This window comes from Gymnoscopelus microlampas (assembly GCF_963454915.1).
Source record: "Gymnoscopelus microlampas genome assembly, chromosome: 1".
NCBI lineage: Eukaryota > Metazoa > Chordata > Actinopteri > Myctophiformes > Myctophidae > Gymnoscopelus > Gymnoscopelus microlampas.
The window spans coordinates 3,703,823-3,848,001 of NC_139962.1; the positions used below are offsets into that span (position 1 = coordinate 3,703,823).

The following is a 144,179-nucleotide window of genomic DNA, read 5'->3' on the forward strand; positions in this document are numbered from 1 at the left end:
GAATCATTGCTAGAGCCGTACAAATCTTCTCTTATGGGGGTCCCTGGCATATCTTTTGAAATGGGGGTCCGCAGGCTAATAAGTGTCAATTTTGGGGGTCCTTGACGTGAAAAAGTTTGAGAAGCACTGGTTTACAGCACTGGTCCAGAGCTAGTGTGTAGTGTAGTGTACTCACCCAATCATTATCGCTGCGACTTGGGAGTCAGCTCTTGTCATCTGGTTTCATATCCATTTGAAAGTTGTGGAAGAAAAGGTGTATTTAGTTAAACAAATGATAATATCCCCGCTGTTCCACGAGATCCACACGGACCAGAATCACCAGATTGTTGTGTTTGTGTTGTGTGAGGTGAAGGAGGGGGAAGACATTCACAGCAACACTGTGAACTTCCTTCATCATGACAGGTGTGTTGAGGCTGGTGCGGTATGTAAACCCACCTGTAGATGGCGGCATGGTCATGCTTGAACAGATCCCACCCGAGAGGTCACAAGACCCAGCGATGCTTTTTGGCAACAATTATATTTTATAAAGAAAGGAGTTTAAATAATTTGTTTTTTTGTTATTTTTTCATCTCTAAATCCTCATTGGGTCCTATTGTTTAGTCTTACAATGCCATTGGCCAGGATATTTGCATATAAATACCCCCCACAGAGCCAGGAATCATCACAACTTGAAAAAGCTCCGGGTCTTAGAGGGTTAAAGGAGTATCTCTCAAACATTTTCATGTCAAGGACCCCCAAATTGACACTTATTAGCCCGCGGACCCCCATTTCAAAAGATATGCCTGCAGGGACACCTATAAGAGAAGATTTTTTTTTTACGGCTGATACTCATCCATTTTAATTTCAAGGACCCCCAGTTTGACATGCATTAGGGCTACGGACCCCCATTTAATGGCATATTCTATCACTTGGACCGCAATTTATATTGTAAAATCAATGTCAATTTAACTCTGAGAGTGTACAAATGGAACCAAATGGACCCGTTAGGGTCCATTTGGTTCCATTTGTACACTCTCAGAGTTACAGACCCATAAGGTTCCATTTGGTGCCTAATCGATCATTTAGCTGGGGACCCCCTGGAACTCCCTCAAGGACCCCTGGGGGTCCCCGGACCCCACTTTGAGAACCAATGACTTAAAGGAGTAGTTCACCCAACAAACAAAAAACAAAACGTATTTTTTTATCTAATTACACCCCCCATGAAGCCTTGAAGAGAGCCCTTCTTTGTTCTGCTGCATCTGTGTGCCATTTGCAGGATATTACAGCCCCTTCATGACTGTAATGACAGGTAGAAACACACTATCCTTGTTAGTAATAACTGATGTAGGCTTTCAATCATACATGTATTTTACACAAGGCTTCAGAATATGAATGGAAATGGTTCAGTAAAAGTAGTGTTATTCAGGCCTGGTGTGTTTGCAGTGGTGTAAATTAACTAAGTATATTTACTGAAGTAGGCCTACTGTACTTCAGTACAATTTTGAGGTATTTTTTTTCTTTACTGGAGTATTTCCAATTTTCAGTACTTTTACCTCTACTCCACTACATCTCAGAGGTACTTTGTACTTTTACTCCACTTCAATTATTTGAAAACTTTAGTTACTAGTTACTTTGTAGATTTTTATTATTATTACAAAACATACATTAACCACTTCAGCCCATACATTTTGGCCATTTGAAAATAGCCGATCTACAAGCTCACAATGCGTCGCGATGCGACACATTGTGAGCTTGTAGATCTGGTATTTTCAAAAGATTTGTATATATTTGAAAGGTTGTGAAATGGGACATTCTGCATAATGAGTCATTTGTACTTTTGGTACTTCAAGTACATTTTTATACCAATACTTTGTACTTTGACTCAAGTACATTTTGATTACCGGACTTTAACTTGTAATAGAGTATTTCTGCATTGCAGTTTTGATACTTTTACTTGGGTTAACAATTTGAGTACTTTTTCCACCACGGTGTGTTTGTGTGTGCCTCGATGGGGTGGAGTATCTAGACTGCATGTGATGGGCTGGACAAGTCAAAAAGTACAGGGCCACTTTTGTACGACACAAACGTTATATTAGTTTGTAACTGAAACTGACCTAAAGTAGTTGCAATGGGTTGTACTGTATATAATTGACTTCTGTTCTGTAAGATGATATGACTTTTATTTGAGGCCTCACAAATAGGCCTCAATCAACCAAAAACGATAAAGCAATGTTGTCTTGTATCATTAATGATAATGATGAGTAGATGATACTCCCAGTGTCTTCCTTGACTTTAACAACACATTCTCACAGTCCTTCACCCACTGTGGAAGAAGTACATAAACACATCAATACAGAACAAATTGTGTATTAACTGTTGTATACAGACCATAGAGTTAAAACATACAGACTGACTGTGATGAGAGATCACTTATTCAAATGGGATCACCACCTCATCCCCATTAACGAGGGATACTGTGATTGGTTGTTGGAGATCTCTGTTTTTGTATTTATATGTGTTGCTACTACTTGTCAGCAGATGCCTGAAGAAGGTCTATATTGACCGAAACGTTGCCTAAATAAAGTTGTTCTTATTGTGCAAGTGCAGACGCTGTGTGGGTCATTTTATTATTTATATTCTATACATTTGACCTTTTAGAAGTGCATCACACACGGTCTGTTCTGCTGCATCTCTACTGTGCTGTTATTTGTTAACCACTTCAACCCTAGTGACCCTATTTTGGTCATGTCATAACAGCTTCTTTTCTTTGGTCGTTTCTTGGTCAGCCCACATTGCAATACCACCAGAAGCCCACTAGATGGCAATATAAGACAGGGATTGTTCCTAAGGCTTCATACAGAGGCGTCCTCTACTCCACTGCGCAGTGGAGTGAATAAAATAATTTCCATCTGGTGGTGGACATATACTGCATATTTTGTCACTTCCAAAAAGTGTATTATACAGAGAAGGTGTGGTCCTGAGACGTTTCCCACCCTGGAAATAGACTTTCAACAACACAAAACAGCCTTTGTTTCGGTGAGTGGCGAAATAGTTATGTTTATGTTTTACTAAAGTGTTAGGTCTATGAGCAGCAGCGCACCTGGCAGAGCTCTGGACCAGAGCTAGGGCAGAACATGGCCCTGAAACATGACTGTCATATCATGACAGTCATGAAACCACTTGTTCCTGGCTTGAGAATGTTTTACATTTACAACCACTACATCTACATAAACGTTCACATTTCTAATATAAAGTGCTGACCCCAAAGCCACAAATATGACAAGTTAAAGCGCCTGGCTCTAAGTACCCGTATCTGCCGTATTGTTCAATAAAAAGCATTTTAATCCGATCGGTGTTCATTTCCTCAGAATTTTCTTCATATGCTTTCAACTACGCGCTCCTATCGGTGGGGAGGTGTATTGCACTCTGATACATTATGCAAAATAGTAAAAGAAAATAGAAATTGACCGCCAATCGAATTAAAATGCTTTCTATTGAACAATACGGAAGATACGGGTACTTAGACCCAGGCGTTTTAACCTGTTACATCCCTGGCCGTGGGATCAGCACTTTATATTTGAAATGTGAACGTTTATGTAGATGTAGCGGTTGTAAATGTAAAACATTATCAAACCAAGGAACAAGTGGTTCCATGACGCTTGTGACAGGGAGCATAGATAGGCTGACAGAGAGCGTCATGTGAACCATGGCTAGGGCAGAACACAGAAAGAAGGCTTTTAACCAGTGGTGGAAGAAGTACTCAGATATTTTACTTAAAGGACAACTTTGTTTTTTTACAACCAAGGTTTATATTTTAGCTTGTAATTAAAGTAAATAAATGATGAGTGTATTTTTTTTTTCATTTACTGCTTTCTATAGTTTTAGCATTTTTTGCGATATTTTTTACAGTGGGCGGGGGCATTCTGTCCGGTGGCTAAATATGCCTTTTTTACACAATAAAAAAGGTCCGGCTGTCTGAGATGGCCAGATGTGAGTTATTGGGGGCTAGAAGAGCTACTGTAAATAATAATAAAGAAAACGCCGGGTTAATGTGATAAAAAAATGCATATTTAGCCACCGGACAGAATGCCCCCGCCCACTGTGAAAACACTGTAAAAAAGATTGTGAAAATTGCTAAAACTATAGAAAGCAGTAAATTTAAAATTTTTAACACTCATCTTTTATTTACTTTAATTACAATCTAAAACATAAACATTGGTTGTAAAAAACCAAAGTTGTCCTTTAAGTAAATGTAGCAATACCACAATATAAAAATACTCTGTTAAAAGTAAAGGCCTGTGTTCAAAATGTTACTTGAGTAAAAGTACAAAAGTATTGGCAACAAAATGTACTTAAAGTACCAAAAGTAAAAGTACCAAAATGTTTGAAAATAGCTCAAAATTGTACTTAAGTAAAGTACTTCAGTAAATGTACTTAGTTACTTTCCACCAATTGCTGCTCTTAACCTTTCAGCAGCCAACAGGTAGGCCTATGTACTGCTGGTAAAGATCAGGAAAATCAGGTTCTGTTGTAGCCTAGGTAACCTTAACCTGGACGTGACATGGGAGGAGGAGTACAACAAATACAATCACACAACATTACTTCCTTATGACAAGTTACTGACATCTATATACAGTCAGTGGCAGCAGCAGAAGAACGCGTGGCAGCACCTCACGCAGGCATCTCACATAACCAGGTATTAAAGTCAAAATGTACCTGTTATACGTTACTTTTGGTTCCTATTGTTGGTGGGGTGAATGTATATATTATATGTAATAATACATGTTTTTTTCAGATTTGATATATTTCATTGCAAAGTGTCATTACCACACAAAACAAGTAATCTTCAAAAGTAAATGTGATATTGATTATATTTTGAGGTCAGAATTATTATTGTAGGGCTAGTACTTACTGGTAGTTTTATACTAGTCAATTATACAGTACATAAAACAGAAGTATCCCTGTTTAAAATGGGCAATTGTAGACCAAGGAGTATATTGAACAAGGAGGTCTTAAGTTACACATCAGAACTCTTGCCGAAAGTATGATGGAAACTTTCTTTCTAAAAAAAACGTGTTCCGTCCGTGTGACCTTGCCTTCTTCAATATACTCCTCCCTTTGTGGCGGACCAGGAAGTAAGTATTACATTTCGGAAGGATGCGTCCGTGACGTCATAATCTAGCGTCGTTTCGCGGGAGTACCGTTTCATCACGATATGTTCGAACAAAGTGGTTCAAATTCTGCCAAATATTGCATCCCGTTCACAGGGATGCATGTCTATCACCCGAGCTTAATGATAACATTATTATTAGTAGCAGTATTATTATTATTAAACACCTGATACAACCAGCGATGCCAGATTTTGTGAGAGAAACAAGCAAGCAGCTGTAAGAAAACAAGCCCAAAAGAAGCAACTACTAGGCTAAAACATTTTAACAACACAAATCTTGTATGGGCCGGGCCCCGGCCCATACAAGATATATGCATTTTTGCATTTTTGCCAGGGACCCCCGGCCGCCGGGGGTCCCCTGGCAAAAATGGTCCCTGGTCCCTGGCAAAAAAAAATGCAAAAACAAGCCCAAATAAACAACTACACTTTAGAAACAAACCCAAATAACAACTACATAAAACCGCAACCCGCAACTAACAATTACAAGCGATTTTACAGAAAAACGAGGCCAAAGTCGCTTATAATAAGCGGACATGGCAACAACACTGGACACCACGTACGGCGCTGTCTTTCTGCGACGTCATCGAGACATCCTTGGCCCGTTTGTTGTAGGAAGTGCTGCTCAGGCAGTGTTTTGTTGTGACTGGAGTCAGATGAAGCGTTTAGATCGTGTTTTTAATGTATAAAGCGTCCTGAAACCCCCCCCACACATCTTCTGTGTCATGAACAGGATCCAGCTGAAGCGCTCCAGCATCCTCAGAATGGCTCTGGGCGGCTCGTCCTCCTCCGGGGGGTCCGCGGACCAGGAGGAACAACAACACGGGGAGACGTTCGTCCTCAGAGCCGTGAAGATCGGCCTGGTGGTGGCGCTCTACTGGTTCATCTCCATCACCATGGTGTTCCTCAACAACTACCTGCTGGACAACAGAGACCTGGACGCGCCTCTCTTTGTCACCTTCTTCCAGTGCCTGGTGATTGATTGATTGATTGATTGATTGATTGATTGATTGATTGATTGATTGATTGATTGATTGATTACTTTATTAGCACTGGTGGGGAAAAAGTACTCACATGTTTTACTTAAGTATAAGTAGACATACTCATTCTGTTAGTAAAAGTCTGTAATTCCAAAGGTACTCGAGTAAAAGTGTCTTGGCATCAAATTGTACTTAAGGTACCAAAAGTAAAACTACTCATTATGCAGAATGTCCCATTTCAAATGTTCTAATGTATACACATCTTTTGAAAGTAGCAGATCTACAAGCTCAGGCATTGTGTGCTTGTCGATTTTCGACTGTTGGATTCATGTCAATGTGTATTTTCAGACAGTTAACCACTTAAACCCTCAATACTTTCCCTCTAGTCTACAAGAAAACTCTTTGCCGAAAATAGCAGATCTACAAGCTCACTTGTGAAAGTAAAGAAAATAAATGAAAAAAGACCAAAAAGAGGCAAACAAAATAGCAGATGTGCAAGCTCACAACTCCTCGCGTTGTGAGCTTGTACCTCAGCTATTTTCACAATATTTATCTGTGGAACCATGTCAGACCAATGCCTCAACTCCTGCATTTCCAAGTGCTTGTCTGGTTGGGGGGTCCCCAGTTCAAATATGATTATGTTGGGGGAGCGGGGGGGGGGAGCGGGGGGGGGGGGGGGTCCCCCCCCAGTTCAAATATGATTCTTTTTGGGCGTTGTCGCATTCCACACATGGGCGGCAGACCGGCAGGGCAGTAGAAAGAGAATTGAACGTGTGTGTGTGTGTGTGTGTGTGTTCTAACAGGTGACGGTGGCGCTGTGCTGGGCCATGCAGCTGCTGTCAGCGCTGTGCCCGGGCCTGGTGGACTTCCCCTCGGTGCGCTTCGACCTGAAGACGTCCCGCGAGGTGCTGCCGCTGTCCGTCGTGTTCATCTCCATGATCACCTTCAACAACCTGTGCCTCAAGCTGGTGGGCGTGGCCTTCTACACGGTGGGGCGCTCGCTCAGCACCGTGTTCAACGTGCTGCTGTCCTACGTCATCCTCAAGCAGACCACCTCCCTCAGAGCCATCATCTGCTGCGGGGTCATCCTAGGTGGGTTCACCTTTTTGTCTTGCAGGTTTGGCCCACAACACGTGCTGGGGGACTAGTGTTGATTTCGTCGACTAAAACTATGACGAAAAATGTCCGTCGACTACCTTTTTTTCACTGACAAAAACTAAGCTACGATGACTAAAACTAAAACTAAATATATGGACAATTTCGTAAAAAAAACAAATAAAAACTAGGACTAAAATGTTAGTGAGGGATCTAGTGTAGAACAGTAAAGAGATCCAGTAGAACTAAAAGACAAGTCATTTTATGTTTGGTTGCGCTCGGGTGTTGCAATCTGAAAATAGCCGATCTACAAGCTCACAACATGTCTCAGCATGACGCGTTGTGAGCTTGTAGATCGGCTATTTTCAGCATGCAACCAAGTGTAAAATCCGCCATTACGACGCCAGCAAGGCACCGCTAAAACACATTATAGTCGACTAAATCAACTGTAGATATAGTCGACTAATATCTTATGATATTTAAAGTTCATCACTTTAATGATGCAGCCGGTGAAGGTGTTGAATACTTAAAGTGATGCTGGGGGTAGCTTAACCAATAGAGATGTACCGATACCAACATCCTTTAAAACAACCAAATTTGGTTCAACCTAAGAGAGACTTCACACCACACAGAATGAATGCAATGATGTTTATTACAATAAAGTAATTTGGTAAGCATAAACAGTAATATGAATTATCATTTGGCGCGGGCCCCATCGAAGGAGAATCGATGTGTGGTCTCACATCAGATCCTGCCTGATGAGAGGCAGGGGGCTCTGGAGCCCGCCCCCGTAGATAGGGCCTCCTGGTGGTTCCTGCTGCTGGGCGGTGTCGGGGAGGTGGCGGGTGATCTGAACAGATAGCATGAGAGAGTTAGGGAAGGAGGAGGCATGTTTTAAAGGGACACTGTCATGAGCTGAACTGATCTGATTGGAACAGAGCCAAATAGGGAAATTGGTTGATGGGAGAGGAATGTTATGAGTGACAGTTCGTTCAGTCTCTCTGTTGAACTGTCGTTATAAAAACTCCCATTTCAACCTAAGAGAGACTTCACACCACACAGAATGAATGCAATGATGTTTATTACAATAAAGTAATTTGGTAAGCATAAACAGTAATATGAATTATCATTTGGCGCGGGCCCCATCGAAGGAGAATCGATGTGTGGTCTCACATCAGATCCTGCCTGATGAGAGGCAGGGGGCTCTGGAGCCCGCCCCAAAGGAGAAGGTGAAAAGAAATACATACCTGAGAATGATTAATACAAACGTGGATAGGTTGAGGTTTCCAGGAAGAGACCGGACATCTGACCTTCAGCACCGAGGGTTCTAGAGGGAGAGAAAAAGACTGACACCTGCTGTGGTTGAACCTTCACGACTGAAGGTTCGCAGTAGGTTTATGCTCCTGCCGTTATGGGACCCTTCACGATATGAAGGGTCGCAGGAGATAATGGTTGCTCCTACTGATAGAGGAGCCCTCACGATTGAGGCTCGCAGGAGATTAGTATTTAACAGAAATGATGAGAAATAAGATAATGACCTGGTGCTTTTGAGTAGTCGGTGAAAGGCTAGCAGGGAAGCTTTTGCCGGCAGAATCTAATTAGAGATGAGAGATTAAATTTGAGAGGCGTCCTCACGATAGAGGATTCAAATTAGCTGAAGCATGTTTGAAATGAGAATGTCACCTATTGATGTAGGTGAGCTCCCGGCGGAGATCTCCTGTGTGAAAGAGGGACGGCATGATGAAGGATGATGTGAGCAGGACATAAACAAACGCCGATGGAAGGAAGGTGATATTCGCGTGAAGAGGCTGGGACACTGGACCCTCGGCACGGAGGCTTCTATAAAGAGAAATAAGACAGGCCCCTGCTGCTATAGGAGCCCTCACGACTGAAGGCTCGCCCCTGCTGCTATAGGAGCCCTCACGACTGAAGGCTCGCAGGAGGTAAATTAACTGCTCCTGCTGCTATAGGGGCCCTCACGACTGAAGGCTCGCAGGAGGTAAATTAACTGCTCCTGTTGCTATATAGGAGCCCTAGCGACAGAAGGCACGCAGGAGGTGAATGTCCCGACACCAATGTGACCCATGAGAAGACATGTGAAATGATCTGATGTGCTTGAGCATCTGATGAAGACTAGCCGAAGTAGTGCACCGATTAAGGAGCTTTGCAGTGTTATTTTTAAAACAAATTCTGATGTAGTCCTTTGAATACACCTTTTAGTCCCATTTTAGTATTTTGAATTTGTTTAGACTTAGTCTAGTCTTCTAAATATCTACTAAACATCTTAGTCTTGTCAATTAACACTGGAGCTTTGCTTGCACTCAATGCATCCTTACGGTAGAGGGTTGGACAAAATGAATTATGTGCATAAAGCAACTCTACAGAGAAAGTCTTGGGAAAGGCAAGAGAATAGCTACTAACACGAATTGAGTGAAACCGCTGTGATCAGCAGATAGATGCAAGCCCTGAGGTGAGCCGGTAGTTATTAAGACATTGAATAGCTAGACAACTCAGATGTTACAAAGAGGGAATATCCAGATGTGAGAAAGGGTAAGAGAATACAGCAGAATTACTGAAGGCTGTGCAGAAAGAAACACCACCTGACAAAATCAGTGAAAGTAATGTGTACTGATCTAGAAGTACTACGGTTGAATGAAACAATTACGCGATGAAAAGCATCTTTCCAACAATGGCAAATGGATGATAACTGCCAACTAAAGAGCCTAGAGAATTAGATAAGGAAGGTGAAGGAGATATTTGAATGAATGCGCAGAACACCCAACCACCTGACACAACCACCAGTCATTGTAATGAGAACCGATAGACAAGCGATAGTCTTTTGGGCAGATGGCAAGCATCTGGTCTTACAGTATCTAGCAATGAAAGCAGAAGATCACCATCTTCCCTTCAACTTGTATAAAGCTTGGGAAGCGATCACAAGGTAGGCCACAGCGATTGATGAGGGACATGGACCTTTGTAATAGAGAGCGCCTTTGCTCTTGCAATCAGACCTTGTGAAACCTGGAGACAAATGAGTGTTAGGTCTCAACAGGGCAGGCCAGGGGGAATGGTTTAAATGAACGCTATGTTTCTTGATTATGTGAAAGCCAAACGCTAGTGAGACCAGCTAGCACCCAGAAGACTACAGAATGCAGCTTTGGGACATACGGCTATAGCAAAGCTGACGTAAAATTTGGTGCAATAATTGTGGCCAACTGGCAGCAAACCATTCCCCTTGGAAATCCCCCCAAAAACCTGTAGAGGGACTCGGGAGCTGCATCTGTGAACAGATGCATCATCATTAGCAGAGGTTTCTGGAGCATAGAAACAGGAGTCAACAGGCTTCTCTATGCAACAGTGTCTAAAGATAACAGTTCAAGGTGTGCAGATTGAGTGAAACACCAATGTTACACCGATGTGTTTACATGAGCTTGGCAGCGGTGTGCGCTGTGAATATCCTGCAGCTTGGTGAAGCAACGTCAAAGTAGCATAGGAAATGTGATTTCCAAGCAACAATGCCAAATTGAAATACCGATGCGATGGCAGCTTAAGTTTAAATATCGGCATGCATACCACTGAGGTAAGTCTGCATTGTTGAAACAGACGAGGCCGGCTGCAAACCCAACCTTCCCAGCGTCGATGATGAACAGCGTTCATTTCCCACTGATCACCATGCAGCTAGCTAGACATGGAAAAGAAGCACAAAGCAGATAGTATTATCTGTAGCAGCAGCAGCAATGCAGTCAACAGAAATTGCATGATCGTGACCATCATGATGCAGTTATAGTACAACTTGCATTCTTGCAGCAATGTAGTCAGCAGCATTAGCATAATTATGATCAGTCATGTTGGCAGCAGTTGCAGAGCGAGTAGCAATATCTATAGCAGTAGTAACAGTCAGCTTTAGAATGAAATAACCATCGTGTTGATGGCAGCGATTTAGTCGAGCAACTTAGCATTATGATGACCATCGTATTGATGGCAGCAGATTTAGATAGCAGCTTTAGCACTATCATGTCCATCGTGTTGATGGCATCGATTTAGTCCAGCAACTTAAGCATAATGATGACCATCGTGTTGATGGCAGCAGATTTAGTAAAGCAGCTTTAGCATCATCATGACTAACTCACTGTAGTAGCGTTGAAACTATAGTAGCATTGCAGTCAACTAGTGTTAACAAACTCATGACTAACCTCATGGTAGCCACGGTTGTAGCATTAGCTGAAGCTGTAGTGCAAGTGGTCAGCATAAGCAGCAGACTCATGACTAACCTCATGGTAGCAGCAGTTGAAATAGCATATAGCTGTATTGTTTGGCAGTCATGATGGAGGCATGCTGAGTAAAAGTAGCATTAGCTGTAATGATTAGCAGTCATGTTAGCAGTAGCTTGAGTAGAAGTAGCATTAGCTGCCATTAATAGCAGTCATGGTCCAAGGTAGAAGTTGAAGCATAGCATTAGCATAATAATGAATCACGATAGCAGCAATTACCAAGTAGCGTTAGCTGTAAAGCAGTCGGCAGCATTAGCAGGACTAACCTCATGTTTGCAGTAGTTGTAGCAATAGCTGAGGCTGCAGTAGCAATGCAGTAAACAGTGTTAGCATACTCAAGGCTAGCCTCATGTTTGCAGCAGTTGTAGCATTAGCTGAAGCTGTAGTAGAAAGTCGACGGTGTTAGCATACTCAATGCTGACCTCATGTTTGCAGCAGTTGTAGCATTAGGTGAAACTTTAGTAGCATTTAGATGAAACTGCAGTAGCAAGCAGTCAGCATAAGCAGCTCAAGACTAACCTCATGGTAGCAGCAGTTGTCAAGTAGAATAGTTGTAAAGTTTACAGTCATTAAGCAGCAGACTGAGTAAAAGTAGCATCATCTGGAGCTTTAATAGCTATGCAGCTAGCGTTTGCTTACTCATTATGATTAACCTCAGGAGCAGCATTTGAAATTAAGTAGCAGATGTAAGGATTACCTTCATTATAGCAGCAGACTGAGTAAAGTAGCTAGTCGAAGCTGTAGCAGCAATGCAGTTAGCATTTAAGTCATGGTAGCAGCAGTTGATATAGCATAGTTGTCATGTTAGCAGCAGTAAAATTAGCTGATAGTTATAATGTTAGTAGCATTAGCTGAAGCAGCAGCCAGCATTTTTAGCAACATTAATAGCATTCATGATAGCAGTTGCACTATCACTGATGGAACAAGCTTGGAATAAGGCAGCCATTAAGCTGCAGAACCAGGCTGGTGTTTGCTGAAGTAGCCTAGTAAACAAAAGGAGTGGCGTAAAATCCTTCATTGACAGAAGCACCAGTTCTTAACTTAACTCACCCTAACAAAGATTGAGAAAAGCTATCGATCTGCCACTTGCTGGCTATGTGTGTATATGCAACAGAGCAGAGCACACCTACTTGTTGCTTGCTTAAGAGAAAATAGTACTCAGAACGAATGTGTTGTGCCCTTTACATACCTAAGAATAAAGTACTGATGTAGTTTTGACAAGCTACATGGAGAAGCAAATCTGAGAAGTATAGAGGCTACCAACACCTACTGGGACACAGTTAAGCTGGTGGCTAAACTTAGCATAGCCTAGTAGCACAGAGAAACAGCACTAGTAACAAGTTGCCAAGCATGAATTGAAGCAGTAGTGTTAACGATCATGGAATTAGATGTAGCAGTAACATTGTAGCAACCATGATTAGCTGTAGTTGAAATATTCTAATTAGTAAAAAGCAGTAACAACAGTACCACTGTATCTGTTGGAAGCATAAAGGCCAACACAGGCGAGGTAGCCATCGGTGCATCCAGGAGAAGTGAAGCTGCAAGTTGAAAAGCTGCAGGACCAGGCTTGTGCTGGTTGAAGCCTAGTCATGAAAAGATTGATGTTTAGCTTGTTTGAGAAAAGCTAGTGAAATAGTGAGCTGAGCTCTCTGTGTGAGTGTGTGTTTGCCTGAACAGATAGCATGAGAGAGTTAGGGAAGGAGGAGGCATGTTTTAAAGGGACACTGTCATGAGCTGAACTGATCTGATTGGAACAGAGCCAAATAGGGAAATTGGTTGATGGGAGAGGAATGTTATGAGTGACAGTTCGTTCAGTCTCTCTGTTGAACTGTCGTTATAAAAACTCCCATTTACATTTGCACACTCTCAGAGTTATGGGGGTCCTTGAAATTAAAAGGTTTGAGAACCACTGATCTAGGAATACATCTAAATTGCATTCATAATTGTTAAAGTGCAGCTACAAGTAAAAACTAAAATAGTAATGTAAATAATACAGTAAGAGTATAAAACAGTCCTGAAGCATTGAAAATATGACTGTAAATCAAACATCATGTGATAAATGACGTGGTATCGGAATGGCATAGACTGGCATGCTCGCCGATACCGATACCAACATTTTAAGCTGTATCGGCATCTTTTCCGATACTGGTCTCGGTATCGAAACAACTCTATTAACCAATAATAATATGTGATCAATATTTGCCTCCTGAGATAATATGGTGGATATCACTGGAGCAGCTCAGACAGATGAAAGGCTTTTTATTGGGTGCAAAGTACAAAGGCGACTGCATCTTCATCCAAGACAAGACAAACACAGGCCAAGGTGGCATTTAAAAACTACTGAAACTAGTCAGTATTACTTTATCGTGCCCTAGACATGATAAAGTAATAAGACATGAAAGTACTCAAGTAAGGTAAAAGTTGTACTGTACTTGAGTAAATGTACTCAGTTTGCCTGATGATGTAGGTCTTTGCCATTTATGTTTTTTTTACAACTGAATTGGCTGGAGTTGGTGGGATTTGATAAAGGTATGAGAGAAATGTGTTGAGTCTTTAGTTATATTCTCAGTATTTGGTAATAGCATCATTTTTTTTACCCCAATAGGAATATTTTCAAAAAGCATTTGGACCAACTAGTCTGGAATGAATGGGTCATTTATTTAGGCCAGGAAAGTAGCCCAGATGTGTGTGATAATTTTTCAGCATTATTTTGTGAGGCTGAATCTCCATTCTTCAACTTTTACGTTTTGTTTTGTAAATTAATGCCCTATTTTGTCGTACAACAGTGGTACACAGAAGGTGTAAAAATAGCCGATCTACAAGCTCACAACGTATTTCCTGGAAAGTAACGCTTTCGGACGTACTAGGTTTTCACCCCGAAGGCGGCGGTTTAGTTATTTCAAATCAATCGATGCTTCATGAACGGACAATCGAAACGATGTGATCTGAGATTCCCCCTGCGTGTCGTCCCGTGTCTGTGTTTCCAGGTGGCTTCTGGCTGGGCGTGGACCAGGAGGGCCTGGCGGGGTCCCTCTCCTGGACGGGGGTGTTCTTCGGCGTGCTGGCCAGCGCCTGCGTCTCCCTCAATGCCATCTACACCAAGAAGGTGATGCCGGCCGTCGACGGCAACATCTGGAAGCTGTCCTACTACAACAACGTCAACGCCTGCGTCCTGTTCGTCCCGCTCATCGTGGTGTTCGGCGAGGTGGGCCGCCTGGCCGCCTTCAGCAACCACCTCATGGACGCCAAGTTCTGGGGCATGATGACGCTGGGCGGCGTGTTCGGCTTCGCCATCGGTTACGTGTCGGGCCTCCAGATCAAACACACCAGCCCGCTCACGCACAACGTCTCCGGCACGGCCAAGGCGTGCGCGCAGACCGTCATCGCCGTGCTCTACTACTCCTCCACCAAGAGCGTGCTGTGGTGGACCAGCAACATGATGGTGCTGGGGGGCTCCTCCGCCTACACCTGGGTCAAGAGCCTGGAGATGAAGAGGGTCCAGACGCCGCCGCCGCTGTCGCAGGACGGCGCCAAAGAGAGGCTGCTGCCCGTGGAGAAGAGCGACCCTGGCGTGTAAACAGTCTGCCTTTTTTTTTTTTTCGTGCTGCACAGATGACCGACCGTCTGTGTGTGACATTTGGGATTAGAGCCCGACCGATGCCAGATTTTTGGGTCCTATCTCGATTTTTGAAGAGTCCTAGAGGCACCCATTACTGATATTTTGACTGATATTTTTTGTTTTTTAAAAGAAAAAGTGGAAAAAAGGGTTTTATTTAACCACCTAAGCCATTAAAAACAATAATGAAAAAAATACGTCAAAAACAGCCGATCTACAAGCTCACAATGCATCACAACGCGACACCCTGTCAGCTTGTAAATTGTCTATCTTTGGAAAATTCTGAAAATTGTTTGAAAGTGGTTCAAAATCGGGACACACTGGCGGCATAATTGCCGATACCGATGTCATAAAAAAAAAAAGATAAACATCGGCCGATAATAATAGACAGGGCCGTTCCTATTTGGAACACGAGTGCGATACCCGTTCTGGGGGCACGGCCGACCGCTCCGAGCGGTCCTTGTTGTGGAGAACTGCTCATCCGATGGACACTGCGCTCTCTCCTGAGGTGTCAGCGCTATGCCTGCCAAATGTGGATGGGGTTACGGTTCTGAAGATATGTGAAGGACACGCGTACATGGAATTTATAATAACTAGATGCAGAGCTACAGTATGTTGCTGCAGAGATCTCAGTTGGGTAGAGTGGTGGGTGGTATAGTTTATGATTTATAGTTTATATACGTTTGACTTAGTGTGGGTCGCAGTTGTTGCCACATAATGATGGCCTTTATATTGCTGTGTTTTTTGTAAAACCTTTTTCACATTTCATTAGGAATGAATTATTAGAAAAGGAATGAAGTATATTACCCAAGTGTAACTTGTCTTTTTTTAAACATAGGGTATGTTTAATGTATTTTTTCATTCATAAGACAGGGTATGGGTATATTTATTTTTGATTGACTGAGCCATTACAAAAAAAATGAAGTAACTTGGATGCAACTACTATTGATGTAAGTTCATTTTCTTTCATGACTTTATTAAGATGCAAAGAAAGTTGCTAGAATAATTATGTATCTTTTTTTCCTTTTTTTTGGTGTCTGGTTCAGGATTTTTTAAATAAACGATGATGCCATTACACAGTGTCATTGTGTGTAAGGTACATTAATACTTGATCATATTCTCATGTCAGTCAACAAAACCAACTGGGATATTTTGAATGTCTTGAGACAGATCTTCCATTGCAATAAACAAAACCCAAAGTATTTGTGACTCATTGTAGCCCAAGTGTCCTTATATAGCAGGGGTGCCCACGCTTTTTTGACTACAGGTCCTTACACACCGGGCGACACCGGCGAAAATAGTGAATACACGCAAAATTCGGACTCGTTCCGAATAATTAAAAGACGCTTTTTCGCTTTTTCGCTCCATGTACGGAGCCATTGACTTTATAAGGTTTTAAAAAAAACGCATTATTCGCACAAACAAATCGCCCCGGTGTGTAACAACCTTACTACTTAAAATGACCAGATCAAAAAATTACTATCCCATTGCTGAAAATAGTTTTAAAAATGTACCTGAGGGGACTTTGGAATAGCGGCGCTGGCGTTATTTATAGATAGATAAACGCAGTTGGAATGTGAAATAGAGGGGGGGGGGGTGGAATTGGTCGTGGCATATCTTTTTTAGGGGCGTGTCATGTGGTCTACCTGCACAGCCTTTGGGATCTACTGGTAGATCACCATGTACCTTTTGGGCACCCCTGTTAACCTGAAGCCGATTCTACAAATGTTCTCTAAATCCCAACAGTATTCTGAAAAACGTACGTTTCTATATCAGTGGTGCTCAAACCTTTTTCATGTCAAGGTCCCCCAAAATGATATGTATTTGGCCACTGACCGCCATCTCAAAATATTGTGTTCCAGGGACCCCCCCAGAAGCAAAGATTTGAGTTAAAATGTTTGCTTTAAAACTATATATATTCAAAGATTTGCACACATTTTCACGATTTCTCCAAAATAGCAAATCTACAAGCTCGTAGCGCAGCACTCGGTGCCGCGCTATGAGCTTGTAGATCTGCTATTTTTTAATAGCCAAAGTGTAAAATAATGCTTTTTTAGCTCAAATCAAAAAAATGACACAGATGCGTTCCAGGTCTGAATGGGTTAAAATATATAGACTGCCAATACTGGGTAGGTTTACATACAGCGAGTTGTGAGCTTGTAGATCTGCTATTTTATGTGAACATGTTTGGAGTAGTGAGGAAAAAAAGGGCAGACCAAGTACAGAGCCAACGGTCAAAGTTACTTAAGTATTGAGGGTTTAAATGTGGTTAAATGTCTGAAAATATACATTAACACAAATCATAGATATTAAAAGATGTGTAAACAAACCAAGTGTATTATACTGTAGTTTGTTGAAATATCTCTGATTTAACTTACATTTTATAATGGCATGCAATGGCGCTTGAATTGGGCTGAAACCTTGACAAAATATGGATTCATATGTAGGCCTGCATACATAAGTCATAATTGGACCCCGTGAAATTGGATGATGCTGTGGCTATTGCTTAACAACTATGAATTTGCCTGACAGTCATTCTGTGGAGATCAGCATGAACGTGTGTTTGAATGCTAATCCGTGATTAGTATTTTATGTTTATTCCACAAACGCAGGTTGATTCAAACCTGCCTTGAAGAGACATGATGAGGTGGCACTAGTAGAGAAATAGAAATAGATTAGATGAGACTATCAGTTGACCCATTCTGATGGAGAATGACATTTGAAAATGGGAGGCATACTGTTTATATCTTGGAGAAAGTATCAGTTGGATGGGAACACAGGGAGCTGGCCAGTTGGCCGTTGTTTTCAGAGGTTTTCAGGTATTGTGTTTTAATCGAGTTATGACGTTTTTTTTGGTTCAAAGTAAACAGCACAATGGAATGGATTTTATCCTAAAGTCCACATCTGCCAAGAACATTACTGTCTAAAAGAAGCACTATTTCTGTGGCCCATAAAGCACCGAAGTCTGACGTAATTTACTCATCCTACCTGGGTTGCGGTTTATTTCCCCCCATTCAGAAGTCCCATAGACGTCTTTAATATCGTGTCAAATAAGAACTGTGTTCCAAAAATAAACAAGTGACCCCGACGGTTTGACTCTTATGGATATGAAGCATCAACTGACGGTGAGAAAACAATAATGTTACTGCGCCAAATTAGTTACATTTTCGCCAGAAATAGACTCAAATATGAGTGACTGACTATCATAAACGATACAGAACCTCCTCCCTGACAATATCGCCGAGACAGTTTGTTTATTTTTGGACCACAATTCTTATATGAGACGTTTCTAAGATGACACAATGTTATACTCCGTAGAGAAATTACTTCCGCAACCCAGGGGATGAACGAGTGACGTCAGGACTTAAGTACTGTATTGTACATTGCTGTACAAGAAGAGAACAGTCGACTGCCTGTAGCTACACATAAATTGCCATTAGATGGCGACAACCAATAATATTAAGAGCACCCCTAACATACAGTACACAACATGTTGATAGAATAAATGGATTACAGTTCAGGAAAATGGTATCCAACTCCCCAGATAATAAATTTATTTATACTAGATAGCTATGGCGCCTTTCAAAAACAAGTTACAAAGTGCTTTACAATAACAATAGTTAAAATATACAATACAATATACACAATATAATTGCATAAATAGTACAAAAGTTCATAATCTAAGAAAAAGCTGTGCGTTAGAAGTGAGTTTTTAGAAGAGATTTAAAAGAGGACACTGAGTTTGCCTGCCTGAGGCCCCCAGGCAGTGAGTTCCACAGCAGAGGGGCCCCGAACGGCAAAAGCCCGGTCGCCCTTTGTGGCAAAGAGCCAGACTTTGGTACTGTCAATAGACAGGTTTCCTGTTAGTAAACATTGAGAGGAATATGACCGCGCAGCTGCGGGGGGAAGCCTATGGGTGCGTTTGGAAATTACGCACCGGAGCACCGGAGCACACTCGCCTATTAGTTTGTATTGGCCAGTGCGCTCACTGCCGCTCAGGCTGTATTTTCGAACGCGCCTTCCACCCCCAGGCATGCGCAGATTGCGCATTCTGCTCTGTGATGACGTCGCTCGGAAACCCGTCTATAAGGCCCTGCTGATGATCTCAGGCAGCGGCCTAGGCCTGGCATATAAGGAGTTAAAATATCACATATATACGCAGGAGCCTGACCATTTAGGGCTTTAAAAACAAGCAGTAAAATCCTAAAATCGATTCTAGAACTCACAGGTATAACCAATGAAGGATCGCAAGGACTGGCAGCTGCATTTTGTATCAGTTGCGGTCTTTGAATATTTCGCTTACTAATCCCTGAATAAAGTGCAGATGATTAGCTTAAAGGACGACTTCACCCATTTTCAACCCATCTTCATATAATTGGTACTCACTAATGCTCATGATAAAATGGTACCATTTTTGTCTACTCCGTCTGTGTCTCAGAGGAGGGCTGTGGACAGTTCAGAAACCCGTCTAGTGACATCATCGATGGGAATCCAAGCTAATAGAAACTGCAGGCTTTGTATTCCTGTAAAGTTGCAATGCAATAATAGAAGCCATTGTTCTCGTTAATAAAAAATAAAATTAAAAAATGAAAATCCTGCCTAACGATGATGTCACTGGTAGACTGGTTTCTGAACTGTCCACAGTCCTCCTATGAGACACAGACTGAATAGAAAAAAATGGTACCATTTTATCATGAGCTAGTGAGGACCTATTATATGAAGATAGGTTGAAAATGGGTGAAGTCGTCCTTTAATGTCTAACTTTGTTTTCTCACTCAACAGTAAACAAACCAACATACAGTACAGGGTATCTGCACATTTCTAAAGTCACAATTTAAGGACTTTTAAGATCTTTTTAATACCAAATTGTCCAAATATTACATAAGAAAGGGGCAAACTTTGTGAAAATATATCAGTTACACACCCCATGGAGCCTTGAATTTGTGTGCTTTTTTTGTCTTTGTCGCATTCCTAAACCAATAATGTGATGACCAGCGGAAAGATGCTAATGTCTCCGTTAGGAGACTCAAAGTTGACACTTTGAGTCTCCTACCAGAGCCGCCACCGGTCCTCAAATTATTGGCTTAGGAATGCGACACAAAACGAAAAAAAATCTCCATGAATTCAAGTCTCTAAGGGGTGTGTAATCGATAGAAAAAAATACATTTTGGGGGTGAACTATCCCTTTAAACTATTAATTAGAATTTAGATAGATTTCTTCAAGGTTTCTCAAGACATTTTCGTTTTCACATTTAGATTTTGCAGACAAATTATTGTCATATCTTAATAAAATGTTGATTTTAACCACCGCAAATGCATTAATAAGTATTACTAACAAGTTCAAAACAGTGATTTGCAGGCCTGTCACATCGATTTGCACAGTGTTGGTCAGCAGACTGTGGACTTTGTTACAAAGATTGAGAGCCTTTTGAAATACTGAATACAATATTAACGATGAAAAGCGTGAGTTTTCGTAAAACGGCGCGACCGTGGCAAAGCGTCCAACTTCCATGTTTCACCGCCAAACAGGAAGTGAAAATAGCTGATCTACAAGATCAGCTATTCCTTTTTTTCTATGTAACCTTTGAGCCGATTGCCTTACAGTCTAGTGGGTGATGGCATTGGACTCAGATCAGAGTCTTCGTCTTTCATCGGTGTAACTTGGCATCACCCCCTTTTCTGATTGGTCAATATTCATGAATTCCTATATTTTTGCCATAACTTTTGACCTGCTTGTCGTCGCCACTTGTAAGTGTCCTCATTGGACTAGGTTTAGAGTCCTTGTTCTTCATTGGTGTTACTTAGCTCCGCCCCCCTTCTGATTGTTCGATCCTATTTTTTGTTAGAACTTTTGAACATAGTCAGTTTGTCATACAGATTTGTAAATGGTGCATTTATATAGCGCTTTTATCCAAAGCGCATTACATAGATTGTGCATTACATTCACCCACACATTCATACAGCGATGGCGGAGGAAACCATGCAAGGCACCAACCTGCTCAGCTGCTTGCAGCTATCATTATCAGTAGTAGTAGTAGTAGTATTATTCATCATTTCATTCTACATGTCACATCCTTGTAGGGGAAATACAATAATTAAACTTATACTTCTGACAACATTGAAAAAAAAAAACAATCAGCAAGGCATTGACCCATGTGGTGTTTAATTACTGTTGTTACATCATGATTTTTTTTTAAAAACCTCATGGGTTTTAGATGGCCTGTTGAAATGTATCTGAGACTTGTTAATTAAAAACAACATGTGTGTGTGTGTGTGTGTGTGTGTGTGTGTGTGTGTGTGTGTGTGTGTGTGTGTGTGTGTGTGTGTGTGTGTGTGTGTGTGTGCGCGCGCGCGCTCGTTCAGCAGCTGCCTGTAAGATGGAAACAGCTAAGGAAATGTTTTGGGAGTTGAGGATGCCTTAACCACTTAAAGGGGAATACCACTTATTTTCAACATTGAACTATGTCTTTAATACACCTTAGAGCTGTTGTGTGTAAATAAGAAAAAAGCATGATATACTTATGGACGTTAAGGTGCTTAAGGGAAAAAAAGAGCAAAAGTGATTGTGACTGTTGATGTGGCTGTTTAAATTCAGGTCAGAGTTCATGACTACACCAAGGCTTTTGACTTGGCTGGAGGTTTTTAACATTACCGATCGGAGCTGGGCACTGACTTTTAATCTATCTTCCTTGGCTCCAAAAACTATTACTTCAGTTTTGTCTTTGTTTAATTGAAGGAAAGTATATGGCACATCCAACTGTTGATTTGTTCAATGCATTCACTCAAGTGTTTGTATTGGACTGTAGTAACTGGCGCTAAATGATATGCCCGACTACGCCACCTCCCGCTTGTGGAGGGGGGGCAGGAGGAACCCCTAAACCATAGAATGTTCAACACGGTGTAATATGACCAACTTCCCATTAAGACCTGGAACGCATCTGTGTCACTTTTAGATTTGAGCTAAAAAGCATTATTTTACACTTTGGCTATTCTAAAATAGCAGATCTACAAGCTTGTAGTGCGGCACTTGGTGCCGCGCTATGAGCTTGTAGATCTGCAAGAACCTATCTACAAGAACAATCATGAAAATGTGCAAATCTTTGAATATTTATATATTATTTTAAAGCGAACATTTCTAACTAAAATCTTTGCTTCTTGGGGGTCCCTGGAACAAAATATTTTGAGATGGGGTCCGCAGCCAAATACATATTGTGGGGGTCCTTGACATGAAAAAGTTTGAGCACCACTGATATAGAAACATACGTTTTTTTTCTCATAACACTGTTGGGATTTAGAAGACATTTGTAGAATCGGCTTCAGGTCTTAATAGATTAAACAGGAACAATTTACCAGAGGCAGGTTGTGTAAATAGAACATACTTTATTAAACAACTAAGTAATACATGGACTATTAAAATATCAGGCAATAGTCAGTAAGGCAAGAATATAAAGTGACAAGTTACAGTTACTCTTCTAATAAGGAAGGTCGGGTCTGCCCGTACACATGGTACTACGAAGGTAACTATTGGGGAAAGACAGGCCTGGCACCAAACTCATGCAATAAAACAAAGTAATCAATACAAAAACATGCAGTGTCAGGATTTTACATAGACGCCAAGAGAGGAGAGGAAGCTGTGTGTAACAGGGCGGACCCGGCCTTGAACACGGTTACACTGTAACATAAGGAGAAGAGAGAACCAATTAAAACACGTCACTATGAATGCAAATCTAAAATCTATGCCTGACTACTATACCTCAAATGAATGAACTCAAATAAATCTAAATCAAACAACAGTGGACTGGTCCCTTTAAGGAAATAGACAAAACACATTCGTTTCCAGCCCTAGTATGTCAACATAATGCAAACACTGTATTCAAATCATTAAAAAGAACAGCATAAACTTACTTTGCTTTGCAGTGAATGCACACAAATCAGCGCAATGCAGGGACAAGGGCGGGGGACAATTCCAGCACCACAGCTATAAGAAGTAGACAGTGATGTTACAAAACTACAATATACATTAAAATACACAAAGAGGCAATGCATAGAATGTCTACAGTTGTACCAGTATCTCCCGGTGTCTAGATACAGCACAGCAGTTCACTGGAGGCAACATAATTTGTAGACTGAACTAAAATAAATACATTTGAATAAAATCAAATAAAACAACAATGTTGATACAAAGTAAAGTGCCAAAGGCATGGTAGCATCCATGTGCTCAAACAGTAGGCTAACAAACAAAGGGGAGGCATGCGTTAATCCGACAGACCTTTTCTCCGACTATGTGGCATCCGCGTGCGGTTAGGGTTAGGGTGCGGGTTTGGTTCGGGTTTACTGTTTAATGTCGGAGCACTGCGCTGTCGGACTAACGTACTGCACCCCAAACAAAGACCAGCAGTAGCGCATGTGCTCAAACAAACAATAGGCTAGCAGTAGCATTAGCTGCAACAAACAAAAGGGTAGACATGGTTATGATGTGCTACACAAAGTTGAGCTTTGGCCTACCATGCGTTCTCCTTCACCCTTCATGAGAGGAAGCACCATCCTCTGCAGCAGAGTCAAATGGCTCAACTAGGAGGAACTAGACTTTTATACTTCCTGGTCATGTGACTAGATCAGGTGCACTACACTTCCTGGTAATGTGACTAGGTCAGGTGCAGTGGGTGCAACATTCACCTATATTCCCACAGGACCATAAATAAATATGATTCAAACCAGTTTAGTACTGTGCCAGAAAGTCCCAACAATTTGTTCAGTCTGTCTAGCAATATACTACTAGACAGACGAGGAGCATTTTCAGCTGGATGAGCGCTGTGTGAAGCCTCCTCCAGTCCTTGGCATTGTGTGTGATGATTCTTCAACACAATCTATTGCCATCTCTGGTATACTAGGTTTGTACAAAGTGCCCATGGTAAGGTTTCTATTGATGGTAAAGGTTTCCACTTTTACCATCACCAATCTTATACATTCTTAATGTTGGTTATTAGAGTTTGAAAGACATAGAACATATTTACGTGCAGGCAGAGCATGTGATCAGAGCTGACAGATTTTGAATGGAGCGTAAAGGAGGTTTTTAAAAGGTAAAAATGCATTTAATAATAATAATAATGTATTGCATTTTATAGCGCTTTTCCAAGTGCTCAAAGCGCTTCACAATGGTTCATTCACGCCAGCGTTCCTCACTTCCCACATTCACGGTGGTAAGCTAGCGCCGACCGACTCATTGGAGGCAATGTAGGGTTCAGTGTTTTGCCCAAGGACACTTGGGGAGCCCGGGATCGAACTGGGAACCTCGCGGTCCCCATGGGTCTCTCTACCAGCCACTCTACCCCTGAGCCACTGCCGCCCTGCACAATATTGCCGTCATCAACTGTAATCCATTGTTACAATCCATTATTTGTAAGTAAATGTTACCTAATTGATTCCAGCGTTGCAGGAAAAGGTTCGACAGCTGTTGAGTAGTGTGTGTTTTGTGTCGGTGTCGCTGTCCATGGTGCTTAACCCATCTGTGTCATTTTTTGATTTGAGCTAAAAAAGCATTATTTTGCACTTTAGCTATTCAAAAATAGCAGATATACAAGCTTGTATCGCGGCACTCGGTGCCGCGATACGAGCTTGTAGATCTGCTATTTTTGACAAATCGTGAAAATGTGTGCAAATCTTTGAATATATTATTTTAAAGCGAACATGTTTTAACTCAAATCTTTGCTTCTGGGGGGTCCCTGGAACTAAATATTTTGAGATGGGGGTCGGCGGCCAAATAAATATAATTTTGGGGGTCCTTGACATGAAAAAGTTTGAGCACCACTGATATAGAAACATACATTTTTTTTGTTCAGAATACAGTTGGGATTTAGAAGGCATTCGTAGAATCGGAACCTCAGGCCTTAATGGGTTAAGGGTGGATAGGTGTGTCAAACTCATCTCAGGTCACGGGTGTCATGATCCGTGTCATGGCCTCTGCTCCCCTGCCCCTTTCTGGCCCTATTTCCAAGCCCTGGACATGTATGACCTCCTCTCAGTTTTCACCTTGTTCTTAATCTTCAGTCTTTGGACATTTAATTCATAAAGTTCATGTTCCTTGTTTGGTTTGTCTTACGTAATTACTTTACACCACTGCGTGATGCAGGTGGACCATGGCCATGGTGGCCTGGAGTATACCGAACCTGAAGATAATGTTATGTTTAAACCTAGAGGCTTTTACATGGCCTGTTCATATGCATCTCAGACCTGGGTTAATCAAAAACAAGATGTTTGTGTGTTTTTAGAGCTGCCTGTTGCCAAGGGACTCATTGGGGAGTTGAAGATGCCTTGGGCTTCACTCTTTTTTCCCCTCACATCCGCGTTAACTAGCCAACAACAACAACACTGTCAACATCCTAATGCCCTTCATGTTTCCTGCCTCTTTGTCTTTCAGGTCTGTTGCATCATGGGCCTCTTAGGGCCTATGACATGAAATCTCACTTTTCTTAGTTTTTAGTCTTTTTGCATTGGCTGCCAACGGAGGTGACAAAAATGCCATGTTTAGTCTATGGGGTGTCAAATTACGCGCGACGCAGGTTGCCAATAATGGTTGGAATCGGTTGGTAAGGAAACGCCCAAAAAATAATTACAGGTCACAACCAATGCCAGGCAAAAGCATTCCCTCCCAAAGATGGCTAAATGTTTAATGCTGGGCAAAAAAAAGAGACTGACACCTTCACAGGGCCGGCCCTAGGATTTTCGTGGCCCTAAGCAAGATTTTTTTAATGACTCAGGGCCCCTAAGCCCTAAGTCATATTACACCGTGTTGAACATTCTAAGGTTTAGGGGTTTAGGGATTTTTTTACGTCGCGGACGTCGTAAATAAACACAGTGAACAGCACGGAATACGTTGACACAAACACTGGAGAGATTAAGGGCGGATTCACACTGTGGCCTTGGAACCAGCCTTGAGGCTGGTAGGACGGAATACCTGGGAAGGAATTGGTAAAGCGTGTGCACTTTGTGAGAAGTTTTATAAGGTTTTCAATAGGGGGCGAGCCTAACTTGTTTGCAATGTTTTTTAAAAAGCTATACCCTTACCAAATACCATTCCAAAAATCTAAAACTTCTCACAAAGTACACTTATAATAGATGCTAGCTTTACCAATTCCTTCCCAGGTATTCCTTCCAACCAGCCTCAAGGGTGGTTCAAGGCCGCAGTGTGAATCCGCCCTTAGAAGCACGTTATAAGAAAACTTAACACTTAAGTTGATCTAACGTTAGTACGTGTATGTGTTGGCACTGTTTTCTTGTTGGACATGGGTTCGTGGCAGGTTATATGGACTTTTGACAGTCCCCTCTTCCCCCTCTTCTATACCGGAACATCATCTTTTAGCAGAACGCCGTACCAACCCGTTCCGGCCCACTTTCACCCCTCGTGCTCACAGTGTAGCGGGATCTGGAAGTTGTTTCCTGGTTAGGATTATTATTTGTGGTACCAGACAATCTAGTCCTATATTAACAACCCATTGCCTATTGGGTGGGCAGGCCGGGACGGCCGTCACTATGACTCAGACATGACCATATATAGAGTTCATTATGAATCAGACATGACCATATATAGAGTTCACTATGACTCAGACATAACCATATAGAGTTCACTATGACTCAGACATGACCATATATAGAGTTCACTATGACTCAGACATGACCATATATAGAGACATGACCATATATATAGAGTTCCCACTGCAGCTACACCCAAATATGGCGTGTGTCATGCTGACTGTGACTCAGTCTCCAAGAAGAAATGGTGCGACGTAGGTGTGAGGGCCTCTAGATGTGAGGGCCCTGAACCTCTAGTGATTTCAAACAACCCCAGACATTAAAAAATCCATACTGCATTTCATGACCTACTTACTGTACAGTGGGTGAATAACATTATTGTCTCCACCAGACCAAAAGGCATGGCGAGAGTATGTTTTACCCCCTGTCCGTCCGTCCGTGTGTGTCCGTCTGTCTGCAAGCAGCTAATCTCCGGCACCGTTGCCCCGCTCGCTCAGAAACTGTGCGCACACACTCCCTGGATGCCAATTCAGAACCTCTGCCCCTAAAATGTTCACATTGGCCTGTTATAGCGCCACCAGGAGGCCGATTTGTGCAAAACCCATTTACTCCTACAGATTTTATCCAAACGTCATGCAAATCGGTACACAGTATCTCTATAGTCATGCGATCAACACGGATTTGTCCGGTTTTCCATATTCCATCCTCATTGGCTAAGGTTGGCTTCTAAGGTTTGCAGGATTGGTCCGTTTTCAACAAAATGCTTCAAATCATGAACGCAGCGTGCGATTTCCGTGAAATTTCACACGCACATTCCCACTAGGCCGAGGAAGAAATTGCACCCTTTTCACATTGGCCTGTTATAGCGCCACCAGGAGGCCACAAGGAGACCTGTGCTCCGAGGAGCACTTTTTCTAGTTTTAATATGAAAGGATTGTTAAGCCCTGCCCCTACTTCTGCCTCTGTCTGGATGGGTGTTGTGAAATATTACGTAATGACTTACTGAACTGGCACAGGGGATGGCATAGCATTGTGTATAAAACACCACAACTGGACAAACAACTTGGGAAAGGGGTAAGCAGAGGGAAGACAGTCATGACGGCTTCTCTATTCGTACACATGCTTTCATACCTGCACTTGACCTTGTTGATATTGTTCTCTGCATTCTCCCCTTTGTCTTCCTCACCTTCCTCTTCTTGTGAGTTACAGGCACGGTTCAATCTCGACCGAATCCACAAGGACGGGGACTTTATTCTGGGCGGTTTATTTCCCATCCACTCGTCCTCTGTCTTTCCTGAGCTGTCTTTCATCTTCAAGCCACAAGACCCCACGTGCTATGGGTGAGTGTCACAAATACAATAGGAAGCAAGAAGCAACAATAATACACAGTACCACAGGATTAGCTGATGTTGTATTATGTCTCTGAGAGAAGATATAGGCACTGGTATCACTTTATTTTTAAGGCTATTGATGGCAGGGACGTCACAGGCTCTCAGAAGGTGGGGGGGAGGACTTTCGGTGGACTATACCCCTTACTTTGCAAGCTCATAGCGCGGCACCGAGTGCCAACAATTGTAACTGTCAAATGTAAACAAATTCTGTATTTTCAAAATGTTGCGTTTTTGGCGCGGATTTTGTTAGTTTTCTTTCGTGTTTTGGTTACTTTATTTCGGTTTTAGGGTTAGGGTTAGGTTATTTAATTCTTATTTTTGCCTGATTTTACCAATTTATTATCAACAAAAAATATAGATTTTTTATTTTTTCAAAAAGTGGGGGGTATGAAATCACGGATCTGTGAGAGTGAGGGTGTCGTGTCGTACGCACAGTGAATGGCCTTGACGCCCCTGATTGATGGGAAGGTACCACCTTACCTTACATTGCTATTAGAATGGGGAAAAAAAGCACCTATACCAGACCCGCTCAAGCGACTGGCTTACACTTGAGGTCCCACCTGTTCAGTCTGAACTGTGGAAATCTGATTTCTGCTTCATGGAACACTCAAACTAAGAATTAATGCCCCAATATCCCATGGACAATTTAATCACCTGCTCTTAAATCTCCCTACCTCACCATGTAATTGCTTTTAACTTACAAATGTTCTCTTTTTTGTGTGTATGTAATCTCGAACGCATTGCAAACAAGGGCAAACCTCAATGCTCTTTTTTCGAGAATAAATAAAGGTTTCAATCGATGTCTACAAAGATATACATATTCAAGGTTTACAGTGGCATTGTGTGTGTGTGTGTGTGTGTGTGTGTGTGTGTGTGTGTGTGTGTGTGTGTGTGTTAGTTTTAACATTCCAGGGTTCAGGTACGCCCAGACCATGGCTTTCGCCATTACCGAGATCAACAGAAACGCCGGCCTGCTGCCCAACGTGACTCTGGGCTACAGTCTCTATGACGCCTGTCATACGCTGGGAGTTGCCTTCCGCACAGCGTTGTCCATGTCCAGTGGGAGAGAGGAGCGGTTTGAGCTGGACGAGCGCTGTGTCGGCTCTCCTCCGGTGCTCGGCATCGTGGGCGACGATTCCTCAACACAATCGATCGCCATCTCTAGTGTTCTAGGTTTGTACAAAGTGCCCATGGTAAGTGTTCGGCTTGAAATTTTTTTAGATTTCTTTGGCTATTCAAAAAGAGCTTGTAGATCTGCTATTTTTTGAAAAATCGTGAAAATGTGATTTTTTTTTACTCAAATTTTGGCTTCCGGGGGATTCTACAAATGTCTTCTAAATCCTAACATTTTTTTTATGTTGCTACTGTATATATCAGTGGTTCTCAAACTTTTTTCATGTCAAGGACCCCCACAATGATATGTATTCCACGACGGACCCCCGCCCCCCCCTCTCAAAATATTTTGTTCCAGGGACCCCCAGAAGCAAAGATTTCAGTTATAATGTATATTCAAAGATTTGCTCAAATGTTCATGATTTTTCAAAAATAGCAGATCTGCAAACTCATAGCGTGATGAGCTTGTATAAACTAATTTCAGGTTTGACTTAATGCGGGTCAGCCATGTTGTGCACAAGCAAACACACACTGCCTTGTTTTTTGTTGTTGTCGCTTTCAGCATCTGAACTTTGTTTATTATAAAGAAGATTACTTTTATGATTGGTATAAACAGTTGTATAGATAGGTGACAAGAAATTTGTGATGAGAGATTAAAACAAGACATTACTTTTTTGTTTTGGGAGTCTCACCCTTTCCATTAACCCATTAAGACCTGAGGCCGATTCTTACTAATGTCTTCTAAATCCCAACAGTTTTCTGAAAAACGTATGTTTCTATTTCAGTGGTTCTCAAACTTTTTCATGTCAAGGACCCCCAAAATTATATGCATTTGGCCGCCAACCCACATCTTAAAATATTTTGTTCCAGGGACCCCCCAGAAGCAAAGATTTGAGTTAAAAAATGTTCGCTTTGAAAGAATATAAATATATTAATTTGCACACATTTTCTCGTTTCTCAAAAATAGCAGATCTATAAGCTCATAGCGCTATATGAGCTTGTAGATCCGCTATTTTCATTTTTAGCCAAAGTGTAAAATAATGCTTTTTAGCTCAAATTCAAAAATGACACAGAGGCGTTCCGGGTCTTAACCATTTGTTTAGGTTGATTAAAGTCTGCGTTCTGCCGCTGCGTCACGCGTGCTTGTCATATGTGACACGTCGTAGTCACACATGACTAATATATGATGTTGTTTTCCTTTTTGTAACAGGCACTTGTTTCAAGCATGTGAGACACACAGGTTTGCCACCGGAGGGGAGTCAGACATGTAGTATTATTACAAAACATGTTTTTTTTTTGTTGCCTTTTGCAGGTTAGTTACCATGCCATGTGCTCCTGTTTGAGTGACTGGGATCTGTTCCCATCCTTTTTTAGAACAATCCCAAGTTCTGCATCCCAGGTGAACGTCTACAGACTTAACATGTGTTGGTAACGAAGGTATAGGTTTTGGTTTAATAGTAATTATTATGGTCAACATAAAAACTAAATTAGGTTTCACACTTCGATTTTTTAAGAACTCATTTAATTTATATAATATATAATCTAAAATTTGGCTGGCTAGCGAGAATCCTTTTTGTACGGCTCAACTTTCTGACTCAACAATCTAATTGCTGTGGGAGGGGAAAAAAACGATCACTGCTTCACTGCTCTGTTCTGGGGGCTTGGGTTGGGGTGCAATACGTTAGTCCGACAGCGCATTCCTCCGACAGCGCAGTGCTCCGACATTAAACAGTAAACCCGAGCCAAACCCGCACCCTAACCCTAACCGCACGCGGATGCCACATAGTCGGAGAAAAGGTCTGTCGGATTAACGCATGCCTCCCCTTGGGGGTTGAACCGGCCATGAGAGGGGTGAGGGGAGTCCTACAGGACGCCATCTGTTCTGTGCACTCAGCACTCCTTGTAGATGATCATCACTGTACATGTACATGTTATACTATATCATGTACTCATGTTTTATTGGATCTTCTTTAGTCAATACACTTATTTGTTTTAGCTCTTGCTCATTTGATTTTGCTATTTTGTCTCATCTGTTTAAGAAAGTAGGTGTTGTTTTAGCAGAAAATGCACTTAATACTTCTGGTGATTAGTAGTTTTGTTCCCTACCTATGTTGAATGCACTTATTGTAAGTCGCTTTGGATAAAAGCATCTGCTAAATGACTGTAATGTAATGTAATGTACATTATGTACATGGTGTTGAACATGTACTATACCAGGTATAGTATAGGCATTACATTTATTCTGAGTCTGTTCCACAGATAAATATTATGTGCTATTTTCCACAAAAGAAATGTACTTTTACTTTTGGTACATTTTGATACCAATACTTTTGTACTTTTAGTCAAGTAAATGTTTTCCCCCGGTCTTTTACTTCTAACGGAGTACTTCTACATTGCAGAATTGATACTTTTACTTAAGTCAAACTTTTGAGTACTTTTTCACACCAATGCCTCCAGATACGAGCTATGCTCCAGATGATGAGGCGGTTTGGGTGGACCTGGGTAGGACTGCTGTTTAACGACGATGACTACGGCCGCGACGCCGCCCGGATCCTCCAGTCCGAGCTGGACCAGTCCGGTCTGGGTTGTCTGGCGTACGCGGAGGTCGTGCCGTGGGACGGCGACCCGGCCGAACTGCGGAGGATCGTCACCGTGATGAAGACGTCCACGGCTCGCGTCGTCATCGAATTCGTGTACGGGATCAACGTAGTTCATCTGCTGGAGGAGGTTTGGGCCCGGGTTACCATACTGTACGTGTTGATTTAGAGCAGTGGTTTTCAACCTTTTTCATGGCAATACCCCCATTTGAAAATGTTTTGTGCCAGGGACAAAGCAAAGATATCAGTTAATTTTCGCTTTAAAAAATATAAATATTCAAAGATATGCACACTTTTTCAAGGTTTTTCAAAAATAGCGCCATGTTTTTTGACACGATGATGCATCTGGCCCATCCTTGTCAGATTCACCGTGGGTGATCCCAAAGCTGCTCCAGCCCCTCCCGTATGGAAAAAAAAAAAAAAAAAAGACACCAAACACGGTTCGGACCGTGACCGGCACCAGAGCGCTACTATGTGAAAACACGGTCCAGACCGTGATCGGCACCCGATGTGTTAATGGGCAGCACTTGTGTATTTTCTTTCTTTTTTTACACTATATACACCATATTGTTCGACACAATCAACAGGTGGTGAAGCAGAATGTGACCGGTCTGCAATGGATATCCGATGTGGGTTGGATGAAACCTCACATCCTCCAGACTCCTCACTTCATGCCACACCTGAGAGTCCTGGGTCTTGCCATCCGTCGTGGCGAGATACCAGGTCTCAGGGACTTCCTGTTAAAAATACATCCTGACAACGATCCTGACAACACCTTAGTGAGTCTTCTGTTAGGTGTGGCATTTAAGCTGCCATTTCAACCATGGCCTATTCACCTGTTTCCTAGGCTGTGTGTTTTCCACTTCCTGTCGGATTTCATTGGATATCATTAGTCATCTGACCAGTTTCATTGGATTTCATTGGATCAAATCGACAGGAAGTGGATCACACACAGGAAGTGAAAAGCCTAGGAAACAGGTAAATAGGTTTTTAAATATTCACACGGTATTGTTATGTATCGTCACCTTGCTAACTAAATGGCCTACGTAATTTTTTGATGAAAATTATATTTTTGCCTAATGGTGCGTTTTAACAGGGGGCGATTCAGGATAGTATTCTCCGGAAGTGCATTATATGTCTATGAGAGCCGGCAACTACGGGCAATAGCTGGGCGAAGAGGCGAAGTGGGCTGGGGGACGATGTCGTAAGGGATCGTCCGGAGACTCGCCCACTGTTAAAACATACTCTAAGTCAGCTCCTCATGACACTGGCCACCTCTGGTAAAATCTCCTAATTGAAGAGGATCATGCTGTTCCCTCCCGGCCTAACTCCCCAGTGTGACTTAGGCCAAAATAAGCTTCTTCTTTTTTACCTAAGTCACAAAAAATAAGCAAAACAAATGCCAAAAATGACCTAAATCAGTAATCATTTGGCCCAAGTCAGATTTAATCCTATTTAAACCTATTTAAATCTCTTACAGTATGTTACATAACTGACAGACAGTGTGATTTTTATTTTAATAGTCATAATTTGTTATAAACGTTTTGGGTGAAATGATTAAGAGATATCATATAGTTTAAAAAAAAAAGGGAATTAAAAAAATTCCCAAAAGGTAGCACATCCAAAAAATGTCAATTAAATGGAGGACAAATTACTCACATTTCCACTTTTTATTGGCACACCAATAAAGTGAACGCTTACACGTTTCGGCTATGAGCCTTCCTCAGAGCATTCATATCACATCAATTCAACTCACTTTATACAAAGGGTCAGAGTTCACCAACAGCTGAAATCTCAAGTTAATCACCAAGGTCCAATCACTAGTATGCAAGAACACAGGCAATTACAGATAATGTGAGGCATACATCTTAAAGTAACAAAGTAACACATCCAGTACATCAAAGATAGTTTTAACCCAAAAAGCATTTTAAGCTATAATCATCATTAAGTCCATTGGGTGTCATAGTGTTGAGTGTGTATATCCACTGCATTTCTCTCTGGGCCAGTTTCTTTAGAATATCACCTCCTCTGATAGGCATCACAATTTTCTCAATCCCACAGAATTTCAATGAAGAGGGTGAACCATGATTTGCTTCAGCATAATGTTTTGCAATTGCATAATCCATATTTCCTGTACGGATTGCAGTTTTGTGCTCTGATATTCTTTGTTTAAGGGGTCTTTTAGTTTGTCCTACGTATGCTAGACCACAGGGACATAACAACATGTAAATCACATGTGTCGATTTGCAGTTGATAAATTCACGAATAGGAATCTTCCTTCCAGTGTGGGGATGATTGAATGATTTCTTATCTGTTGTATTGTTGCAACAGGCACAGTTACCACATCTATACATTCCAGTTGTTGTCAGCCATGTGGTCTTCTTTTGAACCATATTTTTGTACATGACTGTATCTTTGATTGTGGGTGCTCTCCTAAATGCAACAAGGGGTGGGGATTTGCAGAGGTCTTTCACAGATGGCTCTGTTTGGAGCACATGCCAGTGTCTGTTGAGTATCTTTTTGATTTGTGAAGCACAGTGGTTATATTCAGTACAGAAACAAGCCCGACTTGGATTCTTTGTTTTTGGTGCATTAGATAAGAGATCAGAGCGGGAGGAGCTATTGGCACATTGTATGGCTTTCTGAATAGAATTGGAAGAATAGCCCCTGTCCTTAAACCGAGTACTCATAATGGTTTGTTTGGAGTGAAAGTCATCAAGATCTGAACAGTTACGTTTAAGCCTCAAAAATTGACCTACTGGAATGTTGTCCTTTAGGTGTCCAGGATGGTTGGTGGTTGCGTTCCATGTCTTTTCTGAAAATAGATGTCTGAATCATTCCAGTTTCATTCTTGGATATAGTTAGATCCAAATAGTTAATCTTGTCAATGCTCTGTTCACAAGTGAATTTCAGGAAACTTGAGTTGTTGAGATATGATACAAAGTCCATTAGTTCAGTCTGTGTTCCCTCCCAAAATAACAGGATATCATCAATGTACCGTTTGTATAATCTTATCTTTGAATGATAGGGGTTATTATTGGAGTCATGTACAACTTTTTCTTCCCATTGTCCCACAACCAATCCAGCCACAGAAGGCGCTGTTACTATATCATATAGTTTTGTTTTGAATCAGTTTTTATATTTTTCTGAAAAACTTGACTTAGGCCATTATTTTAGCAAGGTGACATTATGCTTAAAGACGGGGTGCCGTGATTTTCAGTGATTCCCCCCCCCCCCCCCCCTAAAACATAATCATCAGGTATTATGGTTATACTAGGAGGAAGATTTTTTTTCAAAAAAGTGTACAGAAAAATTATGTTTTTATGTGGACACGCCTCCAGTTCATTAAGTATACCTGGTTCTCACCTTAGCACCTCCTCCACCACCTTAGCACCACCCACCTGTCCTAGTCCCTCCTCCTCCTCATGCCCACACCTGTTGTGTTATTGCGAACACAGCGGAAGGAGGCGCGCCGAAGGCCCTGCTCTGCTTTGACCCTCAAGGTTTCAGCCTCCAGGAAGAAACTCAAAATAGTCAGAGAAGACATAAAACACCATAAAAACTTAATGAAGTTCTATCAACCCCATAGACACATGAAAAACAGAAAAGGTGCAAAACCATGGCACCACCTCTTCAAGTATTCGTTGTGTTTCTCCAGGTGAGGCAGTTTTGGGAGAACGCGTTTCAGTGTAAATTTGCTCCCCTTCCGTCAGAGTGGGTGGACGCTGGTGGAGGGGTGTGTACTGGACTAGAGGACCTAGGAGCATCAGAGAATACCCTGCTGGAAGTGTCTGACCTCAGGCCAGAGTATAACGTGTACAAGGCTGTGTACGCTCTGGCCCATGCCCTCCATGACATGTTGCAGTGTGTGCCAGGAAGAGGGCCTTTCGCCGGGCACAGCTGTGCCAGTTTGCAGACCATACAGCCATGGCAGGTGTGATAGAGTTTACCTGTTAATGTTACTAGTAACGTCATTTTAGATATTTGGTACACACACACACACACACACACACACACACACACACACACACACACGTATAAAGTGAACATTTATAAACATTTTTAACTCAAACCTTTGCTTCTGGGGGTCGCTGGAATAAAACATTTTGAGATGGGGGTCCGCAGCCAGATAGCCTAAATAGCCAAAAAGCATGGAAAATGGACATAGGTAAAAAAAAAAAAAAAAAAAAAGTATTGCTAATCATTTTTCTTATAGTGATGTATAGTAATTGCCTGGCAGTAAATGTTGTTCATTGTTTGGAGCAGGAAACGCTGTTATACACAAGCCTTTGGAGGATAATTAACGTTGAGGTAGATCAGTGGGTCCCAAACTTTTTAGCTCAAGACCCAAAAGAGAAATTAGATGTTTGCACGGGACTCAAACTAGTGAAAATAGCAGATCTACAAGCTCAAGTTGTGAGCGCCACGTTGTGTCACATTGTGTCACATTGTGTCACGTTGTGAGCTTGTAGATCAGCTATTTTCACTATCTTTTAGTTTTTTAATATAATGTCTCTGGGACACTGAAGGTGTTTTCCATGCTGAAAAAAACATGGCCGCTTTATTATTGGCCATGTATTAATGTCCCATTTTAATGCCCAGATAGTGAATACTTCAAGTCAACTGTATTTTATACAGTAGATTATTTTTGTTTGATTTACTTGCTTGCCCTTCATACATTTCCAGCTTGTGTATTACATGGAAAAGATCAACTTCACCACATCATTTGGAGATCATGTAACATTTGATGAGAGTGGCGACGCGTTACCAATCTATGATGTCATGAACTGGGCGTGGCTGCCTGATGGAAGCGTAAAGGTTCACAATGTAGGTTTGTTCAGGAAGTCCGCCTCCGGAGACGAACAACTCATCCTTGATGAAGACAGAATCTTCTGGAGCTTTGAATCCACAAAGGTCACTTGAGCAGGTCACATCCTACTATAGGGAGCAAATTCATACACATAATTAATGATTAACCCATACATTAATTCACTGTTAATTCTCTCCTCACAATCCTGGGCTTAGAAGCCACCGAAAAAAAATCCGATCTACAAACCCACCATGTGTGGCCCTTAACTTATGCTATATTAACTTTGGTTAAGTAACAGTGTTTTATTAATGATGAATTCATGATAAATGAATGGTGAATGAATGTATGAGTTCATCATTATTAACACATTGCGTGCCAATCGCGTAGATCTACGCGAACCTAAATAACAGCGCAGCGGGCCAATCACGTAGCCTACGCGAAGTGGTGTTTTTGTTTTTTCTCTCTCGAAGTGACACATTTCATTGTAGCACACCCGGATACGGAAATGACGCCAATCGAAGATTTTCGTTCCCATCCGCCGCCGCTCTAAAGCTTCCGCTAAATCGCCATTATCTCGGTGTCGTTTTTCTCCGCGCTGAACGCTGTTTGAAACGGGTTTTAGAAACCGTTACTACTGCAAAATGGAATGTCGCCGATTGAAAATGTCTTCTCTGGGCCACTCACACAACTACCCTGTGTGTCTACAAACAGTTGAACACGCGATCATACGGTATTTAGCGAGGTCTGTGGTGAGGTGAAAAAAACAAAAAAATAAAAAATAAATCGCTGGCAGTGGGTGAGTACATTATGATTAAACTCTGGCATGGAATGTGTTAATTACATAAGTGCTCATTAATGAATTTGCTCCCTACAGTAAGTTGTGAGCTTTCTAAAGGGCTAATGATGATGAGCTCATGATGTGAATGTCATTTATTTTTTGACTGATTGGTTTCCTCCGCAGCCTCCTCGGTCAGCGTGCAGTGAGAGCTGTTCTCCTGGAACCCGTGTGGCCAGAAGGAAGGGAGAACCTGTCTGCTGCTTTGACTGCATCGCTTGTTCCGAGGGAGAGATCAGCAATGAGACCGGTGGGTTCTTATGTAGCAATGTACAGTATGTTAGGGGTCTTCAACGTTTTCAGGCCAAGGACCCCCTAGCGGAGAAAGAGATGAAGCAGGGACCCCCCTCTATATTGTATAAAATTGTGTTAAAGATTACACTTTTTTGTTTACTTGGTCTGCTCTTTTTTCCCTCTGCACCTGTATACCTCTTTGCCAAAAAATAGCCGATCTACAAGCTCACAACGCCTCGCAGCGCGAGGCGTTGTGAGCTTGTAGATCGGCTATTTTTGGCTAAAGTTCTCCTCAGAAAAAAGGATGCTAGGGTTCAAGTGGTTAAGGTAAAACAAATAATCATATCACAAAGATTTGGCGGACCCCCTGTAGTAACTCTGAGGACCCGTTAGGGGTCCCGGACCCCCTGTTGAAGACCCCTGCTGTATGTTATCTTTAGGACGCTACTGTACTTCTCTGTCCCCTTTAACCCCGCCCTCGTTGTCAGACTCTACAGAGTGCAACAGTTGTCCAGAGGACTTCTGGTCCAGCCCCCAGCGTGACCGCTGCGTCCCTAAGAGCGTGGAGTTCCTCTCCTACCACGAGGCCCTGGGCATCTCCTTGACGACCGTCTCGTTGCTGGGTACGCTTATCTGTGCCATCGTCCTGGGGATCTTCATCTATCATCGAAGCACGCCCATGGTGCGCGCCAACAACTCCGAACTCAGCTTCCTTCTCTTGTTGTCACTCAAACTGTGTTTCCTGTGCTCACTTCTGTTCATTGGCCGTCCCAGACTGTGGACCTGTCAGCTGAGGCACGCAGCGTTTGGGATCAGCTTCGTGCTGTGTGTCTCGTGTATCCTGGTGAAGACTATGGTGGTTTTGGTCGTGTTCAAGGCCTCCGAGCCTGGGGGCGCAGACATTCTGAAGTGGTTCGGGGCCATGCAGCAGAGAGGAACCGTTCTGGCTCTTGCTTTTGTCCAGGCGATAATCTGCACGGCCTGGCTCGTGTCTGCCTCACCGACTCCTCATAAAAACACACAATACCACAGTAATAAGATAGTCTTTGAGTGTGTGGTGGGTTCTACGATCGCCTTTGCAGTGTTACTGGGTTATATCGGTTTGCTGGCTCTCCTCAGCTTCGTCCTGGCATTCATGGCAAGGAATCTTCCAGACAACTTCAATGAAGCCAAGTTGATCACTTTCAGCATGTTGATCTTCTGTGCCGTGTGGATAGCCTTCATCCCAGCATATATCAGTTCTCCAGGCAAATATGCAGACGTTGTGGAGGTCTTTGCCATTTTAGCATCTAGTTTTGGGATTTTGGTGGCACTGTTTGGACCAAAGTGTTATATAATCCTCTTGAAACCCGAGAGAAACACTAAGAAGTCCATCATGGGTCGAGGTGCCACCAAGACATAAAAGCAGAAATTCAATGACAAAACATTTTCTCTGCGTGTATTTTATAACAAAAAGTGTATATGAATATATTTGAATTGCCTTGTTAGTGGTAGATTTTGTTTTCTACAAGATTAAACCATAAATAATAATCCAATCAGAGATGTAAACTTCTATTGATTCATTATTTAGAAGAATTACTCTCCGTTAAAGACTCAATTTGATGATTTTAGACCTATTACTGTATATAGATCTACAAATTAGTACCTCTTCATTCTGGGTGAAAGCACTGCAGGTGGGAAATTATCTATCGACCTATCTACAGTTAGTCTCGCGTAGCCAGACCCCACAGAAAATGAAAAACAGCGACCTCTGCTTTTCTGATATTCTGTGGAGTCTGGCAGGAGTATAATGTTAGACTAGAGCGCAGGGAAACACCGGTTTCATGTCTGCCTATAGCGCATCACTTCCGGTTGGTGCGACCATGTTTTCATTCCCACTAACAATATTTCTACACGGAACACTAACACCACTTCTCCCAGAGAACATGGATGGTTTTGGTTATAAGCCCACTTGTTTCTATGATGAAAGAGTAATTTAAAATGTGAATATCTTTCCGTGGTTTTGTCCGCTCCGAGGACGCTATTGTTAAATTAGTTTCGGCTAGTTTCGAGGGGGGGAGGGTGGATCATGGTGGATGGACACGTGAACCCCGCCCACTACATTTGATTGGGTAAAGCGCGGCCCACTTCCTGATCTGAAGGCACGCCCACTTTTAGCCAATGCGCACTGGTTAGGACGAACCGCTCCGACAGATTCCACCGCAGGTCGGAATCTGTTCTTGAGAGATTAATCTACAGTATCTATAAATGTACGGAATCTGTGTGTGCGTGTGTGTGTGCGTAGTCCATACCCGTGGGGGGATATGCGCACATGATCTGGCAACCGGGGAGGCAGTTCGTCCCATAGCTCGCGGGGCCATCCCACAGCTGGGCAGCGGTAACCATGGCGACATTCTTTCACACAAAAACCCAAATAAACAGCTGAGATTTGGTGAAATCGAAAAACGGGCTTCGCTGTTCCGTGCACATGGCAATGGTCAATTCAACTGCTCCAGCCACTGAGGAGAACCGGGCAGAAGAGATTTTGGCCTCACCACCACTACTACAGAGCTTTGTAGAAGTATAGGAGGATGTGTGCATACCATCCATGTTGATTTTGTTACGCTATTTCTTTTCAAACGTATGTTTTGGCCCAAAAAAAAAGGGGGCCACATCCACGTTTCCTGATCATGGCAAACCCAAAACCCAATTTTTTTGTGTGGAAAGTAGGCCTACATATTGCTTCTATGCATAGCATCTGTGTAATATATTATTTTAGCTATATATGATCGGTTGGCACTTTTTTAATTTCGTTGTACTTGTGACAATGACAATAAAGCTGCTACTACTATATATAGCAAACATTTTTCAGAAAACTCTTGGGATTTAGAATAGTGGTTTAGATTAGAACAGTGGTTCCCAAAAATAGCAGATTTACAAGCTCACAGTGTGTCACTTTGTGCCGCGCCGTGAGCTTGTATCTGGTATTTTTGAACAATGTGGTTTTTGAAAGATGTTGAATAATTTAGATGTTTAAAAAAAAACACAAATCCTCTCTTCTGGGGGTCCCTGGCACGAAATGATTTCCGATGGGGGGGTCCGCGGCCAAATACACATAATTTCGGGGTTCTTGGCAGAAAAAAAGTTTGAGAACTAGGCTAATTTACAGTAGAAAGAATTTGTGTAGAATCTAGAAAAATGTCTTTGAATGCTATGAGATACTGCTCCACAATGTCATGTCGGATTCAAGGTCTCCTGGAGGACCATGTATTAACATTGTACCATACAGATGTACTCCTTCTGTTGTATCAACATACCAAGCACACAGATGTACTAATTAAAGTATAGTAACATACTCTAATACATACAGATGGTACTTTAACTTCAAATAAGTTACAGTTTGCAGATATAAAATGCATCTGTGGAGAAAAAAAAACAGCAGTCAAATAAAAAATAAACAAAATGTAAAACAATGACTGGAAACAGTTTCTCTAGTTATAACTAGAATCCAAATCCAAAAAATGAAGGGGGAAAAAAAGTACAATCTTCAAAAGGAAATAAGGTTTAAAACAGGTGATTAAATCTATGGCCATGCATAGGGAGAATAGGGAAGGAAAAAAAATATGTTTTACGACATGGCTCTGGAGGAGTCAAATAATAATACTAATGAATTAGACCTATTTCATCCCATGGGGGAAATTCAGTTTTCAGCTTCACCCAGCAGAGTGCTTCTCAAGTGAACGCTCAGCACTATATATTTCTCAATTTGGTCCCCCGCTTCCCTCCACTCAGAGTGCTGGTGTCTTCATGATGTGGGACTCTGAATGGATCCATCAGAGTGCTGGTGTCTTCATGATGTGGGACTCTGAATGGATCCATCAGCATACACACAGCAGGGAGACGGATGGAAGCTATACATTAATGAGATAGGGTTTGATAACGGCATGGCCCCCGTGTGGATCTGGGACTTCACGTGGTCAGTCCGATCCCGAACGCCATTCCATTATTATCATATCATTAAATTAAAGTTACATTTTTCAAAAAATATATATAAAACATAATGTCAAAAACGTATTGGAGGTACTTGCTTGGCCCTGCTGGCAGCGTGCACAAGGCATGTGGCAGTTTGCAAGATTAGCCCCGGACAGACACAGACGGACCCATTTAGATGGTTCTCCTCCAACAGAGCCACGCCGTAAAATGGGGGAAAAAAATCAAAGACACAATAGGTTGCGTCTGGACATGAAGGATTGACTGATCTGCTCGAGGCTTGACATGTACCCTGCTCTGGCTGTGGTGCTATGCAACGTATAGAATAGAAAATAACGCTGAGGAAGGCTTGACGCCGAAACGCGTCCGTGTATGCCGTTGTCCGTGCTGCATATGAATTAAAAGTACCAGAAGGACTTTGTGGAGTGCTGGCTATTGCTTTATTTACTATGCAACGTACAGTCTCTTGTCAATGGTGCTGGGGATGGGTTTAATATCTGTTCCTAGCTGCTCCTCAATGTCCTTGAGGGTAAAGCGATCGATATAAGTGATCAGGTTGACGGCAAGACCCAAATGTCCAAAACGGCCAGATCGGCCAATGCGGTGAAGGTACGTTTCCCCTAGCTTGGGAAAGTCAAAGTTAATGACCACGTTGACAGACTGAATGTCGATTCCTCTTGTGAAGAGGTCGGTGCAGACGAGATTGCGGCACAGGCCATTTCGGAAGTCGTGGAACACGCGGTTGCGGTGCTCCTGTCTCATTTTGGCGTGAATGTAAAAACACGAGTAGCCCAGCTGGGAGATCTTCTTGGCCAAGAGCTCTACTCTGTGAGAGGAGTTGCAGAAAATGATGGACTGGTTGATCTGGAGCTTGGAGAACAAGGTGTTAAGGCAATGAACTTTTTGCTTTTCGGTCACAAAGACGTAATACTGAGTCACCCCTCTCAGGGTAAGCTCATCCATCAGGTTGATCTCGTACGGCTTATGTAAGTGAGAATTCATAAACTTCTGCACGCTGACGGGGAACGTCGCAGAGTAAAGCAGGATCTGCCTCTGTTTCGGCAGGAAGCCCAGAATTTCCTCCACCATCACCACAAAGTCCTGGGACAGGAGCTTGTCGGCCTCGTCCATGACGATAATTTGCACCTGGTTGACTTTGGCCACTCCCTTCTTGATGAGGTCTAAAATCCTGCCGGGAGTAGCAATGACCACGTGTATCGTTTCGTCGAGTCTCATGATGTCATCGCGCAGGTTGGTTCCGCCTGTTGTCGCCATGACCTTCACCCCGCCCATATGTTTGCTGACCTGGATGCAGATCTGGCTCACCTGCAGAGCCAGTTCTCTTGTCGGCACAATGACCAGAGCTTGTACGCAGTCCTTCCTCAGGTCAATGTGTTCGAGTAAGGGAATGAGGTAGGCTCCGCTCTTTCCTGTGCCATTCTTGGCTCTGGCCAAGATGTCCCTTCCTGACAGTGCAATGGGAATGCTCTCCTCCTGGATGGGGGATGGCTCTTCCCAGCCCATCTCAAAGATTCCTATAAGAAGCTCCCTCTTTAGGCCGTAATCTTCAAATTCACTGCCTTTAGTAGCAGTCACATCCAAAGTTTTCAACCTCGTGTCCTTTGGGAGGAGTTTCAGAATTTTCTTCCAGTCGTCTCCAGGCTTGATGAGTGTGTTGGCTGTGGGAGCTGGCTGGCAGCTAGCATAATTGATTTTGCGGGAGCCATTTATGTGGCTTAGTTGCAGCTGTTGCGGGCCTCCGCCTGGTCTTCCAACAGGCTTAACGGAAATGCTACGCCGGCCATTTTGATTGGACATGCCCAAAAGTACTGGGTTCTCTGTTCTGGTGGCGCTATTTACAGAATCTGTCTGCTTTAACAGCAGAGACATTTTCTACAGATCAAAAGTGAGTCCAGTTACCAAGGATCTATGCAAGCTTTGACAATTGACCTTCTTCCCGTCGGTAACAATGATCCAAAAGCAATTTATTCAGTGTTTAGGTAATAGTGTAACCATTTAAAGACTTGCTTAGCTTAGAGCCCACCTTGTATGTTTCTTTCAAATTGTAGTTGAGTTTTACCCTCGGACTGCTGGAATGTATATTTTACTTTGTAATATTTGCCGGTTTACAAATGTTTGTCTGTTTACAAAGAGGTTTGTGAAACTAAGCCTGACTTATAATCATATCTTCAGCAATGACGTCACTTGGTTGACATCATTGCTGATGTCACTGGACCGAACCAACTGAAGGGAATGTCCTCGTCTTCGTCAGGGTGGAAGCGAAGGGGAAATTAAGTTTCTGCCTGTAACGGAGGTCCTCTTTAATCTCCGACCGTTACATTACAGGACTTCAGAGCTTCAACATGTGCACATACACGGTCCATATTGAAGCTTTAAAGTCTTTTAACGTAACAGCAGGGACGTGCAGAGAACGTTAGAGAGGCAGGGGCTGAAATTCCCTAAAAGGAGACTTTTGGCAAAACATGGTTGACCTGGTTCTCCGTTGCCTCTCTGAATGTCTTCTGAACGGCTTCTGCAATCAAAACAATGACAAATATGAACTCTCAGACTGACAGTACTTAGCCATTACAGAGGTTATACCGGTATGTCAGTCACGCATGTACAATGTGAATAAACAATCAACAAATAACTAGCACTGACAATAGTTATTTTTTTACCATTGATGACAGAATAGTTCGGCAGTGCTTTTGAAAGCTCTCTCCACGCTGTCCGGCAGAAGAGACTCATCAGGCCATTAAGAAGTCTGAAACAAAAAGACAACTTGCAGCTAAATTGTCAACTGCACACTCTGGCAACCTGCAATTAAGCCAATTATGTTGCTATGAAGCAGAAACAATACACTAACACAGTGGAAAGTGATAAATAATATTTCCATCCGTACTTTCCTCCAATATGGGAAACTGAAATACTTTCTTCTTGGCTGTTGAAATAGAGAATGAAACAATAAATGCTGAAAGGTTGAAAGTTTCCGTTTCCCAATTCTGGTGTAGGCACTGTTGTTACATATGTTATAACTATTAACATAACAATACGTCCAAGAACCTTTATTGAGCCTTGTTTGACATCACCATCTCCAGACAAACCATGTGTCTGCCTGTGATTTAGGCTATTTGAGGCTGTACTTTGGCTGGTGCAGATCTCAATAAATAACATTACTTGTTTTACAAGTTCAACATCATTATCTCTCTCCCCAAATAAATCTTTGCCACAGTAAGATGACTTCCAAACTTGATCAAAATGTACCTTTTGGAATCCTGTGACTTCTTCTTTTCCTGTTTCTCCTCGGATTTCTGATAAGATTTCCTACAAGGCAATTATTACATGTCATACTTGCAACATCACCATTGAGGATTACTGCTATACTGTTGGGGGGAGAAGAGGAAATTATAATATATGTCCTGATGAAGGCCTGATAGGCCGAAACGTTGACGAGCAATACATTCTGGAGCTTTTTGCAACCACCAGTGTGCAGACTTTATTCTTTTTCATTATACTTTGTTTGTCTAAGCACCTGGACCAAACGGATGTGCGTGCACTACCTTCTTCATACGAGAAGAGGAAATTAAACATATTACGTGCACCATTGCAACCCATTTTGCTCACTGCTACAGTCAATATAAATTTACCTTGTGGTGCTATGTCTTCATTGAGGCCTGGAGTAAGGCTTCGATTCACTGTTGGGGTAAAGGAAATAAATTAAGACATTGTCACGGTTAAGATCACTCCTAGACTCAAAATCTACCTTGTGTAGGTAGTCCTTGCTCCATTTCATCTTGGAGTAAGGCTAAGATTCTCTGTTTGGTGGGGGGTCTTACTCTTCTCACTTACAAATTCACCATTTATATCATTGCGTCGTGGCAGGATCGGAGTACACCTATGATACACTGTTGAGGAGAAAACAAAGTAAATTAGGCTACATGTCATAATTACACCATCACTATTGTGCTCACAGCTATAGTAAATCAACATCTACATTGTGTAGTGCTGACTCTTGCTTGCACCGGACTGAAGCCATAATTCACTGTTAGGGGTGGAAGACAATGAAATTACACATCATCCCAACTAATGTGTACAATGTCATCTCCACTTTGTCATCTACACATACCTTGTGATCTCTGTGTCCGTGTACATTCCAGGCAACTTGAGCAAGCAGTGTATGGCTGTGATCTGTTTGAAAACAACGTTATTATTAATCTCACAGCCTGTCTCATATAGCATTAGCAGCACTGACTCCACTGTATCCACTGTAACAGCCCTGTTCCTCCGTAGCCGGGCCAAATAAAGTCAAAACGGCTTCTGCAGTGACAACATGAAGACATCAATTAATTGAGGATATGTAATCTAGAGTGTACAGCTTGAAAATGAAATAAAATAATGTTAGCACTGACAATTACTGCAACATCACTTGTTTTTTTTTTTTTTAAATAATTTTTATCCCGCGATTTTTGTAACCCATTTTTTTCACCCGGTGCCAATTTCCTAAGTGATCCTGGGCGCTACACCAGCCCTACACCAGCCCTACACCAGTCCCCCACAGCCAGGGAGGCCAGGGCCGAGCTCATGCTTCCTTCAGTGCATGAGAGCCAACTGACCTTCTTGTCACCTGACAGGGGGGAGTTTCCCTGGTTGGACGTAGCGCGTGGAAGGAACACGTTATTCCAACCAGTTCCCTTCCCCTCCATCAGGCGCCCCGGCTGTCATGGGGGAGGCGGTATAGCGACCAGGATTACTACATGTTTTTGTGAGGGTATTAACTACCCTAGGAGACACGGGGAGAACATGCAAACTCCACACAGAGTAGGCCCTTTCGCCAACCCCACCCTGGGTATGGGCGCTGATGACGCGGAGGAGAAGACACGCCCCCAGCGCCCACAGCGTCCCCGGCGGGAATCAAACCCAGGACCTTCTAGCTGTGAGGCGACAGCGCTACCGACTGCGCCACCGTGCCCCAACATCACTTGTTTTAAATACAGTTGTTGATGTAATGGTGATATCTTTTTGAACTCCCCTTCCCTTGTTGACCTCCTTCCTCCATTCAAAGTTTGACGTCTTTTTTTCCAAAGGCTCAGACTACCAAGGACATTTTTTGCTTTCAGTGGATTTCCACTAGATGGCGCTGTTCTCTATTGCCTGAGTGACCAATTTCACCCTCAAGTCAAACCGATCCGGGAGATCACGTGATTAAAAGATTTCCCCCCATCCACTTCCAAGCTCTGTACCATGGGTGTCCGGGCCTTCCTAACCCTAACCCTAACCTTAGTGGGGGAATAGAACCCGGGGAACATAGGGATGACCCCCTGCTCTGCTGGGCCACTCCTCGACTCTGGAAAGCCCTCCCTGACCACGTGAGAGCATCACAATCTCTTGAAAAGAGGACTAAAGACCTACTTTTTGTTGTTGCTTCACTTATGACTAGAGGTTTGGGCCGATTTGTGGCCCTCACACATCTAGGCCCGACCAGCTACGTCACAGCTACGTTGCACCGGTGATCCAACTGATATGGCCATATACTGTATGGAGATGTGCAGTAGGGTGGGGTGCTGTGGCTAAAATGTGCAATGTAGTTTTATATTAACTGTACAATATGTAAGTACATCGAAGGTGGGGAAAGAAGCCTAGGTACTAGCCAGAGCACTGATCAATAGTCTGTGGCAAATTTGGAGGCAAATGGAGTGCTTGTGTGCTGACCAACCCCCGGACGTACTTTGGAGGTCATTTCAATTATAGTAGTAGGATAGGATATTAGATATATTAGATATTAGATTAGATTAGATATTAGATTTAGATTATAGTAGTATATATTATTGTTGCCAGACCCAAGGGGTCGGGCTTACATGAGGCTTTGTATCTGTTTTGTCCATACATGGTATGTCACTTTGTCCCCCGGCCCCAGCCAAAAAAGTCTGTCCCCCTTTCGTCATAGAAGGGACATAGAAGGGACACACGTCATGCGAAGCCCGGCCATTCAGATTTCAACCACTAGGGGTCTGGCAGTACCAGGTCTCCTGGTTCTAGTAGTAGTATAGGAAGTATAGGATAGGATAGGATAATGGTTACAATGGGTGTTACTAACTGAGCGGGGAATGCGTTCCCAGCCTGCACCGCCGGCCTGTGCGGTCTAGTTTTGTGAATTCATAAAGTCAGAATCCCAATCCCTGCCGATCCACCAAATCATGATGCTGTACATATTTGGACGTCAATATGATGTCATATTGATGATGTTAGAGATTATCTGGTGGAGATTTAAGAGGGTGTGTTAATTGGCTTGGCCTCGTTCCTGTCTTAAGCAGGGTATGTTTTTCCTTCTAAATGGCTCTCCAGCTGTATTTTTCAGCGGAGGATTTGTCCTGTCCCGTGTGTCATGACGTATATGAAGAACCTGTTCTCCTGTCATGTAGCCACAGCGTGTGTAAAGCCTGTCTCCAAGATGGTCTCATACATAGGGATATAAAGTATTGTCCAGTTTGTAGTAAAATACCTTCAACGGATGATCCAGCCTGTATTCGGGTTCTGAAGCACCTGTGTGAGACCTTCTTGGAGGAGAAACATAGGAAAATAGATCCCAAGGAGGAAGTCCCGGAATCATTGAAGCTCTTAGAGGAGAAACTGAAAGTCTTTAATAAAGTTAAAGCAAACTGTGACCAAGTAGCAGAACAGATTAAGGTCCAGAGCCATAACACAAAGAGGCAGATTAAGGAACAGTTTAAGAAGCTTCATCAGTTTCTACAAGAGGAAGAGGAAGCTAGGATCACTGCACTGGGGGAGGAAGAGGAGCGGAAGAGTCAGGTGATGAAGGAGAAGATCGAGGGTCTGAACAGAGAGATATCAACTCTTTCCAACACAATCAGAGCCATAGAGGAGGATCTGAGAGCTGAACACGTCTCACCTCTGCGAAACTACAAGACCACAGTGGAAAGAGTCCGGCTCACACTGCAGGACCCACAGCTGGACTCAGGAACACTGATAGACGAGGGCAAACACCTGGGCAACCTGACCTTCAGAGTCTGGGACAAGATGAGGGACATTGTCTCCTACACTCCTGTCATTCTGGATCCCAACACTGCCCGGCCAGGACTGATCCTGTCTGATGATCTGACCAGTGTGAAATGTGGCCAGGAACACCAGCTTCCTGACAACCCAGAGAGGTTTGACTACTGGTACTGTGTCCTGGGTTCTGAGGGCTTTGACTCAGGGACTCACAGCTGGGATGTCGAGGTTGGAGAAAGTCGGCGTTGGGCATTAGGTTTGCAAGTTGCTTGCTATAGGAAGGGATACCATTACCAAGACAATAAACATTGTCATTGGGCTTTAAAGTTATACGATGGTGAATACACAGCGGACTGCCGAATGTCAGGGTCAGACACTGACCTGACACTGATTCTTTCATGGAAACCCCGGAGGATCAGAGTGCAACTGGACTGGAACAGAGGAGAGCTGTCATTCTCTGATGCCGATACTAACACACGCCTACACACCTTCACACACACTTTCACCGAGACAATCTTTCCATTCATTCATATCGTTGATCATGAAGTCCCTCTGAGGATATTGCCACGGAAGATCAGTGGTTTTAAAGGTGATGACCACACATCTGGTTCTTAAACGGCAATCACCATGTTGTCTAGGGCAGTCAATATGAACTAGTATTTCTGGATACTCTAATCCAGGGGTCTTCAATGTTTTTCAGGCCAAGGACCCCTTGGCTGAGAGATCAAGCAGGGGCCCCTGCTTGATCATACGTCAATATGAGGTCATATTGATGATGTCAGAGATTATCTGGTGGAGATTTAAGAGGGTGTGTTACTTGACTTGGCCTCGTTCCTGTCTTAAGCAGGGTATGTTCTTCCTTCTAAATGGCTCTCCAGCAGCATTTTTCAGCGGAGGATTTGTCCTGTCCTGTGTGTCATGACGTATATCAAGAACCTGTTCTCCTGTCCTGTAGCCACAGCGTCTGTAAAGCCTGTCTCCAAGAAGGTCACACACAAAGGGAAATAAAGTATTGTCCAGTTTGTAGTAAAAGAGCTTCAATGGATGATCCACCCTGTATTCGGGTTCTGAAGCACCTGTGTGAGACCTTCTTGGAGGAGAAACATAGGAAAATAGATCCCAAGGAGGAAGTCCCGGAATCATTCTTACAGGAGAAACTGAAAGTCTTTAATAAAGTTAAAGCAAAATGTGACCAAGTAGCAGAACACATTAAGGTCCAGACCCATAACACAGAGAGGCGGATTAAGGAACAGTTTAAGAAGCTTCATCAGTTTCTACAAGAGGAAGAGGAAGCTAGGATCACTGCACTGGGGGAGGAAGAGGAGCGGAAGAGTCAGATGATGAAGGAGAAGTTTGAGGGTCTGAACAGAGAGATATCAACTCTTTCCAACACAATCAGAGCCATAGAGGAGGATCTGAGAGCTGAACACATCTCATCTCTGCGGAACTACAAGACCACAGTGGAAAGAGTCCGGCTCACACTGCAGTACCCACAGCTGGACTCAGGAACACTGATAGACGAGAGCAAACACCTGGGCAACCTGACCTTCAGAGCCTGGGACAAGATGAGGGACATTGTCTCCTACACTCCTGTCATTCTGGATCCCAACACGGCCCGGCCAGGACTGATCCTGTCTGATGATCTGACCAGTGTGAAATGTGGCCAGGAACGGCAGCTTCCTGACAACCCAGAGAGGTTTGACTACTTTTACTGTGTCCTGGGTTCTGAAGGCTTTAACTCAGGGACTCACAGCTGGGATGTCGAGGTTGGAGAAAGTCAGCGCTGGGCAGTAGGTTTGCAAGTTGCTTGCCATAGGAAGGGATACCATTACCGAGACAATCATTCACATTGTCATTTGGCATTAAAGTTATACGATGGTGAATACGCAGCGGACTGCCGAATGTCAGGGTCAGACACTGTCCTGATTCTGATTCTTTCAGGGAAACCGAAACCCCGGAGGATCCGATTGCAACTGGACTGGAACAGAGGAGAGCTGTCATTCTCTGATGCCGATACTAACACACACCTACACACCTTCACACACACTTTCACCGACACACTCTTTCCATACATTTATACCGTTGATGATGAAGTGAGGATATTGCCACGGAAGATCAGTGGTTTTAAAGGTGATGACCACACATCTGGTTCTTAAACGGGAATACCACCATGTTGTCTAGGGCAGTCAACATGAACTAGTATTTCCACTCTAATCCGGGGGTCTTCAATGTTTTTCAGGCCAAGGACCCCTTGGCTGAGAGAGAGATCAAGCAGGGGCCCCCACTACATATTGGATTCATGTTAAATATGTTTTCAGACATTTAACTATACTGAATCCTCAATACTTTGTAAACTTTGTATATTTTCGGCTCATGTTCCCCCCAGAATAGGGATGCGAGGGTTCAAGTGGTTAATGTAAGAATATAATAATTAGGGGGGTGACATTAACATTGAAGTCAATGAGACCACCTGGGTGCAAATACATGTTTGCACCCAGGTGCCCCACAAAGGGGCGGGTCTACGGCTACACGGGACCCAAGAGGCAAATAGCAAGAGTCGCATTCTCCGGTTTACTTCCCGTTTCTGCGTGACGTAGGTGGACGCCTTTTTAGGAGACAGGAAGCAAGTTGGAGTCTATTGATTCCAATGGAAGAGTGAACGTGAACACAGCTTCTGAACCATTCTTTAGCTCCATGGTCACTGAACTAAATATTAGAGCCAATCGCCACAAGACACACAATATGTACAAGATTTTCATACTAAAATTTCTTTTTTTTTAAGAGACACAAATGAGGGGATAATCAACGTTGTTATCGACTTTTCTCTATCCCAGCAACACACTCTCGCGAGATTTGGGAAGCTATCTGAAGAGTCCATCTGCAGTCTGACGGACGAGACATAGAGGGCTCTGTCTCTTATTTTTGAGCGGTGTAGCCGCTCCTATAAGTGGGGTTGGGACCCATGACCCATCCGTCCTTTTGCTGTACTGTGATTGGCTGATAAGTATTCAGACCCTTTGCTCAGTACTGTGATTGGCTAGCGAGACGCATGATGAAATTCATAACCTATAAATAGCACCATGCACTTCAAAAAAAAGTATTTTTTTTAAGTGAGCTTCCATCACTGTGATGACCACTGTTCTAAATAACACCGCTCACTTCACACTGGGTGTGATTTTTTAACTCTATGCTCTGTCCCCATAAGATGTTCTAAAAACTGATTAACTGAGATTATATATGTGAATATAGAACGTGAAATCATTATGGACATATTCAAAATTAAATAAAATGTGTGTTCCAATGCTGTCTTGGTTGATGGGGTATCATGACATTTTTCTAAACATAAATAAACAGGAGCACATCTAGCATAAGACTGAATAATACGTGTGTGTTTGTGGGGGGAATTTCATAGGTTTCTTAAAAGCATCTTTTCCAAAAACAGTGCACTTTCAAACATGTAAAGCATTGATTTTCTTTAATGAAGAAAATACACAAATACACATCCTCATGACGTTGTCAGCCAGGGAGAGGGGAGGGGGAGGGTGGTGGGATGATCGGTGGAGAAGCAAACCACGCCCACTTAGGGGACCATTAAATGGTCTCCTAAGTGGGCGTGGTTTGCTTCTCCACGCCATGTAGGATTGGTGTACTACTTCGCCTCTAGTGGCTCCAATGGAAATTGCATATCTTTCTATATTAACAATCTTTGACGGGACTCTTGACCCTGATTGTGACATTCGGTAGGTGGTTTGAAGACACCACTTTTGGTGTAACACCTATACAATGGCCAGTCACAGCTTTTAGAGTTACATGTTAGAATAAACTTTTTGTTGCACATAACGGACGAGCAGGCACTTTATCAAACACACATCACATGCATAGCTCAAGCAGAATCAAATAATGTGCCTTTGTCACAATACCGTAGCTTCACAGAAAAACGACACGTACCTTCACAGAATAAATAAATATATCTTTATTTTTGGATATAGTTACACATTTGGCATCTGTAATCGGAGATGTGATCAACATCGATATACTATCTATATACGCTGTGGTATTTGAACCTATGGGCCAAAATTGTGAGTGAAAGATATAATAATTATATAGGCCTACAGCAAGTTGTCAGTCTATTTACGAAATATGTAAGTGCTCACACTATACTACAGATGGCAGTGTTGAATACATGATTTGTGTGTGAACTTTCCCAATACAACATAAAAGTGATTTCAGTGACTTTTATTTTTTTATACTAAGTGCAATTATATTCTATTAAAACTGTTGCAATTTACACGAGGCAAAAAGTCCACCGTGGAGATAAAACCAAGGCACAAGCACCTTTTTAATATATCATATGCATAATATACAACTGCTGCTTACCAAAATGTTCTTGCAAAAACTTGCGTTTAATAGCCTTGCTATGTTACTAACTAACAGAGATCTCCATTTCCCCAACATGATAATGCAACATTATACGTTTAGTCCAAAAGCTACGCAACTATTCCCATACAATTTTTTTTTACATGTGGTTCCATAATCCAATGGTTCTCAACCTGTGGGTCGTGACCCCCCAGAGGGGTCCCCACATGATTTTTTAAAAATATTTTATACCTAAACAAAAAATAAGGAAAGACAGACAAGAAAAAGACCATTACTGCATCAAAAGTAATCAACAAACTATTGTCAAATAATATAAGAGGCAAACATTGTGGAAATAGCCGATCTACAAGCTCACAACGCGACTAGATTTAGATTCAATAGAGTCAAACTAAATGTAATGCCTCAACTCCTACAATTCCAAGTGCTTATCAGGGGGTGGGGGTTCAAATATGATTATTTAAGGGGGGTCGCGGCCTGAAAAAGGTTGAGAACCACTGATGTAACATTACGTTCAGTCCAACAAATACACAACTATTCCCACACAATGTAAATGTGGTTCCATAATAATCTAACAATGGGAAAGTCTAGTGCCCTGAAATAATTCACTTTCAACAATGGCCATTTTTTTTTTTTCTGCACATCTGGGAGTCTGGATTAGAATGTTAATTATTGTCACTGTCAGGCAGAAAACCAGCATCGTCATCTCTCATTTATAATTGTTTTCATAAATTAATGCCCTATTTTATACTTTCATATTCATATGACGATGAGCAAAACCTCAACTTCGTTTTGGGGGGGAAATATGCATGGCTTTATCGCTGCATTCCTTGTGGCGCTCGTGACGACACAAACCCTTCGGAAAAAATATATTTCCGGGCGAAATTAATCGAAGAAGAAAAAAAACCCCGCTCCATTGTAAAAGACCTTTTAGGGCAGAGGATCAGAGTAGCAGAATTTATCAGCAGTTTCACACCGTGAACTCAGAAATGCAAATGAAAGCATGAAGGCATGTTGTCCTTTCCTGCCTGTCAATATACTGTATGTATCAAGTATCCACAAGAGCAATTTCATGAATGGAAATGAGAATATATTCAAAAAGGCACATCACACCGCACAGAGCAATGACTGCGCTCAGCACAGCAGTTAATGTTCCATTTGTCTAACATGAAATACACCATATACTGTCAGGGTTCCCACACATTTTTAACAATGAATTTTCAAAACTTTTCCATAACTTTTCTAAAGTATTTTACCCCATTTCCAGGACTATAGAAATCATACAGTGCAATAATGAGACTCTTAAACCAGTGTGCCATCAATGGCCCAAGACGGACTCGAGCGAAGGTGTCACGTGACAAAAAGAACAGATCTACAAGCTAACAACGTATCAAGTAGCACTGCATTTTACCACATTTGACCTGTCTTTCACGTAATGTTTGACAAAAACAATGTATTTTGTTGCTGTCGGAGAGAAACCTCTCATCTACAGCGTCACACAAAAGCATCAAAAGTAGCAGATCTACAAGCTCGAAGCTTGTAGATCTGCTACTTTTGACATTTTAGAATTTGAATCCTGAAAACTAACAGTTTTGAACATTTTCCAAAACATTTGATTAATTCCAAACTTTTTCCAGGGTCTGGAAAACTGTTTTTCTAATTTCAAAATATTTCCAGGAATTTCATGACCGTGGGAACCCTGTTCTGTATACCCAAGCATTGTTAAAATCTATTTCCCCGTCATGTCTGAAATGTAAGGCTTAATGTACAGTACACACCATCGTACGATGGAATATAAATCAGGCTGAACCCACAGACCATTTTCACACGGCGGCCATTTTGGAATATTTTACCTTGAAAAGTTCCACCCCGTTGCCGTGGCAACCGGGGTGGCATTCATTGACTTAAATAGCAACATGGCCGCCGTGTGAAATGAATATGGTCTATTCCCAGGGATGCGTCCGAAATTCCATACAGACCTACTATTTCCTATGCCAAATGTAGTATGCGAGACTCTTTAGTATGTATAGTACGTGGAATTCATACTCAATTTGGGAAATTACAGAAACGGCAACAGTGGACACTATGCTGGCAAGATTGTCCCACAATGCAATGCGGCGACAGCGTACGTGGCGTCCAAACGTCCGGGCGTGATGTCAATTACAACCCGTTTAGACCGGTTTAACCTATGCGTCTTTATACCGTTCAATCCAGGACAGCATCTACGCAATTTTAGATGTTGCTATATCGTCCCTGTCGGGCAGAAACCGCTTGTAGATCTGCTGCTTTTGTGGTTTTTGAATTTAAATCCTGAAAAGTAACACTTTTGGACATCCCACCCAGCAGAGATGATTTGTAAATGATACAGCAACATAATTATTATTATTTTGTATTTATTTAAAGGAACGACGCTTTTCAGAGGACTGTCTTAGAATGGGCCTTCAGGTATAAATGGGTAAAACGTGTGTAGAGCGTACTTAGTTGTTGAAAGCGAGAACGCGTCCCATAAACAAAGGTTTAAACTGCTCTGTCTACAACAGTGGTTCTCAACCAGTGGTCCGGGGACCACCAGTGGTTAATGAGTTAACATAGCGTCACAATCATTTTTAACCACTTAGCTTTGGGCTATTCAAAAATAGCAGATATACACTCGGTGCCGCGCTACGAGCTTGTAGATCTGCTATTTTTTAATTGAAAATGTACTGATATCTTTGCTTCTGGGGGGTCCCTGGCACAAAACATTTTCAAATGGGGGTCCGCGGGCCAAATGTATATCAATTTAGGGGTCGTTGGCATGAAAAAACGTTGAAAACCACTGGTCTACACTCTACAACACAGTGATGAAATAGGATCCTGCGCGTGTAGTACCCCAGCTTTGTCACAAGGTGGGGTACTTTTCCTAACATTGCGCCCGGTCCATCTGAAATGAAACGTACTGTTTGTGTATGCACTATGCAGAGCGGCTCACAGAACTATGTGGAAAAATACCACAATGATTGGTATGAAGCTACCGTAGGGACGGAACGACATGAACATTACACGTCACGATTATTGTGGCAAAAATTATTGCGGTTAAAGATATTATCGTGGTAATCCAAATATGCTTAAAACTTAAAATACCACTTTTGTTAACCACTTGAACCCCCGGAGCATCCCTATTCTGGGGGGAACATTCGACAAAAATAGCAGATCTACAAGCTTGCAGCGGATTTAGCTATGAGCTTGTAGATCTGCAATTTTTTTTAAACATTCGTGAAAATGTGTGCAAATCTTTGAATATATATGTACACATACACTATAAATGTTCTCTGAGAAAAACTTATGTTGCTATAATATCAGTGGTTCTCGATCTGTTATACCAATGATGCTAATGAAGGCTCTGTAACATTCTGGTCAAAGAGTCAGGGTGCTGATATTGTGTGCATGTTGGCTCACTGGAAACACTAGGTGTGTAACTCTGAGAGTAATGGGGGTCCTTGAAATTAAAAGGTTTGAGAACCACTGTGCTACACGAAATGGAACAGAGCATTCATTAGTATCATTAGTAACACCTGTGAAGGCAGTAAGGAAGAGGCCCAATTTCTTTCCAACATGGCTGCTGTGCATAGAGCCTATTTCGGACACAAGCCCCCGCGTATCTCACCAAATATATCACTGAAGGAAGGGGGAAAAAAAAACTGCAGATAGCGACCGGTTGCCGTTGATCCTAACATGATGCTAACATGATGCTAACATGATGCTAACATGATGCTAACATGATCCTAACATGATGCTAACATGATGCTAACATGATGCTAACATGATGCTAACATGATCCTAACATGATCCTAACATGATGCTAACATGATGCTAACATGATCCTAACATAATGCTAACATGATCCTAACATGATGCTAACATGATCCTAACATGCTAACATGCACATTTGCTCCTGTCCGAGGCCTCGGCGAGGTCGGGGTTGCCGCCGCCGGTCCCGTTGGCTCCGCCCCCCCCGCGGACCGTCCCGTCGGGGATCCAGGACTTGTCCACGCAGCGCTCCATCCGCTTCATGATGAGGTCCAGCAGCACGTCCACGGAGCGGATGACGTTCTGCCCGTTCGCCGCGCTCGTCTCGAAATAGGGGATTCTGAGACGAGAGAAAAAAATCGGGGGAAATGATGATGAAACCTGTGTTTAAAATACATTAAGACCGGGAAAGCATCTGTGTCATTTTTAGATTTCTTTGGCTATTAAGAAAATAGCAGATATACAAGCTATGAGCTTGTAGATCTGCTATTTTTTTCCCGCAAATCTTTGAATGTACACCAATGCTACAAATGTTTTCTAATTCCTACAGTTTTCTGAGAAAAACGTATGTTATACAGTAATATCAGTGGTTCTCGATCTTCTTCATGTTAAGGACCACCCACAATGATATGTATTTGGACCCCCCCCCAAAATGTTTTGTTCCAGGGACCCCCCAGAAGCAACGATTTGAGTCAAAAATTTTCACTTTAAAAAAAAATATATATATTCAAAGGTTTGCACACATTTTCACTATTTTTCAAAAATAGCAGATCTACAAGCTCGTAGCGCGGCACTCGGTGCCGCGCTACGAGCTTGTATATCTGCTATTTTTGAATAGCCCAAAGTGTAAAATAACTCAAAGCTCAAATCTAAAAATGACACAGTTCCAGGTCTTAATGGGTTAAGAGTTAAGACTTTTACAAACATGTGTTGAGGCCTCCAACAAACAGGTGAAGTAAGGATTCCGTCTGTATTCATTCCAGGTGTGTCCAGTACTGTAGCTCTCGGGGGGGGGCAGGATATTTCACAGAGGTGTATAAATATTTGCCTTTCGAGGAGGACCAATCCAGTCCCAACACTCTGCCCGCCCCCCCCGGACCAGGGCAAACAGGACACGCACAGCCACGGCCCTCTTGGTAAATGTTAACAACAGGGAGAGGTCTGGAGACGGACACCCAGCCATACTTTTATCCATCTATGGATCTATCCGTTTATCTGTAGAATAATCAATCAATCAGTCAGTCAAGTCTATGACAGTGGTTCTCAACATTTTCAGGGCGCGACCCCCCAAAAATAATCATATTTGAACTAGGGCTGTCAACTTTACTCAGAAATTATATTCTAATATTGGTTTTAAAAAATGGCAGATATTCGAATATATTCGAATATTATTATTATTATTATATATGTATATATATATTTTTTATATCTTTCAATTTTCTTTTGACAGAAACAGTACAAAAAAACAATATCGAGTGCTCGGATCCAATAAAACATATCTTTTGTTTGTTTTTATAAGTTACATACATTGTTTTTTGTATTGTCCCTGTCAAATAAACATTAAAAAAACATATATATATATTCGAATATTAATTTTCATATACGAATAGACATATTTTCCCCATATTCGAGGAATATTCGATATTAATTCACCAGCCCTAATTTGAACTGGGGACCCCCCCAACCTGACAAGCACTCTGAATTGTGAAAATAGCCGATCTACAAGCTCACAACGCCTCGCAACGCGAGGCGTTGTGAGCTTGTAGGTCGGCCATTTTCAAAATATTTATCTGTGGAACCGAGTCAAACTAAAAGTAACGCCTACAATTCAGAGTGCTTGTCAGGTTGGGGGGGTTTGCCTCTTTCTTATATTATTTGACAATTTGGCCAAATGTTTGACCAGTTTTTGGTCTATTTTCAATTCTTATTTTTTTTTTGGTATCATCTTGTGCCAGACTTACTTCTGGCTGTGTTGTCCCAGTGCCAGAGATTTTTCAATTTATCTTAGATTTTTCAAGTAGTCACAGAATATGTATCTCCAGTATGATCGATCCCCTGGTGGTTGCTAATCACTGAGGGTTGCACTGTGTGGTTTCACAAAATGTCAACGAGGTCATCGCGACCTCGTTGACATTAATTGTCTGCCTTTGAAAATAACATGTCTGGGCCAAAAATACATAGTAAAAAAAAAACAGTACACAGGAGCCGAGATACAGCGTTTTTAAGTAATAAGTTAAACAAGAAGTGAATGGAGCAGCAAATCTTCAAATCATGATATCTTGGGTTCTGAAGGTTTTTTTTTACTTTTCTTTTTCAAAAACACGTCAAACACGTCATTGTCACTTCACTGTAATCTGGGGACCCCCACCAAATCATGGGTTGAGAACCACTGGTCTATAAAGTATATCTCTGTCTCTGTCGGGGGGGGGGGGGGAAACCTCATATGTTCAAAACTGTTACTTTTCAGGATGCAAATTCAAAGAGCAAAAGAACTGAGTTCATTTAAGAAAAAATGGAGGTAGGAGGTTTCTGCCCAACAGCAATGATATAGTTTCCATCAACCTGCATTTTTTGTGTGTCAGCATAGGTAGGTGACAACCTACTTTTCTCCTTTATCTACAGTGTCTGTCTGTCTGTCTGTCTGTCTGTCTGTCTCTCTGTCTGTCTGTCTGTCTATGTTTAAGGGAGACGTTCATGGATACCCTATCCATCCATCCATCCAGTGTTCATTTCGTCGACTAAAACTATGACGAAAAACATCCGTCGACTACCTTTTTTCACTGACGAAAACTAAATAAAACCTAAATAAAACCTAAATAAAACCTAAATAAAAACTAAATAAAAACTAAATAAAAACTAAATAAAAACTAAGCTACGACGACTAAAACTATTACTAAATATATTGACAATTTCGTCAACAAATAAAAACTAGACTAAAATGTTAGTGAGGGATCTAGTGGAGAAGAGATCCAGTAGAACTAAAAGACAAGTCATTTATGTTTGGTTGCGCTCGGGTGTTGCGCTCTGAAAATAGCAGATCTACAAGCTCACAACGCGTCGCAGCGCGACGCGTTGTGAGCTTGTGGATCTGCTATTTTCAGCATGCAACCAAGTGTAAAATCAGCCATTACGACGCCATCAAGGCATCGCCAACATACATGTTAGTCGACTAAATCAACTGTAGATTTAGTCGACTATTCTTATGATATTTAGTCGACTAAAACTAGACTAACAGTAAAACATTTCAGATGACTAAAATATGACTCAAACTAAATGGAATTTTATTCAAAAGACTATGACTAAAACTAAATCAAAATTTGCTGTCAAAATCCACACTACAGAGAGAGGTTGACGGAGGTGAAACGGGTACCACCTACCCATACTTCTCTGCCAGCTCGCGAGCCTCCGTCTCGCTGACTGCCCTCTGCTCTGCCAGGTCACACTTATTACCACAGAGGATGACGTCTGGGTTCTCGCAGTACGCATGGATCTGCAACTGACCTGGAAAAACACACAACCAGTTAAAACACATTTAGACCCATAGAGGCCCATTTTAAAAACGCCTTCTGAATCCTAACCGAAGTTTTCAGAAAATCTTCTATTTTTCATTCAAAAAAGGAAAAATCAAATCCTGTTGCTTTATACATAGCAGCAATCTAAAATGACAGCGATGCTTTACCGGTTTTAAAGGTACTAGATTGTTCAGGCCTGGTGTGGCTATTGTGATGGCAGAACCGTGACCTGCGTTGGTGCCAAGTTTGGTGCGGATTGGAGCAACGTGTGCCTAGCAGGTCCGCATGTCACCATCGGTCGGTTAATTTTAATATAGGATAACAGCGTATAGGTTTTCCCGGTAATGTGTTAAACAGAGCCCATCACTTGTGCGACAGTTTCATTTTCTTAACCGCACCGGATAGATATACGGTGGAAGGACCCCCAAATTGATATGCATTTGGCCCATGAACCCCCATCTGAAAAGGTTCTGTTGCCAGGGACGCCCAGAAGAAAAGATTTATAAAAAAAAAAAAATGTAAATGTTCAAAAATATCAGATGTACAAGCTCGCGGTGACGCACAAAGTGACGCGCTGTGAGCTTGTAGATCTGATATTTTTGAGAACTACTCTTCTAAACCAGTGTTCTAAATCCTAAGAGTTTTCTGAAAAACTTGTTTGCTATATATAAAGCTAAAATCTAAAATTCTTTCCCGGTTTTAATGGGTAAACAAACAAACAAACACATAAATAAAAGGCCTTACTCATCCAGTTTCTGACGTTGAGAAAACTCTGCTCATTTGTGAGGTCAAAGAGCAGCAGGAAACCCATGGCATCCCGGAAGAACGCTGTGGTCAAACTGCGAAATCTAAAAACGACACCAAAACATCAACCTCTGATTCAAGTTTTTTACGTTTTTTAACCCATTAAAAAGTTAGGGTAAGTGATTTTCTTTAGTTAAAATACGTGTTAAATAGCTCTATATTCTGATAGTACTCATTGCTATAGAGTGTTTGTTCAGTAACAGGAGTTTCCATGTCTCTCCAGCTCTTTGTTAAACAGAAAACGCATTTTCAGGTCAGGATACCAATTTTATAGAATCAGGATAGAGAACTCAAGACAGGATACAGATTAAACAAGTGAAATTGGAAGTGATGACACAGATAAATGAGCAGACACACAATTGGAACACTATAAAAATGAAGCTGATAAATGGGTACTCTCTCCTGATTGGTTGAAATGTTATCACTTACCTGAACATTTATTTTCTGTTTATTAAAGAGCTGGAGAGACGGGGAGACTCCTGTTACTGAACAAACACTCTATAGCAATGATTTCTATCAGAATATAGTGCTTTAACCTAAAAATATCACTTATCCTACATTTAAGACCTGAGGCCGATTCTACAAATGTCTTCTAAATCCTAAGAGTTTTCTGAAAAACTTATGTTGCTATTATCAGTGGTGCTCAAACTTTTTCATGTCAAGGACCCCCCCAAAATTATTAGGTATTTTGGCCGTGGATCGCCATCTCAAAATATTTTGTTCCAGGGACCCCCAGAGGCAAAGATTTTAGTTAAAAATGTTTGCTTTAAAAAAAAAAGAAATAGTTACAGTATAGTTTGAGAACCTATGGGAAATCCAATACAAAAAATAACGCTGTGACCCAGGGGGAAAGTGCCCTCTTAATGAGAACCATCGTGGTTTACCTCTCCTGTCCAGCCGTGTCCCACAGCTGGATGTGAATCTTCTGTCCTTTGCCTGTGGTTCCATCTGGACCGCTAGATTTGTATACCTGGGTGTGACAAGGGGATAGGGTATGTATATTATGTATAGGCATTCACAAATACAATGTCTATTTGGTAACACTTTACTTAAAAGGTCTCATCTATAATGCATTATAATCACATTTATAATGCATTATAATGCACTTATAAGGCATTATAACACTGTTATACATGTTTATAATCATGTATGACAACTAATTACAACGTTTATAACGTATTATAAGTGCTGGTCATATGCATTTTAAGTTTAGTGGAACAGCACATTATAACTACCTTAACTTAGTTAGTTAGGAAGTGTCTTTGTTAGAAGTTTTTATGCATAATTATAAACATTTATAACGAGTATAACGAGCTCGAAACTTCGAGCTTGTAGATCTGCTACTTTGGCCGTTTTTTTTATTTGAATTTTGGCTTCCACCCGACATAAGACTATATGGCATTACTGTAAACCTATTAAGACGGTGGGTTAGTTTTTCCTGTCTCGTGTCAGCTTGTAGGGGCTACGATCGACTAACGCTTCACAGATTCAAGATTCTAGCGTAGATTCTGGTCTTTGCAACAAGAGCTGCCTGTGTGTCACCACTTCCTTCTGTTTAAGAGCAGACTGTGGAATCACACTTTAACCAAACCTGCTCAACTGCCGTCAAGATTACAGTCAATGGCCAAACAGAGCCATGCTATTAGGCAATATCTGTGATGGTTATAGTGACAGAAGCGTTAAAAAGGGATATTTCACTTTCAAACATGTTTGGGGTCATTAGTGTGGTTGCCCTAACAGAAGCACTCTTCCGACTTTATTCTTTCTAGATAAACTTTATTTTGCCGCACTTAGGCCCTTAGTTTTCCCCCCCAATTTTGTGCCATATGCCAAAATGACCGGCTTCACCGGGAATCGTGTGCGTGCATTTTTTTTTTACGTGGGAAAACAAAAAAGGGGACGTTTACTCACGACCCCCCCCCCAAAAACAATTCTGCGACCGAAACATGGGTCCCGACCAGGCCTGGAATTTTGCCATTTTAGGGGCAAGGCCACTTGGCCTTTAGTGTTTTTCACTTTTTGAGGGCACAAACGCCAAATGCCAGAGCAGGAAAGCCATCAAATAAAACAAGATTTTAGTCCATTGAAAGAATTAATTGAATTTAAGAGTTAAGGATGATAAAAAAAAGAAATAGACTACCTGCAGTGAAATAAATAAATAAATAATGGTATTTACAATCTGATCCATGCTCAGCCCTGCACCAATCAAAGTTACTGGATTGGTTTAAAGATGGGGACTCAGGGGAGTTAAGAGTTCAGAATCTCAACAAAAGACAGTGGTGTCGACATGACAAGAAAGAGACAGAGGACAAAGTGGTACAGTCAGCTGGGCATTAAGCTGGGTCATTAAGGCCACTGTGGCCTCGAGGGCATGACATTTTTTAGAGGGGCACAACTTAAAGGTTCTATGACATTCATTTTCACATTTTTTTATTTTTTATGTTTTTTTGGGGGTTTTATGACCTCAATTACACCCAAAAAATCTGAACTTTGAACATTCAGTGGATTTTCTGTGGTCTGGGGTTTTCTGAATAATTAGGCTGAAAAGTAATCTGAGCTTGGCCCTTCGACAGTGAGGTCACTGTCGATTAATCCCACACACTCTCCTTCTCGCCCCTCCACTCCCCTATCCTTTCCTTTGGGGGCTGGGGGCGGAGCAGAGGCGATGATTGACAGGCAAAATCCCTCACCAGCGACACCCGCAGGCAAATATAAATGTTTTCATTGCAGTTGAAAAGGCTATAGAAATGTGAGAGAAAAACACCTGCCATGGATCAATGGAGTGGAATTTTTGGTTAAAACTTTCTATACACGTTTGAAGGACCATGACAAAGACTTTTAATGTGTGGTAAAACTGAACGTCATGAAACCTTTAAGGTCAAACTGAGGGGCATCGGCGGCCATGGGGCCTTCGTGGCCTCCCTGGAAGTCCTGCCCTGGTGCCGACCCAGACCCACCCTTTGGGAAACAGTGGCGGTATACAGTATTGTTGCACACAGTATATAAATGTATACTGAGTGACTACTGTGTGTTTGCCAATAAGGTATGAAGTGTTTGTTCTTAAGGAGGGTGCTGCCTGCTGTTACACACTATTAGTCATCCATCCTCCTAACACGTCTATTCCCTTCCTTCCTCATTCCTTTGTTCTGTAGCAGAATAATCCTCTGTCGCAAGAGTCCTACTTAATGGACAGAGTGTAAGTTAAGGCAGTTAAGACTGCCACAGCGTGCTGTTGTTCGCATCAAAGCACACCAGCAAGGCAGCAAGAGTGTAATGTGCTTAATTAATTTATATACTCCAGTGGTTCTCAAACTTTTTCACGTCAAGGACCCCCAAATTGACACTTATTAGCCCGCGGACCCCCATTTGAAAAGATATGCCAGGGACCCCCATAAGAGAAGATTTTTACGGCTCTAGCAGTGATTCTCAACCATTTTAATTTCAAGGACCCCCAGTTTGACATGCATTAGGGCTACGGACCCCCATGTAATGGCATTTCTATCTCTGGGACCCCAATTCATATTGTAAAATCAATGTTAATTTAACTCTGAGAGTGTACAAATGGAACCAAATGGACCCGCTAGGGTCCATTTGGTTCCATTTGTACACTCTCAGAGTTACAGACCCATAAGGATCCATTTGGTTCCTATCCATCATTTAGCTGGGGACCCCCTGGAACCCCCTCAAGTACCCCTGGGGGTCCCCGGACCCCACTTTGAGAACCAATGATATACTCCATTGTCCCTGCTGTTCTACATACTGCCCACCAGGTGAAGAAATCACAGATTGAGGTTTTAACCTTCACTTTTATGAAATACACACAGACCATTAGGGTTTTATGGAAGATGTTTCTGGAACAATGCTAGTTTCTTCAAATGCTCTAAATCTGAAAAGAGCATTTGAAAAAAATGAAAATAACCGATCTACAGTAGCTCTCAATGCGACGGTATTGAGGCTCCATGCACAGCAGCCATATTGGAAAGAAATTGGGCCTCTTTCTTACTTCCTTCACAGGTGTTACCAATGATACTAATGAAGGCTCTGTTCCATTCTGGTCAGGGTGCTGATATCGTGCATGTTGGCTCACTAGTAGAAACACTCCCGTAAGGGTCCATTTGGTTCCATTTGTACACTCTCAAGAGTTATGGGGGTCCTCGAAAATAAGACAACCACTATGCCACACTAAATGGAACAGAGCCTTAATTAGTATTATTGGTAACACCTGTAAAGGAAGTAAGGCAGGGGCCCAATTCCTTCCCAATATGGCTGCTATGCATAGAGCCTATTGAGGCTATTCTCTCTGCGCGACATGCTTCCTTCCATAGAAGACATGCCGTCTATGGAATCCGAATGACTGAAATCAGTCGTGTGGCGACTGGGAACTTTAATCCATGTGTCGCTGCGGCAGAAATACCAGCGTTCCCCCAAGCTCACAACGCAGTGTGCTTGCAGCACGTCACGAACTTGTAGATCTGCCATTTACGGTTATGTGACGTCAGTGTACACAACGACGTCGGTATCAGACGGCTAATATGCACCGGCTTTTTTTTTTTTTTTTTTTTATAATTTTTATCCCACGATTTTGTAACCCACATTTTTTCACCCAGTGCCAATTGCCTATGTAATCCTGGGCACTACCTACCCTCTGCCAGCCTAGGGAGAGCCCAAGCTGAAGCTCATGCCTCCTTCAATGCATGAGGAGCAAGCAGGCCGCTTCTTATCACCCGACAGGGGGGAGTTTCCCTGGTTGGACGTAGCGCGTGGAAGGAACACGTTATTCCAACCAGTTCCTTTCCCCTCCATCAGGCGCCCCGGCTGACCAGGGGGAGGCAGTATAGTGACCAGGATTACTACATGTTTTTGTGAGGGTATTAACTACCCTAGGAGACACGGGGAGAACATGCAAACTCCACACAGAGTAGGCCCTTTCACCAACCCCACCTAGGGTATGGGCGCCGATGACGTGGAGGAGAGAACACGCCCCCAGCGCCCACAGCGTCCCTGGCGGGAATCGAACCCAGGACCTTCTAGCTGTAATATGCACCGGCTTGTGTCCCGATTTTTAACCACTTCCATCCGTTGCCAGATCTGCTTATTATAATTATAATTATAATATAATCTACAAGCTCACAACGTGTCGCGTTGTGAGCTTGTAGATCTGCTTGTAGATCTTGTAGAAGTGCACATGTGGCCCATAGCTGCTTCGTTTGGGCTGGTTTTCCCTAGACCTGGTTGCTCGTTTCTCTCACTGAAATCTGGCAACACTGCCAACCCGGCGTAAACCAAAGGCATGTCTGCACGGTAGCCATATCCAGGTCAATCAATAGCATCAATCGAGGTAAAAGGACGCTTCTCCGTCTGGCTATCATCCTGTTTGAGACGGATTTCTAAACGTCACCAATTAGGTACAAAGCAAGGCACCAAGCAAGCCTCTAAGAAAGAAGAAAAGAAGTATTCCGAAACATCCCAAATAAAAACGGTGATGCTTGTAATTTCAGTAAAGAGAGGTTTACGTACCACTCTCCTTTCTCTGAAGTCTATTCCCACTGTAGTGATGAACTTGGAGTTGAACTTTCCGTCCGTGTACTGGTAGAGGAAGCTGGTCTTTCCGACGCCCGAGTCGCCCAGCGCCAGGAATTTGATGAGGTAATCATATTCGCCATCAGACATAGTGAACGCTTATTTCTGACGCAAACACAAACACAAAAACAAACACAAAAGAAAATAAATATCTGCATGTCTTCAAATGTCTTTGAAACTAAATATGGGAAATGAATACATGCCAATACATTTATAATGTTGAGATTTAGCCTAAGGGTCTCTTCACAAATTAAACTAGAAAGAATTCAAGCACAACTCAGTAGTAATAATTTCACAAATTAACACATCGTGTGCCAAAAACGGTCCGGACCGTTTTTGAGAATCCAAACGAAGAGTGCCCAAAACGGTCCGGACCGTTTTTGACCCAATTTTATTTTTATACGTGGGGCCCATGTGGGGCACTAAAACGAAACTTTGGGATCATCCAAGGAGTTTCTGAGAAGGATAGGCCGGATGTGGATCCATGTCAAAAATCCTTCCGGTCAGCCTTTCCAATGTTAACTCCATGACTAAAAGCTTAAAGGACGACTTCACCACTTTTCAACATATCTTCATATAATAGGTCCTCACTAATGCTCATGATAAAATGGTACAATTTTTTCCTAATCAGTCTGTGTCTCAGAGGAGGGCTGTAGACAGTTCAGAAACCCGTCTACCAATGACATCATCGATGGGGAATCCAAGCTAATATAAACTGCAGGCTTTGTATTCCTGGAAAGTTGCAATGCAACAATAGAAGCCATTGTTCTCACCTTAATAAAAATCTGAATAAAAAAATTGTAATCTTTTTTGGGAAAAAAATCCTGCCTAACGATGATGTCACTGGCAGACGGGTTTCTGGACTGTCCACAGCCCTCCTATGAGACACAGACCAAGTAGAAAAAAATTGTATCATTTTATCATGAGCATTAGTGAGGACCTATTATATGAAGATAGGTTGAAAAGTGGTGAAGTCGTCCTTTAATATCTCCATTTCTTTTTAACGTGGTGGAAGTGAGCCGTTTTCGATCGGCGATCACTCTGCAATGGAGGATCGCGTTGGAAATATTATTGTTCCAGGCGTTAGTCGGGACCCTCCGCCGTCTCGCACGCACGCTTTGTTTACATGCACTTCCGCGTCGGGGCTTCTACAGCACGAAACATCATCAACGTAAGTGGATGGAAGAATAGCAGGCACTGAACGTATAATATTTGAATAAACCTCTGGCACCCGATGTGTTAAACTAGAAAGAATTCAAGCACAACTCAGTAGTAATCATTTGACCGATGACAACATCGGTGGAGTTTCCAAGCTATAAAATAGAAACTACAGTTTCTCTCTTGCTGGAAAGTCAGCACAACATAGAAAACCATTTTTTCACCTATTAAAAACATTTATTAAAAACTGTGTTCGCAATTACCACCAGTGGACCACAGTGGTTCGCAAAAATAGCAGATACTGTATACAAGCTCACTGCGAGCTTGTGGGCCTACAACCGCGATGTTAGAGAAATCTTGAAAGTGTTAGTAATTTCCACTGATTTAGAAGGCATTTGTAGAATCGGCCTCAGGTCTTAATGGGTAAAAAAAACAAAAACACTTCAGTTCGATTCAATATTTTGTCTAATTTGTGCAGAGAAGAATGCCAGCACTCACGGAAGAAGAAAGACGCCCATTTCCTAATCAAGAGCACCGAACGACCCGCATAGAAAACCTCCACACCACATGCCTCTCTGTATGATAGTACACTTCTTTCACAACACCGATGTCCTCTTATGTCATCATCAAGGCTCTTGTAATTTAACCCATTATTCAAACCCGGCTATTCAAAAATAGCAGATATACAAGCTCATAGAGCGGCACCGAGTGCCGCGCTATGAGATCTTGTAGATCTGCTATTTTTGAGAAATCGTAAAAATGTTGTGCAAATCTTTGAATATATATTTTTTTCAAGCGAACATTTGTAACTCAAATCTTTGCTACTGGGGGGGGTCCCTGGAACAACATATTTTGAGATGGGGGTGCCTTGGCCAAATACATATACATTTTGGGGGTCCTTGACATGAAAACGTTTGAGAACCACTGATATAGTAACACAAGTTTACTATATCAGTGATGAACTGATGACAAGTTCTTTTTTCCAAAAAAACTGTTTTTAGAAGACATTCTAAAAACAGACATTTTGTAGAATCGGCCTCAGGTCTTAATGCAGGGGGTCTTCAACAGGGGGTCCGGGACCCCTAAGGGGTCCTCAGAGTTACTACAGGGGGTCCGCCAAATCTTTGTGTGATATGATTGATATGATTTTTTTGCCATAACCACTTGAACCCTAGCATCCCTTTTCTGAAGAAAACTTTAGCCAAAAAATAGCAGATCTACAAGCTCACAACGCCTCGCGCTGCGAGGCGTTGTGAGCTTGTAGATCTGCTATTTTTTGGCAAAGAGGTGTTTGGTGTAGAGGGAAACAAGAGCAGACCAAGTAAACAAAAAAAGTTGAATCTGAAACACAATTTTATACAATATAGAGTAGGGGGTCCCTGCTTCATCTCTCTCTCTCTCTCTCAGCTAGGGGGTCCTTGGCCTGAAAACGTTGAGGACCCCTGTCTTAATGGGTTAACAGTAAAATAAAGAGGGTCATATTACAGCATGCCACAGCGAGTAGGCCTACCGTATCACTATTCAAAACTATAGGCCTATATACCTAACTATTAAGTACCGTAGCTAAACAGAATGGCCTAGTATGAAGTATCACTATTCAATAGTGTAGAATTATGAACTATAATTCTTCAAATATTTACTGGGCCAAACACTTTGATGTGGTAAAGAATAGGGATGGGTATCGGTTGGGTTTTATCCGATGCCCCGGTGCTAAACCGGTATTTTTAGAACGGTGCCCAAACGGTGCCAGAACCAAATACAAAAACGCTCAATGCCAATTTAAACAATGTTGTACTAAATCCCTGCTAAACTGTTAGTTAAACGGTGCCAGAACTGATACTGTTCCATAAAGATTAAAAATAAAAAAATGAATGACATTTTTTTTTAAACAATGGTTTCCTTAAGAGCCTTTGTGCTGATTCTAGATCAGCCTAAATCACACACACGTTACACAGCACTACAAAACGGTGCCAATTCGGGTACTATACTAGTATACGGTCTAGTATGGTACCGGTTCTCGGTACTCAACCCTAGTAAAGAAAGCCTAACCCTACAAATCACTTCCATGTTGGAGTATAAATAGTGTTGGGAGTATAAATGTGATGAAGACTTTTTCAACACGTTCAAAGCAATAGAAAAAAACTAAACAAAAGGCAGACAAAGACAGAAAAAAGAAGAAAAGAGAAGAAAATATCTGCCAGGAGGCACGTTCAAATAAAAATAATAATAATGGTAATAACAGTAATAATAACTATAACACTAACAATAGTGAATAGTGATTCAGTGAAATTACTACCTAGACTAGAGCCATGAGAAAAATAGCACAGAATCGTCATGTGTAATTTGTAGTTAATAGCAGGATGCCCGGGGGGGGGGCGATTGCGCTGTGATTCACAAAAATGACAGATGTCTGCAGAAACCAATGTGACAATATTCAGGAATTGAGGTTCATGGCCTGCTCATGGCGCCACACACACACACACACACACACACACACACACACACACACACACACACACACACACACACACACACACACACACACACACACACACACACACACACACACACACACACACACACACACACACACACACACACACACACACACACACTCTCCTGGCAGAGATTAAGTGTAGATACAGTAGATAGAAATGCAGGCCTGTTCCTGCGTGTCATTTGAACCGCGTCATGCTGACACACACACATTAGCAGGAAGCATAAAGTCATTCACACCAAACCACCTTCTTTTTTTATCTACTGTGATCAAACTAGCAGCAAGAATGTGAGCCCGACTCAAGACGCAAGTAATCAAGTGTGTCATTCAGGTACCTCTATTCAGATCTGAATGGGCCCAATCTGCCCACACTTTACAGAGTCAAGTCATACTTAGTAACGTACACCTTTACTAAGTAAAGGACACCTTTAGTAAGTGCTGGCACTTTACTGTGATGATATACCAGTTCAACTCACTGTCACTTCCCAGTTAACTTTCCCCCTGATTAGCAGCAAGACTTCTCTTCATATTTTGGGGTTGATTAAGGATTGACACGATGACTGAATGCTTATTACATAGTTGTATAGTCTAAAGGATAAAATCTATGAGACAGACAGTGTGAAATGAAAAAGGAACTTTTCACGTTAATTTAGTTCAGTGAGTAACCTAATGTTGCACTAACTAACGCATAGGTTTTACATGTAGAATAAAGACAGGTACATATACGAACACAATTATACAGATGCAGCAACAAATAAAATGAAATAAAAACCCTTCCCAAAGGAATTAATAATATGTAGAGCCCAAATAAGTCTCGATTTTTTAAAAGTCCTATACGACCAATTAACAATATTTTTTTGACCCATATATTAGTACATTAGTACAAAATCAAATAAAGATTTGATTAAAGTTGTTTTAAAAAAATCAATAAATAAAGATTTGTGTTGCAATGCAACATGTTGTGACCTCGTAGATCGGCTATTATTGAAAATGTGTGAAAAAGGTTTTTTGAAACATTTGAAAATGAAACAATTAAAACGCCTATAACAACAAGCCCAAAACAGTTAACGCTGGGTTGAAAGTATCTTCTGTATAATTGCCGATAGTGATGGTCATGAAAACAGTCAAATAATTGAATAGGCCTGTCACAATTATTACATAATCGTCATATCGCAATGATTTTATATAATCGCAATTATTTTTGCATAATCGTCATAATCAATTCCATGTTAAAAAATGTCATATTTTCAAAAAATGTCAAAAATTGTGGAAATAGACGATCTATAAGCTCAAAGCGCGTCGCAATGCGACGCATTTTGAGCTTATAGATCAGCTATTTCCACTATTAATGTTTAAACATTAAATATAATGTTTAAATATTGAATTTAAATAATTAAATATGTGTTATGTGTCATATCTGCCCTGTGCAACTTTTGTTTACGAAAACTAAAAGCCAAACAGAAATGTCATTTTTATTCAGAACGTTCCATTCATTCATTTTCAACGACAGGAAACAAACAATTAAATTGTTTGACTGATAATTGTCTCCGCCAGGAGACTATTGTTTTCGTTCTCGTCCTTCCGTGTATCCACCAAGCTAACATCGGTCAAGCTTCACGTGACACGTGACAATATGTTGAAAGGGTGTGCTTTGATTGGCTAGCGAGACGCATGACGAAATACATACCTATAAATAGGTGTGTCACTTCGAAACGTTGTTTACACGTTTCGAAGTGATATCAGTGCCACCAGCCAAGCTAACATTGGACATGTTAGCTTGGCTGATTGAACATGTTAGCCAGGCTAACATGTTCTAATCCTTAGATGTTCTAATCTAAGAATATCAGAACATTTCTAGAAAACTATGGTTAAAGATAGGGTAAGTGATTTCCTTTGGTTAAAATAGCACGGGTCTGCTGGCGGAGACTTGTGCTCCGAGGAGCACATTTTCGAGTTAATCTTCAACTTAAATTTGTAATCGTAACAGCCCTATAATTTAACTGATGATATTTGAGTCTGTGGCTCCAATAACAAATGCAGTCAAATGCTGCGTTCAGTCAAATGCTGCGTTCAGTCAAATGATGCGTTCAGTGGAATGCAGCATTCAGTCGAATGCTGCATTCAGTCAAATGCTGCATTCAGTCAAATACTGCATTCAGTCAAATGCTGCATTCAGTCAAATACTGCATTCAGTCAAATGCTGCATTCAGTCAAATGCTGCATTCAGTCAAATGCTGCATTCAGTCAAATACTGCATTCAGTCAAATGCTGCATTCAGTCAAATGCTGCATTCAGTCGACTGGATGTTACATTATTCTACAGCATCAAGGCTGTACTGTACATTGAGTGAAAAAGGCAGAATACGGCACATGACCCTAAGCATGAAATGTCCAACATTCTTTCCCAGTGGCCAGCACTATAAGCCCTTCATCTTAGGCAATAATAAGCAGCTTTCAGATCTTGCGCAAAAAACACCAAGATCCATGATAAATATACTGTGACATAAATGGTTCCTAACGGCTTCATAAAGATACGTATGTACGACGCTCTCAACACAACAGCTGGAGGTCTGCTAGAGCAGTGGTTCTCAAACTTGTTAATGTCAAGGACCACCCAAAATTATATGTAAATGTGTGGCCAATTTGATCCACGTCAGAGGTCCGCCCGTTTAATATAGGGTATTTATATGTGAAACCAAGTCAAACTAAATGTAATGCTTACAATTCTAAGGGCTTGTCAGGGTGTGGGGATCCCCAGTTCAAATATGATTGGGGGGGTCCCCAGTTCAAATATGATTATTTCGGGGGGTCCCCAGTTCAAATATGATTATTTTGGGCGGTCCCCAGTTCAAATATGATTATTTCGGGGGGTCCCCAGTTCAAAAATGATTATTTTGGGGGGCGGTGGCCTGAAAGGTTTGGGAACCCTTGCTCTAGAGAAGGATTAGAGCTTTGACAGCTGTTTCACTATACAAAGGCAATTTGAATGATCAATTTCTAGTCAATGGAGCATTTCTGATTTCTTGCCCACCTTTGGAGTTGCATCATCATGGCAAGGTAACTACATAACACAACCCAAAGCTCTTCCAACGTGTTAGTTGTGGTTGTTACTTTCAGTCTGCCACTGTGAGCGTAGGGGCTTTTTTTAACCTGAGGTGTGAAGAACCTTTCAGTCCCACCAATAAACCATGTGTGTCTAAAGTTAATGCAGCATAAATAGTGCTGACATGTTGCTCCAGACAGGGGTCCTTTGGGGGGGGGGGGGGGTTCCAAGAGGTCCCCAGCAAAACGTGTTACGCTAATCATCTGGGGACCCTCCAAAAATAATTTGGGGACCCCCCTGGGGATTCCCACCCTTAGTTTAGGAACCAATGTTGTACAGTCACAAAAAAAACATCTCCCTTTCAGTTGTTGTTCCTGTGGATGAAGATAAAGTGGGAGTAGCACTACCCACACTCCTCCACAAATGTGAAGCAATCAGCCTTGAAGACAGTCAGTGGGTGCGGTCACTCTCACATGGTACACGATCAAAAGCCATGATTAAAGCTACAGTCCACAACTTGTATCTCTCCCGAGTGCCGCCTGAAGCTTAATTTATACTCCTACTGCAGCTCACAACGCCCACGTTAAGAGGCGTTGTGAGCTCGTAGATCGGCTATTTTCACAATATTTATCAGTGGAACCGAGTCAAACTAACTGTAATGCCTCAACTCCTACAATTCCAAATGCTTGTCATGGTGGGGGTGGGGGGGGGGTCCCCTGTTCAAATATGATTATTTTGGGCGGTCTTGGCCTGAATAGGTTGAACCACTGATCTAGACCAGTGGATGTTTAAAGATCTGCCTTTATTTGAGAGGAAAGTAGGCTGACAGGAAATAGGGAGAAAGATGGGGGGTTGACACACAGCAAAGGCCGCCGGGATCGGGAGTCGAACCCGCGAGACGCTGTAAGACTGGTTTACCAATCTATATGTGGTCTGCGCCTGGACCGCTAGGCCAGCGGGCGCCCCACATTTGAAAATGTTTTGTGCCAGGGACCCCCCAGAAGCAAAGATATCAGTTAATTGTCGCTTTAAAAAAAATATAAATATTCAAAGATATGCACACTTTTTGAAGGTTTTTCAAAAATAGCAGATCTACAAGCTCATAACGCGGCACTCGGTGCCGCGTTATGAGCTTGTATATCTTCTATTTTTTAATAGCCAAAGCTAAGAGGGTAAAATTATTGTGACGCTATGTTAACTCATTTCGCTGGGGACCCCTTGGTACCCCCCAAGGACCACTGGTGGTCCCAAGACCACTGGTTGAAAACCACTGATCTAGACCAATATGGTTCCCAAACGGTCTGCCGTGAGATAAGTCCAGGTGTGCACTGGGCACAAGAAGTTTGAAAACCACGATTCTAGATAAAACTCCTGCTATTACACATCCACTAAAGACAACATTTCCCTGCAAACAACATAGGATGCTATTTTTAAACCTACTGATGTTATTAGTGGGGGAAAAAACAGTTTCAAATGTATTCCTTGATAAATGGAACTTGTAAAGGAAGTCCTCTCTAATGGAAAAGTTATTAGCAGTGGATTAGCCCCAAAAATAATACATTAAATGGCCCATTCTCACTCCTCTGGTCCAAAGAGCACAACTTGTATGAACACAACAGTCATATCACACTAAAGCCAGACTAATATATCAGTCTTTACAATATATAGGCCATACATAATGGCCATACATAATCGGCAAAATTCAGCTGTGTCTCGATTATGAATCACATTCAACATGGTGGCTCTAATATGAGCATGTCGTTATAGGCAAACATTTTAAAGTGTTCAAAATGTATCAAAAGAAATACTAGCAGGTCTTTAAGCTCACAACAAAAGCACATTTTTGATGCGTTGTGAGCTTGTAGATTGGCAATTTTGGTTTATTGTGTATATCAAAAAAGGTATGTGTTCATTTATTTATTTTCTTATGTCGGTATAACATTCTGTCAGCACTATTTATGCTGCATTAACTTTAGACACACATGGTTTATTGGTGGACTGAAAGGTATAAACTGTAATCAAATCTAAGTTTTTCAGATTATAAAATGTTGCACTTTTTTATGTAAAGTATGGGTCAACAGTAATCAGTGTTCCTAGTGGTCTATTGCAGTGGTTCCCCAACGTTTTAGCTCGAGTCGAGACCCCAAAAAAGAGAAATTTGATGTCTCCCCGGAAGTGAAAATGGCAGATCTACAAGCTCACAATGTGTCACAATGCGACACGTTGAACTGGTGAACTTGTAGATCTGCTATTTTCACAGCTTTTTGTCATTTCATTTTTATTGATGGAATCTCTTTGATTTATTTTTTTTATGAAATTCCTTGGAAAATTATATATTTCTTTATTTTATTTTTTTGTTGAAAGAATTAAATACAATTAAAAAAAATGGAAACAAATAAAGGCGATATTTACTCGCGACCCGTAAAAATAGGTCCGCGACCCAAACATGGGTCCCGACTCACTGTTTGGGAAACCCTAGGACTCGGCGTTTGACATGGGTCGGGCTCAATATCACACTTTTCAATCTCATCTCAATGACGATAGGAAACAGCAAAAAAGACAAGATGCCAAGAGCTAGATCTTCCGCCTGCATTAGGCAACCAAACACTGTCAGTGTCACCACTGCACTGAACAATGGAGCAAACAGTTAGGAGGAAATGTCAACTAGAGTCTAGGGCTGTCACCATTATGAAATTGTACATGATTTATTCACACAATTGCGATTGACAATTTTAAATTGTGTTTTTTTTGTCGACAGAACTCAACAAGCTTGAATTAAAATGAAGACCCTCACCCGACTTGATTTTCAACCTCATCCATCTCTACTGTTGTCCTGCAGCCCCGCTAGCTTACAAAGAGATATGATAATGAGATGGGTCTGACCTAGTCTCTGGAAGCAGGCTATATCTCTTCTCACCATCTTTCAACGCTACAGACGTGAGAGTCTGTAATTCTGCCCCGTGAAAGTTCACAAGAGGAAGCCGTCATCTGCTCTTCAGACAGGAAGGGTAGTAGGCTGATTTTGACCCGAAAGAAAATCACAACACGGTATTCACAAAAAAAAGACAATCTTATGATATCCTTAAAATATCTTTTTGAATTTCATTTTCTACTGCTTAAAATATGTTTTTGAATTTCATTTTCTACTGCTTAAAATATGTTTTTGAATTTCATTTTCTACTGCTTAAAATATGTTTATGAATTTCAATTTCTACTGCTTAAAATATATTTTTGAATTTCATTTTCTACTGCTTAAAATATATTTTTGAATTTCATTTTCTACTGCTTAAAATATGTTTTGAATTTCATTTTCTACTGCTTAAAATATGCTTTGAATTTCATTTTCTACTGCTTAAAATATGTTTTGAATCTCATTTTCTACTGCTTAAAATATCATTTTGAATTTCAATTTCTGCTGTTAAGCAGCTAGCTATTAGGCTCCTACTAATTTGTTAGTAGAGAGAGCTTCCAAAGTAAGAAAAACTTTGGAAGCACTTGAAAATTGTGGGAGACAACAAGTTAACAAGACGTCTTTCTGGAGAGATCAGGTCTCACCTATTCACTTAACCACTTAAGCCCTACTTACTATATACTTCCCGAAGTATTATATGACGGTGTCACGCCAACATAGCCAATCCACAAGCTCACAACGAGTCATGTCAATGTGTGTTGTGTGAACGGCAATTTCCGCATGCCAAAAATGTAATGCCAGGTTGAATGTGTCAAAACATTGCGTATTAAAAATGCTATGAATAATGTGTAAGAATAGCTCTCTCCTCTAAGCACGCACGCACACGCACACGCACACACACACACACACACACACACACACACACACACACACACAGGTTGCAATGTCAATAGGAAGGAAGTTACATGGTTTAACTCCGTTCCTGGTCCCTGAGACTTGTAACTCTCGGTTAGTTAAAATCGGCATCGGACCTTGGAACCAAATGGACCCTCACTGGTCCATTTGGGTCCATTTGTACACTCTTCAAGTTATGGGGGTCCTTAAAAAAGGTCTGGTTGCACGACATGTTGCTATCTGTTTCTACTGGCATTCCTTTTTTTGCTTCTTAGTATGAAGGAGTGAGGAGACTTTGGCCTTCTAGAACAAATACGGACTTTAAAATGTCTTCAACCAGATGTCAGAGGTGGTGCCGCAGCAGGAGCCACCCTGGGCAGTGGTCCAAAAACATGACGCGGTCCATGGCTGCCACCTCCTCAGGGAAAAGTGCATATGCCATAAACTTAAACAAACGACACAGTCAAATCCTCACTGTTAACCTCAGGCCTGAGGTTCCGATTCTACAAAATGTCTCCCATAAATCCCAACAGTATTCTGAAAAACGTATGTTTCTATATCAGTGGTGCTCAAACCTTTTCATGTCAAGGACCCCCTAAAACATATGTGTATTTAGCCGCCGACCCCCACCTCAAAATATGTTGTTCCAGGAACCCCCCCAGAAGCAAAGATTTGAGTTACAAATGTTCGCTTTAAAAATATATATATATATATTCAAAGATTTGCACAAATTTTCTCAATTTTTCAAAAAATAGCAGATCTACAAGCTCGTAGCACGGCACTCGGTGCCGCGCTACGAGCTTGTAGATCTCTATTTTTGAATAGCCCAAAGTGTAAAATAATACTTTTTAACTCAAATCAAAAAATGACACAGATGCGTCCCAGGTCTTAATGGGTTAATGTAATCGTCAGTCGGGTGGAAAACTGTTACTTTTCAGGATTCGAATTCAAAAGTAGCAGAACTACTGATTTTCGAGCTTGTAGATCTGCTACTTTTGATGCTTTTGTGTGACGCTGTGGTATGATCAGGTGGGTTACAGATTTCGTCCAATGAGGAGAGAGAAGATCAGCTTGTGTTCCAGTTCCAATCTTGTCTGCTCATTTATGCGTGTCATCACTTCCTATTTCACTTGTTTATCCTCTATCCTGAGTTCTCTCTCCTGATTGGAGGAATCTGGTATCCTTACCTGATCTGTTTACTAAAGAGATAAATAGAAGGGGACTCCTGTTACTAATTAAACACTAGATATCAATAATTAATTTAAACATATAGAGCTATTTAACACTCATTTTAAATGTAGGGTAAGTGATTTTGTTTGGTTAAAATATGTGTTAAATAGCTTTATATTCTGATAGTAATCATTGCTATATAGTGTTTGTTCAGTAACAGGAGTCTCCATGTCTCTCCAGCTCTTTAATAAACAGAAAATGCATGTTCAGGACAGGTCAGGGATACCAATTGTATCCAATCAGGATAGAGAACTCAGTCAGGATACAAACTAAACAAATGAAATTGTAAGTGATGACACAACTAAATAAGCATTGGAACTGGAACACTATAAAAATGATGCTGATAAATCAGTACTCTCTCGTCAGCCTACCTGAACATGTATTTTCTGTTTATTAAAGAGCTGGAGAGACAGAGAGACTCCTGTTACTGAACAAACACTCTATAGCAATGAGTACTATCAGAACATAGGCTAGTGCTTTAACCTTTTAACAAAAGCTTTCTGTTTTAACCAAAACATAATCACTTATAATCACCCTACATTTTATCAAGTTAGTGAATAGAGGGAGGCCACATGTTAATCTATTAAGACCGGGAAAATCATCTGTGTCATTTTAGATTTCTTTGGCTATTCAAAAATAGCAGATCTACAAGCTCATAGCGCGCCACTGAGTGCCACGCTATGAGCTATGATTTTAAAGTTAACTCAAATCTTTGCTTCTGATGGTCCCTGTGGGGGTCCCTGGAACAAAATATTTTGAGATGGGGGTCCGCGGCAAAATACATATTTATTTTGGGGGTCCTTGTCAGGAAAAAATGTCATTACTAAATGTCATTACTGTTTCAGCTCGTGCTCATTTGATTGTCCTATGCATCTCATCTGTTTAAGAGAGTAGGTAGCTGATATATTCCACTTTTAGCTTAGCGCTAGTTATACTCTTAGTTGTTTGTTTTATAAGAGAATGCACTTCAGACTTCTGGTGATTAGTAGTTTCGTTCCCTACCTATGTTGAATGCACTTATTGTATAAGTGGCTTTGGATAAAAGCGTCTGCTAAATCATTGGTTCTCAAAGTGGGGTCCGGGGACCCCCAGGGGTCCTTGGGGGGGGGTTCAAGGGGGTCCCCAGCAAAATGTGTTAATATACAGTAGCATCACAATAATTGTAACCTTTAATACTTTGGCTATTAAAAAATAGCAGATATACAAGCTCGTAGCGCTTGAAAAATCGTGAAAGCTTGCGCAAATCTTTGAATATATATCTTTTAAAGCGAACATTTGTAACTCAAATCTTTGCTTGTGGGGGGGTCCCTGGAACAAAATATTTTGAGATGGGGGTCCGCGGTCAAATACATATCATTTTGGGGGTCCTTGACATGAAAAAGTTTGAGAACCACTGACATAGCAATATGAGTAAAACATTTTTTTTTTTTAACTGTTAGGATTTAGAAGACATTTGTAGAATTGGCCCTCAGGTCTTAACTCTTAACAGGTTATTACGGTAACAAACCAGACAAAATATCAGCCAAGTCATGGGGTCATATTATTAGAACGCTCGGCATGTTGAACTTGTGCCTACTGCCTATAGTACTGAGGTCACTATCAAATGATTAGAATGCCTGTGTGTGTGTGTGTGTGTGTGTGTGTGTGTGTGTGTGTGTGTGTGTGTGTGTGTGTGTGTGTGTGTGTGTGTGTGTGTGTGTGTGTGTGTGTGTGTGCAGAGAGCATTGATAGCGATGCCAAAAAGAAACAGGCAGTATGATGATGATGATGATGAAGGGCTGACAAGCATCATGACACACAGCAGAACACAACCCGGACATTTATGACACAAAAGGACGGTTTATGAAGTGAAACATCTCCTCATCTAATAACCCTCAGCTGGCCCTCATGTGCTTGTTGTCCTGCTGGTCAGATGACCCCCCCCCCCCCCAAACACACACACACACACACACACACCCCACTGTACTTTTTGCAAACTGTTAATAAAGTATTCAGTCAACAACTAAAAACAACTTTTTAATTTTTTCAACTTTTGAAAAGTTTAAATTCAGGGGTCACAGATGAATTTTTCGATGAATTGAGTACAAAGGACCCCAATGGAAACAAGCCATAGTGCTTTCTAGGGTTTTAAATCCTCTCAGCAGACCTTGTATTGAACTGTACTTTCCTGTGCTTTTTTTTTTTGTTGCAAACTGCTAATAAAGTATTCAATCAATCAATCAATCAGATAGACCATTGGTTCTCAAAGTGGGGTCCGGGGACCCCCAGGGGTACTTGAGGGGGTTCCAGGGGGTCCCCAGCTAAATGATGGATAGGAACCAAATGGACCCTTGTGGGTCTGTAACTCTGAGTGTACAAATGGAACCAAATGGACCCTGACGGGTCCATTTGGTTCCATTTGTACACTCTCAGAGTTACATTAACATAGATTTTACCATATGAGTTGGGTCCCAGAGATATAAATGCCATTAAATGGGTCCGTAGCCCTAATGCATGTCAAACTGGGGGTCCTTGAAATTAAAATGGTTGAAAATCACTTAGAGCCGTAAAAATCTTCTCTTATGGGGGTCCCTGGCATATCTTTTCAAATGGGGGTCCGCAGGCTAATATTATAAGTGTCAATTTGGGGGTCCTTGACATGAAAAAGTTTGAGAACCACTGAGATAGAATGTCTCTGTCTGTGAAGACAACCTGGCCATCAATTATGGACATTATTATTGGTGTATTATGGTGATATTTATTATTACAGCAATAAGGTGTCTTTCATCCAGTAATTGTGTTGCTAGGGAAAGGACTCACTAAATGTCCCACGTGTCACACTAAGGAACCAAAAAACATAATCCTTTATGTCTCTTACCGAAAAACAACAGATCTGCAAGCTATAGCCTGGATGCAGGATAGGTGGGCACTATAGGACATCTGGGCACCTCCTTGTAAAAATGGCTATTTTGTCCACAATGTTAAAAAATAAAATATTAGAAAAATGGTCCTAAGTAAATGATGACAACATGCATGGTGGATCATTATCAGACTTAATTTGATCCTTAAACTTCTTATTTATTCCCCAAAATGACTGGATATACAGGTTTAGTAGCAATTTGCTGCAATTGTAGAAATATTAGACCTTAATTGGCAAATGTTTGTTCTAATCATGTAAACTTTACTTTAACATTTTTTTTAAAATTACATTTTGGACAAAATAGCCAATTTTACATGGAGGGGCCCAGTTGTCCCAGTGCCCACATATCCTGCAAGTTTAGTTCTTTTTTGGCAAGCGACACCCTCGCACGATGCAATATATACCGTTGGTGATGCAAAAAGAAACTTTTTCAGAACGTGTTGTTTAGGTCATTCACGGTGTGACTGCAAAAAAATATGTGTTTTTATTTATTTTAAATTGAGAGTAACTTGTGTTTAAGTTGTTGTCAGGCAGAACAGAAGATACAACCAGGTTGTTGTTGTTTTTTTTACCCCGAATGACATTTCCTGAAAAAAAAACTCTAACTTACCAGATGGAGCTGATCTTCTCTGGGTGTTTGTTGGAGGATTTAATGTAATAAAACAACACAGATATTATACTGTCACTAAACTGTCAGCCCTCTGGATCACTGTGTCATCATGATGTTCGCTTGGAGATCCGTTTGATCCATGAGTTTTAATGCTGTTGATCTAAAACATGAATGTCTGTTTGTTCTGCTTCACTTCTACAGCTTCTGCTCTCTCTCTCTCTCTCTCTCTCTCTCTCTCTCTTTTCATAGTGTTGCCAGGTTTAAAGAGAGGAATAAGCAACCAGGTCCAACAGAAGCGACAGGAGCACTTTAGTTTAAACCAGTGGCGCAATCTTTTCAGGCCGTGACCCCCAAAATAATCATATTTGAACGGCAGGGGACCCCCCAAAATAATCATATTTGAACTGCAGGGGACCCGCCCTAAAATAATCATATTTGAACTGCAGGGGACCCCCCCAAAATAATCATATTTGAACTGCAGGGGAGTGGGGACCCCCCAAAATAATCATATTTGAACTGCAGGGGACCCCCCAAAAAAAACTGAAACTCGCAACTACAGTAGCAATATTTACAAGCGACTTTACAGGAAAAACAAGCCCAAAGTAGCTTATAAGAAGCAGACATGGCAACACTGCCAGCAGAAGCTCCTCCCACCAACTTCAAGCACCTTCTGAAAAGAATGTATATTAGCCTGATCTACCGTACCACGGTGTCGCTCACCAACAAGCGGTGGTAGGGGGGAAAAGTTAGGAAAGAGAGTTAAAAAATTAGTAAAAAGTAGCATTAAATACAGCCCAAAGTAGAAATGATCTGTTTACAAGTAAAATAACACATGTGAAACATTTTAACAACACAAATCTTGTCATTTTATGGTGGTAACCTGTGGGTCGACACCCCCAGGGGGGTCCCCAGACGTTTTTTTTTTTTGTTTTTGTTTTTTTAGATGTCAGTGAAGTGACAATTTAAGGACTTTGGAGACCTGTTTAATATCAAAAATGGAACGGAAGAAAAAAAAGACCATTACTGCATCAAAAGTAATCAACAAACTACTATAAAAACTGGTCAAACATTGGCCGAATTGTCAAATATAAATAAGAAAGAGGCAAAATTTGTGAAAATAGACGATCTACAAGCTCAGGCGTTGTGAGCTGCTAGATCTATCTAGATCTTCTATATCTATTGAGTCAAACAAATGTAATACCTCAACTCCTATTCCAAGTGCTTGTCAGGGTGGGGGGTCCCCAGTTCAAATATGATTATTTTGGGGGGTCCCCAGTTCAAATATGAATATTTTGGGGGGTCGCTGCCAGAAAAGATTGAGAACCACTGCCCTAGCACAAGATATATTTTCATTTGGTGGTCCACAGCCAAATACATATTAATTTGGGGGTCCTTGACATTACAAAGTTTGAGAACCACTGCTGTACAGAATGCTGGCCCCCCATAGGGACCACCTGCTCAGTCAATAGACAATATCTATACCAGATCCCTTTACACAGTGGGTTATTATGCAAGGCATCATCTTTAGCGTAGCAGATATCAGTGGTGTAAAGTAACTAAGTACATTTACTTAATTAATTTGTACTTTACTGTTACTATTTCCCATTTTCAGTACTTTTACTTCTACACCACTTCATCTCAGAAGCAAATATTGTACTTTTACTCCACTATTTGACAGGTTTAGTTACTAGTTACTTTGCAGATATAAATGATTACATTATAAAACATACATTAACCACTTTAGCCCCTATTTTATACATAGGCTATTTGAAAATTGCCGATCTACAAGCTCACAACGCGTCGCATCGCGTTGTGAGCTTGTAGATCTGCTATTTTCAAACATTTTAGTACTTTTACTTACGTATAAATTTTGATGCCAATACTTTTGTACTTTTATTAAAGTAACATTTTGAACACAGGCCTTTTACGTGTAACAGAGTATTTTTATATTGTGGTATTGCTACTTTTACACTTTATAGTGGGATGTGGCATCCACCAGGGTTCCAAGTGAACCCTTATCTTATCATCATGGGTCTGTAACTCTGAGATGGTACAAATGGAACCAATGGATCCAAACAGACCTGTTCCATTTGTGCAATGTAGATTCGGGTACCAGAGATATAAAAAACAACAACAATGATATCAAATGGAGGTCCACATCAAACTGGGGGTCCTTGAAATAAAAATAAATAGGGCTGTGAATCAATGCGTTATGTTATTTGACCGGTTATCTTCCTCTGTAGTTTCTAAGAGTTTGAGAAGGTTTGAGAATTGCTGGACATACCTTTGAACATTTTTCTGAAATACGGAGCAAAAGAGGTGTTAGTGTGGATTCTTCTTTTACATTTTAGAAATGTAACAGATGTTTTAGTCATGAGTCAGTCAAATAAGCCCAACATTTATTTTAATTTTTATTACTACATTTTTATCCCGCGATTTTGTAACCCTTACTTTTCACCCGGTGGCAATTTTCTAAGTGATCCTGGGCGCTACACACCCCTCACCAGCCTAGGGAGGCCAGGGCCGAGCTCATGCCTCTTTCAATGCACGAGAGCCAACTGACCTTCGTGTCACCTGACAGGGGGGAGTTTCCCTGGTTGGACGTAGTGCGTGGAAGGAACACGTTATTCCAACCAGTTCCTTTCCCCTCCATCAGGCGCCCCGGCTGTCATGGGGGAGGCGGTATATAGCGACCAGGATTACCACACGTTTTTGTGAGGGTATTAACTACCCTGAGAGACACGGGGAGAACATGCAAACTCCACACATGCAGAGTAGGCCCTTTCGCCAACCCAATACATTTTTAAGTACACACAGAACAGTCAAATAGTTAATAGCTACACGGGTCAATTCAACACACAGTGACTTTCCATTTTAGAATCTATTAAAAGAAGTGTCCTACGCTGAAACAAAGAAAGTTGATATTGAGACGATAATTAAGTTAAATAAGGCAATTTATTCGCTATTTTAGTTTTGCACACAGAAAACCGCACAGAGCAGCCCAAAATCAGAAGACATTAAAAACACTTAGTATCCAGTACAATTCATCTGGTTTCTGTTTGCCATGAAGAAGGCCACCTGAGTTTTTATTGTTAAACTAGACCGTTTTTTAAACTTTGAGAAAGAGTTGCCTTGGAATCTTTTTTATGAATCTGGTTTCTGCAGTGATAATTCAACTCTTTGTCTCCTCTGATGGACTCTGGTTCTTCGGCACATTCTCTTCATGTTGTGGTGGTGGTTGTGGTGGTTGAGGTGGTTCTCCTGGGTTCCTCCTCTGCTGGGCCTCAAAGTAAGGTCTGTAGATGTACACGCCACCGGCGACTCCAAGCACCGTGGCGAACGCCACCTGATTGAAAGGGATCCTTCGTCGAAACATTGGTCCTGTGTTGGAGGTGACCACCGGTCCCTCTTTGTCTTATTGGTCCTGTAGGTGACCACCGGTCCGGTCCCACTTTGTCTTCTGCTCTGCGTCACGAGACGGACCTGAAGGAACAGAGAAGAGGCGTTATATATAGAAATAACCCCTTGTAGTCAGGGGATATTAGCAGAATATTTTCCAATCTTGGAATAAATTCCTTACCAAAAAAAATCTTCACCAATGTGTTTGCAAAGGTGTCTAGTAACACATCACAACTTTACTGAAATTCAGTATCCCTAGGAGAATTTTTGACAGCTCCTTAAAGTTGGAGTACCCACCATAACCAAAACCACTCCTTGGGCTTTCAACGGCCATAGCCATGTATACTTTTTGTGTAAAAAGCCCATTGAGATTGGGCCGTTTTTAGCCCAAGGAGTGGTTCTGGTGCAAAACAAATGATTGCAATGGATTCAGAATCATTTGACACCTCACATGCTACTTAAAACAGAATTAAATTCGGATTTTTGGGGGGATTTTTTTTTAACCAAGGTTATGGTGGGTACTCCAACTTTAAGGAGCTGTCAAAAATTCTCCTAGGAATACTGAATTTCAATAAAGTTGTGATGTGTTACTAGACACCTTTGCAAACACATTGGTGAAGATTTTTTTTGGTAAGGAATTTATTCCAAGACTTTTTTAATATCCCCTGACTATTGAGGTGTACCATCTTGTTTTCGAGGGGATCCACAGATTACAGAGATACATGTTTCAGACATTTAGACACAACATGTAACAGGCAGTTCAAACAACATCAACAAAACAAAACAAACAACAAAATCTCATCTCAAGGTGAGAGGACGGCGCAGTTTTAAACAGTTTAAAAGATGTTATTGACCGAATGTGAACAGGTAGATTGTTCCAGTCAGAGGGAGCTTTAAATGTAAAGGATTTTTTTGCCAGCTGAGTTAGATGCTTTTGGGACTATAAAATAGATCTGTGCACAGTGTCTAAGTTGATGTGTGGAGGTGAAAGGTTCCATATTATACTGTTTTAGATACTGTGGATAGTTGAAATTAATACATTTGAAAATGAACTGTAGCGTTACCTCAGACCTTGAAGGAGGAGCCAGGAAAAGTCAAATAATGGCAGATATTATCGGCCCGACATACAATATAATATGTGCCATTATTTGACTTTTTTTTTAAAGTTTTTTGGGGGCTTTTTATGAAGAAAAAAAAAGTCGACTCGTCGGGAAGTCCAGAATTAAAAATGTACTTGAGTACATGGGGCTAAAGTGATTAATGAATGTTTCATGATATCATCATTTATATCTGAAAAGTAACTAGTAACGAATGTTTTCAAATCATGGTCGTGGAGTAAAAGTACAATATTCGCCTCTGAGATGTAGTGGAGTAGAAGTAAAAGTATTGGAAATTGGAAATACTCACGTAAAATACAAATACCTAAAAAGTACATGTACTTAGTTACTTTCCGCCACTGTGCCCGGGTCATACCAAAGACTGGGGGGGGGGGGGGGTAAGTCCCTGTGACATACTAGCGTCATGTCCAGACATCAAGCTGCCTCACACTACAGAAACAGGATAGGCTCCGTATGGGCCACAACATGGCTCGCCGGTAACCGTTGGTTCCCAAGGCTATGCACTTACTGTACTTACTTTTACTTGTTGTTGAAAGGTACTATAATTAAAAAAGGTGCCTGGCACCCAGTTATTTAATTATCTACTCAGTAAATGCTCTACAAGTTCACACAAGATCTGAGGTGCCACTTCTAGCCAAACCGTTCAGCCCTCCCAGCTGTCACTCACACAACAATGGACCTATAATCTGCTTCAAGCATGGAAGGAAAGCACGACACATGTGGGTTATTATTATGATTGAATAAAAACTACAGCAAACTTCCACAAAATACTGACATTAAGTAGAAAGTGTGTTTAGCAATATTGTTGACAAGCTGGGATTTGAACTTTGCCACAGTACTGGACACTATGGAGACTATTATAGTGTTATGACTACTTTGGGTACCGTTAGATTTATCAAAACTAGTTTGATAATACATAATGATAAAGGGATAAAGGTGGTGTACGTGATATTAGTTTGTTCAAATAAGTGTTAATATCTATGACAGTAATCTACGACTCAATGTTCTATAAGACAGTGGTTAACAACCTTTTCAGGACGCAACCAACCCAAAATGATCATTTGAACTGGAGACACCCCCCAAATAATCATATTGAAACTGGGGACCCCCCAAAATAATCATATTGGACTGGAGACCCCCCAAAATAATCATATTGGACTGGAGACGCCCCAAAATAATCATATTGGACTGGAGACCCTCCAAAATAATCATATTGGAACTGGGGAGCCCCCAATGCACAGTAGGAGTTACCCCTACTGTAGGAGTTAACCCCTACTACTGTACATTCCAAGTGCTTGGGGCATTACATTTAGTTTGACTCGGTTCCACAGATAAACATTGTGAAAAAAGCAGATCTACGTTGTGAGCTTATACTGTATATTGTAGTCGGCTATTTAAAAGAATATATATATTATTTGACAATTTGGCCAATGTTTGACCAGTTTTTATAGTATAGTTTGTTGATTACTTTTGATGCAGTAATGGTCTTTTTCTTTTCTTTTTTTAAGGTATTAAAAATGTCTTAAATGTCCTTAAATTGTCAATTCACTGTCATCTGGGGACCCCCAAAAAATCATGTGGGGGCCCCCCTGGGTGTCCCGACCCACAGGTTGAGAACCACTGTTCTATAACACAACAGGGGTTGACCTTGCAGGATTATGCAAAGGCTAAAATGCAAGTTAGATACCATGTTATGTAGACATATGTCAGGTCATATAGTGTGTATAGTTTCAATGTAGGCTTGATGATAGGTTCTTGGTTTACGTATGTATTAGTTATTATTATATTATTGGTTTACTTATGTATCAGTTTATTATTAGATTACTATTCCTATGCATTTGATGTATTATCCATTGTCCTTGCTTACTGTAAATCGCTCTGGATTTAGAGCGTCTGCTAAATGCCTACATTGTAAATTGTGTCATTGATTCATGTCCAAAATATAGCCATGGTTCACATGACGCTCGTCTGTCAGAAGCGTCATGGCGCTACTTGTTCCTGTTTTCTTTTTATAAATGTCTACATTTACAACCCGTACATCTACATAAACGTTCACATTTCAAATATAAGGTGCTAACCCCACGGCCACGGATGTATCAAGTTAAAACGCCCGGGTGTAAGTACCCGTTTCTTCTGTATAGTTCAATAACACGCATTTTAATCGGATCGGTGGCCTTTTGTTTAGAATTTTCTCCATATGCGTTCATCTATGCGATCCTGCCGGTTGGGAGGTGTACTGCACTCTGATACATTATTACTGTGGAAAGAAATGCCTGAAATCATATTTAAATGATTTTTTTATTGAACAATACGGAAGATACGGGTACTTAGACCCAGGCGTTTTAACTTGTTACATCCATGGTCGTGGGGTCGCCACTTTATATTTGAAATGTGAACGTTAATGTAGATGTACCGGGTTGTAAATGTAGAAATGTCAAAACACAGGAACAAGTAGCAGGCTAGTCCAAAATAGAGACAGCATGCAGGCAGAGTGAACGTGTTTTAAACGTTCCTCTTAGATGTTATTGGAATTGATGCATTACAAACACACTCACCTTTTCATCCAACCCGCTTTTTAAGACCCAATAACATAAAGTATTTCTCACAAGTGATTTATATAAACATAACAAACATGTGGAACAACAGAGGACATCCACCAGCCACGGTGTGACGATAGGAGAAGTCACATACGTCACATCCGGTGGCGTCCATGGGGTGTGGCACATGCGCAGAGAATAATATCCGGTAATGCGTTACAGCGCATGCGCAGAGATGATAGGGTTTAAGCAAAGCCATATGTAATATATCTATGGTTTAAGACAGTTATATTTATTGTAAACATGTTTGTATGTCATTGCTCAACCCATACCTACACTTTTTGGCCAGAAAAGAAAATATTTCACCGGAAGGAAAATCTGGTCAATAGAAAATTTCCATTGACCAGATCTGTAGAGGGCGCAGTGGAGCAACCAAAAACATGTTTTCCTTCCGGTGAAATATTTTCTTTTCTGGCCAAAAAGTGTATTTTACAGAGAAGGTGGGGTGCTGAGAGGCTTCCCACCTCCGAGAACAGACGTTCAACAACACAAAACAACCTTTGTTTTCGTGAATAGTGAAGTGGTTTTGTTTATTTTCACTACAGTAGGAGCCCTCGCAGGGCAGTGGAATTCCTTGTCTACTCTATGAGCAGAGCCGAGCATCTGGCAGAGCGTTAGAGAAATAAGCAACCAGGTCTAGGAAAACAAGCCCAAAAAGCAGGCCACATGAGCACTTTAAACCTATATGATCTATCTAGTAGCTCTAGCCCATTTGAAAAGAGCCAATCTACAAGCTTGTAGATCTGCTAGATCTGCTCTTCTCTTTGAAACATTTTAACAGCACAAATCTGGTGCGGGGGTCCCTGGCACAAAAAAACGCAACTCGCCGCAACTTTCAATATTTACAAGAAACCTTACTTATAATAAGCAGACATGGCAACCCTGCTTTGTTGTTCTTCTTCTTGTCTGGCATTTCAAGGAAGTTGCGTCCGACTCCAATGAGTAGGCGTGCCATCTACTGGGCAGGAGAAGAATAAGAAAATGTGGCACTACAGATACCCAAACTTTTCAGACGTGACCCCCCAAGATAATGACATTTGAAATGGGGACCCCTCACCCTGACAACTTAAGGCTTAAGCACTTGGCATTGTAGGAGTTGAGGCATTTAGTTAACATTACATACAATTAGTATCCCAACCTGAAAATGTAGCTATCTTCTGTTTAATAGAGAGCTGGAGAGACACTTGTTACTGCAAAAGTGGGTTTCAACCTTTTTCATGCCAAGGACCCCTACATTTATTTGGCCGCGGACCCCCATCTGAAAATGTTTTGTGCCAGGGACCCCCCAGAAGCAAAGATTTCAGTTAAAAATGTTTGCTTTACAAATATATATATATATATATATATATATATATATATATATATATATATATATATATATATATATATATATACATACATACATACATACATACATACATACATACATACATACATACATACATACATACATACATACATACATACATACATACATACATACATACATACATACATACATACATACATACATACATACATACATACATACATACATACATACATACTATATATATATATATATATATATATATATATATATATATATATATATATATATATATATGTATATGTATTCAGAGATATACACAAATTTTCAAGATTTTTCAAAAATAGCAGATCTACAAGCTCATAGCGCGGCACTCGGTGCCGCGCTATGAGCTTGTAGATCTGCTATTTTTGTCGTTATCAGTGAGAACCAGTCATACAACAGGTTTATCAAGCTATGGGCTATCACACCGGAGCACATTGAGAATGTATTAAGATGGCATTAACATTAACATTGAAGTTCAACCTGGAGTCGACTAGTGTCTCTCTCACAACAACTCTGGATGGTCGTGACCGGCAGTCCTATTTTAGACATGTAATTAATACACAACCAGAACAACTAAAACTACTTTTAAAGAGGTTTTGACATGTTTATTAATTGAAATTCAGCATCTCAACATCTAAAAAGCTATGAGGTCAAGTTTTCAGGATGGAGGGGGGCTGGGGTTGGTTGGTGGAGGAGGTATCTCTCTTCAGTTATAGCAGGGCTCATCACCATGCTTTCTTGTGGTGGACATTTTGGTCAAAATTCCATTTTTGCCACGGACATACAAAATGAGTGGACAATAATATTACGAGAAACACATCAAGAGCTAGCCCTGAATGACCATATAACAGGTCTGTAACTCTGAGCGTGTACAAATGGAACCAAATGGACCCTTACGGGTCCATTTGGTTCCGTTTGTACACTCTCAAGAGTTACGGTGGTCCTTGCAAATAAAACATTTAAGAACCACTAGTACTAGTAGGACTCCTAATGTTCCATACATAGTGTCATAGTAAATCAGAGTCATACATATTCTGAAGAAAACTAAATAAGAACATTATAATGGTGTGTAAATAAAAAAAAAATCACACCCAGTGTGAAGTGGGCGGTGTGTGGTCATCACAACATGACTCACTTTAAAAAAAGGATAAATGATTTTTTTAAAGTCCACACTGCTATTCATAGGGCTGCACATGTGTCATGTGTTTTGCTAGCCAATCACGGTCCTGAATTTGCAAAGTCAGCCAATCACATTACAGTTAGTGGTGATGACACTAGCTGTAATGTGATTGGCTGACTTTGCAAAAGTTTCGATTTGCATTAACAATGGAAGGGTTAGGGGGTATACAATGCGTTGTAGACTATTGGCCAATCACGGTGCAGGATTGGTCGGTGTCCAAAACTCACTTATCGCCACAGACAAGACCAAGTCTTTGCCACGGACACATTTGTCTGTGTACGGACATGTTGATGACCCCTGGTTATAGTCTTGCTTGATCTCTTTTTTTTTTAACACAAGCTCATATTATGAAATCATTGTTTAACATCTTATTAGCTTCAAAATAAGCCCACACATGTATGTATTCAACCTTGTATGAATGATTTAGACAAAAAGAGATGATTTAAGAGGACTTGACATTTACCTTAGATTCAAGAAGAAAGCTTTACATGCAACTAACTGGTTTCTTCCACAACCACATTTCACCAATGATTATACTTGCTACAAAATAAGCTTTTACTGTGAAATAAGAATAATTACAAGAATTCAATTTGAGTCTGCATGACTTCACCTTTACCACACTTCCTGGGGACAGAGGGAGACAACAGATGTTGACAATAGTATTGAAATAGTATTGAAATCAGCCTGCTAACTAACAAAGGACTTGGCTCGGTGACTTGTTTTTAGTTCAAACCTAAAGCTGAACTCCCATGCTCTAGGACAAAAGCCAGGATACTTAAAGTGTTGACTGATCAACACATCAATAGCAGAGACATGCATCTTGTATTCAACAGGCATGCAAACAGCCCGAGGTGAAAAAGGTGACAACATGTTGTTTTCTTTTGGGTCAGGTGTCACACAATTGCCCTATTTGGGTTAAAAAAGGTGACTGTAGCTGAAAAGTGACACTTTTGCATGTCTGATTCAAATAGGGGGTTTGCTCCCTTGCTTTCTCATCCTGCTGACTCCAAAAGGTCACAGCTTTACCTGAAAATCTCATACTGTTATTAACCAATACTAAATGATATAGTCCTGGATCTCTCTCTCTCTCTCTCTCTCTCTCTCTCTCTCTCTCTCTCTCTCTCTCTCTCTCTCTCTCTCTCTCTCTCTCTCTCTCTCTCTCTCTCTCTCTCTCTCTCTCTCTCTCTCTCTCTCTCTCTCTCTCTCTCTCTCTCTCTCTCTCTCTCTCTCTCTCGACCCAGGGTCTTCATACTGGGGTTTGCCTCTAGGGCCTCCTGATCATTAAGCACGCCCCTGTACGCTGGTGTGTCTTCAGACTACCTGACTCACTGAAACTCTTGTCACAATGTTCACACTGGAATGGTTTTTCTCCAGTATGGACACGCTGGTGTATCTTCAGCTGACCTGACTGACTGAAACTCTTGTTACACAGTTTACACTGGAATGGTTTTCCTCCAGTGTGGACACGCTGGTGTGTCTTCAGGTTACCTGAATCTCTGAAACTCTTGTTACACAGTTTACACTGGAATGGTTTTTCTCCAGTGTGGACACGCTGGTGTCTCTTCAGGTCACCTGACTGACTGAAACTCTTGTCACAATGTTCACAATGGAATGTTTTTTCTCCAGTGTGGACATGCTGGTGTTTGTTCAGAATACCTGACTCTCTGAAACTCTTGTTACACAGTTTACACTGGAATGTTTTTTCTCCAGTGTGGACACGCTGGTGTGTCTTCAGCTGACCTGACTGACTGAAACTCTTGTTACACAGTTTACACTGGAATGGTTTTTCTCCAGTGTGGACACGCTGGTGTCTCTTCAGGCCACCTGACTGACTGAAACTCTTGTTACACAGTTTACACTGGAATGTTTTTTCTCCAGTGTGGACACGCTGGTGTTTGTTCAGACTACCTGACTCACTGAAACTATTGTTACACAGTTTACACTGGAATGGTTTTTCTCCAGTGTGGACAAGCTGGTGTCTCTTCAGGTCACCTGACCGACTGAAACTCTTGTCACAATGTTCACACTGGAATGTTTTTTCTCCAGTGTGGACATGCTGGTGTCTCTTCAGGTCACCTGACTCTCTGAAACTCTTGTCACAAAGTTCACACTGGAAAGGTTTTTCTCCAGTGTGGACAAGCTGGTGTGTCTTCAGGCTAAATGACTGACTGAAACTCTTGTCACAATGTTTACACTGGAATTCTTTTTCTCCAGTGTGGACACGCTGGTGTTTGTTCAGACTACCTGACTCACTGAAACTCTTGTTACACAGTTTACACTGGAATGTTTTTTCTCCAGTGTGGACACGTCCACTTGTCTCACCCCAATCATCACTGTCTTCAGTGACTTCAGTGTCAGATTCAAGCTCAACTTCAACTTCAGAGCAGTGTGAAGAGATGTCTTCATCAATTTCACTTTTCACTGCTAGTAATGTCAACATTGATCCATCAGGCTCCTCTGGTCTTTGAAGTAGCTCCTCCTGTTCCTCTTTAATGTGTGAAGGCTCTGGTTTCTCGTGGAGCAGACTGGGGCTTCTTTCCTGTCCAGAAGAATCCTCCTCTTTACACACAACAAGGTGCGGGATGTCTAGGAGCAGAACAATAACATGATATTGAACAATGGATTTCTAAAATGTAACACTATTCTTCCTTTGTCCATGTAGAACAGGGGTCGGCAACCTTTTCGACATGAAGTGCCACGTTTTAATTTTCTTGATAGTCAGTGTGCCTTAAGTTTAATTATGACACCACATCAAAAAGTTATATTTCCAACTGATTTTGATTGTCCATATACTGTACATAACTGTTTTTCTTCTTCTTTATCGGGATGTAATGATCATTAGACTCAGATCAATAACCCACTTATCTCCCAGACAATTTGCTATGTACCCTCTACACCAAATCTCTTCTCCTAAAATAGCTGATATACAAGCTAGAGATCTTGTAGATCAGTTGATTTCAGCAAATGCCCCCCCCCCCCCCCCCCCCCCCCCCAATAACATAGGGATGCTAGGGATCAGTGTTATTATTGTAACAGCTCTACAACAAAACAGAAAATATGAAAGAAAGAGAGAGCATATGAAACTTACTGAGGTGTGGATGGTCTTCAGGTTCCTCCTGTTTAATAGAAATGTCCCTGGCTGAGTCTGGAGAGTTCATCTTCACCTGCAGTCTGGACTCCACACACTGGTCTGAAATTAAGCAATTGAAAAAGGACTTTGTTAACTGAAGAAAAAAATAACAATAATATTTGCAGAAGGCAAAATGGCAAAGACCAACTCTCCAACATATGAATCTTGGGAGCAAAGATTATAGGATTCATATATTAGGGAAGAAATCCTTCGTAATTTAGGATTGCACAAGGAAGAATGTGTCAAAAGGTGGATTCCTGCGATGCAAATAATGGTCTTAAGTGAATAAGCTGAAAGTAGCCAATCAGTTTTTCCATGTTTCTGCAACCAGACAGAGTGAGCAATTTGTTTTAATCATCAGGATATAATCATTGTCATGATATATTTTGTCATGATTATTTCTTAGTAAAATTAGATATTGTGACAGCCCTACAACAGAAGAGAAAATAATAGTGGGTGGTCTTCAGGTTCCTCCTGTTTAATAGAAATGTCCCTGGCTGAGTCTGGAGAGCTCATCGTCACCTGCAGTCTGTCTTGTTATGGACATGACAAACCTAAAATGCTGTTCTACCACAGTATTGGTGAGATGTCAGCTATACTCCATATGAAATATGAAATCTAGCCTAGCTGTAGCCCTGAAACATGACTGTTTACATTTATAACTGCCACATCTACATAAACATTTAGATTTTAAATATAAAGTGCTGACCCCCGAGCCACGGATGTAATAAGTTGAGGCGCAAAAGTTCTAAGTACCTGTATCTGCCGTATTGTTCAATAAAAAGCATTTTAATCCGATCGGCGGCCATTTCTCTTTTTCTTTTGGTAATGTATCAGAGTGTAATACACCTCCCAACCAGTAGTGTTTCATAGTTGAAAGCATCAAAGAGAATTCGGAGACAATGGCCGGCGATCGGATTAAAAAGCTTTTTATTTAACAATACGGCAGATACAGGTACTTAGACCATTTGCGCCTCAACTTATTACATCCGTGGTCAGCACTTTATATTTGATATCTGAACGTTTATGTAGATTTGCGCTGCAGTAATCTGATTCCTGGTCAGTCAGTCTATCATAGCAGCACTTGATTCTTGCAGCCCGAGCCCCACGGGCATCTGCTTCTTTCACACCAACAGGCAGAATACGTAAAGAACAGCGATTTGTTGAGTATTAGCTTGTCTGGCTCCTAGTTTATCGAGTTGAGAGAGCAACTGCACACGTAGCCAGTAACAGAACGGTCATTGCGGTGAGAGGCAAGCATGCAGCCAATACACAACAACCATTGTGCAACACAATGGGAACAGTGAGGTGCTAGACCAGCGCTGGTCGGGGATTCTTTTTTTAAAGAGGTGGTGCCATGATTTTGCACTTTTTCTGTTTTTCATGAGTCTATGAGGTTGATAGAACTTCATTAAGCCCCCTGGTGGTGTTTTTTTATGGTGTTTTATGTCTTCTCTGACTATTTTGAGTTTCTTCCTGGAGGCTGAAACCTTGAGGGTCAAACGTGCCAATAGGAAAACAGCCATTTAATGACACAGTAAAAATATACCCTTCCCCTCATTATCATAACACAACAGGTGTGGGCATGAGGAGGAGGAGGAGGGACTAGGACAGGTGGGTGGTGCTAAGGTGGTGGAGGAGGTGCTAAGGTGAGAACCAGGTATACTTGATGAACTGGAGGCGTGTCCACATAAAAACATAAACACTTTCTGTCTACACTTTTTTGAAAAAAGATCTTCCTCCTAGTATAACCATAATACCTGATGATTATGTTTTAGGGGGGGAAAAAAATCACTGAAAATCACGGCACCCCGTCTTTAAATACATAAACCATCGGTCGGCGAGATCGACAAGCCGATTGCTAGGCCCTTCTGACCCCCCTTCCGGTGCCTATGGTGTGTGCACCACAAGGCAACATGGCCAATTTGTTTAATGATCTATAATCATTGGGATATTATCATATATTTTGTCATGACTATTGCATAGTAAAATGTTCATATTGCGACAGCTCTACAACAGAACAGAAAAATATTTAAGAAAGAGAGAGAACATTAAACGTACTGAGGTGTGGATGGTCTTCAGGTTCCTGTTTAATAGAAATGGCACTGGCTGAGTCTGGAGAGTTCATCTTCACCTTTAGTCTGGACTCCACACACTTGTCTGAAATGAAGGAATTGAATAAGGACTTTAGGGTTCCGTGGTTCTACTTCCCCTAAAACGGTGATCATTAGGTATTATTAACCCATTTGGACCTGAGGCCCATTCTAAAAACGCCTTCTAAATCCTGACCTTTTTTAAGTTTTCTGAAAAACTTCAAATATTTATTCCAAAATGACAAACAATGTACAGTATGTTGCTATATACTGTACATAACAACAAGAACCCTAAAAGGGGTTCCCGTCCTGAAAGCTATAGTTACAAAAACGGGTTCCCGCCCAAAACGGGTTAATATATGAGGAAGAATGTTCTTCCAAAAATTGTGTTAAAAATATTTTTTTATGTGGACAAAACCCACCAGTTCAAAAGATACAGGCCTATGGCCCTATGTCAAACCATCTATTGCTTGTATGCATATTATAGACATGATGCAAATTCAACTGATTTTTTTTTTCTTTTCAGCATGTAGAGCTGAATTAATATTACCACTGCGTGTTTGCCGTTTTCATAAGATTGTGATGTAACAATAAAGTTTATACACTTTATAATTTGAAAAATAAGGAGAAATCCTTTGTCAATTATAATAACAGCAGATAGGTGAGTTTGGAGCTAAACTGTAAATTTGCAGCCCATGAACAAGACAGGGAGATCATTTCCAATGCCATGCATTACCTGGATGGTCATTCTAGGTCTGACACAATACAGCATGACAGATGTTTAGTTGGTATAAGGATTCAAGGTGCATGAAGACATGGAGCTCTAACTTCACTTGACAATCACATTAACATTACAGACAGACTCTGTCTGACAGAGTAAAGATACTACTGGTGGTTTTAGGCGGGTGCAGTTATGAAAAAAAAGCACCTTACCCTTAACAAATTGCAACAAAACGTTTTTCAACAGTTTTTTGTAGTATTAGGTGTCCTTAATAACATACTAAAAGTTTACCCAAGTTTGATCACTGGAAAGGTGTTATTTTCAAGATGGCGTCCAAAATGGCCAAAAGATCTTTAAAATAACCTAACTCCTTCATTATTTATCCTAGACAAGTACTTTTTGTGTCTAACCCTATGTTTTGGGGTCATAGAAATCCACAGGACTTGTCAAAATTGCAGAGATACATTTAGATAATTGTGAAATCCAATATTTAGTTTTTGACTCTATTAAAACCCTCTGAAATGTTTCAACTAGTTATATTTGTTTTACAGGAACAAGGCTTCAAGATATCCTCAAAACACAACAAAACAATAGTCACAATTTTCAGTCATTCAGAAGGTGGCAGAGAAAGAGAATATTGTCAGTTGATATAGTATTGCTTGCAATATTGAAACATTTTGGATAGCTCTGCGGATCAAATGTGAATCAAACTGTCATCTTGTAGACACAAGATTTTGAAAAACATTAGGAAGGCAATCAGTGTGAGTGTGTAAAGAGGGGTGGCTACGGAGGTTAGTGCAGAGCTGTCAGAACCCATTTCTCTACTGGGTGCCTAGGCAGAGGGGAGTATGGGGGTGGGGTTGTGTGAGGAGGTAAAATGTGGTCTGGTGTAGAGTTTAGTGGGCCTAGGGTTCCCCTCAGGTGGGTACAGGGGAGTATGGGGAGTGGGGGTCACTGGATTGCTCCCTGGGCACTTGGAGCACAGAAGAGCAAAGTTATAGGAGCCAAGGAGACCCTGAGCTTCTCCTCTCCCCCATGTCCGAGGTGCAAAACCTTCAACAGTTGGCTCAGACATGTCCCATTAAAGCTATAGTGGGGCACTTGGGAGCTCAGGACGAGTGCTCATAGGCAGTTAAAGAGAATGGGGCTTGTCAGCCCCTGATGCACGTTGTGAATCGCGATAGCCAAATTCCAATTTTCAAGTGTCCATCCTCAAGTCCTCCACTCCCGCCTAAGCCCTGCCTCCGAGCGAGGAGGCGAGGAGGCAAGGAGCGTCATTTTGAAGTGACAGCAATTATGACGTGTCACACAGTTGGATTGCTGGACTATTCCAGAGCTCGGAGGGTTATCATGTGGAGGAGGAGAAATTATACGCCACGCATTTCAATGAAGACCGTTCCCCAAACGATACATGAAAGATACACTTGTATCTTGCCAGATTTCACTCCAAGTGGCTTAGGGAGCCTGCGCTCACCTCACGCTGGAGGACAGAGCGAGGAGGAGGCAGAAATTAAGTTTATGCGTTAGGCTGAGAGGAGTATTCCTATGTCGCCTGGCTCACTGGATAGTCCCACTGGTCCCAAGTGGACCTCCATGCTGGCTCCTATGCCCGAGATGGGCACTCGTGAGTGGGCATAGTTAGTGAGGAGGGACCCCCCCACCCCCATAGTTGTGGTTGTAAGACCTCCACGTGGTGCATGACTGTGTGTCAGGCAGTCAGGGGTGTCCCTATGTCTGACTGGCTCACAGGAGAGTCGGTGTCTGGTTGGTGGCTGACCATTAATATTCCCAGGGGCCTCCAGTGACTTATCATTATGGCTCAGAGCGTCCTCTGCCCTCAAATCAATTTTCAAAGTTAAAATTATCCAGAAAAAAATATCAAAGTTCAAGGTTATTGCCAGCAGTACCAATCACAAAATAAAAGACATGTGAAATTAATTTTGCACTAAAACCCCACACAACTACTACAATCTCAGGAATAAGATGTCTGTGACAAGCAAATCTGAACCCTATCCGGCCACACTCCTCTACCAGCCCTACCCAAGACAGTAGACATTAAATGTTGTGATAGCTCTGTGCTGACTTGCACATCCTCTCCAGGCCCATAAGGGGCCATTTCCCCACTGTAATATTTGCTATTAAAAAGGTCTTAAGAGTCATTAAATTGTAACTTTAGAAAGGTACAGATACCCTGTACACTTATACTTTATGTTGGTTTGTACTGTTGAGTGAGACCCCCAGTTTGGGAACCACTGCCCTAGTGGACCAGGATTATTATTTAATTTCACCTTTACATACAAAATAGTGAAGAAACTTCTCGGTAAGGAATTTGTTCCAAGATTTGTGTAACATTCCCAGTTTATCACTTACAGCCATGTTTTTACAAATGTCACAGTACCACCCAGTAATAATGAATTTATTCCTTTTTGGTATGAAAATAAATCTCCTGAAAGCTTCAACAGAATGTGAATTACCAAATCACCAATCCTGGGCATTATGTAGAAAAGGGAGAAATGTCCAATTACATTGTTATATATATATATATATATATATATATATATATATATATATATATATATATATATATATATATATATATGTGGTTATAACCATGCTTATAACCAATTCCTTTGTAATTAAACTTGTAATCACTTGACTATAATTTATATATGCTAATTGGATTTCAAGATTACCAAAACATGGGGTTAGGCACCAACATTACTTGTCTAGGATGAATAATGGAGGAGTAATGGTCTTTTTAAGGAACTGGCGGCGGCCATCTTGAAAATGTTACCTTTCTAGTGGTCCGATTTTGGTAAACTTTTGATATGTTATTAAGTACACCTAATACTACAATAATCCATTGAAAAACCTTTTGTTGCAATTTGTTTTGGGTCAAACCATAACTGCACCCGCCTATTTACAGGCCGTGACTTGAGGATCTGCTATTGAGAAAATAGCAGATCTATAAGCTGACTACATCAGAGTGACATTTATTTTTGCACTCGCAGATTTGTCTGGTCCCAGGCTAACAAAACCATATTAATGCTGCTGCTATGGTCTGGAGATATTGTTTGTGTTTATGATCACCTCATAACAACATAACAGCTATTAAAGTAATTGGATTTATGTTCCAACATATGTAGCCCTGAAACATGACAGTCATGGAACCGAGAGTTCCTGGTTTAGAGTGGTGTTCGATTTGTTTACATTGCCAACTCTCACATGTACATAAACGTTCAGAAGTGCTTTATACCCCTGAGCCACGATGTTACAAGTTGATCCGTTCCGTGATAAGTACCCGTATCTCCCGTATTGTTCAATAAAAAGCTTTTTAATCCGATCATCAGAGTGCAATACACCTCCCAACCTTTAGTGTCGCATGGTTGAAAGCTATGGAGAAAATGGCTGGTGATCGGATTAAAATGCTTTTTATTGAACAATACGGGAGATACGGGTACTTATCGCGGAACGGATCACTTACCGTGGTTTACCGGTAACATCCGTGGCTCATGGGTAAACACTTTATATTTGAAATGTGAACGTTTATGTACATGTGAGAGTTGTAAATGTAAAACAAATGGAACACCACTCTAAAGCAGGAACTCTCGGTTCACATGATGTGAACCATGGCTAACATAGATGCAAAACAACCTGAATGAGTTGATCTTTATACCTGCTGTGTTTCAGTGGTTGAGCTGCTAACAAACGTCCTCCTGCTGCTTAACGACGACACTGTTTAGAAACGACACGTTTTACTTTTCTTTGCATTTTACTTTGATATAAATCTATGGTATTTTAAAGTGTCAACAACAGTCAGTCAACACACCATGCTGTTTACACTACTGCATTGTGGCACTAGAGCAGTGTTGCCAGGTTTTGTGAGAGAAATAAGCAACCAGGTCTAGGAAAACAAGCCTATTTGAAAAGAGACAATCTACAAGCTCACTACACGTTGTGACTGTGAGCTTGTAGATCTGCTAGATCTGTTATTATCTTTGAAACATTTTAACAACACAAATCTGGTGCGGGGGTCCCTGGCACAAAAAACGCAACTCGCCGTAACTTTTTATATTTACAAGAAACATTACTTATAATAAGCAGACATGGCAACCCTGCTTTGTTGTTCTTCTTCTTGTCTGGCATTACAAGGAAGTTGCGTTTGACTCCAATGAGCAGGCGCGCCGCCTACTGGGCAGCAGAAGAATAAGAAAATGTGGCACTAACAGATTCCCAAACTTTTCAGACGTGACCCCCAAGATAATGACATTGACATTTGAAATGGGGACCCCCTCACCCTGACAACTTAAGCACTTGGCATTGTAGGAGTTGAGGCATTTAGTTAGCATTACATACAATTAGTATCCCAACCTGAAAATGTAGCTATCTTCTATTTAATAGAGAGCTGGAGAGACACCTGTTACTGAACAAAAGTGGGTTTCAACCTTTTTAATGCCAAGGACCCCTAAATTGATATACATTTGGCCGCGGACCCCCATCTGGAAATGTTTTGTGCCAGGGACCCCCAGAAGCAATGATTTGAGTTAAAAATGTTCGCTTATAAATATAAATATAATATTCAAAGATATGCACAAATGTTCAAGATTTTTTTTTAATAGCAGATCTACAAGTTCATAGCGCGGCACTCGGTGCCGTGCAATGAGCTTGTATATCTGCTATTTTTGAATAGCCAAAGCTAAATGGTTAAAATGATTGTGACGCTATGTTAACTCATTTTGTGCATTAGTTTACATTAGTGTCCTATATCGTCTGTCGGGTGGAAACCTCGCATGTCCAAAACTAGAGTGTGAATCAAGAAAAACGTTGACCTGTTTTGATACTTGACCCTCTAAGATCTTTGCCAAGGTGGAGAGGTTAGAGATAGGCCTATAGTTGTTTGGGTCACAAGGGTCGCCAGCCTTGAGAAGAGGGGAAACATTTGCTTGTTTCCACTCTTCAGGTAAACTTTGAGTGGATAGAGAGATGTTGAACATATCAGTAACAGGTTGGGCAATGACAGCCGATGATACATTTAAGAAAAAAGGGTCAAGGCCATCTGGGCCAGCAGACTTTTTAGGGTCTAGGGTGGACAGGGCATGCAGAACATCCGATACCAGGATGGGAGAGAAGTCAAAATTGAAATCCAAAACAACAGAAGAGTCGGCGTTTTCCTGGGCATCTTGCTGAGGAGCATTGGCATTTTGCTCATCAAAAATGTGTCCCGCCCTTTTAAAATGCGAATTGAAAGCATTAGACATATTTTTTTTGTCGGAAATAAAGGACTCGCCAACCCGAATCTTAGGCGGGGGGCCTGCTGCTCCTTTCTGTTGAAGGGTTTTGACTACTCTCCAGAAAGTACAGTGATTACTGGAGGTATCAGTAGTGAGAGATAAATAATGTTCCGATCTCAACTTCCTAGTGAGGACCGTACATTTATTTCTCAAGACACGAAACAGAAGCCAATCATGACTTGATTTTGACTTTCTTGCAAATGACCATTGCCTATTTCTTACATGTATCAGATCAGCCAGGTCCCTAGAGAACCAGGGATTTGCTCGGTTCTTAATTCTGATTTTTTTGAGAGGTGCATGTTTATTCATCAGATAGAGAAACTGTTTGTGAAAGAACCGAACAGCCTCATCCATTGATGGAAGGACATGCGAAACCAATCAACTGCAGCCAAATCATGAAGGAAGGCTTGTTCAGAGAAGTGTTTAAAGCAGCGCCTGATAACAGTCAGGCCATTGGTTTTGGGCAGCTAGTATTTCTGACACATGCAATAGCACAATGGTCACTCAAATCATTAGCAAACACACCAACTGAGACATATTTGTGCGCTGCATTTGTTCAACCACAGTGCGTTTGAATCAACCACAGTGCCTGTGGTTGATTCAAACGTTTCAAGAGTGGAGAATGTTGCTCTGCCCTCTGTAAAACGGGGCCTCAAGTTTACCCCAAAAGGCTATAAGACAACATTAACGCCACCCGGTTACACATATATGAAAATAAAAAATTGCCTGTCAAAATTGGAGATGAACATACAGACTTCTTCCCACAAGGCAGAGGGGTGAAGCAAGGCTGTTTTATGCAGGTGGTCCGGTCATACTGTATCCTACTAGAGAAGGTCTTCAGTAAAGCTTAGACATTCTTCATCAGTACTGTCAGACCTGGGCCCTGACAGTGAATATGAAGAAGACCAAAATTATGACCTTCCAAAAATGATCACGGTTACAGAGAAATTACTCAACATTCAAAATAGGTGGGACCCAAATAGAACAAACAAACTTCTATACGTATTTGGCTTCCAAAGGAAACTTCTGTTCAGCTGTGAAGGAACTCAAAGAGAAGCAAAAAGGGCTTTCCATGCCATCAAGTGTTCAGTTCAAATCCAATTTACAATCAGGACATGGCTCAACATATTTAATTGGGTTATAGAATCCATAGCACTGTATGGCAGTGAGGTATGGGGCCCTTTATTAGAAAGTGATTGGGCAAAATTGGACAAAAATCCAGTTGAGATCCTGCACGCAGAGTTCTGCAAAACTATTATCCTGGTACAAAGAAAAGGCAGAAACTCTGCATGCAGGGCTGAATTAGGCCAATATCCTTTACTTCTTAATATACAAAAATGATCTATTAAATTCTGGAGCCATATTAAAAAGAGTGACCCCGCCTGTTACCATTATAAAGCCCTTGTCTGCCAAGAGTTGAACATAGAAAGGAGCCTCAGTCAACTGGTCCTGAAACTAGCTGACCTTTCACCTTCTGACATCACAAACCACAGCCAGCCTCAGTGCAGCTACACTATCACTCAGATGATTAGACCTAACCACATTCTAACTAAAGATTAGACCTAACCACATTCTAACTAAAGATTAGACCTAACCACATTCTAACTAAAGATTAGACCTAACCACATTATAACTAAAAATTAGACCTAACCACATTATAACTAAAGATTACACCTAACCACATTATAACTAAAGCTTAGACCTAACCACATTATAACTAAAGAAAAAGATAAATACATCACTTATTGGAATGAACGTACACAATCACAACACAAAGTAGAAACATATTTGGCCCTAAACAGACGGTATACTGTGGCAGACTACCTAAGCACAGTAACTGATAAAAACCTGAGAAAGACATTGACAATGTACAGGAAACAGATGTACAGACAGAGACTGACCCCTACTTGATAAGATATAAATGAACAGTAGTGTTACGACCTTATAAGGTCTAGAGGCTATGAAGAGGTAAATATATATATATATATAAAGAGGTAAAAATATCACAAACCAGAGGAACGGAAAGAGTTTACAATTTATTAATAGGATCAAACTTAAATCTACAATGGATTATTAAACAGATTAGGGAAAGCACAAAACGTCAGGGTGGCCAAAGCCAAAATACTCCAACCCTACCTGAAAAGAAAACCTAAACTACACCAAAACAAGAGTTACAGTCTAGGCCGTCGGCTCTCAAAGTAGGGTCCGGGGAACCCCAGGGGTCCTTGGAGGGGTTCCAGGGGGTCCCCAGCAAAATGTGTTATAGCATCACAATCATTTTAAAATCACTTCAACCTTTTATACTATCGTTATTCAAAAATAGCAGATCTACAAGATTGCCATGAAAAAGTTTGAGAACCACTTATAGGCTACCTAACTAAACAAAACAGGCTCAAAACGGGGAACAAAACAAATGGCGGCACACCCCCTACCAAGCTTCCCTTGTCTAGTACACTCAGGTGAAGGTTTGGAACATAGTGAAGTGAAGTTTCCTATCTAATAAGTGTCTGTACTTTAAACACACAGTATTAAAGTTACCTTTACGCACTAAACAGAAAAAGGTATGGCACACAGCCTATATAGACCTACAGTAGTAAACACCAACTAACTAACAGAAAGGGTTCAGCACATGGAGGTGACTGAGGGTAAACGGGTGCATTTCGCCTTTCCGACATGTTGCCTTTCCGACGTTAACGAACCCTATACCTAACCCTAACCGCACGCGGAAGCAACTAGTCGGAGTGGCGAGATGTCGGAATGGAAGGAGCACCCCAGGGTAAACAGGACTGAAAAGGAGCTTCTCCCAGGCTTTTATGCTGGCTGGGCTGAATGAGGATGAAGCCCAGGTGTGTCTCCAGACACCACACCACTCCTCCAATCTCCACTCCACCCTCCAATTACCAAATGGGGCACTGAGAACACTCAGAGGGTTAAAAACAATATGAGGCCACACAGGGCCGTAACACATGTCATCAGTGTTTCCCATTCATTTCATAGACTGCAGTGGCCCACCGTTGTCTAATTTGGGTGGACCCATCACCCCAGATCACCCTAGAAGGTTCAGGTCCACCCATAACCCCGGACCACCCTGGAGGGTCCAGGTCCACCCATCATAGGGAAACAGTGATGTCATAATGATCTTAACACATTCATTATCACACATTATAAATGATTACATAATAAACTAGAAAATGTGCTCCTCGGAGCACAGGTCTCCGCCAGGTCAGGAAGTTGATAGTATCACACTAGAAAGTATTTATCCTAATTCTGTCTTACCTATTGTGTTACATATTGTGATGTCACGTGAAGCTTGACCAATCCAAGGTGTTCACAGACGGACGGACACAAGGACGGACTAAGTGAAAACATACTCTCCACCATGCCTTCGGCCTGGCGGAGACAATGACCAGGTCGAACTGGGCGAAACACCGGGAAAAGACAGAGTCTGCACACTAATTCTCGTTAGCCATGGCTAGCTAATTAACATTTTTTTAATTGTGTAAAGGACACATTTGTGAAAAAGGTTGATGATGTCATCATTTTTCTGCTGTTATTAGTGTGGTTGCCCTAACAGGGCAACCAGACTATAACAGACTATAACAGACTATAACAGACGCTATAACAGTCCACTTTACATTTTGGCCTATAACTCTTGAACCGTAGGTCATAGAATAACCTTTTTTCCCCTAGATTCCTTGGGTCAAGACGCAACTCCCAATATGCGTCAGGATAGATTTTCCGCCATTTAGAATTTTCTTCAAAACACACTTTTAGCTCCTCCTCCCACATATTTTGTCCAAATTTCACAAAAATCGGTACACATGATCTCTGGACCCATGCGATAAGCATCTCCAAGCGGAATTTTGATAGTCCATACCGTTCGTCCGTAAATGGCTTCCAAAGTTAGCGGGAGGTTTTACAAAATAGGCCAAAAATCACAAAAAAAAACGTCCGGTCAATTCCAAATTTGTCACATGTCAAGGGGTGGTTTACTCAACAAATTCCCAAAAGCATTTCCACTTTGATCCATAGGGGGCGCCACAAATACACAAAACGTAACGTTTGATGCAAAAACATGATTTTAGGGGGATCAATCCTCTCAAAATGAAATAAAAGCGATATCAGGAGTGACGTGACAATATGATTGGCCCGTTAAATTTGTGGGAGGGGCCTATTTATTTAGTGGGAGGGGCCTATTTCCTAAAATCAAAACAGCACGTATCACGAAGGCGGGATCCAATCGGCACCCGATTCGAATGGCACGCGACCGGCGTCGGCGCAACCACACTTTGCAATTTCCCAGAATTGCGACGTGTCTAGTTAGTATTTAAAAGCTGAATGGACACACATGTATTTACTCCTCTCTCCACCAGGGGGCAGCGATGACTCTCTGCTTCTCTGAAAACACACCCAGGTGTTCTGTGAAAAGACAATAAACCAATAAGAATCAGAATGTATTAACTGTGTGAACATGGTGGTTAATGCTTTAACATGATTTATGCTATTAATAGTTAATAGATCATGAACAAGTTATTAGTAGGCCTAAACTACTTAAAAACCTAACCTTCCCTGCAACTACAGTAACCATCAAAGTAGAAACAACTCAGTCCATTTAAACAACATTTGACCAATACTTTGTCAATAGTGTATCTTAGTAGGAAGGGCAGCTCAGTTGGTAGAACCCTCTCCTTTGGACCACAAGGTTCTGTCTTTGATCCTGCTAGTGATGGAATGATCAGTGTTTTCAATGAGCTGAATCATTGGTACAGTTCACTGAAATGTTGTGTTCAATGTACTGAATCATTGGTACAGTTCACTGAAATATTGTGTTCATTGAACTGATTCATTGGTACAGTTCACTGAAATATTGTGTTCAAATGTTTGGTTCAGAGTTTGGCTGCATTGTGTCGTCTCTTCACTTCCTAACTGAGTCACCTGAACGTCCTCTCAGGCTATGGGATCTAAACTCCTGCGTCATGTAAAACATGTTTATATTTGATTGATGATGAATGGTCCAAACTACACAGTTCACAGAGCACCCCCCCCCATCTGACCACATTGCCATCAGTGTTGTCTGATACAACAAATCATTTGATTATTACATTTGATTATTAGATTCATTATTATAAGAAATTAAGCAGAAGACACATGATAATGTGAATTCACACGACCGGAATGGTTTACCAGGCTAGTTGTTTCACTTCTTACACAAGCATGTTGTTTTGTGTATGTTTTCTAGTTGAATATGTGAACAGGGCCGAAATTGTTCACATTTGACTTGCAATTTGTTTGTACTATTGCACTCTTCTCCTTTAATAAATAATCCAGAATAAAACTCACAACAATAAAATATAAATGCACAATAAAGTGCTGGGTGCGTAATTACTGTGAGTCCTATCTGAACTAATTGTTTGTCGACTACGCCACTTTTGTTATAGAGGGAAGTCCCCTTTGAATACACTTTAACTTCTTCTTCAGGCTTTCACAGGTTCGAGGTTAACTGGTAAGTTTCAATACTTTTGGTTTTGAGAATACAACACTGGCATGAGAATATCCCTTTAAGAAACTGGACACGAATACAGTGTATCAAAAAAAGGTAAGTCATATTTATTGGGTCCCTAATACATTGGCTTCTGTGCCTTAAAAACAATCAAATAAACACTATACTAATAAAACCTATATAAACATACAAAACACAATTAATCTACACAACAACTATAAAATAAATTATAAAGTTGTGCAAATTACGCGGGGCTTAATCACAAGGGTTCCTTAGCATGGGGGGTTTCTGTGCAACAAATACTTTTCAAGTAAAGTGCTGTGCCAATAAAGTGCTTCAAGATACTCAACACGGTTTGTTCAGGGGTAATGCTGCATGTCCATATATGGGGGTAAGATGGGAAAGGGTTTGAGGCCAGTCGTCTTCGTCTTCTCTCTTCTTTCTCTCCGCCTGCAATTATAGAGATCTAGACCAGTTCACTGTGCATTTACACGATACATTTGCGTTGTCTCAGGCAGTGGTTATACAGGGATTCAACGTTGCTTGTTCGAATACTCACTCGCCAGCCAGGTTTTTACACCTGGCGCTGAGTTGGTTGCGTATGCAACGTTATCGCCACTTTCCAGTCTCAGCGCTCCTTATATGGTCTGGTCTCACTCGTCTCTCATATGGTCTGGTCTCACTCGCCTCTTCCTCCCCTTCAGTTCGATCGCTTTCTCCTCTTGGTTTCTCCTTTGAATGTAGGCACACCTCGGCTTCCAAACTCCTAGGTGGCTGGTATGTCTACTTCATCTATGCACTCCTCTACTCCGTGTCTCGGCACAACCTTCCCCTCTGCTGTCCTTCTCCTCACTGACGCCTCTGTCACTTGGGTGCTCTGTTCTCCCTTTCAAACGGTCCCGCCTCCGCTTTTGTACCTGCCAAACCACACCTCCCTCTTCTTTCATTTGTCCGTGGTGACAGTCTGTCTGGGGACATTGGCCATGACCGTGGCCTTGGGCGTGACCGCGTGACTGCCGCTCTGCCACTCAATGTCTCTCAATACATGTGACCAGGGGATCATGGGGAAAACAATTATAAACAATACAGTGCGTAATAATAATTGGTACAAAAATAATAAGATGGTGGGGTTAAATGAGGCAATTATACACATTAAGCACCAATAAAAACAAATTACAAAAGTTTTAAGAACCCCTCATTTCACCCTTGTCACATTCCCCCCTACTTTTTCGTTGGCAGTCCCTGGCAACTGGTTCTAAACGTCATGCCCGTACCTCTCAGGTGGCTGTCCTTGGTTCGCTCTTCCAGAGCGCCGCGGACCTTCAGGTTCCCTAGGACCGGGGAAAAACCCTACATAAGGCGGCCATATTGGTCCCACCGGTTCGGCTACTGGGGCAGGTTCGGGGCTCTCCATCGGTGACCTGGGGGCTATACACACTTTCAATGCATTCCTATGGATCGTTCTATCTCGCCCTCCTTTTTCAGGTCGGATCCTGTATACTAGGCCCGCATCCCCCACCCTCTCCAATACCACAAAAGGTTCTGGGTCCCACCATGGGCCCAGTTTACCTTGTCCCTGTCGGTTCCGGTTTCGTACCCACACCCTCTCTCCAGGTAACAATGGTGGCATACCGGCTCGGCGGTCATAGACCTGTTTACGCTGTCCTGCTATATGCACCATTTTTTTCTCGGCTGTCCTATACGCTGTGGCCATTCGTTTCTGGTGATCTTGCACCCAATCTCCCACTCCCATTCGATTTTGTGACAACGGTACTCCTAATGCTACATCTACCGGACGCCTCAGGTGGCGACCAAACATTAAGTACGCAGGCGCATAACCTGTCGCACCATGTTCAGTATTGTTATAAGCGTGTACTAACTCAGGTAAGTGTTCATTCCATCTGCCTTGGCGATCAGTATCTAGAGAGCGCAACATGTTTAACAGTGTTTGATTAAACCTCTCCACCCCCCCATTACCAGCTGGGTGGTAAGGGGTGGTGCGACTCTTAGTAATACCGTATGTATGACACAATTGCTGCATTAATTCGGATTCAAAATTCGGGCCTCGGTCCGAATGGAAACGAGCCGGGCAACCGAATGGCTGAATAATATGTGTCCAAAGCGCACGGACAGTCGTGGGTGCAGTTTGGTCACGCGTTGGAATAGCCCAACTGTACCTGGTGAATAAATCGGTTGCTACAAGAATATTCTGCCATGCGTCATTCGGCCTACCTAATGTGAGAAAATCAATAGCCACTACCTCCATAGGATACGATACTTCGAATGGCTGTAAGGGGGCCCTGGGCTCTATCCTGTCTTTCAGTAGGCTGCAGGCAACACAACCTCGCTGGAACTGTCGCACCGCCCCCTCCATGCCCGGCCAGTAGAACCGGCGCCGAAGCTGCGCCAAAGTCCGGTCCACTCCGGCGTGTGCCGAGGCCTCATGGAGTCCTTTCCACACCTCCTCTCGTCGCGCCCCTGGACAAACAAGCTGTAAGTAACATTCTTGTGTATGCTGATCAATCACTTGCCTATACAACACATTGTCTCTGATGCGCAACCGGTCCCACTGTCGTAACATTTGCCTGGCTTCCCGTGACCAACTCCTCTTCTCCATAAGGGTAGGCAGTTTCCTCCGCTCTACGCAACTCTTCACCATCTGGATGTCCGGATCTCGATCCTGTGTTCCCCGCCACTCAGCTCCAGCCCACCCGTCCTCTCTCTCCACCGGTGCCAACTCCACTACGGCCACTCCTACAGGTTGAACAGGGAACCTAGACAGGGCATCTGCGTTCGCATTGCTTTTTCCAGGTCGGTACTTTATATCATAGGTGAATGATGCTAGCTGGGCTGCCCAGCGCTGTTCCACCGCGCCTAGTCGAGCTGTTTGAAGATGCGCAACAGGATTGTTATCTGTATAAATCGTAAAATGAGCGCCAGTTAAGTAATCTTTAAATTTTTCGGTCACTGCCCATTTAAGTGCCAAGAGTTCTAATTTAAAGGAGCTATAATTTGCATCATTTTGTTCGGTAGGGTGTAGACTTCGGCTGGCGTAGGCGATTACTCGCTCCTGGCCATCTTGGACCTGTGCCAGAACGGCGCCGAGCCCGCGGCCACTCGCATCAGTATACACTACAAACGGTCGGTCATAATCTGCATAAGCCAGTATTGGAGCCTGCGTAAGGGCAGTTTTAAGAGCATCAAACGAGTTTTGGCATTCAGGGGACCACTCTATTTTACACTGATGGGACTTCACATCATTCGGGACTCCGATCAACAAACTATTTAACGGCCTAGCTATGGCAGCAAATGAGGACACGAAGCGGCGATAATAACCAGCCAGACCTAGAAAAGCGCGGACCTCGCGGACAGTCGAGGGTGGGGTCCAATCTCTTACCGCAGCCAACTTTTCAGGGTCCGGGCGCACTCCCTCTTTGTCTACAACGTGGCCCAAGAACTTTACCTCCGGTTGGAGAAGCTTGCATTTATCGAGGCGCAGTTTCAATCCGTGTCTCCACAGCCGCTCGAAAACCTGGTCAAGGTGCTGCATGTGAGAGGAAAAGTCAGGTGAATATACAATAATGTCATCGAGGTACACTAATAATGACTCTGTCACCTGGCCACTCAAGCATCGCTGCATTAATCTTTGGAAGGTCGCGGGGGCGTTACATAAACCGAACGGCATACGTTGGAACTCGAACAGTCCTAAAGGGGTGGTAAACGCTGTCTTTTCTCGATCCCGAGGGTCCATACCCACCTGCCAATAACCGCTGGCCAGGTCGAGTGTGGAGAACCACTGAGCCTTGGTCAGGCTTGTTAAAGTCTCTTCAATCCGAGGTAAAGGGAAGGCATCTTTGTGCGTCACGGCATTCAGTTTACGGTAGTCGACACAGAAACGCCAGCTGCCATCTTTCTTCTTCACCAGGACAATGGGCGCTGCCCAGGGACTGCAACTCTCTTTTATCACTCCCTTGTCCAGCATGTCACTCAATAAGGTCTTCATTTCTCTATACATGGAGGGCGGCAGCGGTCGGTGCCTCTCGCGGATGGGTGCCGCGTCTCCAGTTGGTATTTGGTGTTGCACCACGTCCGTCTGCCCAAAATCTTCATTATGGACTGCAAACACCTTCTTCCATTTACACATCATCGCATGCAGCTCTTCTCTCTGCTGGTCAGGTAGGTCATCTCGCCGGGTCAACGCCTCCATCTCCTCAGGTAAGGTCTTCACGGGTCCCTCGTCTTCGATGCTCACCAGGGACACTTCCACGGCTCCGTCGGTTCCTAGGGACAGGTTCAGGTCTCGTCGTCCACGGACGTCGGCCTCCTCCACTGGATATAGCTTCCCTAACTTTTGATGTCTGCCCACGGTCACGCTATACGCGTGGGGGTTGCAGATGCGCACGGGGACTCGGCCATTACGCACGGTGACCAACGCTCGGGCCACTCCCAGATCAGTTCCTTCCGGCATGGCCTCCATCAGGGCCTCGTATTCGGCTCCATTTGGACCTTTCCAGGCACGGCCCCATACTACTAACTCACTGCGGGCGGGGACTCGGATTCTCCGTCGGCCGACAGGCCACACATAGCCCAATGCTCCGTCTTCGTGGGTCACTGCCTCCACTCTCCTACAGGCGGCGAATGCTTTTTTCCATGGTGTCCTCTCCTGTTGGCATGGAAACACAGACCTCCCAGAGAGTTTAAATAATGCATGCCACACTGCGTGGACTACGTTCATCCCAATGATCAGCGGCTCAATACAATGTTCATCTTTTACAATTACGATTCCTCTTCCCGGTATTTTCAGTCCTTCTAATTCTAAATCGAATATGGCATAGCCAGAATAGGGTAGATCAAGGCCGTTTGCTGCCCGTAGGCTAAACACCAGAGGCCCATTTTCCATTTTATCTTGCGAGAACTTTTCGTTAAACAAACTCTGCTGCATCAATGTGACTTGAGACCCCGTATCTAATAAACCCCTCATTTGGACTCCCCCCATTGTTATCCCAATTGTCGGACATTCCCCCACAAACACTTCATTGGCCCTTAACTTTTTTTGTGAACGTTGCACCTCTGCCCCCCGGACCTCGGCGACAGGGCGTACTAGTTTAACTGACTTCGGTCGGATCTACAGAATCTCGCTATATGACCCGCCTGTCTACACTGGCTACATATCGGCCTACCTCCTTCATCCCATTCGTAGCGCTGAGAGGCCGTATACCGTCGCTCAGGTGGCGGTGGAGTGCGCGCTCGTGCGTCATTGGTGCCAGTGCGGAGGAGCGGTCTGATTTCCTTCATGAGTTCCTGCGTGAATCCTTGCATTTGAGTTTTTACGTCGTCCATGATTTCCTGTTTTAATTTTTCTCTCCAAGCAGGGTCCTGAGAAGGGTAGGGGACAGAAATAGGATTAACAGCGTGGCACGTTATTTCAGTAGTTCCATGTTCAGCAGCTAACAGGTAGGCTTCTTCGCGTAAAGCAGCAAAATCTTCATCTGGGTGTCGTCGAGCATATATTTTTAAGGCTTGGCCCAGGGGGCCCTCAGCTAAACCCATAACAAACTGATCACGAAGAATGGCTTCGGAGGGAGCGGTGCTTGGGTCGTGCTGCCGCAGCCCACAAAACAGCTCTCTAAGTCTCAGGGTGTAAGTTTGTACATTCTCTCCTGCGCGCTGTGCGCACCGATAGAATAGTGAGCGCATTTCTGCGACAGAGACAGTTTCTTTATATAAAGCATCTAAGTATTTAAAAACTTTTGCCACTGTGTCGCGTTCGCCCTCCTCAACCACACTAATCTGCCGTTTAGCTTCGTTGGTTAGCGTTTTAATTATAATAGCAACTTTCCTGATTTCTGGTAGTTCCTGGGTACTTAATAATCCTCTAATCTGGTCTTTCCATTCCCTATATTTACTCTCGCCTTCTGTTCCACCAAAGGTGGGTAACCATGGGGCACCGGGATACACCGCCATCATCATCATTCTGAATCCGTAAAGCAAAAAACAAAAAGCAACAAAAACAACAAAACAGTACAGTTTCTCTTAAGGGTATTCTCATGTGTTTGTTCTCAACCAGTCCTGCCGCCAACGCCAAATATGTGAACAGGGCCGAAATTGTTCACATTTGACTTGCAATTTGTTTGTACTATTGCACTCTTCTCCTTTAATAAATAATCCAGAATAAAACTCACAACAATAAAATATAAATGCACAATAAAGTGCTGGGTGCGTAATTACTGTGAGTCCTATCTGAACTAATTGTTTGTCGACTACGCCACTTTTGTTATAGAGGGAAGTCCCCTTTGAATACACTTTAACTTCTTCTTCAGGCTTTCACAGGTTCGAGGTTAACTGGTAAGTTTCAATACTTTTGGTTTTGAGAATACAACACTGGCATGAGAATATCCCTTTAAGAAACTGGACACGAATACAGTGTATCAAAAAAAGGTAAGTCATATTTATTGGGTCCCTAATACATTGGCTTCTGTGCCTTAAAAACAATCAAATAAACACTATACTAATAAAACCTATATAAACATACAAAACACAATTAATCTACACAACAACTATAAAATAAATTATAAAGTTGTGCAAATTACGCGGGGCTTAATCACAAGGGTTCCTTAGCATGGGGGGTTTCTGTGCAACAAATACTTTTCAAGTAAAGTGCTGTGCCAATAAAGTGCTTCAAGATACTCAACACGGTTTGTTCAGGGGTAATGCTGCATGTCCATATATGGGGGTAAGATGGGAAAGGGTTTGAGGCCAGTCGTCTTCGTCTTCTCTCTTCTTTCTCTCCGCCTGCAATTATAGAGATCTAGACCAGTTCACTGTGCATTTACACGATACATTTGCGTTGTCTCAGGCAGTGGTTATACAGGGATTCAACGTTGCTTGTTCGAATACTCACTCGCCAGCCAGGTTTTTACACCTGGCGCTGAGTTGGTTGCGTATGCAACGTTATCGCCACTTTCCAGTCTCAGCGCTCCTTATATGGTCTGGTCTCACTCGTCTCTCATATGGTCTGGTCTCACTCGCCTCTTCCTCCCCTTCAGTTCGATCGCTTTCTCCTCTTGGTTTCTCCTTTGAATGTAGGCACACCTCGGCTTCCAAACTCCTAGGTGGCTGGTATGTCTACTTCATCTATGCACTCCTCTACTCCGTGTCTCGGCACAACCTTCCCCTCTGCTGTCCTTCTCCTCACTGACGCCTCTGTCACTTGGGTGCTCTGTTCTCCCTTTCAAACGGTCCCGCCTCCGCTTTTGTACCTGCCAAACCACACCTCCCTCTTCTTTCATTTGTCCGTGGTGACAGTCTGTCTGGGGACATTGGCCATGACCGTGGCCTTGGGCGTGACCGCGTGACTGCCGCTCTGCCACTCAATGTCTCTCAATACATGTGACCAGGGGATCATGGGGAAAACAATTATAAACAATACAGTGCGTAATAATAATTGGTACAAAAATAATAAGATGGTGGGGTTAAATGAGGCAATTATACACATTAAGCACCAATAAAAACAAATTACAAAAGTTTTAAGAACCCCTCATTTCACCCTTGTCACATATACACTTTTATACATTAAAACTGTATGAATGTATGTAAAAAGGTTTAGTACAAAGAAAGAGGAAGTGAACCTGGGTGTGTGGGAGGAGTCTAAAGATCGTCATTGGTTGTCGCCGTCGGCACCAGAATACGACCTGATAGAAGAAGAAGAGAGACAGTTAAAACAGACACACAAATAAATCCTATGTACTGTATTGTGTGTATTTCTCCATAAAATGCATACATGTACACACAACACAATAACACAATAACATTAGGGTTCAGTCATCAGGGTCACATGTTGCATCAGAACTAATGTGAACATTTGACTCTTATTTAAGACTAAATGTGACAACATAGAACACACTTTGACCTCTAACTAGGTCGTCTAAACTGGTCTAAACTGGTTAAGGTTCTAAACCAATATAAACCAGTTTAGGTTGTGGCTTTACATGTGTGTTTGTTTGTTTGTTTGTTTGTTTGTTTGTTTGTTTGCATTTATGTGAGGGTTCCACATGTCATGTGATCCTCTGTTGATCTTACCTAATTTATTCCACTGGTAGTAGATTAATTAATGAAACATGTTAATTAAACATGTTCATTAAACATGCTAATCACCTCGTTTCTTCCACTGGTAGTAGATTAATTAATGAAACATGTTAATTAAACATGTTAATCACCTTGTTTCTTCCACTGGTAGTAGATGAATCCAGACAGGAACAAGACCAGACCCAGAACCAGACCTGATGCTCCCATGGCCACCTTGTTCTTCACTGACTCTGGCATGGAGAAATCTGACAATACAAATATTATTTGAATGATATTACATTACATTACATTACATTACAATACCATACAATACAATACAATACATTATACATTCTATAAATGCTATAAATATCTTTATACCTGCAGCCATTAGTAAACAAAGATGATGGACCTGATCTAGACAAGTCACTTAAGCTCTAAGTAGGTGAGGCTCCTGTCATGACCTTCTTATTAGAATGGTTACTTTTTTAGGATGTTTTAATGTATTTGTATTGATTCTTATTTCTGGTGTCTGTATTATTATTGTGTCTTGTTTTTAATTGGATTGCTGTGTTTCCTTTCTGCAAAACAAATGTACCTTCAGGTACAAAAAGAGAAGAATCCTTGAACCCTTAAAACAGAATGCAGTGTAACACAACACAGTAGATTACAGTAGAATATAGTAGAATATAGTAGAATGCAGTAGAATACAGTAGATTACAGTAGATTACAGTAGAATAGAGTAGATTACAGTAACTGACCCCAGTCCATCTTGATAGGCGCGGTCAGGCTGGGATGTTCCACCATGCATGTGATCTTCTCTCCTGATCTGTAACACACACACACACACACACACACACACACACACACACACACACACACACACACACACACACACACACACACACACACACGTTTTTCTAATGATGATCCTCTTCAAAAAGCACAGCATGTTTTCTATGATCAGTACCTACGCACAGGTGCCTCCTCTGCACCTAACTAACTACTAAACTAAACGATTAACTATTATATTTAAATGTAAGATCAAAAACACAACTACAATTAGGCACCATAGCACTAGACCGTTATAGGCAATAAGATAAGCTTATACTGATATTTTCTCCACCTAAAATAATCATGACGTGCGTGTGTCCTCAAGTTGAATGTGTGTCCATGTGGATCTGCTCAGAGCTGAAGCGGCCCCTCCTCCCCGCCCGGTCTGGCAGTGAGTGAGCAGCTGTTAATTAGCACTAACATTAGGACAGATTGTGAAAGTAGACGATCTACACGCTGAAACGCGCCGCGCTTCGACACATTGATCCGTTGATCTTTGTTATTATTTAGTTTTTTGGAGAAAAAAAAAGGTTTGACTATTTTTGTGTAGGAGCGTGAATGCCCCGCTGGGCTCTCCTCCGCTCTAGTGTTTATTGTGTATTCCACTATTCCCTCCCCATTGCAGAAAAAATAGGAAGGCAAGAGAACTTAGCAACGAGATATGCACGTTATAGCGTATTCCTGTGTGTGTATTCATGTATAGCACACTCGCTCTCGGGTCTCTGTGTGCGTTCGTCATGCTTGCACGACGACGAGCTTGCTGCGTAGTTGTGTCTGGAGTAGACTGATGATAAACACGGGACTCAAGAGGAATCGTGTGTGTGTGTGTGTGTGTGTGTGTGTGTGTGTGTGTGTGTGTGTGTGTGTGTGTGTGTGTGTGTGTGTGTGTGTGTGTGTGTGTGTGTGTGTGAGACTTAATATTGGCCTACCAATTAATGGGCAATTTTCAGCAAGTGAGTAACACTTGTTTTGTTTTTAAAGCATATACTGTATGTATAGGTGTCTGGTGTGTATTTCGATGTATACCTGGGTGTGTACTCCAGGTAGGAGTGGTACTGGTAGTACCAGTAGAGGTGTGTATTTCTATGTATAGGTGTCTGTTAGGTGTGTACCTGGGTGTGTACTCCAGGTAGGAGTGGTACTGGTAGTACCAGTCTCCATCAGACAGCTCGTCATTAGAGGAGAGACCAGAGGTCAAAGGTTCTTGACCTATCCACCAGGTCACCAGGATCACTTTAGGATAGAAGTCGTAGCTGCTGCACCTCAGCATGTGAGTGTGTTCACCACGACGAGGGGGAGTCTCTGCCTTCAGACTCACTTTGGGCTCCACTGGATAAATAAGATCATTATTATTATTATTATTATTATTATTATTATTATTATTATTACCCGTATAATATAACCGTCACAGGAAGTAGGAACATGTTATTATCATTAATGATTGTATATCATCCAAATGATCCCAAAAGCTGCAACACACTTGTTCTTCAACCAGCCAAAATGTTCACATTTCCCGGCTCTCCCCCGTTCTCCTCTCCCTCCATTGACCCTCCAGTTGCTGTCTCACATCCTAGATTACTATTTCTATGCATGTGATGTATTACCTCATGTTTACCTTGCTTACTGTAAATCTCTCTGGATTAAGAGAGTCTGATAAATGCCTACATTGTAAATTGTAACTGTAAATGTCAGTGTTTGGCCACCAGATGGCACCAGAGTACTGTAGATTGTACTATAGACCCCTTAACAGACGACGTCATACTGGCTGCGTGCAGCCAGTATGCGCGCAACGAAACCCATTATATCAGGTCTCGTTAGGACGCGTCTCACTAGCCAACACACACAAGAGGGGGTTGGGGTGTGCTGAAAGCAGTGCACCCCGAAACAGGTTGGGAATTGATTGCGTGAAACAATCACCTGTGCGTCCAGGCTCAATGTTAGTAAACAAATAATTGGTCTATAGTCTCTACAGTTTTCTACAACGTAGAATACATTTATATAATATCATTTAAACATACATAAATAATACACAGTTACACAGTGCTTTACATAAACAACAATAAACCAAGCAATATCATTGTATGAAAATGATATTGCTTAATAAACAAACAAAACAATACTCATAATCCTGTAAAATATTGTGATTAAAAACATACAAACAAACTAGTTAAGACAATAATTAAAATATAAAAACAGGTGGTGAAATGATGAAGTGTATAGAGGTGTGTTTTAGCCTGCATGGTTCTTTTTAACGATAATTTAAAAACATTAATCCTGGTGTCTTTGTTTTAGGCAGGTCATTATATGTAGGTGAAAACACGCCTATAGATCTATGTTTCATTTATACTACTGTACGATGGTGACACCACATGTTGTGAGCTTGTAGATCTGCTATTTCCACTGCGTGACAGCCTGTTACAGTATAAATCAAGAGGATCTGAAATGTTTCTCAGCAGATAAAGAAATATGTAATAATTATTATATGATCAATATTAACACCATTAATCATCTCTGAATAGAATCATGTGATTTCATGTTATAGTTTATGAGGTGATGAGTGTTGAGTGCTGCTCTGAGATCAGCTCACCTCTCTTGTTCAGAACAGATGAGTAGTAGTTCTCAATGTTGTGTTTGCAGAATGCCTCTCGGTTTGCTCTCTTCCCAGCCAGTGCTCTAGGATCTTTATTGAGGCGCTCTGCGTTCTTCACACCAAACTCAGTGTATCCAACATACTGATCTACTCTACTGTCCCACCTGAGCAGCTCATCACCATCGAAATTCCATGTGTATATGTACTGTATGTCCTTCAGCTCACTGGAGTTATACACACAGCGGTGAGTGTCATAGTACACATATCCATCTGGAAGTAGTCGACAATGAAAAAAGTCATTAATGTTCAGTTTTATTCATCTGTATAATATCAACACTAGGCTAACTGCCCCCCATCAGCCAAATATGTCTCTACATAAAGTCTACAATAGGTTCAGGATGTGAAATCTGGCATTAAAATGTTTTAGGTTTTGTTTCTCTATGTGTCCAGTTGTCTAGTGCGGCTGTCTGTCTGTCTGTCTGTCTGTCCGTCCAGCTGCTGGACTCTAATGTTGACCAGGCATAAACTGTATCCCCCCCCCCCCGCACCTGTGTTGCGGATGCAACATGCGTGCGCACATGTTTGCATGTATGTATGCAACATACATGCGTGCGCGACTCATGCGCGAATGTTTTGTATTAATTAATTAATTATTTAATTAATTTAATTAATTTAATTAATTTAATTAATTTAATTAATTTAATTAATTTAATTAATTTAATTAATTCATTAATTCATTAATTAACCGATCATAAAACAATATTAACAACACACTCTACCATCCTTCAGTGGTGGAAGAAGTACTCAAATGTTTTACTTAAGCTAAAGTGTCTGTCTGTCTGTCTGTCTGTCTGTCTGTCTGACTATCAGTCAGATAACAGAGATAACACTTGCAAAAAGGTTGTTATTTAGAGAGAGATATGCCTCACAATATGAATACATTCTGATTTTATTTTGATGGTAACTGTTGTATAATCGTATTATCTTGGATTTTGACATAATTCATGTCTTTATATTGAAAATCCAAATAAATAAGTAAAGGGGTGTGTGTGTGTGTGTGTGTGTGGGGGGGGGGTGTGTGTGCGTGTGCGTGTGTGCGTGTGTGTGCGTGTGCGTGTGTGTGCGTGTGTGTGCGTGTGTGTGTGTGTGTGTGTGTGTGTGTGTGTGTTCAACCGATTTTTTTTGTTAATAACTATTGTGTTAATAGTATTCATGTAGCTTTCACTGGTGGTTTCTTCAAGGAAGTGCGAACGGTGTCCAGCGCGGCTTTGCAGAACGCCTGCGCACCCAAAGCTACATCATAAGCTCCTGGGTAGGTGATATGATCTACAAACGGAGGCTGAGGCTCCACCGCCTTCCCTTTGTTGAAGTCTGCGTACATCATCACTTCACCATCCAGTCCCATCATCCACTCTTTATATGAGTCTTTAACTGTGTCTGAACAGCTATAGACTAGAATGTCCTCATGGAACACTGGAAATAAAACAAAGATGACGTTAAACAACAAACTTCTTCACAGTGACAATAACACATAATCATCATGTTAAACAATCATGTTTGGTTCTGATATGAAGTGAAAGGTTGGATATTAAAAGTAGCTTCCTGTCAAATGTTTTATTCACACTGATTCAATATTGTATATACAGGTAGTAAAAGGAGGGTGTGTGTGTGTGTGTGTGTGTGTGTGTGTGTGTGTGTGTGTGTGTGTGTGTGTGTGTGTGTGTGTGTGTGTGTGTGTGTGTGTGTGTGTGTGTGTGTGTGTGTGTGTGTGTGCGCAGTGTGTGTGTGTGTGTGTGTGTGTGTGTGTGTGTGTGTGTGTGTGTGTGTGTGTGTGTGTGTGTGTGTGTGCGTGTGTGTGTGTGTTGTGTGTGCGTATGTGCGTGCGTGCGCATGTCATGTGTTTGTATTGTGCATTGTTCATATTTGGTTTTACATAATAACAGTAGATATAAATATATATATTATATAATAACATAAATATAATGTACTTACTTCCTGGGATCGCTTTGACATGAAGTACAGAGGAGAGGATGAGGAGGGTGGCTGTAATCTTCATCATCACTGATCAAAACTGAACTGAATTCAATAGATGAGAATAAACAGATGAGAATAAACAGATGAGAATAAACAGATGAGAATAAACAGATCAGAATAAACAGATGAGAATAAACAGATCAGAATAAACAGATGAGAATAAACGGATGAGAATAAACAGGTGAGAATAAACAGATCAGAATAAACAGATGAGAATAAACAGATGAGGATAAACAGATGAGAATAAACAGATCAGAATAAACAGATGAGAATAAACGGATGAGAATAAACAGGTGAGAATAAACATTTCAGAATAAACAGATGCTTACTGAAAGAGAAGTTCTGGAGTCTGAAAGAGAATGAAGGAGGACTCGTTCTTTAGTTCAGAAGAATCAGCCAATCAGATTAAAGATAACATGTTACATCATCTGTTTCCAGAAAGACGACAGTCTGGATTATTGCACATAATCATATATGGTATATAGCTGCTGCTTATGCACCTTATATCTCCTCATGTACATACTGTACCTTATGCACCTTACTGTATGTCTCCTCATGTACATACTGTACCTTATGCATCTTATGTCTAACCTCATGTACATACTGTACCTTATGCACCTTATGTCTTTCTCTTTCTGAAAATAACTAAAACGATGGAGCTGCACAAAAAAATAATTCCACCCATTTCTTCACACCTTTAACTGTGATGTGACAATAAAGATGATTCTGATTCTGTTGAAGAGAAACACAAGAAAGAAAGAAAGTAAAATGTTAGAATTAATTAAAAGCTTTCAGATGAGACATGATGGGAGGCTAAGGGTTAAAGTTCATCACTTCAGATTGAAGTGATTACAGATTATTTAAAATATGAATAAAATAAATAATGTTTCTCATGTAGTTGCTGTTGGAGGGCAACGGGTGGGGGGTTCCAATCCACACCAAACTTTACACAAACACTGTTCAGGTCTGGTAAGAGAATAGTCTCACCAAATAAACTGAATGTCACACATATGGTTCTACAGCAGTGTTACACAGTGTTTCACACTTCATATGGACACAACTCAGAGACCATTGGATTGGAAGGCTGTGCACTAAAAGTCTATTTAATCTATTCATTTACTTTTACTAATTTATAAGCTAAGGTGTTCTACATTCTCACACAAAGGAGTCACATTTGACCTCCTAACTCAGTGGTTCTCAAACTTTTTCATGTCAAGGACCCCCAAATTGTCACTTATTAGCCCGCGGACCCTCATTTGAAAAGATATGCCCAAGAACCCCCATAAGAGAAGCTTTTTACGGCTCTAGCAGTGATTCTCAACCATTTTCATTTCAAGGGCCTCCAGTTTTACGTGCATTATTAGGCTACAGACCCCCATTTAATGGCATTTATATCTCTGAGACCCCAAATTATATTGTAAAATCAATGTTAATGTAACTCTGAGAGTGTACAAATGGAACCAAATGGACCCGTTAGGGTCCATTTGGTTCCATTTGTACACTCTCAGAGTTACAGACCCATAAGGGTCCACTTGGTTTTTATCCATCATTTAGCTGGGGACCCCCTGGGACTCCCTCAAGGACCCCTGGGGGTCCCCGGACCCCACTTTGAGAACCAATGACTCAACCACATCTTCTTGGTCAAAGGTCAAAGGTGACATCTTGGAGCATCAGAGTGGTTAAAGGTAGCCTGGGATCAAATACCATTTTCAGGTTTCTGGTCCGGTCTGGAGTGGAAATAACTTTACGTCATCAGGCGGCCGGAACCCACGACCGGAACCTCCAGCGCCGTGCGCCTCCAAAATGATTCCCCTAGTTTAAAACTTGTTTAGTTTGGTATAATCGTTTAGTTTCTTTTGGTATAAAAATGGTTTGGTATGTTCATCTTTTATTCTAACTCGTAGCGTGACTAGTGAGACTAAACAAACTGATTCACATTATGTGGGGAACAAACCCCCCCCCCCCCCCCCTTTTTTTTTCATCAGGAGGAGTCAGGAATCAAACCGGGAACCCTCTTCAAAAAATGTTTGGATCTTGTATGCTACTGTATTTTGTAGATCCAAATAAAAGTATTCAAATGTGTGTGTGTGTGTGTGTGTGTGTGTGTGTGTGTGTGTGTGTGTGTGTGTGTGTGTGTGTGTGTGTGTGTGTGTGTGTGTGTGTGTGTGTGTGTGTGTGTTCAGCGTTGCTGGTAAAATGCTGTTCATGTTCATTAAACATCAATCCAAGCCTCATTACATCTCACTGCTGCCACAATGTCTTTAAAAACACACTGGTCATGTGATCAAAGTGTCACATGAGAGTGTGCGTGCATGCGTGCATGCGTGCCTGCGTGCGGTTGAACTCACCACTGAATTTTCTGACTGGAAACTCAAACTTGAATTTCACTTCCTGATTCACTCAGCAGCCACAGAGAGAGAGAGAAAGAGAGAAAGAGAGAAGAGAGAGAGAGAGAGAGAGAGAGAGAGAGAGAGAGAGAGAGAGAGAGAGAGAGAGAGAGAGAGAGAGAGAGAGAGATTGTTGTCACATGATCTAGAAGCTTCTATCACTTAAAGGACAAGACCACTTTGGTAGAGGGTTGGGTTGTGTATTTACCTCGCTATGATGTAACTCCAAAGGTGGACAAGAAATCAAAAATAATTGCTCCATTGATTAGCAATTGATAATTCAAAATATGCTCCTCATAGACTTACATTGTATGGTGAAACATCTCTCAAAGTCACTCTTTTAGCACATAAACGAACACAAACAAAGCTGATTCAGACAATATGGAACATCATCAAACCCAGTACTGTTTGTTTTTTTAAATAAAAATGTCAACTTCCTGTTGTCTGCAGGTCCGGATATTAGAATAGTAAAATGCATTCAAATTTAAATGTTTATCTTTCCGGGCTTTTCTGCTTCATTTGGATAGGTCAGTGTAGAGACAGTGAAGGTGGGGGAGAAGGTAAGGGAGTGACAAAGAGCAAAGGTCGAGCTGGTCTGGGAATCGAACCAGGGAATCGCTGTCATGGCATTAGAGCCAAAGTTGCTAATAAATGGTGATTTCAAATTGTACAATAAAAGGTATTTCCATGCACCTCATATAGTGGATTCAGCATTCAGCATCATTCCATAACATTAATTGCATAAGATGTTACAGTCCAATTGGACCTTATAGTTAATTACTCACAAAAGGTGTGTATACTACATCGTCTCTGTCGGGTAGAAACCTCATATGTCCAGAACTGTTACTTTTCAGGATTCAAATTCAAAAATATCAAAAGTAGCAGATCTACAAGCTCGAAACGTGACGCTTCGCGCCACGTTTCGAGCTTGTAGATCTGCTACTTTTGATGCTTTTGTGTGACGCTGCATGATCAAGTAGGGCATTCATTTAGGAAAAAACTCAGAGGTTTCTGCCAGACTTTTTTGTGTGTCTTTGGTTACTTTATTTCGGTTTTAGGGTTAGGTTAGGGTTGTGTTATTTAATTCTGATTTTACCGATTTATTATTATTTCTTTTTCCCCGACTCTTTTTTCCGCCTCTCCAAACTGCCGCTCTAGGCGGCCGCCTAGGTCACCTGTATGGACGCACCGGCCCTGCACTTGATCATACTACAGCGTCCCACAAAAGCAAGCAAGTACCAGATCTACAAGCTCGAGGCGTAGTGCGAAGCGACGCGTTTTGAGCTTGTAGATCTGTTACTTTTGATGCTTTTGAATTTGAATCCTGAAAAGTAACAGTTTTGGACATATGAGGTTTCTACCCGTCAGACGATATAAAGAAGAATATTTTGAGAGTGATGAAGTCACAGCTCTATATTGTGATAGTAATCATTGTATAGAGTGTTTGTTCAGTATCAGGTTCTCCTCGTCTCTCCATCTCTTTAGTAAACAGAAAATGTTCAGCTCAGGATACCTATTTTATCCAATAAGAAGAGAAACTCCACAAAGGTCATTTATCAGCTTCAATAATATATCGTGTTCCAGTTCCAAATGTGTTTGTGTTTCATCACTTCCAATTTCACTTGTTTATCCTGTATCCTGTATGTTCTCTCTCTTGATTGGATAACAATGGCATCCTGACATGAAAATGAATGTTCTGTTTACTAAAGAGCCGGAGAACAAACACTGGATTGCAATGATTAATATAGGAAATATAGGACTATTTAGCACTTATTTTAACAAAAACATATCACTTACAACCCCTTTTATGTCTGTGTATGTGCGTACAGGTAGTCACTCACTGAAGCACGGCACTTTGCAGCATTTAGTTCATATATAAATGTATTTATTTAAGTTAATCATTTGTCCTCATTCAAAGTTGAATTTCTTCCATTTCTATAAAACAGAGAACAGTTACAAGCGCAGCGCTGTACAACCCAACAACAAAACTATTAACTGAGGCCAAATACACGGTGTATATCTGTGCAGATTCTACACACACTGACAGGTATATACAAACAATGTACACTTTTACATGTGATATCCCCCATGCCACAACATCCACAAACTCTGGTAACTTTTAATACCATTATTATTTGCTTTTGCTTATGAATTCACTTTTTTTCCTGGCATAAAATGGCAATGGGACCTGGGTACTGCCTACGCTCACAAGCTGAACAAAGTCAAATACGAATGTGATCTGTCTCAAATGTCTCACAATGACTCAAACATCCTACCATGACTCAAACATCCTAGTGTAGTGGAACGCAGTGAGCTGGGATTGAACCCGATGCTCCCACTCGCCAGTCCGACGTGTTACCAGTCATGCCAATAGGGCTGAGCCCGATTGGCAGGGCTGTTGCACGCCGGTTCTGGCTAATTTGACTGTAGGGGCTACACTAGCATGACTCAAACATCCCACAAAGACTCAAACATCCTAGCATGACTCAAACGTCCTAGCATGACTCAAACATCCTAGCATGACTCAAACATCCTTGCATGACTCAAACATCCTAGCATGACTCAAACATCCTAGCATGACTCAAACATCCTTGCATGACTCAAACATCCTTGCATGACTCAAACATCCTAGCATGTCTCAAACATCCCACAAAGACTCAAACATCCTAGGATGACTCAAACATCCTAGCATGACTCAAACATCCTAGGATGACTCAAACATCCTAGCATGACTCAAACATCCTAGCATGACTCAAAATCCTAGCATGACTCAAACATCCGACCAAGACTCAAATATCCTAGCATGACTCAAACACCTTTCCATACTAATAGTAACAGAGGGGTAGTTGTACCCTACACAGAATGTTTTAAGATGACGATGTTAAAACAGTGATTTGAGGCATTCCACTTGTTAGCATAGTTGTCATAATCAGTGGATAACTGAGATGAAGCGATGCGTGACTTTTTCCATGACTTTCCAAATTCAAACTAATCATCAGTTTATAGATTCTTCCTCCCAAGCAGCTAAAATGGGATTCATAACTTTTAATTTGCACGCTACATAGTGTTTTCTAAATATGACATTGGGCTTTTATTCATCCTGTCAAATACATCATCGCTGTCGGGCGGAAACATTGCATCGTCATATATCACCTTCGTTGTGCCGTGCAAAAGTTGCCAAAACAGCCAAGCTCACTGCGCGGCTATTTTTACAACATTTTGGTTGAGTCTGTCTGTGGAGTCTATAAATATTCAACCAACGAAAGCTATTAACAAGAGTTTGTGACTAAATAACTACATTGAATCCATTGGAACACGGGTTGTTTTTTTTCCCCCATTTTCGTGACATGTCAGGGTTTTGGACATGCAAGGTTTCCACCTTTGACAGCGATGACATGATGACTTGATACTAGATGGGTGTTGAAGGCAACATCCCCTGGTTCAACCTCCAGGCTCAACATCCCCTGGTCCAACCTCCAGGCTCAACATCCCCTGGTCCAACCTCCAGGCTCAACATCCCCTGGTACAACCTCCAGGCTCAGTTCACATCATGTTCAGTCAGATGGAGGAGACTTGTAGAAGTGTGTGGTACCTCTAATCCAGTGGTTCTCAAACTTTTTCAGGTCTAGTACCCCTAAATGAATGCGGATTTGGTCGCAGACCCCCATCTGAAAAGAGTTCCAGATGTGGTGTTAAAAATGTAAAATATATTCAAACATTTTCAAAGAATATCAAGATTTGGGGAAAATAGCTGATGTATGTAGGGCCCTGGGGGTCCCCGGACCCCACTTTGAGAATCATGCCTCTAGACTGCCCTAGCGAGTGGCTCAATATGTCTTTTTTTACACAATAACCCGGCAATTCCTTCATTATTATTTACAGTAGCTCTTCGAGCCCTCAATAACTCACATCTGGCCATCAAAGACCACAGGACCTTTTTTATTGTGTAAAAAATACATATTTAGCCACCGGACAGAATGCCCCCGCCCACTGTAAGAAAGATTGCAAAAATTGCTAAAACTATAGAAAGCAGCAAATGAACATGTTTTAACACTCATCTTTTATTTACTTTAATTACAAGCTAAAACATGAACCTTGGTTGTAAAAAAACAAAGTTGTCCTTTAAGGCAGTAAGGCAGAGGCCCAATTTTCTTTCCAATATGGCCGCTGTGCACAGAGCCTATTCTCCCTCACGGGTCACCAGATATTTTCACTGCGGTGACGTCGACAGCTGCTTCTACCGGTCCTATAATCACCTGGCCAATGACGGCTGTGTGTGTGTGTGTGTGTGTGTGGCTATTAAAGGGCTTTTCACAAGGGAAGCGTCTGTAATTCATTTGAATGCGTTTTTAAACCACTGGTTATCAAACTGTGGATCGGGGGCCGCAGGGGGGGTCCCCAGATGATTAGCTTAATTAATGTGCAACATTGTTTTCTCACTCAGCAGTAAACAAACCAACATACAGTATTAGTGTATATACAGGCTATCTGCACCCGTCACCAAAGTGACATTCTAAGATATCTTTAATACCTCTAAAAAATAATAAGACCATTACTGCGTCAAAAGTATTCCACAAACTATACTATAAGAAATTGTCAAACATTGGCCAAATTGTCAAATATTACCAAAGACAGAGGCAAACATTTTTTTGAAAATAGATGATCTACAAGCTTGTAGCTATTTTCACCTTATTTATCTGTGGAACCGAGTCAAACTAAATGTAATGCCTCAACTGCTACAATTCCAAGTGCTTGTAAGGGTGGGGGGTCCACAGTTCAAATATGACTATTTTGTGGGGTGAAAAGTTTGAGAACCGCTGGTTTAAACGCCATCTATTCCACTGAGTAGCACAGTGGGTCTTTGTCCCCGCGGATCAATGCCACAACGCAGGCGGTGGTGTCACCGTCCCCCTCCCCCCCCCCCATGGGAAAAGCCCTGAACAGTCCAACCGCAACACATCCTCGTCGGCATCAACGAAAAAAACAAACAAATAAAAACATTTCAGGTTTTGTTGCTTCAATTGAAACTTGAATTTAAAAGAAACAGAAAAAGACATGATTGATAACAAAATGGGTGAAGAAAGATGTAGCATCCAGTGCTACAAACAACGTCACACGATGACAAAGACAGCTTTTAAAGACACTTCTAGTTTCTGGAAGTTGAGACCCCACCCACCCACCCAGAGACGCGTAGGAAAACAAACAAACAAACAAACACAACATTCCCGTTGTGTTTTGTGCCGTCATCGTTCTTGAGTTTTCTTGTCGGTTTTGGCGGGAAGGGGTTCGAGTTGAAGAACCGACGAGAGGAAGAGCTCTGCGTGGTTGAGTCTTTTCTCCTCTCTCTCTCTCTCTCTCTCTCATTTTTTAAGTGCTATACTGTAGTTATAGCAGTGACTGAGACAACAGACTGAAAAACAATGTTTTATAACCGAATGCCACCATTGGAGAGAAAGAAAGAGTGATATTATTTAATTTCATAACAATTCACTATGAATATAACTTGTAATGTAGTGAGATTGGAATAGAGTTATCAGACAGACAGACAGACAGTCTGTGGACACACACACACACACACACACACACACACACACACACACACACACACACACACACACACACACACACACACACACACACACACACACACACACACACACACACACACACACACACACACACACACACACACACACACACACACGTGTATATTTAGGAAAAAAACATAGCTCGATCTGCTGTTTTCACTCCTTTAAAAATATATATATATACATTTCATTTACATTTTTTAGTAAAACATATTTTTTTTTAAATCCAGTGAAGTGAGAGGTGATATTTATGAGTTATTAATGTCATCATGCATCTCGGTAGCCAATCACAGCACGTCCTGCGAAGTGACGTGCTTACAATTTATACATTATTTATTATCAATTTCATCATGCGTCTCGCTAGCCAATCACAGCGCGTCTGCGAAGTTTAAAGTTAATTTCATCATGTGTCTCGCTAGCCAATCACAGCACGTCCTGCAGAGCTTAGCCTATGGGCATGTTTTCCACAGCATGGCGTCACAGCGAAAGACACATTTTCACGACGGAAAGAAAAACTTTCGCCACAGATGGATCCTAAACCCTCTTATAGGAGCGGTTGCACCTCAATAATGCACCTCAATAATTAAAAACTAATAAATGTAGGAAACAAAAAATAAAGGGTTATTTACTCACAACCCTTAAAAATTGGTCCGCGACCCACATATGGGTCCCGACCCAGGGGCCTCATACTGGGGTTTGCCTAGGGCCTACTGATCCTTAAGCACGCCCCTGTACGCTGGTGTGTCTTCAGGTCACATGACTGAGTGAAGATCTTGTCACAATGTTCACACTGGAATGTTTTTTCTCCAGTGTGGACACGCTGGTGTGTCTTCAGGTTACCTGACTGAGTGAAACTCTTGTCACAAAGTTTACACTGGAATGGTTTTTCTCCAGTGTGGATACGCTGGTGTGTCTTCAGGTCAACTGACTCACTGAAACTCTTGTTACACAGTTTACACTGGAATGTTTTTTCTCCAGTGTGGACACGCTGGTGTTTCTTCAGTTTACCTGACTCACTGAAACTCTTGTTACAAAGTTTACACTGGAATGTTTTTTCTCCAGTGTGGATACGCTGGTGTCTCTTCAGGGAACCTGACTCACTGAAACTCTTGTTACAATGTTCACACTGGAATGTTTTTTCTCCAGTGTGGACACGCTGGTGTGACTTCAGGTTACTTGACTCACTGAAACTCTTGTTACAAAGTTTACACTGGAATGGTTTTTCTCCAGTGTGGACACGCTGGTGTGTCTTCAGTTTACCTGACTCACTGAAACTCTTGTTACAAAGTTTACACTGGAATGGTTTTTCTCCAGTGTGGACACGCTGGTGTGACTTCAGGTTAACTGACTGACTGAAACTCTTGTCACAAAGTTTACACTGGAATGGTTTTTCTCCAGTGTGGACACCCTGGTGTCTCTTCAGGTGATCTGACTTTCTGAAACTCTTGTTACACAGTTTACACTGGAAAGGTTTTTCTCCAGTGTGGACACGCTGGTGTGTCTTCAGTTTACCTGACTCTGTGAAACTCTTGTTACACAGTTTACACTGGAATGTTTTTTCTCCAGCGTGGACACGCTGGTGTTTGTTCAGACTACATGACTGAGTGAAAATCTTGCCACAATGTTCACACTGGAATGTTTTTTCTCCAGCGTGGACACACTGATGTCTCTTCAGGGCACCTGACCAATTGAAACTCTTGTCACAATGTTTACACTGGAAAGGTTTTTCTCCAGTGTGGACACGCTGGTGTGTCTTCAGGTTACCTGACTCTGTGAAACTCTTGTTACACAGTTTACACTGGAATGGTTTTTCTCCAGTGTGGACACGCTGGTGTTTGTTCAGACTACCTGACTCACTGAAACTCTTGTCACAATGTTTACACTGGAATGGTTTTTCTCCAGTGTGGACACGCTGGTGTCTCTTCAGGTCATATAACTTACTGAAACTCTTGTTACACAGTTTACACTGGAATGTTTTTTCTCCAGTGTGGACACCTCCACTTGTCTCACTCCAATCATCACTGTCTTCAGTGACTTCAGTGTCAGATTCAAGCTCAACTTCAACTTCAGAGCAGTGTGAAGAGATGTCTTCAATTTCACTTTTCACTGCTAGTAATGTCAACATTGATCCATCAGGCTCCTCTGGTCTTTGAAGTAGCTCCTCCTGTTCCTCTTTAATGTGTGAAGGCTCTGGTTTCTCGTGGAGCAGTCTGGGGCTCCTCTCCTGTTCAGAAGAATCCTCCTCTTTACACACAACAAGGTGCAGGATGTCTAGGAGCAGAACAATAACATGATATTGAACAATGGATTTCTAAAATGTAACACTATTCTTCCTTTCTGTCTGCAAGGGACCATGTTGGGAAACATAATTTCCAGCAGTTGGGCTGGCTCCCTCTGGCAGCCAGGTTAGTTCAACTACAGCTGAACCTGGTGCATAACATCTACATAAACAGCGCCCCTGTGTACCTATGTAATCTTTTTCAGAAGCGTAGCGAAGCCCATTCCCACCTAACCAGAGCCAGCATAGCAGACCTGACCATGCCCACGTTCACCACTGAAATGGGAAAACGCTCATTTAGATTTGGAGGAGCAGTTAACTGGAACTCGCTACCCCTGACCATAAAGAGCACCAGCAGCCATCTCCTTTTTAAGACAAGGGTCAAAGCATGTGTAAGAGCCATTTGAGCCCTTTTGTCCCTAAATTGATGATGTCACCACAGGGCTTGGTCAAGGCCAAGGTTGCCAGGGTTACAGGGTATTTAACCCTGTCTGTAATCAAGGGCAGGTGTTGCTGATAGGAGGCAAACAGTTTTTGACTGTGTTTAGGAGGGCTGTTGATTTAGCCACGTACGTTTAACTGTTTATGCTTCTGTATTTATTATTTGTATACTGGAGTGATTGGCACGAAAGCTACTAAGAATAAATCTTTTTGTTATGAACTTTACGGATGGTTTGGACTTCAGTTATTCTAGCACACGTCGAAACAACCCTAGCTGTCGGCAACCAGTAGGGCCTAAAAGTATAGGACTTTAGACACTACATTAAGTCAAAAAACTGCCTCGGTGCAGGGGGGCTTGTTTATTGGAAGCAAGTCACACCAGCGGGGCTCGTTTTGGACACGCACGGACAGGCCGTGTGTGAGTCGAGTGGAGTGGTGTGGAGCCAAGAGTCGACGGATCCACGGCGGAGACGGGGACCCGCGGCGGAAACAGCCAAACGGGCGATCAGCTGCAAGGTGCCGTTGGAGGTTACGATCGCCACCCGGAGCTACAGGAGCTACAACCGGGGACAACCAACACGCCAGCAGCAGCCAGCCCAGAAGCCAGCAAGCTGTGCGGTACTGGAGGTGATCGATTGCCACCCGGAGCTACAGGGTGCTTACCGGGGACATCAGCACTTCAGTAGCCCAGCAGAGATCGGGACTGGACCGGTAACGCACGGATAGGCCGTGCGTGTGTTTGGTGTGTGTGCGGTATGTTTCAGCGACGCAGCGCCGCCGACACAAAAATGGCCATGTAGAAATGTGTGCACACTAAACTAACCTAAACCCAAATGCATTGGTAACAAGCACCTTAAAAGGACATTGCGTGTCAAGGTGTGTTGTTTGGAAAAGACTGTATTGCGTTGATGAAGAGGTTCAACATTGACTAAGACTTTATTCATTTATGGAGAAAAGGAGAGGCGCAAACATGCGCTGACAAAGACTTGTCAAAAGAATGACAATGAGGTGGAACTTGGGTCTGGTGGCGCAGTGGGAAGACTGCGAAACTGAGAAATTGAATTGGCTATTTAAGCTCAAAGAAGAGATTGTTGCCTTGGTAAATGATGAGAAATATGCAAATGAGGCTAAATGTATGTTTCGAAAGTTCATGTGTGTTTATGATGTAACCAAAAATGCTCATGACTTTGTTGGGTTTTTTGCCTATTGGTGAATCAACTAAAATATGGTACAAAACAATGATGCTGAGTTTCGATGGGTTTATTCATGAAATGAACAGGTGGATGTATGGTCAAAGTGCCAATGTTGGGTCTAATGTTCATGCAAAACATGTTAAATCCACTGCTTCAAAGCCAAGCGGCAAAAGGTCCTCCATCTCAGCTGCCCTAATTGTAGCAAAGGCTGAGAAAGCTGCACTCATGGTTCGTGCTGCTGCACTAAAGGAAGCGCATGCTTTGGAGGAGCAGGCTGAAGCTCTAAGGTGGACACAGAGAGAGCAAGCCGAGGCGCTGAGGACACAGAGTGACCAGGCTGAGGCACTGAGGAGGACACAGAGGACAGTCAGTGAGGTTAAACCTCAAAGTGATGCAGAGGACCCAACTGTTGAGGCGCTCTCTTCCTCTGTGGAAAAAGGCCAGAAGAATAAGAAGGAAGCATCAGCTGTGGTGAAGAAGCCCAAGCTGAACAGAGTGGTGAAAGAGCCACTCAGTGCAGAAAAGCATCCTTCCCCATCACAGAGATCCAGTGACGCTGGAAAGACAATTGGCTCCATAAAGGAAACTACATCCTACGACAACAGTGAGTTTTCTGAGGAAGTTGGCAAGAAAATGGAAGCAGTGAAGGCGAAGAAACCTGCTGCTAAGAAAGCTGTCAAAGCAAAGAAACCTGCCGAGGCTAAAAGGCCAAAGAAGGTGAAGGCCGAGAAGCCCGCCGCCACGAAGGTGGCTGCTGAAAGCTCAAGAAGGGAAACTGGCAGAGCCAAAGAAAGCGGAAGAAAGTAAGATGGCAGAGCTCAAGAAAGAAAAGAATAAAGGTAGACACCTGAGGAGTTCAGGCAGGTCTGACTCGAAAATCTGCTTTTTACAAAGGTACAGGTTTAAACCAATTTTGAGTTTGGGATTTGGAATTATGAATATTACCTGAGTTGTTATTGCCTATAAGGGTATTTGTATTTTGTTTTTTATGGCTCTTTGTAATTTTTTGTTTTTTAATTGCTCTGTTTTATGCCAGTAGCAATTGGGGGCTGGTGTAAGAGCCATTTGAGCCCTTTTGTCCCTAAATTGATGATGTCACCACAGGGCTTGGTCAAGGCCAAGGTTGCCAGGGTTACAGGGTATTTAACCCTGTCTGTAATCAAGGGCAGGTGTTGCTGATAGGAGGCAAACAATGTTTTGACTGTGTTTAGGAGGGCTGTTGATTTAGCCACGTACGTTTAACTGTTTATGCTTCTGTATTTATTATTTGTATACTGGAGTGATTGGCACGAAAGCTACTAAGAATAAATCTTTTTCTTATGAACTTTACGGACGGTTTGGACTTCAGTTATTCTAGCACACGTCGAAACAACCCTAGCTGTCGGCAACCAGTAGTGCCTAAAAGTATAGGACTTTAGACACTACAGCATGGCTATAAGAAAATGTTGCCGAATAGTAGGGTAACTTATGTTAGCAATGTGATTATATGTATGTATGCTGTAGGTAGTGCAGCAATTGATTGTTTTATTTATTATTGTATTGTTTACCTGTATGTATTTTGTTGCAGTGTTTTTTTGTCTCAGACCAAGGACCACAATGAAAATAAGTCGCAAGACTTTTCTGAGTCTGTATCCTTGACGTTTCTATGATGAACATGATGTAACATGTGTTTTTCTACTGTATAACGTCTAATCTAATCAAATCAAATCAAATCTTTGTCCATGTTGTTGTTGATGACAACAACATCCTCTGTGTAGTTCTGTGGATATGTAAATGTTGAACACTGTATCTATTAGATGTTTTTCTCTATCTGATTACCCTGTGGTGTTGTCCCACCCACTGATAGATAACGTGACCTGTGGGTGTCTATTTAAGTGGGTGAGGTAAACACTTCTCCAGTTTGACCCCATGAAGAAGAGCCTTTAATCTCAATTACCTTCCAACCCAGCACCTCAATGAAGTGATGTGCGTATTCTATTCGTTTTCATATGAGCTATACTCCATATGAAATATGAAATCTATTCTAGCTGTAGCCCTGAAACATGACTGTCATACCATGACAGTCATGGGCCCACTTGTTCCTGGTTTGCGATTTGTTTTACATTTACTGCCACATCTACATAAACGTTCAGATTTCAAATATAAAGTGCTGACCCCCGAGCCACGGATGTAACAAGTTTAGGCGCAAAAGGTCTAAGTATCTTCCGTATTGTTCGGTGGCCATTTTCTATATATTTTTTTGAAATGTATCAGAGTGCAATACACCTCCCAACCAGTAGTGTTACATAGTTGAAAGCATCAGAGAAAATTCGGAGACAATGGCCGACGATCGGATTAAAAAGCTTTTTATTGAACAATACGGCAGATACAGGTACTTAGACCTTTAGCGGCTCAACTTGTTACATCCGTGGCATGGGGGTCAGCACTTTATATTTGATATCTGAACGTTTATGTAGATTTGCGCTGCAGTAATCTGATCACTGGTCAGTCAGTCTATCATAGCAGCACTTGATTCTCACAGCCCGAGCCCCACGGGCATCTGCTTCTTTCACACCCACAGGCAGAATACGTAAAGAACAGCGATTTCATCATGTGTCTCGCTAGCCAATCACAGTGCTGAATAGAGTCAGCCAATAGAGTCAGCCAATCACAGTACATCTAGGGGTGTACTAATGTAGGGGTGTGCTAATGCATGAGCCAATCACAGTACAGCGAAGGGTGTACTAATGAGATGTCCCAACCCCACTAATAGGGGCGGCTACACCGCCCAAAAATTTACCAGTGGTCGGCGAGATCGACAAGCCGATTGCTAGGCCCTTCTGACCCCCTTTCCGTTGCCTATGGTGTGTGCACCACAAGGCAACATGGCCAATTTGTTTAATCATCTTTAATCATCGGGATATTATCATATATTTCGTCATGACTATTGCATAGTAAAATGTTCATATTGCGACAGCTCTACAACAGAACAGAAAAATATTTAAGAAAGAGAGAGAACATTAAACGTACTGAGGTGTGGATGGTCTTCAGGTTCCTGTTTAATAGAAATGGCACTGGCTGAGTCTGGAGAGTTCATCTTCACCTTTAGTCTGGACTCCACACACTTGTCTGAAATGAAGGAATTGAATAAGGACTTTAGGGTTCCATGGTTCTACTTCGCCTAAAACGGTGATCATTGGGTATTATTAACCCATTTAGACCTGAGGCCCATTCTAAAAACGCCTTCTAAATCCTGACCTAAGTTTTCTGAAAAACTTCAAATATGTATTCCAAAATAACAAACAATGTACAGTATGTTGCTATATACTGTACATAACAACAAGAACCCTAAAAGGGGTTCCCGTCCTGCAAGGTATAGTTACAAAAACGGGTCCCCGCCCAAAATGGGTTAATATATGAGGAAGAATGTTCTTCCAAAAATTGTGTTAAAATTATATTTTTATGTGGACAAAACCCACCAGTTCAAAAGATATAGGCCTATGGCCCTATGTCAAACCATCTATTGCTTGTATGCATATTATAGACATGATGCAAATTCAACTGATTTTTATTCTCTTTTCAGCATTTAGAGCTGAATTAATATTCCCACTGTGTGTTTGCCGTTTTTGTAAAATTGTGATTTTACAATAAAGTTTACACTGTATATAATTTGAAAAATAAGGAGACATCCTTTGTCAATTATAATAACAGCAGACAGGTGAGTTTGGAGCTAAACTGTCAATTTGCAGCCCATGAACAAGACAGGGAGATCATTTCCAATTACATGCATTACCTGGATGGTCATTCTAGGTCTGACACAATACAGCATGACAGATGTTTAGTTGGTATAAGGATTCAAGGTGCATGAAGACATGGAGCTCTAACTTCACTTGACAATCACATTAACATTACAGACAGACTCTGTCTGACAGAGTAAAGATACGACTGGTGGTTTACAGGCCGTGACCCCCCAAGATAATCATATTTGAACTGAGGACCCCCCACCCTGATAAGGGTAGGAGTTGAGGATCTGCTATTGTGAAAATAGCAGATCTATAAGCTGACAACGCCTCGCGTTGCGAGGCGTTGTGAGCTTGTAGCTCGGCTATTTACAAAACGTTTGCCTATTTCTTACATTATTTGACAATTTGGCCAATGTTTGACCAGTTTTTTATAGTACTTTGTTGATTACTTTTGATGCAGTAAATTATTTTCGAGGTATTAAAAAGGTCTTAAAAGTCCTACAATTGTCACTTCACTGTCACCTTGGGACCCCCCAAAATCATGTGGGGACCCCCCTTGGGGTCCCGACCCACAGGATGAGAACCACTGAACTACAGGGTTACAGTGACAATAGTGACGTCAACAACAACAAAACCATAGCCTGGCGTAGCCGACTATATCAGAGTGCAATTTTTTACCCGTATCTCCCGTATTGTTCAATAAAAAGCTTTTTAATCCGATCATCAGAGTGCAATACACCTCCCAACCATTGGTGTCGCATGGTTGAAAGCGTCGGAGAAAATGGCCGGCGATCGGATTAAAATGCTTTTTATTGAACAATACGGGAGATACGGGTACTTATCGCGGAACGGATCAACTTGTAACATCCACGGCTCATGGGTAAACACTTTATATTTGAAATGTGAACGTTTATGTACATGTGAGAGTTGTAGATGTAAAACAAATGGAACACCACTCTAAAGCAGGAACTCTCGGTTCACATGATGTGAACCATGGCTAACATAGATGCAAAACAACCTGAATGAGTTGATCTTTATACCTGCTGTGTTTCAGTGGTTGAGCTGCTAACAAACGTCCTCCTGCTGCTTAACGACGACACTGTTTAGAAACGACACGTTTTACTTTTCTTTGCATTTTACTTTGATATAAATCTATGGTATTTTAAAGTGTCAACAACAGTCAGTCAACACACCATGCTGTTTACACTACTGCATTGTGGCACTAGAGCAGTGTTGCCAGGTTTTGTGAGAGAAATAAGGAACCAGGTCTAGGAAAACAAGCACAAAAGCAGACCACATGAGCACTTTAAACCTAATGATATATCTAGCCTATGTGAAAAGAGCCAATCTACAAGCTCACAAGACGTTGTGACTGTGAGCTTGTAGATCTGCTAGATCTGCTATTATCTTTGACAACATTTTAACAACACAAATCTGGTGCGGGGGTCCCTGGCACAAAAAAAACGCAACTCGCCGCACCTTTCAATATTTACAAGAAACTTTACTTATAATAAGCAGACATGGCAACCGATTTGTTGTTCTTCTTCTTGTCTGGCATTTCAAGGATGTTGCATCCGACTCCAAGGAGCAGGCGCGCCGCCTACTGGGCAGGAGAGGAATAAGAAAATGTGGCACTACAGATTCCTAAACTTTTCAGACGTGACCCCCAAGATAATGACATTTGAAATGGGGACCCCTCACCCTGACAACTTAAGGCTTAAGCACTTGGCATTGTAGGAGTTGAAGCATTTAGTTAGAATTACAATTAGTATCCCAACCTGAAAATGTAGCTATCTTCTGTTTAATAGAGAGCTGGAGAGACACTTGTTACTGCAAAAGTGGGTTTCAACCTTTTTCATAACAAGGACCCCTAAATTTATTTGGCCGCGGACCCCCATCTGAAAATGTTTTGTGCCAGGGACCCCCCAGAAGCAAAGATTTCAGTTAAAAATGTTTGCTTTACTACAAAAAAATGTCAGTCACCCTACTCCCTCATTTACATCGGGTGTTTGCGAGTGCATTGGGGCCGGATGGTCTCCCCCCAACAATGTATGATGCCACTATAATGGTAATACACAAAAAGGGTAAAGACCCTGAGGATGTGGACTCATACAGACCCCTGTCCCTACTAAATCTAGATAACCGATTATTAGCCAAGATACTTGCCCTGAGACTTAATAAAGTAATAAGTAAGATCATACACCCAGACCAAACAGGATTCATCCCTAATAGACACGCCTTTTTTAATTTGAGACGCCTGTTTAATATCATGTATTCTAAGCGTTGCCCGGACGATGACCTGGTTATAATGTCCCTGGATGCACGCAAGGCCTTCGACCAATTGGAATTTAACTACCTATTTGCGGTTTTAGATAAATTTAACTTAGGCGAAACCTTCATTAATCATGTGAAGCTACTGTACAAATGTCCCAAAGCGCGCATCACCACCAACCAAAACATATCCCAGGAATTTGCCCTGCACAGGGGATCAAAACAAGGTTGCGTTTTATCGCCACTCCTCTTCGCGCTCGCCATCGAGCCCCTAGCGCAGATGATAAGAGCGGACCCTCAGTTCCATGGCTATGACACTGTTACTACTAAAAATAGGATCTCGTTGTACGCGGACGACGTACTTTTATACATAAAAAAAACACACTCGACTATCCCACATGTCCTCAAATTGATTAACGTGTTCGGGAGCTTCTCGGGATATCGTATTAATTGGTCCAAGAGCGAAGTTATGCCAATTAGAATAGCAGACCAATCCTTTCTGGGCTCTCAACCTTTTAAAATAGCGGACAAAATTACATACCTGGGCATACAGGTTACAAAGAGTTACAAGGACCTATATAAAGCTAATTTCCCCCCTTTCTTTGATAAATTACAGGCATCTATGAGGTACTGGCAAACCCTCCCTCTTTCTCTTATAGGCAGAGTCAACATAATTAAAATGATCAGTCTACCACAAATACTTTACCTCTTCCAAAATGTACCGGTTTATCTAACAAAGAAATTTTTTAAACAATTAGATTCTATTATTATGCCCTTCATATGGTCACACAAGAGTCACAGAATAAAAAAAATCCACCTATGCAAGCCCAAACTGGAGGGTGGCCTTGCACTCCCTGACTTTAATCGCTATTACTATGCAGCAAATGTCAGAGCTATGATGTTCTATTTCCATCCTCCCCAGCATCTCCCGTCATGGGTAAAGTTGGAAAGAGATGACTGCTATCCACACAAACCTGAGACCATTCTCCTGGCACCATCCAGAGTGCACAGTCGTAGATATAATGGCAATGTTATAATTAGAGCTTCAGATGACATTTGGAGACAGATAGCAAAACGAGTAGATCTGAGTGCATTACAAGTAATGCTACCAATAGTAGGCAACCCGCTATTCCCCCCTTCCAACATGGACTCTGCCTTTAAGATATGGGAGAGGGAGGGTATCTGCACCCTATTAGATCTCTACAACGAGGGTATTTTCTCCTCTTTTCAGCAGCTAGTGGATAAATTCGGTCTACCTACCACTCACTTTTTTCGCTACTTACAGATAAGGGACTATGTCTCTAGAAATATATCCCTATACAGGTCACTGACCCAGTCCAAGATTAGAGACTCCATCAAGCGATCTCCCTTCTCCCCCAACCTTATCTCCGAGTTCTATATTAACCTAAGAGAGGGCGAGGCCGATACCTCAGGCATACGAGGAAAGTGGGAGAGGGAACTGGGAATCCAGATAGCTGAAGATCAATGGAATAGCTCTCTCGCACAGATACATAGATCCTCTATTAATGCCAGACATTGTCTCATGCAGTTCAAAATTGTCCATAGGCTGCATTACTCAAATGCCAAACTTCACAGAATATTCCCGTCCGTGTCACCGATATGTGAGAAATGTGAGTCCGGGGAGGCGACACTTGCACACAGCTATATGCTATGTCCTAGAATTCTAACATACTGGACTAAGGTCTTCAATACCATCTCTACAATACTTACATTGCATATTACTCCAGACCCTGAAACTATCATTTTTAACAACTCGGTGACCCTGAGTGGCCTCCCCCCGGCCAATAGATGCTTTTTGAACTTCTGTCTTATGTCTGCAAAGAAATGCATCCTATTATGTTGGAAGGGAAAGGAAGGTCCCAGTGTTAAAATGTGGCTGGCCGACCTTGTAAACTCACTCGAGGTAGAGAGGATCCGATATCTCAGAATGGATCAGACAGATAGATTTGACCTTATATGGCAACCTTTGGTCCAACACCTGGAGGAAAACGCCAATGTCAATAACTAATAAAGAGCGTTCGAAGTCTCTCTCCCCCCCGCCGCCGCCGCCCCCACCCCTGGAGCCCTGGATTTGTTTGTTTTTTGTTTTGTTTTTTGTTTTGTTTTCTTCTGTTTTCTTTTGTATATTTCAGTTCTATTCTGTACCTTATTTTTTCGTTGTTTCTCTTGATTCCCAATTATTAATTTTATTTCATTTTCTGTATGTTTTATGTCTTGTTTATTGTGTGGTGCATTATCCGCTCCAAATGCTAGTAATATGATGGGAGAGCACATCATGGCTATGAGCACAAACAATTCTGCCAGTACGCTAAATTCGCAACAGAAGTGTGTAATGTGTAGTACTGTGCACCCTATGATCCCTTCCAGCCCATCTTCTTCTTTTTCACCATTTGTCGTGTCTTTTATGTATAAAAAAGAAAAAACCACAAGGTGTATTACAAGATATGTCACATATCACACACAATGAAATTGAGATGTAAAGCTGTAATGTATCACCTTAATAAAAAGAATACTAAAAAAAAAAAAAAAAAAAAAAAAAGTTTGCTTTACAATATATATATAATATATATATATATATATATATATATATATATATATATATATATATATATATATATATATATATATATATATATATATTCAGAGATATAGACAAATTTTCAAGATTTTTCAAAAATAGCAGATCTACAAGCTCATAGCGCGGCACTCGGTGCAGCGCTATGAGCTTGTAGATCTGCTATTTTTGTCGTTATCAGTGAGAAGCAGTCATACAACAGGTTTATCAAGCTATGGGCTATCACACCGGAGCACATTGAGAATGTATTAAGATGGCATTAACATTAACATTGAAGTTCAACCTGGAGTCGACTAGTGTCTCTCTCACAACAACTCTGGATGGTCGTGACCGGCAGTCCTATTTTAGACATGTAATTAATACACAACCAGAACAACTAAAACTACTTTTAAAGAGGTTTTGACATGTTTATTAATTGAAATTCATCATCTCAACATCTAAAAAGCTATGAGGTCAAGTTTTCAGGATGGAGGGGGGCTGGGGTTGGTTGGTGGAGGAGGTATCTCTCTTCAGTTATAGCAGGGCTCATCACCATGCTTTCTTGTGGTGGACATTTTGGTCAAAATTCCATTTTTGCCACGGATATAAAAAATGAGTGGACAATAATATTACCAGAAACACATAAAGAGGTAGCCCTGAATGACCATATAACAGGCCTGTAACTCTGAGAGTGTACAAATGGACCCTTACGGGTCCATTTGGTTCCATTTGTACACTCTTAGAGTCACGGTGGTCCTTGCAAATAAAACATTTAAGAACCACTAGTACTAGTAGGACTCCTAATGTTCCATACATAGTGTCATAGTAAATCAGAGTCATACATATTCTGAAGAAAACTAAATGAGAACATTATAATGGTGTGTAAATCAAAAAAATGTGCCACGGACAAGACCAAGTCTTTGCCACGGACACATTTGTCTGTGTACGGACATGTTGATGACCCCTGGTTATAGTCTTGCTTGATCCCTTTATTTAAAAACATTTTTAGTTGGCAGCCATGACCTGGTCCTGTTTTTTTACCAACACACAGACGTAAAGGGTGTTCAATGGTCCTGATTTATGGAAAAACATGCAAAAACGTCAAAATGTCGTAAGATGGTTTCTGCCGGAAAGCATAATTGTTACCGTTAAACACTTGAAGGGATATTTCACTAAAAGAAAAAACGTTGGGTCATTTTATCGTCTTACTCAGGCTTTTGGGAGCACCCCGGACAGTTTTTAAGTTGCTTCATTCAGTATTTAGATATTTGATATTCATTTTATCAGACACACCCCCTTCCTATACAAACCCATTGTGACAAAAAAAACTCAATTTTAACCATGTTAGATTCATCGGAAACACCTGTCCTTGGTTCTGGTGACTGATATTGTCCTTCTATACGTGAGGAGACTTTTGTTTTTTTTACCCATTTATTTTTAATATATTCTTTGGAAAATTAAAAGAATTAAATACAACAAAAAAATCTACGCTGGAGCAACACAGACTTTTTAAGCCTTTTATTTATTTAGGTGCAAGTATAGACTGACGTTTCGGTCTTTCGACCTTCCTCAGAGTCAGCTGATTAAAAATGTTTGAAGTTTGAAGTTATAATGGGTTTGTATTCACCTGTTTCCTAGGCTTTTCACTTCCTGTGTGTGTTCCACTTCCTGTCGATTTGATCCAATGAAATCCAATGAAACTGGTCAGATGAAATCCGACAGGAAGTGGAAAACACACAGCCTAGGAAACAGGTGAATAGGAAGGGGGCGTGTCTGATTAAATTACAATCAAAAATCTAAATACTGAATCAAGCAATTTACAAACTGTCTGGGGGGATAAAAAAAGCCTGAGCAGACGATAAAAACGTTTTTTTTTTAAAAGCGAAATATCCCTTTAAAACAAATGAATGTGAGGATTTAAAAGAAGA

General features: G+C 41.7%; 5 protein-coding genes and 1 long non-coding RNA gene across 9 annotated transcripts; 2 read left to right on the top strand and 4 right to left on the bottom strand.

The window, feature by feature from the left end:
• Nucleotides 1-4,548: 4,548 nt before the first annotated feature.
• slc35c1 (solute carrier family 35 member C1) lies at nucleotides 4,549-16,308 on the top strand. 2 transcript variants are annotated; one of them, XM_084071672.1, is made up of 4 exons: nucleotides 4,549-4,675; nucleotides 5,880-6,120; nucleotides 6,930-7,218; nucleotides 14,480-16,308. In XM_084071672.1, the coding sequence occupies exons 2-4, from the start codon at nucleotides 5,911-5,913 to the stop codon at nucleotides 15,067-15,069; spliced, it is 1,089 nt and encodes a 362-aa protein (XP_083927798.1). In that variant the 5' UTR covers nucleotides 4,549-4,675; nucleotides 5,880-5,910; the 3' UTR covers nucleotides 15,070-16,308. The 2 variants fall into 2 exon arrangements, with proteins under 2 accessions (XP_083927798.1, XP_083927797.1); XM_084071671.1 differs by lacking the exon at nucleotides 4,549-4,675 and having other exon boundaries at nucleotides 5,766-6,120.
• Nucleotides 16,309-28,932: 12,624 nt separating this feature from the next.
• LOC311055328 (extracellular calcium-sensing receptor-like) lies at nucleotides 28,933-39,043 on the top strand. 2 transcript variants are annotated; one of them, XM_084071476.1, is made up of 6 exons: nucleotides 28,933-29,201; nucleotides 30,454-30,540; nucleotides 31,599-31,868; nucleotides 36,425-36,652; nucleotides 37,510-37,633; nucleotides 38,106-39,043. In XM_084071476.1, exons 2-6 carry the CDS (start codon nucleotides 30,469-30,471, stop codon nucleotides 39,017-39,019), a joined length of 1,608 nt encoding a protein of 535 aa, XP_083927602.1. In that variant the 5' UTR covers nucleotides 28,933-29,201; nucleotides 30,454-30,468; the 3' UTR covers nucleotides 39,020-39,043. The 2 variants fall into 2 exon arrangements, with proteins under 2 accessions (XP_083927602.1, XP_083927603.1); XM_084071477.1 differs by lacking the exon at nucleotides 30,454-30,540 and having other exon boundaries at nucleotides 29,111-29,201.
• Nucleotides 39,044-42,033: 2,990 nt separating this feature from the next.
• On the bottom strand, nucleotides 42,034-43,476 carry LOC311049109 (putative ATP-dependent RNA helicase ddx6; the record flags this gene model as incomplete). The annotated part of the gene is made up of 1 exon (XM_084062570.1): nucleotides 42,034-43,476. One exon carries the CDS (start codon nucleotides 43,474-43,476, stop codon nucleotides 42,034-42,036), a length of 1,443 nt encoding a protein of 480 aa, XP_083918696.1.
• A 9,067-nt stretch (nucleotides 43,477-52,543) lies between these two features.
• On the bottom strand, nucleotides 52,544-82,105 carry rab27a (RAB27A, member RAS oncogene family). Of its 2 annotated transcripts, XM_084057511.1 has the most exons (7): nucleotides 81,892-82,105; nucleotides 66,588-66,755; nucleotides 61,955-62,040; nucleotides 61,011-61,114; nucleotides 60,132-60,255; nucleotides 56,892-57,094; nucleotides 52,544-56,795 (listed from the first exon to the last, which is right to left on the bottom strand). In XM_084057511.1, coding segments are annotated over exons 2-7 (672 nt in total). In that variant the 5' UTR covers nucleotides 66,741-66,755; nucleotides 81,892-82,105; the 3' UTR covers nucleotides 52,544-56,793. The 2 variants fall into 2 exon arrangements, with proteins under 2 accessions (XP_083913637.1, XP_083913636.1); XM_084057510.1 differs by having other exon boundaries at nucleotides 52,544-57,094.
• A 12,500-nt stretch (nucleotides 82,106-94,605) lies between these two features.
• Nucleotides 94,606-101,320, bottom strand: LOC311063980. Its single transcript, XR_014602660.1, has 3 exons — nucleotides 101,160-101,320; nucleotides 96,731-96,829; nucleotides 94,606-94,729 (listed from the first exon to the last, which is right to left on the bottom strand). It is a non-coding gene; the product is annotated as an uncharacterized lncRNA (long non-coding RNA).
• Nucleotides 101,321-107,089: 5,769 nt separating this feature from the next.
• On the bottom strand, nucleotides 107,090-120,704 carry LOC311049197 (H-2 class II histocompatibility antigen, E-S beta chain-like; the record flags this gene model as incomplete). Its single annotated transcript, XM_084062689.1, has 7 exons — nucleotides 107,090-107,193; nucleotides 115,903-115,965; nucleotides 116,491-116,604; nucleotides 117,100-117,167; nucleotides 118,285-118,501; nucleotides 119,760-120,032; nucleotides 120,692-120,704. 6 exons carry the CDS (start codon nucleotides 120,702-120,704, stop codon nucleotides 115,922-115,924), a joined length of 729 nt encoding a protein of 242 aa, XP_083918815.1. The 3' UTR covers nucleotides 107,090-107,193; nucleotides 115,903-115,921.
• Nucleotides 120,705-144,179: the final 23,475 nt, after the last annotated feature.

Coding starts and splice junctions, on each gene's coding strand:
- LOC311055328 (XM_084071476.1), top strand. CDS start 30,469: ATGTGCTCCTGTTTGAGTGACTGGGATCTGTTCCCATCCTTTTTTAGA. Junction 31,869..36,424: donor TAGTTCATCTGCTGGAGGAG/GTTTGGGCCCGG, acceptor ATACATTTCCAG/CTTGTGTATTACATGGAAAA. Junction 37,634..38,105: donor AGAGATCAGCAATGAGACCG/GTGGGTTCTTAT, acceptor CCTCGTTGTCAG/ACTCTACAGAGTGCAACAGT.
- slc35c1 (XM_084071671.1), top strand. CDS start 5,872: ATGAACAGGATCCAGCTGAAGCGCTCCAGCATCCTCAGAATGGCTCTG. Junction 6,121..6,929: donor TCACCTTCTTCCAGTGCCTG/GTGATTGATTGA, acceptor GTGTTCTAACAG/GTGACGGTGGCGCTGTGCTG. Junction 7,219..14,479: donor CTGCTGCGGGGTCATCCTAG/GTGGGTTCACCT, acceptor CTGTGTTTCCAG/GTGGCTTCTGGCTGGGCGTG.
- rab27a (XM_084057510.1), bottom strand. CDS start 66,740: ATGTCTGATGGCGAATATGATTACCTCATCAAATTCCTGGCGCTGGGC. Junction 60,256..61,010: donor CAACGTCAGAAACTGGATGA/GTAAGGCCTTTT, acceptor GTGTTTTTCCAG/GTCAGTTGCAGATCCATGCG. Junction 57,095..60,131: donor GAGCTGGCAGAGAAGTATGG/GTAGGTGGTACC, acceptor CTCTCGTCTCAG/AATCCCCTATTTCGAGACGA.